This window comes from Bufo gargarizans, chromosome 9, assembly GCF_014858855.1.
Source record: "Bufo gargarizans isolate SCDJY-AF-19 chromosome 9, ASM1485885v1, whole genome shotgun sequence".
NCBI lineage: Eukaryota > Metazoa > Chordata > Amphibia > Anura > Bufonidae > Bufo > Bufo gargarizans.
In genome coordinates, this window is record NC_058088.1 from 22,836,176 (window position 1) to 22,980,354 (window position 144,179).

Sequence of the window (144,179 nt, forward strand, 5' to 3'; positions counted from 1 at the left end):
GCTGCAATGTAACAAAATACGAAAAAAGTCAAGGGGGGTGAATACTTTTGCAAGGCACTGTAGATGTCTGTAAATCTAGTGATTCGTTGCCCAATGCTAATGTGTGTAAAGCGCTGCGGAATATAGTAGCGCCATATAAGTGCATACAATAAGTAAATAAGGTGTAAGATCTAATGACGGAGAAGCTGCACCGGGATGTGCTACACTCTTTATATTACCGACTTAGGACATTTGGATACCTCTCGGCAATGGGGTAGTCATCGAAATTCCTCCACCAGGCAATAATAAGATACTGTATCCACATCACTATATGTAATAACACAAAATATTTGATATCCGGATACAAATTGCAGATCTGTCAGGCTCCATTGACTGCTATTAAAGCCTTGTGATGGATTTGGATGGAAAATGCAGACTCCGTCCGTCTTCCATAACTCCTGTCGAACAGAGGATATCATCTGAGCACATACTGTACAGGTATGGATTAATTAGTAGTGATGAGCGGCATAGGCAATATTCGTTTTCGCAAATTTTTGCATAATATTCGCAATAAATTTGCAAATTCTAGAATTTGCAATCTCCAGTCATTATTTTCGCAATTGCGCAAATCGGCACTAATGATGCATATATTTTTTGCGCAATACATGCAACTTCACATTTTATCAGGTCTGAGTAGATATTACTGATTGGTGCACTAAGTATTGTTGTGACATCACAGCACTATGTCTGTAGCATGTATGTATGGACAGCAGAGAAACAGTAATCCCTATCACACTACCTAACACCCTGCACTGGAACCTATCAGCTCCACTATATCACTATGTAACCTACACTGACTATCTCCTACTAACTATCTGTATTATATATGTGAGCTATAATTGGATAAGGAATAGGATCCCGATGAAAGCACAGAGCACAGCAATGTCACTGCTCTCTCTCTAAAAAACAGCAAAAAATGGCTGCTGGGGAGTTTCTTATATAGTAAGGGGTAGGCAACTTTCCTATTGGTTGCTAAGCTCTGACAAAGACATTGCAGCCTTCTCATTGGCCCACAAGCTAGAAGCAGGGAGGGTACTGATAAAAAAAAAAATCTAGAATATTCGCAATTACGAATATATAGCGCTATGTTCTAGATTTTCGCAAATTTTCAAAGGGCCGATCAACACTATTAATTATCTGACTGGAGTGTGACACTTTGAGCCTAGAATATTGAACCTTTTCACAATATTCAAATTTTAATTTGCATTATTGAAATAAATGAACTTTTGCACGATATTCAAATTTTTCGAGTTTCACTTGTACTGTATGCCCAGGCCAGGGTACTGCCCTTTTCGTATTGACTCTTAGTCTGGCAAATAGAAGGAGGTCCCCTTCTTTGAACCCATTGAGTTTAATGTCCTCCTCTCTCTCCCGGCATAGTGACCTCGGCACAGGTGGCAGAGCATGCTCATTACACTCTCACAAGACACAAATATTCTTTTGGGGTCACTTTCGACTGCAATTTTATCCCATCTTAGACAATGGGGGCATATCGCTAGGATATGCCCCCCTTGTCTGATTGGTGCGGGTCCCCACCTACAAGGAGAACGGAGCCGGGGAGAGTTGTAGCTGGAGGACCCGGGGTTTCCCGGGGTCTGTCCACCACCATGCGCAGCTCTCCGCCTCTCCCATTGAAGTGCATGGGAGCGCACTGCGCATGCGCGGCCACCGCTCCCATTCATTTCTATGGGGCCGACGGTAATAGCCTTGCCAGCGCTTGGATATTTTCGGCGGCTCTATAGAAATGAATGGAGGGCGGCTGCGCATGCGCAATGCGCCCTCCTCGACTTTCTCCGCCCCGTTCTCCTTGTAGGTGCGGGTCCCAGGGGTGGGACCCGCACCAATCAGACAATGGGGGCATATCCTAGGGATATGCCCCCATTGTCTAAGATGGGATAACCCCTTTAAGTCTTCTGCCCATGTCTAGAGTTGAGCGAACCTGCTTTTTTGCAGTGAATTACGTAATAGATTCCGTTATCACTGAATCCATCACGTAATTCAGTTCCGCAATGCCGTATAATACAGTTGTATGGTCAGTTTCAAGGGTTCGTTTCTGCTGGCCATACACTTGTATTATGTCAGCATGCCGGCATTGAATTACGTTATGGACTCAGTGGAATCCATTACGTAATTCACTTAAACCCTGAACCCGAACTCGAACCTGCCAAAAGGCAGGCTCGCTCTACTCTACCCATGTCCAGTCCAGGCAGTTTATCTAAAGCAGGCATCTCAAACTGCGGCCCTCCAGCTGTTGCAAAACTACAACTCCCACAATGCCCTGCTGTAAGCTGATACCTGTAGGCTGTCCGGGCATGCTGGAAGTTGTAGTTTTGCAACAGCTGGAGGGCCGCAGTTTGAGATCCCTGATATAGCATATCTCTGAACTGCACAGAATAAAACAGATTACAAGAAAAGAGTATTAGAATATGCCATAGTATGTCGTTTTGATTTGTACAAAAATATAGGTGATACATTGCCTTTATGAAATGTCTATACATTGTAATGTAGGATATTTACAGCATCATATCAGTCCTGGTTGGAGGTGTGCTTGTGGCTTCTGGTGTATAAATCACCCCCCACCATCACCTACCAACCAGATTCTTATGCGGCCGGGGGTGCGACTGCTACGTGTGCCCCCTCTATAGCCGCATCCCTCAATTTAACAAATCACAGCTGTAATGTATATATTATTACATCCAGATGCGCTGGTTCTCATTTTCCGTGTTCCTTATAGAAGACGCATCTGTATCTGTGTGTCCGCCATCCATGAGACCGACACGATCAGATTGACAAATGTCCCATATAATCCGATAAAGAGTCTTTTGAGATTCTTGTTCATCAGTCAGTACAGGTTACCGGAATGATCTGGAGATTCGAGATCCATCCTGGGAATTAAAGGGGTTGTTTGGCCTACACTAAAGTCCTATCCTCTGCCTCATATTAAAAAAAACTGTTTCTGGCCCCATTGTGCCCAGTTTTCTGGCCGCTTCCGGTACTGCAGTCAGGTACAGTTCATGCAGCTGTGACCACCTGTGATTGACGACAGTGGTCATAAGACTGAGTCATTTCCTGGTCCTGCAGTGACCAGAAGGGGCCGTGAGCAGTCACATCTGCTTGAACGATATGACAGCAGTGACAAACCTTTCAAGCAGATGTGACCACTGAGGCCTGTGATTGACAACAGTGGACATGGGACAAAGTCACCTCCTGGTCCTGCAGGGACTGGAAGCGACCTGGAATGAGGCAGTGGTGCAGGCATGGTGGGAGAGCAGACAGGTGAGTGTATTGTTTTTTTATGATGGCTCCTAGGCAGAACAACTCCTTTAAATTCCATGATTTCACAAAGAGGAGCTCTCCTTAAATATTTACATTCGTGAACTGATTATTGGTCTCTACCCCTTAACCTCAATTTGTTTCCATTTCTGCCCAACCAGAAAAAAGGTAAGACGTTTCCTCTACCATGTCCGACATTATTGAATGTATAGAGTTTGTCCCAACTCGTTGGATCATAAAATGTAATCTGCCGGGGCCCAGAAAGATTTAAGTAGACCCCAACTCGCTCAGGCTGTTCAATAGGCAAAGGGGCTTCTTGGTTGTCTAGAGCTCTAAAGTCTTCCATGAAACGGGAAATGCACCAAATATTTTCCTGAGGACGAAACATGTATGCATGTCCTTTTCTCTGGACCTCGGGGGAGGCCACTCCAACAGCCCATTCAAGACAATCCCCTAATTCAACTTCCCAGTAATGACAGCCACTGGAAAAGGCAGGTAGACCAAGGCAGCAACGCTCAGTTTCAAACCGGGAATTGGTTGGAGGTGGTGGGTCCATTGGTGGTTCATTCATGAGTGTTACAAGGCTGGGGTCAACAGACAGCTCAGGGTGGGCGGTCTCAAGACATAGTGTAATGTATTCTGAAAAGAGTAGGGTGAAATTCGGCTGGAGTAAAAAGAAGTAAAATGGTGATAGTAAATGAGTAGAAAACTGCAGGAGGCAAATATGGTCACTTACCCGGAGTCATAACAGCTTGCCTCCAGGCTACAGTAAAGAAATGGCAAAAACTTTATAACCAAGACATAAAATAACCAGTCACACATATGAATATTCAACTAATTTTAACTAAATAATTTTTGGGTGATATTGAAATTTTTATTTAATTGAGATTTCGAAACCCTGTTCAGCTACTTAGGGCCAAGGGGGATGGGGTGACATGAGCAATGTCAATGAACACAGGGAGATGGTGTGGTAATGTTCAAAAAGTATTTTTTTTACTCCAAAATGATGGTTTCTATTAAAAGTTTGAGGGCATTTGAAAGTTTAGTTTAGTTGACACTTCTGCATTTCAGCACATTCTGGACCTGGGGGAATTTTATTGTATCGGTGCCCAATTTTTGGATTTCTTTTAAATTGTCATCTATTATCTATGTCCTTGGAGACTTACCTACTTCAGAAGAGAGGTCATCTGTGAAAAGATAAATCATGTTAGACAGAATACATGTCTGGATACCAGTTACTGTACCTGGTTTGTATAGTATGATGATATATACAGGTCCTTCTAAAAAAATTAGCATATTGTGATAAAGTTCATTATTTTCTGTAATGTACTGATAAACATTAGACTTTCATATATTTTAGATTCATTACACACAACTGAAGTAGTTCAAGCCTTTTATTGTTTTAATATTGATGATTTTGGCATACAGCTCATGAAAACCCAAAATTCCTATCTAAAAAAATTAGCATATTTCATCCGACCAATAAAAGAAAAGTGTTTTTAATACAAAAAAATTTCAACCTTCAAATAATTATGTTCAGTTATGCACTCAATACTTGGTCGGGAATCCTTTTGCAGAAATGACTGCTTCAATGCGGCGTGGCATGGAGGCATCAGCCTGTGGCACTGCTGAGGTGTTATGGAGGCAAGGGATGCTTCAATAGCGGCCTTAAGCTCATCCAGAGTGTTGGGTCTTGCGTCTCTCAACTTTCTCTTCCCAATATCCCACAGGTTCTCTATGGGGTTCAGGTCAGGAGAGTTGGCAGGCCAATTGAGCACAGTAATACCATGGTCAGTAAACCATTTACCAGTGGTTTTGGCACTGTGAGCAGGTGCCAGGTCGTGCTGAAAAATGAAATCTCCATAAAGCTTTTCAGCAGATGGAAGCATGAAGTGCTCCAAAATCTCCTGATAGCTAGCTGCATTGACCCTGCCCTTGATAAAACACAGTGGACCAACACCAGCAGCTGACATGGCACCCCAGACCATCACTGACTGTGGGGACTTGACACTGGACTTCAGGCATTTTGGCATTTCCCTCTCCCCAGTCTTCCTCCAGACTCTGGACCCTTGATTTCCGAATGACATGCAAAATTTGCTTTCACCGAAAAAAGTACTTTGGACCACTGAGCAACAGTCCAGTGCTGCTTCTCTGTAGCCCAGGTCAGGCGCTTCTGCCGCTGTTTCTGGGGAATGCGGCACCTGTAGCCCATTTCCTGCACACGCCTGTACACGGGGGCTCTGGATGTTTCTACTCCAGACTCAGGCCACTGCTTCCGCAGGTCCCCCAAGGTCTGGAATCGGTCCTTCTCCACAATCTTCCTCAGGGTCCGGTCACCTCTTCTCGTTGTGCAGCGTTTTCTGCCACACTTTTTCCTTCCCACAGACTTCCCACTGAGGGGCCTTGATACAGCACTCTGGGAACAGCCTATTCCTTCAGAAATTTCTTTCTGTGTCTTACCCTCTTGCTTGAGGGTGTCAATGATGGCCTTCTAGACAGCAGTCAGGTCGGCAGTCTTACCCATGACTGCTGTTTTGAGTAATGAACCAGGCTGGGAGTTTTTAAAAGCCTCAGGAATCTTTTGCAGGTGTTTAGAGTTAATTAGTTGATTCAGATGATTAGGTTAATAGCTCGTTTAGAGAACCTTTTCATGATATGCTAATTTTTTGAGATAGGAATTTTGGGTTTTCATGAGCTGTATGCCAAAATCATCAATATTAAAACAATAAAAGGCTTGAACTACTTCAGTTGTGTGTAATGAATCTAAAATATATGAAAGTCTAATGTTTATCAGTACATTACAGAAAATAATGAACTTTATCACAATATGCAAATTTTTTTAGAAGGACCTGTAGTGTAGTAAACTCACCTATGGCCTGTTGGAGGTGCACTAAAACAGAGGAGAAGAACAAGATTACATCCCATCACTTGTCAAAGTCATTATCGTGAAGGTACAAATAAAGAAGGAACCTCCATGTGGCTATGTTTAATGCAGAAGCTGCAGTCAGACTGAGGACCAGTGGACTGTCCAGGTTTTCCTCAAGAGGTGAGGTCTATGTCATGGAAGAATTGTGACACTTGACGTATATTTGAGGGGCAGCTTTCAAGGATCATCATCATAGGGTGCCAACCTGGTCAGCCCGCAGTTCATAATCACAAAGCACAACACCATATTAGAAAAGAGGACAACACTGATGGACAATTTTTTGACCAGCAGGCAAAATGTACATCCCCTTAATCCCTTGCTATGCATCTGATAGTAATTGGGGAACTTGTCTACTTTTATGGTGCATTTCCACATAATGGAATCAATATCCATATACTGATATGTTTTGCAATGACAGATCAATAATATCATCCATCAAACGTATTTTTCAAGATGCCAACATTTAGTTGCATACCTTGAACCAGATGCAAGTTTTCTAAGGTTGGCCATAGACTTAGCTGTCAGCCAGATGCTTGTTATACACACGCTGCTTGGCTCTGTTGAGCGTGCATATAATGTGAATGGGCACCAGACATCTCTGGTGGTCACCTAACTCCCAGTCCAGTCCTTCATTCTTTCCCCTGACATTTGGCTTTGGAGGAAACAGAACATCTCCATAAACATTAGATGGTTGTCTGGTCACGCTGAAATCAACAGGTTCCGCCAACATTAATTTTATGGGTTTGGCCACCTTAAAGCATTGCTTCATATTGGGTGGAATGCAATATTTTCAAGGGATGGGTGTTTCAAAGATCTAACCCAGATAGATTTGGTATTTTGGCTCTGATTTTCATTTACCCAAACACATATTTGCTGTACTTGCCCTTTATAATATTCCTAAAAATGTCTTGTTATGCTTTTTCTATCAATGATTTCTGTACTCTGACCTGGAGGCCTATGTTACATTTCCCTATAGCACCCCTGCAGGGGAAAGAAGGCATTACATGATTCCCATGGAAATCAATGGACTGTTTGTGTAACGTAGGGACATAATGGGTCCTCCAGACTGGGATATGTTTTTTTGTAGCTGACCTCTACTCTCGCTACTAGATTGGAGTCCTGCAAAGGAGACCCCTTCCCCCCTATTAATTTATAATGCCTTTTAAGTCCCACCTTTTTGTTTGTGCTGCTTCTTAATGTACACAATTGTAATAATGACTCCCGCTGTCAATATCAGAAAGATGAAGATAAAAGCATAGGCCCACGATGAGAGACGAGGAAACATGTCCGCTGGGGGGGAGACAAAAAATGGTCACTGATATATTAGGATGAGCAATGGAATAAAATAAAGACTATGATGACAAGGTTGTGGCAGATGACAGATATGGTCTAGAGGTTGTAAAGAGGAAGTGGCCAAGTAACATGGGACTTACCTGCAATTTCCATATAAAGTCCAACTTCTTTTCCGGTCACTGGATGCCGCACTGCACCGTACACATGTCTATCACTGGGGCTTTTGAGTACTATTCTGCTCTCCAGTTGGAACAGACCATTGCTCTGGTTGTGAATATTCTCCTGGTCTGTGACCAGTTTGTTGCCATCCACTTCCCAGTGCATTTCTGGACTTGGGAACCAGTCTGACGTGATGAAAGAGATCCCAATGGAATTATCTTGCAAAGAGACCCCCAAGACAGGGATGGAGCCAATGCCTACAAAACATACAAAGCAAACATGTAGAAAGTCTGATGGAGAAGGGGGACCCTCTTCAAAACGTGTTGCCTTCTTATGCTTTTTATTCACTTTTAATACATTATTTTCCTGCTAGTAGCGCCCAGTAGTCCCAGTAGCACCCATGTCAAAAAACTAACTATAGTCAATGGAGGTGAACACTAATATTAGTTGTCTATGAACATTGCGGCATATCCTGGTTCCATAAAGTCAGATCAATTGTTGCTTTTGACCCCTAGTAGGGTTGAATGAAGACCTGTTGAGGCCTCGAGGCAAAACAATGGGGGAGATTTATGAAACTGTCTAAAAGAAGCAGACTCTAGTGTCTTGATATGAATGGCTACCACTGCCAGCTGTGACATCTCTTGACAGAATGATCAGCTATTTGCTGGGTTTAGGGGAGCCATACCCACAGCATTCATGTCAAAGGCACACGTGCCAACTCTCATGGGTAAAGGGGAAGCCTCCCGGACTCCCAGAAGAGCTCACAGCTCATGAAAGGCTGTCATGTCTATGCTGGGTTTTTGAAAAGGGAGTGTGTTCTCGAGTGTGCATAAGTTTGTGCCGAAACACGTCACATTTTTAATATGTGGCAATAATTGATTAATGCAAGAACACTACATGTAAGTGCCGCTTCTTCATTATCATAATCCTCATCTATATCTGATTGGGAGGGGTCTGGCACTTATGGCATATATTACATATTGGTGAGTTTTTCTGTCAGGCTGCTCAGCCATGATGGAATATCATAGGCAGGATCACATCATTACCATCTATTGTACAGTAGAGTAGTGATGCCCCTCAACCCTACTAGGCAGCTCTGCAAGTGGTGACAACCAGTCCGCCTCACACACTAGGACAGGCTGCTGACAACCATTTAAAGTCATTCCCAGAGAACCTCTTTAAGAACAAAGAGCCCAAGGAGGCACAGGAACAAGTAATATAAATAAAAAAACTCCAATATGTTGCCTCAATTGGTTGCCGTAGCAGGTCCCAAATGTGAAGTGGGCTCAATTCACAACGTGACCTTTTTGGGTTGAACCATCCAATTATACGTATACAGGCGAAGCACTGGATTCACCAGATTTCCCCCTTCCACAACAGCTCCTGTGAGACATCAAAAACCGCACCAATAGTGAAGCACTGTGCATACCATTCACCCGCACCATTCAATCCTATCCTACAATATCCCGCCAGGAGAACATCACTTGGTTCTTGCTGACCTATTCTGTACGATTGGGTGGACCCAACTTTATAACTCACTCCAGGAAATCTGGTGAATCCGGTGCTTTGCCTGTATACGTATAATTGGATGGTTCAACCCAAAAAGGTCACCTCATCTAAATATTAGGATTTTGCATGGTCCTACAGAAAAGCAAAGGAACAAGTAATGTTTGCATTAATAATTCATTCAACCAACGTCAATCATTTTATTATGTTTTTGGAGGAAATGACCTTTACGTGTTGGCAGATCTCTTTTGTATAAATAGTGTCTTGTGAGGAGGTAAAATGTCACATTAAAGATTTAGTGGTAATATTCACTATATGTCAGTAGCTTCACCTGCAAGCTGTGTACAGATATTTCCAAGCTGAAATCATACATTTGGCTACTCATTTATTGATGTTATTGGGGCCAAGGGTCAAAGCTGAAGCTTGAAGTTCATGGGCCCTAATGCACACTCTGTAACAGGGCCCCACCACCTACCATGTGCCATTTATAATGCTGGTGACCTTATACGGCAGATGGGCCTTTGGGCCTCCTCGGACACCAGGACCTAGTGCAACGGCTACTTCTGCCTCCCCTACATCTACACCTCATCAAGGATTGTTTCCAATGTCCGGTATCCGGGGTCGTTTAAATCTAATTTTAGGCTGAACTGAAGCCTTTAATCAAAGGCAATTCAGAAAGAAGTGAGATTAAGGCTAGCGGACTGACAGAATCAAAAGTCGAAAATTATCCAAGCAATTATAGACAACGGCAAAAATTCTCTCTTATGCTGCACACGTCATTAAATAATCATTTACCACTTAAAGGTTAGTTCTACTTAGAACCTGAAACTCTCCTCAATATCTCATTGCCTGAATTTTACACTCTCAACCTTAAAGCTGAGATCCACTATGAAGACCTGTTTGTTGGCCCCTTCAAACTGTAGAGCTATATTGACTACTATTGTGACTTGTTAAGATCTCCAGAATATTTTTATCCTGTGGAGCCACTATACTATAGTATGAGGACCCATCACATAGCGCTGCATAATCCCAACTTCATATACAAAAAGAATCAAAGGTGGCTATGATATTTACAGTAGTCAACCATGAAGGTTCACAGTTTTGGTGCCCTCAAAATTCAATTTGAAAGTAAGCATACCGTCATGTAGGGTAGGAGCCATAACTCTCTTTTAAAAAATCCGGTCCTCTAATACTTCTTTTTATCCAAATAAGGTTCTTGGGGCACTGTGGGTAGGGCTGCTCTGGGTCCCCAATGTCTTTTCTACCAGCTTTGAATCTTAGGGACTGTCAAACAAAAAAGAGGGGGAGGTTATTGGCATAGCGTTGGTGCACCAAACTAGGCGACCTCACCCATGGTGCATTTGAAACCTTGGCAGTATGCTTACTTTGAAACCAGAGATGACAGGCTTCCTTTAAGAGGTATCTGCAGAACATATGACTAATGATAGCAATTATCATAAGTGATCTCGATCTTTTAAAGTGGACGGATTACCTTGTATTGTAAGCAGATCTGTGCCTATGACCCTGGCTGACCTGTTCCATGTGCGCTTGGCAGCTGAAGGCATATGTGTTGGTCCCATGTACATATGTGCCCGCATTGCTGAGAAAAATTATGTTTTAATATATGCAAAAGAGCCTCTAGGAGCAACGGGGGCGTTACCATTACACCTACAGACTCAACTCTCTCTGCAACTGCTGCGCCCTCTCCACTTTGATTGACAGGGCAGGGAAGTGAAAACATCATCACGTCTGGCCCTGACTTCTCCTAAAGTCTCATGCTGCGCTGTGTGCTTCAGTAGGAAAGAGGCTCACAGTATAGAAGAGAACTGCGTGCAAGCCTCTTTCCTGTCCTGCACCTATCCCGGATACTGAAGTGCGCGATGCAGCGTTGCTCCTAGAGTGCCATTTGCATATATTAAGACATCATTTTTATCAGCAATGCGGGTATATATGAACATGGGACCAACACAGATGCCTTCAAGTGCACATGCAACAGGTCAGCCAGTGTCATAGGCACATATCTGATGACAGTTTTAATTCAAGGGCATGTGTGCATCCTGGGTGCAAAGATATCCCTGGAGGCTGGAGCGGGGAGTAACCCATTGGATGCCAACTATCCATAATGACCCATCCATTAGACACCAAGGTTATTCCTATCAACCACTTAACCAGCCTAGACCACCAGGACTATACTGTATTAACCACTAAACATACACTTGACCATCATGAATATAAAGTTTAACCCTAAAGGGCATATGTCAGCACAGAGGATAATACTTATAAAAGCCAATTTCCCCCTTCATCCAACTAGATAGCCAAGGACATTATTATTCATTCCTAATCCACCCTAGACCACTAGGAGCATTTAGTATTAACCCTTATGCCTTCCTTAACTGCCAAGAAAACAGAATAGCTAAAGTTTTGAGAGCTGTCGTCAATGTATCCTGATAAAAAGACAATGCTGAAAAAGTTGCTGCTTGCACCGATCAGCTTCTCCCACCTGTATAATGCGTGTGTTAACTTGACAGGTCAAAAATGACTGCACAAGGGGGTGACCAAACATTCTGTCTTTCTGGTGACCGTAGTGAAAATACTCACATTAGGTCCATAAAAGGTACCAGATCTCTGTGCCCCTAGACAAATGTTAATTGGACTGTAAGCCACTCTGCTAAAAATTTCAAATAACTCAGGAACTCTGCATGAGGCAAATGGAGTTCTTGTAGAACCACAGCATCCATGCTGTCACTCTGCCAAGGCTGGTGTTTCCAGATCGGTACCATGCCATACAGTCTACCTAATGTACGTATTATGATCTAATATTAATTCTCTCAATGTGTATTCTGAGGAAAGATATCTGCAACTGGAAACTTTCCAATAATTATATGTCATTACAATCCATGTGTCAAGGATGCGGTGTGGGAGGAAAACTCCACACCGAACACAGGAGGAAAGGGGACAAGAACTAGGCCTGGAAACTAGGGTAAAGGAGAAGGTCACCTCCTGAACAACCCTAATCCAAATCCTTACAACCTATCAGTATGAACTGACCTCTATGGTAGGAAAGTTCATACACAGTAACCTAGAGCCCTAACACACCCTGTAGGGCCCTAGTATAGCAACATGACTTGAGACCCCCTATTTCTCCACCAGAAGGTTGAACTGGAGTCTCCCTCAGGCCTAGATACAAAATTAAATACAAAATACAAATAGGGAAGGCGACACTTAACTTCCCATGGAGCAAAGGCAGCGCCAGGAGCTCAACCGAAATCCAACAACCAGCTAGCCCAGAGTCCAGAAACTGAAGCTATAAACTGCACCCCCAGAAGGTGTAAGCACTAATAAATAGGGGAAATTAAATGACCAAACCAACAACACCTGCAAGAGGTGTGGTCATTACCAAAACAACACAGACACAAAAGATTCACAAGGAACCAGTCAGATTAACCAACATGTTGCCAGTCTCTCTGATCTCCTAGCACATGTCATGGGAGTGCCCGGGACATCATGCATATTTGGAACCGATAAGATCTTGTTGGTTCGCTCATAAAGCTTGAGGGTTTCAGAATCATCTACTTTCCTTTCTTGCAAGAAGCTCTGTGACTTGTGAAAATGGCTCTAGGAACTTGCAATCAAAAACATTCAGGAATGGAACTCTGCCAAGATTATCAGTTGCCAGATGGGTCAACCCACTTAATGTGACATGCCATAGCCCAAAAACCCAACATAGATCTATGTACGTAAATACCTGACTACACCTGTACACTCCCTTTCCCACAGCAGCTACTTCACTTTCTGCCTCACTAGTTGTGCATTCTGATGGGTATGACAAGTGCATTCGACTGAAAGGTCATGAAGATCATGGAGATGAAGAACTGCAGAGAGATGTTTTTGAGAATTCAAAGTAGGTGAAAAGCTGCTGGTTTGCGAATAGACATCAAGGATATCTGCAGTCATAAATAATCATTTTCAAGTTCAATTTATTTATTTTTATTAAATAAAATTCAAATGTCTCCAAATAAAAAAAAGTATGCATTAAATTTGGTTCTATTCCCGCACAGCTGAGGGATCTCCATCATCGGTATCTCCTGCCGTTCTCTGTTGCATTGTTGGCTACAATGGATGGTGATAGTGACCACAGCAGCCCATCACTTGCCTCAACTAGGTCACTATGCACAATACTTCACTGTGTATGAAATGTTGCCTGCGATGTTCACATGGCATCAGATGGAACCCAACATAAGTCAATGGAAGAAAAATGTATGCTACCATTGAGAAGTTAAAAACTTAAACAGAAGACAAGACGAGGCGGGTCTTGAAGTCTTTTTGCTGCCCATGGTGGAAACTGCCATATCTCCCCAAATATTTTTGATGAGAATCAGCAATAGACTGTGGTGACCTCATGTCATGGAATGTGTACCCATGGACGGACATTCTGGAGAAACCTAATTCCTACCTTTCCCCACAGGTGGTGTACTGTTGGCTGGGGGAACATTTGGTAACTTATTATTAACAATAATGACACCTATTCTCACACACTTACCTATGACAATGAGCTCTATGACCACTTCTTTATAAGCTTTGCTGCTGATGTTTTCCACCAAACAGTGATACATATCTGCGTCAGAGAGGCTGACATTGTGCAACATCAGAGTGAGGTCTCCAGTGTCAGGTTGTGATCGGAGAACTGTCCGTCCACTGTACTCAGGACTCTGCCGCTCTTTGTCCTCTTTCCCATTGCTCATTAAGAATAATGTTGAGAGGTACAGAGAGCGAAACCAGTGCACTTTCAATTCGGAAAGACCCTGTGAAGACGACAAGGTGCACGGCAAGAAAGTATCTGAGCCGACTTCTGCTACTTGTTTTGTGTCCTGAGTTTTTAGATGAAATTGCCCTGGAAAAGACAGAGAAACTAATGAGATCAATGACACTTGACACCTGTAGCAGTTATCTCTACATGTAACGGACCAATGTAATATTTATGGCCTATCCTTTAAAGAGGTTTGATCATACGCTGTTTCGGTATCTCATATTGACTTTAATTAGGACGCGTGGACATCTTGGAGGGCAGTTCCTTGCTATCTGAATGGCTGCCATGTAGCACTACTTTTCCCCTAGAGTGAAAATTGTAGTGTGTCAGGAGTCAGACCTGCAATGGCTCTCATGTGTATCTGGTGCATGAAATTTGTGAACTGCCACTTTTCGGCAGGAAATGCAACTTGGTAACCCCATTCTTGGGACTGTAGAGGGTCCAGCCACTGGAGGTCCATGGAAGATGTTATATTGTGGGAAGTCCTGTGAATTGTCTCAATTGACCGTGTACATCAATGGTGAGATCTTCATTGCTTATTATGGCCAAGCAATGATATTTTGCACAGAAACCATATCAAACCTATTGGCGTTAAAAAATTAATATTTTTTCATATAGGATGACTGATCTGGACTCCTTGACTGAGGATTATAATATCAGATGGTGACAAGTACGGACTGTCACCCGCCGGCGGCCGGATAAAGTGTACATCATCATACCTCCTGACAGTGGGATGAGACAAAAGATTCATTTCTGCTTCCAGTACATTGAGACTAAGATAGTGCCGAGGGCACAGAGCTCCGTACTGAGCCTGTCAGCCACTCCTGCTATCTCTGTTCTCTGCACCACAGCGGGAGGTCAGCTGGAAGAATAGACACGACCACGTAAAGCCAAATAGCCAGTCATATAAAATGCTGAGGGATTGTGCTACCTGGATACCAGAACTGTTCTATTTGATATTTTTTGTTATAATGAGATTATTTTTTAATACAAATTTCTGAAAAACACATTTAAATGTAAATTAAAGGGGTTATCCCACGAATAATGTAAAAAATTAAAATCAGACATAATGTAGTCCATGATAATGCTTTTTAAAGAAAGCTAAAACCAGCCCTGTACTGACCATGGATCCAGAGCTCTACCCATTCATTGCTCTACTAGATTTATATCAGGCTGGCAGCTCAAGGGGAGTGTCTTTTCTGCTGCAGCTAACGAGGCGTGTCCATGCTTTCCCTATCACAGCTCAGGGGGCGTGTCCATGCTTTCCCTATCACAGCTCAGGGGGCGTGTCCATGCTTTCCCTATCACAGCTCAGGAGACAGTTAAGCGGTGAAACTGAGCATGTGCGACCTTCTTAATGAGCTGGTCAAAGAAATAAGAAATTAAGTGGCACTATACAGATACATTTTATTGAATAAATCAGTGGCTATACAAATTTTTTTATTACATGCAATTACAAAAGTATTCAGATCCAGGTACTTGTTCGAAAACTGTTGATTATTTTTCACGAGACAACCCCTTTAAAATGCAACCCCCCCAAAAAGAGTTCTGTGGAGCAATCTATTGGCCACCATTGTAGTAATGAATGGGGTTGGCATCCAGACTCCTGAATTAGAAATCTGCCTAGTTATCTAGTGATATAGTCCCCTGATCTTGTATTAATTGACACCGGGCACATTGGTCTTAGGGTTAGGGTTAGGGTCAGTGCAGAACACTGAAATTGAAATGTTTTCCAAATTAAGAAGACACCCAACAATAAGGCTCTTAAGGCCCCTTTACACTGCTAAATCTTCGGGCAGATTATATCTAACAAGTGTTCATATGAATAATATGTCGGTGTAAAGATTCCGCCAATTACCTAATGAACGAGTGAAACACAGGATCGTTCATGCGGACACCTAAAGGCTCCTTTACATGGGCCGCTGGAGCAGATGATTGTCAGGGAAGAAAGCGTTCCTTCCTGAGAATCGCTTGCTCATCAGTGGAGGAGAAACTGTATTTACCTGCATTGATCTCCTCCATCACAGTATGGTGAGATGCCATCGCTCATCCCCATACAGAATCATTCTTTCTGAGTGCTGTTTAGACTGCACAATCTGCTGCCGGCAAACAATGATTTAGGTGTCCACACGAATGATCTAATTACCCAATGAACGAGCCTTTAGGTAGGTAATCTGTGGCACCTTTTCACTGGCAGATTATCTCTAACGAGCATGTGTGCGCAATAATCTGCTCGACACATCAGGCAGTGTAATGGGGCCCTAAATAACTGTTTGCCAGTGTAACACCCCAAAGTTGTGTTACTAAACTATTTTACCCCGTTACAATCTCTTAAAAGCATTTACATTGTCATCTGATGTAATTTTACCTGTGCATTGTAAGCCTTGTCAAATGTATATTGTTGTCATTTTTCATGTTCACCAGCAGGTGGCAGCAATGTTCTGGCAAGGACTTAAGTTCAGTTGAGTACATCTAGGCTGGAATAGTACATTCCAGCTTAGCTCCCCCCTTTGTGAGCAGAGTGGGTTACGCCTATATCCTGCAGCATGGGGAGGGAAGGAAGTTAGAATCAGTGTGCCAGCCACCCCTGCTAGGGGAAGGCTGTGCGTGTAGGAGCTCCCAGATATAGGGAATAAAGCCAGGATCTTGTCTCGGCTGAGACAATTGATCATCCCCAGCCCGAGTCCTTCAGTCTCAGCTGGAAGAAGCAAGCAGACAACTCCAGTTCCAGGAAGAAGCATACCCTGTGAAGATAGCTGTGAGTACAGTCCAGAGACCCAGGAGAAGCCATATTCCTCCTCAGCTAGTCAGTCCCCATATAGCAGAAGATAGAAAGTGCAGAAGCCAAATTCCTGCCACATTACAGAGCTAACAAGCAGACGTCCTTTCCTGCAAGCTCCAGGTACATGAGAGAGCAGAAGATAAATTCCTGCCAACCATTGCCAATTCCTGCTGGGACCTAAGACTAAAGCTGTATCTTGCTTTGATGAAAGTTACCATCAGTAAAGACAAGTTTGAGCTTTACCCAAGGTCTGTATCTCAATTACTGCTGCAAATTCCTCTATTACTCCTACTAGCACTACACTCAATTTATTGCAAGTGAGCCAGGATCCAGGAGTCCAGCCGTACCCAGGTAGGAGACACCGTTGACACCATTATCACCACCAGACAGAGACATTACACAACTCTGGCATTCCTAACCTAATATATCTGTAAAGAATAAATCAAGGCAACTGGACGTACTGTAGATTTCTTGAAAACGTTTCACTCGTTCTTCTAACGAGCTTTCTCAATTCTGAGTGATTGTACAACAAATTCTGGGAATAAATATGTAACTGAATCCACATCTGGTAATTAGACCCAGCATTGGGTCAGAGGTGTTGATTCCATTATCCTAATTGGAGTCAGTAGGTGATAAAGACTTCCCAGAAAAAGGTGTCAAGACAGCATTGTATGTGGCAGACAATGCTGTCTTGACACCTTTTTCTGGGAAGTCTTTATCACCTACTGACTCCAATTAGGATAATGGAATCAACACCTCTGACCCAATGCTGGGTCTAATTACCAGATGTGGATTCAGTTACATATTTATTCCCAGAATTTGTTGTACAATCACTCAGAATTGAGAAAGCTCGTTAGAAGAACGAGTGAAACGTTTTCAAGAAATCTACAGTACGTCCAGTTGCCTTGATTTATTATTTACAGATATACTTCAAGAAAAAGGACTCAAGCCTTATTTGAGCATATTATGGTAATATTGATTGCACTGATATTTGCATAATGCTATTGCACTAATTTCATTAGCAGTTTACAGGTTATGCAACGTTTAAGTATTCTATGCCCATTGTGTGTACTCTTTTAGGTGCCGCAATGTGAACCTCATGCACTTATTGTGAAATTGCACTTAACTTTGCACTTAGCCAGATCTGTAGCAACTTACTCTTGTATGCCCTACTTTACAGCTAATGTTCTCTCCCCCCTTTATACGGACTGCCTATACGGACGCTTAATATTAATGGCCTACACCCGGTGTTATATACCCATAGGTACCCAGGGTACAACCAAGTGGTAAGTACCGGCAGGTCTAGTTACTACACGGGTAACCCCACTGCTTTGGGAATCGTTAGAGGAGTTTTTGACCCCTCCTTCCTGCTTGTTATGTGTTCAGGATTGCTCCCATCCTGAGGTGTCTTCCAGGAGTTCCATTGGATTATCATACCCTCCTCCTATGACATTGCCAGAAGTGCATGGAGACGCTAATACCTCCCCTTCTGAGTCTTTGCCTAAGGTATGACGCCTCAAACCTTAGTGCCATTTTAGTTACCTATAGTCACCATAGTGATCATGCTATAAGCCTTATATTTTGACTTTGGTGCAGGGAAGGGAATACAGGATAAAGCCACCCTTCTATTTGCGGGCACTTCATTACATAATGGTGGGACTACAGAGTAAAAGACACCCCTATGCTTCCTTTGGTGTTTAAAGGCCAGAACACGTCAAAATTAGTCAGTAGCGATTGCTTAGTGCAGACCTTTGGTTCATTGGTTATACCGAGAGCGAAACTGTTACTTAGGACCTCCCACTCATGCGGGCAGGAACCTAGGGTAGCCGTTATATGTTTTGTCTATGTATGTCTTATATGTAATACATGCAGCACTTTGTACTTATTGTACTGGTTCCTCTCCCGCCTAAGCATAAGCCGAGGGCAGCTTAACTCGAAGTAAGGGGGAATGTAACATCACAGAGTTGTGTTACTAAACTCTTTTACCCCGCTACAATATCTTAAAAACATTTACATTGTCATCTGATGCAATTTTACCTTACAAATGTGCATTGTAAGCCTTGTTAAATGTATATGGTTGTCATTCTTCATGTTCACCAGCAGGTGGCAGCAATGTTCTGGCAAGGACTTAAGTTCAGTTTAGTACATCTAGGCTGGAATAGTACATTCCAGCTTAGCTCCCCCCTTTGTGAGCAGAGTGGGTTACGCCTATATCCTGCAGCATGGGGAGGGAAGGAAGTTAGAATCAGTGTGCCAGCCACCCTTGCTAGGGGAAGGCTGTGCGTGTACGAGCTCCCAGATATAGGGAATAAAGCCAGGATCTTGTCTCGGCTGAGGCAATTAATCATCCCCAGCCTGAGTCCTGCAGTCTCAGCTGGAAGAAGCAAGCAGACAACTCCAGTTCCAGGAAGAAGCATACCCTGTGAAGATAGCTGTGAGTACAGTCCAGAGACCCAGGAAAAGCCATATTCCTCCTCAGCTAGTCAGTCCCCAGACAGAAAAAGATAGAAAGTGCAGAAGCCAAATTCCTGCCACATTACAGAGCTAACAAGCAGTCGTCCTTTCCTGCAAGCTCCAGGTACATGAGAGAGCAGAAGATATATTCCTGCCACACATTGCCAATACCTGCTGGGACCTAAGACTAAAGCTGTATCTTGCTTGGATGAAAGTTTCCATCAGTAAAGACAAGCTTGAACTTTACCCAAGGTCTGTATCTCAATTACTGCTGCAAATTCCTCTATTACTCCTACTAGCACTACACTCAATTTATTGCAAGTGAGCCAGGATCCAGGAGTCCAGCCGTACCCAGGTAGGAGACACCGTTGACACCATTATCACCACCAGACAGAGACATTACACCACTCTGGCATTCCTAACCTGGGGTGTGAGCTATAACATCCTTAAAGGGCCCTGTGACAGTACCCTGCGCATGCTGCAATTGGCATCACGAACAAACTATAGACTATTATACCCCTATCCTGACCCACTGCATAATTTGGCGTTCGTGTAACCGTACCACGGTCTTGCTTATTGCACCAGCAGCAGATTGTGCAGTCTAAACAGCAATAATTCTGTATGGGGACGAGAGATGGCATTAGCGATCGCTGCGTCCCATACTGTGGAGAAGGTCGTTGCATGTAAATGCAGCTTTCTCCTCCACTGACGAACAAATGATTGTAAGGAAGGAACGCATCCTTCCAGACAATGGTCTGCTCTATTGGGTCTTGTAAAGGGACCCTTATTCTCCAGACCAACTGTTTGCACAGTGCTGCTATAAAGGAGCTACAATGTGGGGGAACGCTAATCGATGATATAACAAGTTGGGTGTCACTCCTTTAAAGGGACTTTTACACAAACCGATCCAGACTATGTGGGGATTAACAATCATTAGTGCGATAATTTGCCCCCAATTCGGTTTAGATATTGTCAACAGCACAGGCGCTGTTTGCACAGTGAAAAGTGCCTCCGACAACTAATGACAAAATATAGGATCCGATCAGTCGACAAACCTTCCTGCAATCGGCTGTGCTGTGACTCGATGCACACTGCGCAGCCATAGCACAGCCGATTGCAGAGGACCAGGAAGTGGGTCACAGAGCCTTCACCGCTTCCCGGTCCTCCGGTACTAATGAGTAATTCCATAATGAAAGCGCTCATTAGTATTCGCCCCATAAAGGCACTGATGTTTTCCACCCACCTTGAGGGAAAAAAAGTGCATCTTATGGGGTGAAAAATATGGTATATTCTCCCCCACCCCATATTGCATAAAGTTTCCAAAAACATCAATATCTTTCGAAAGTCAAGACTTTTCTGCATGACCCAATCTTTGATATATGATCAGGGTCAGAAGAAAGGGTAATGAATAGAAAAACCTGTTCCATTCAGTGACTTGCATCTACCAGGCTGCTCCAGGCAGATAATTGTGATCTTATCTCAGGATATGCCCAGTTCTGGACCTTGCACAAGCTCAATATTTACTGATATATTTTTAGCTTTTATTAATAGTCACTTTATTGTTTGATTTGTACATTTTTGGCATGAAGTGCACACCCACCCACGTTCATGTGAATTAATATCGTAGAGGAGCCCATGGAGATTTGTAGACAAACACAGGTCCTTTGTTATCGGGAACCAAAGGACCCTCTGTAGACCCCTAATGGGAACCACAGACAGGGACGTAGCTACCATAGCGGAAGACCCCATGCAACTGCTATGGGGGTCAGGGCAGGAGGGGGCCCAGTTGGGATCATCTCCTCTTTTACTGGGGGTGAAAACTTGGTCAGGGTTTCTTAACTCAGGTGTTTGGGACCCACCTGCCAGTCATGTTTTTCTGGATTTCCTTAGTATTGAGCAGGTGATATAATTAGTGTCCATGCATCAGGACTTGCCACAGGTATTCATTCTGTGGGATATTGTCAAATCCTGACCGGTAAGTGGGCCCTGAGGACCGGAGTTGAGAAACCCTGCTCTAAAGGAACAACGTTTAGCAAATGAAGCAGTGGAAAAATGGCCCAAGGGTCATTGAGAAGGGTTTAAGCAGAAACCCTTCTGTCCTGTGTGGAGGGCCTGGTTTGATCCTTGCTATGGGGCCCTTACTTCTCTATGTACGCCACTGACCACAGGACCCCCTGTAAACCCTCACATTAACAAAGGAGGAAAAAAATAAGTCTAAAGGTGGCCCTACATATTAGACTAAGGCTAAACCTGCCTGAACCTGCTACTGATTGACCATCTAATGAGTATTAGATGTTTGACCAAGGTTCATTCAGCAAATCACAGAGTAAAAAAGTTTAGATATGAAATTCAACATTTCGGATCCTTTGTTTTCCAGGGAGCTAAGACACGGTCACGGGAGTCTGGCAGTGATTTATTCCCCTCTCCCCAATCCGAACACATGCACATTTACCCAAACCAAGTGCACATGCATATGTGGAGGTCGGAAAGCATAGCTGTCACCAACAGCTTTTTATAATCCAGTATCCTACAATCCGGAATGTCACATAATTCCGCACTTGTTCAGGACCACCATGTAATGTGGAATTTCATAAAAGCAGAAGACTGAACAGATAAAAGCGATAGTAACAGGTTTTCACTTCTCAAGTGAGCTTGATATAATTATCCAAGAATCCAGAATATTGGATAATCTGACACCTATCGGGTCCAATCGATGACAGATTAGGGTACTTTCACACTAGCGTTTTTGTTTTACGACATTGAGATCCGTCACAGGAGCTCAATACCGTAAAAAAACTGATCAGTTTTATCCTAATGCATTCTGAATGGAGACCAATCCGTTCAGGATGCATCAGTTCAGTCCCTCTTACGTTTTTTGGACGGAGAAAATACTGCCGCGTGTTGCAGTTTTCTCTCCGGCCAAAAATATTAAGTGTTCCGGCAAAACGCAACTGGCTTTACAGTCTGCGCATGCGCAGACCTTTAAAAATGCAATACAACGGAGAGATGGATCCAGTATTTCAATGCATTTGTCAGACGGATCCTCATCTGGATTCGTCTGAAAAATGCCATCAGTTTGTGTCCGGATTGCCGGTGACGGAACTGCCTGCCGGAATCCTCTGCCGCAAGTGTGAAAGTAGCCTAAATAATAAGTATACAGGACAAACAAGCTCCCTGCTATAGTTGTTTGACTTTATGCATGTGCTTTAACATTATATAATTCAACTGCTGTTCATGCAAATTCCTAAAGGGGTCACCTTTGCATTCACACTGTCTTTGCGTCACAATTTGGCTATAACTGGAAAAGAACTTGCACGGCTTGCTGCTATGCCAGTGTAACCTGTTTTGCTTGCAGCCAGAGTCAGATATGTTGGTTATGAGAGTGGAAATATGTGACATTTACTCTACAAAAACAGACTTACAATAATGTGCTATAAAGTTTTTCAGCAGTCGGCGGTGTGGTTGTTTACCCTCGCTACCAGGAACACATTCGTTCCCCGGTCATAGATTTTCTTGTTGTTCAGTTGAGTGGGACAGATGATCGTCCTAGAGGACTCTGGATGCTTGTCATTGCCTTACCTTTGCACTCGCATGACATTTGCAACCATAGGAATGCCTTAAATTACACAATTTGTCAGTTGCAGATGACAAGCTTGACCGAAGCTACAGCAAATCGGGTCTAAAGCATTTGCAAAACCGTTTTGCGATGTGTGAAAAACATAACGTGATTTCGGTTGCGACATCAAAGTCATTGTTTAGCTCTACCTTTACTCTTTGTCCCTAGGTGCCTTGTGTTTGAGGCCTCTGAGGTGCCTGGTGTTTGAGGCCTCTGAGGTGCCTGGTGTTTGAGGCCTCTGAGGTGCCTGGTGTTTGAGGCCTCTGAGGTGCCTGGTGTTTGAGGCCTCTGAGGTGCCTGGTGTTTGAGGCCTCTGAGGTGCCTGGTGTTTGAGGCCTCTGAGGTGCCTGGTGTTTGAGGCCTCTGAGGTGCCTGGTGTTTGAGGCCTCTGAGGTGCCTGGTGTTTGAGGCCTCTGAGGTGCCTGGTGTTTGAGGCCTCTGAGGTGCCTGGTGTTTGAGGCCTCTGAGGTGCCTGGTGTTTGAGGCCTCTGAGGTGCCTGGTGTTTGAGGCCTCTGAGGTGCCTGTTGTTTGAGGCCTCTGAGGTGCCTGGTGTTTGAGGCCTCTGAGGAGCCTGGTGTTTGAGGCCTCTGAGGTGCCTGGTGTTTGAGGCCTTGTGTAAGGTGTTGAAAAGCTTCTCAAGTGTGGACCCATTATAGGCTAATTGTGTTATATGTTTGCCTGTTACTACTTTATTGCAGGGATGAACTTTGCTTGTGTTATGTGCTTCAGGACCTATGGTCACATGTTCTTTTTGTGCAGGTCCTTAAGTCATGCAGGACAAACTGCTGTAGACAGGCTGTGATGTTTCTCCCTTGGCTACAGGGCTGGGTAGGAGAACGTCCCTGAGCGCCATTACAGATGTGTCAGTGTATACCTTCTGGTGTGTGCTGAGGCATGAGCATGCTGTGCTCACATGTTCAGGAGTCAAGTCAAATGAAGTCTACAAAATCAAGTGCCCTCGGCCCCAAGTGGAAAATAGAAATTCAGTATCTGCAGGGTCAGGATGAAGCTGTGATACAGCAGTGTGGAGATGCTTGTTTAGATGGGCTGGTGCTCATCAAACTGGGCGGAAACGGCAGCCAGTGTAAAGCATTGAGGGACGGTAGGCCAAGACATTATGTTGCGAATAGGGTCAGAGTATCTGAGGCTGCCCTAGTGTGTGGAGTAAGACCAGTAGTTGGGGGCTGTCCTAGAAATCCCATGGATAAGAACAGAAGCTGCAAGCAAGTGAATGATTGACAGGATCCATGCAGAGTGACAGTATAAGATTAACAAAGTGTCTCACAGTAACAAGATGGTTTCAGAAACTATGAAAAAGGACATGTCAGCACAGTCTACCAGGAATTATTTGCAAATATTTGCAAGAACTGTTCCCCCTGTGGATACAACATACTGTACGTATTGTGCACACTAAAAGACTCTTGTAATGGCAAAGCCCGTTGAGTTTAGAGTAAGCATCATATAACAAAATAATAGCAAAGACAGGTGCACTCTGCGGTCTCACTAAACCCTCAAACTGATTTTAAAATTGAGAGATTAGCCAGCATGTCCTACGGTGTAGAACATGTCTAAGCCCGAGCACCGCGCCAAGGTTTCTCCAGTAGCCCGGGACCTAACTCTCCTACCTGAGCCGTATCGGCAATACCAGGAGCCAGTGGGCAAATTACAGGAGCATGAGGCCGACTCACAGACAACTCACCAGTTACCTCCAGCATGTAACCATGCTTGCAATGGGAGGAGGGAGAAGTCTGCGAGTCCCACTCAAGACTGGCTGATATGGCCCAGGCCTCACAGGTGCACCTAAATGTGGCCTGTGGATGGAAAGCAGGCACATTTAAATTGGAGTTTATACACCTCCAAGAATCTCTATATATACAAACTGAAAAGAATGACGTGGTATTAGCAGGAGGTGCTCAAACCCACATGCAGTTGTGCATATATATATAGGGGAGCAGATCCTGCACTTGTGGCCCGTTGCTAATGACAATCCCTAGCAAAAATGCATACAGTGGAGGATGCCCGCAGCGGACCACAAGTACCACAATAGACATCCTCCACGTATGCATTTTTGCTGGGGATCGTCATTAGCAACGGGCCACAAGTGCAGGATTTGCTCCCCTGTATATTTGCACAACTGCATGTGGGTTTGAGCACCTCCTGCTAATACCGCGCCATTCTTTTCAGTTTGTATATATAGAGTAAGCATCATGCATGACGTGTCTCCTCACAGAAATTTCAAGAAGATGTGCTTGTGTCCTATTTCCTGCAGGGCAGTTACTATCAAGTCCTTGCCTACCATACCCCGATCGGTCACATTAAACTTGCAGCAAAACTTTCACAGTAAAACAAAGCATGCAATATACAGTAAAATTACTACGCGTATGGTACTATGTGGTCACTGTTTGGACACTCCATGACACTGTATTGGCAAAGTTCGGTACAGTGCTTTTTGCTCTCTATCTGGGAAATGTATAAAACTGCCGTAAATAAACATTTTCTAAACCAAATGGGTTTGTGATAATATCCGGGCAATCTATGGTTTGGTCTGAGCAATATGTGTGCTATTCATCTGGACACTGTAAAATGCTATATATCTGGACCCTATAAACACCATTTATCAAGACACTGTAAATCACCATGTATGTGGACACTGTAAAGCACTATTCATCTGGACACTGTAAAATGCTATATATCTGGACACTAACATACTATTCACCTGGACACTGTAAAATGCTATTCATCTGGACACTGTAAAGCGCTATTCATCTGGACACTGTAACATACTATTCACCTGGACATTGTAAAATGCTATATATCTGGACACTGTAACATACTATTCACCTGGACACTGTAAAATGCTATTCATCTGGACATTGTAAAGCGCTATTCATCTGGACACTGTAACATACTATTCATCTGGACACTGTAAAATGCTATATATCTGGACACTGTAACATACTATTCACCTGGACACTGTAAAATGCTATATATCTGGACACTGTAAAATGCTATATATCTGGACACTGTAACATACTATTCATCTGGACACTGTAACATACTATTCATCTGGACACTGTAAAATGCTATATATCTGGACACTGTAAAGCGCTATTCATCTGGACATTGTAAAGCGCTATTCATCTGGACATTGTAAAATGCTATTCATCTGGACATTGTAAAGCGCTATTCATCTGGACATTGTAAAATGCTATATATCTGGACACTGTAAATAACTATTTTTCTGGACATTGTAAAGTACTATCTGGACACTGTAAATCACCATGTATGTGGACACTGTAAAGCACTATTCATCTGGACACTGTAACATACTATATATCTGGACACTGTAAAGCGCTATTCATCTGGACACTGTAACATACTATATATCTGGACACTGTAAAGCGCTATTCATCTGGACACTGTAAAATGCTATATATCTGGACCCTATAAACACCATTTATCAAGACACTGTAAATCACCATGTATGTGGACACTGTAAAGCACTATTCATCTGGACACTATAAATAACTATTAATCTGGACACTGTAAAATGCTATATATCTGGAGACTGTAAATAACTATTTTTCTGGACATTGTAAAGTACTATCTGGACACTGTAAATTACCATGTATGTGAACACAGTAAACCACTATTCATCTGGACACTGTAAAACTGTATATATTGACACTATAAAGCACTATTTATCTAGAATCTGTAAATCACTATTGATCTGGACACTAACATAACATTGCATTTATCTGGACCCTGTAAAGGTGGATTTATACAGGCAGATTATTGGGAATGAACGTTCCTGTGAACGCTCCTTCCCAACAATCTCTGCCCGTCTGAAGGTACAGCATATCACCTGATGGCTATTGAGTGATCCTGTAATTTGTGCAGGCAACTAAATTATTGCTTCTGGGCAGCATATTGTGCGGTCTAAACAGTAATAGCGACTGCTCATTCCCATACTGTGAAGGTGATCGCTGCATGTAAATGCAGCACCTCACCTCTCCTTTAACGAGCAGCCGACAGTCGAGAAGGATTCTTTCTTACTGACAATCTGCTGATCCTTGGTGCGTGTAAATGCGCCTCAAGGGACAATTCTTATGAACACTGTAAACACCATTTATAAAGATACTGTAAATCACTATTTACCTGGATACTGCAAAGCAATATTTATCTGGACCCTGTAAGGCACAGTATATCTGGACAATGTAAACCACCATTTCTGAAGATACTGTAAAGCGCTATTCAGCTGGACACTGTAAAATGCTCTTTATATGGACACCATGAAGCACTGCTTATATGGACACTGGAGTTTTTTATATCTAGTTACTGTAAATCATTTGTATCACCATTTTTCTTATATAAATTACAAATTACTAATACATTACTAGAGTGGAGCCTAATTATGAAATTTGAATGAGTCACATTAAGCATGTTGCACAATTCGGCACATGTCTCGAAGAGACAAAATGACGGACAGAAAATATAAATGTGGCTCATGTTTTCAACCTACTTTATGAATGTGCCCCAGTGCTATCAAGCGCCTAAGATGCAATGTAGATGGGCATAACGAGTTTGCAGATGAAGTCTTGGAGGACCTTAGTCACCGGGTCCTGGTGCCTCCTGATAAAAGTATTGTAAAGACATTCGCTTCCCCAGCTGCAGGAATCCTAAAGTCTTCTCTGTCACACATGTCACTTGATTGTTAGAGATAATGACATAGTAGGAGCAGATGTAATGACATGGTCACTGGCTCAGAAACAAGATGGTGATGAGGGGTCCTGGATAATGACTTACATCTTCCCCACAACATCCGGAGCTATTCCTTACACTCGGGATTTAGCTTTCAGTTGCTATTGTTGTATTCCTGCTACAACTTGCACTCGGTTTCTTATCAATAAGCCACATTTATAGTCAAAAGAGGAGAATTCATCCTATTCATGACTGATGACGACATCAGCAAAAAAAAAAAAGAAGCTAACATCCAAGCAAAATCCCCACAGCTGTCAAGGTCAGAAGATTGGTTCTTCTTATGAGTGGTTGCCCATCAAGAGAAATTCTGTGGGTGAGTTTAAGTCAAGAAGAACCAACAATCCCAGAATACTAACTAAAAATATACCAACTGTGACATCAAACTGGGGCCCTCTGTCGATTGGTGTGGCTTCAGAAGCCTGCAGCTCACTCCTTCTGCCACGTCAAGTGCCACTAACCCCAACACCAAACCATGTGAAACATTGGTCGGTAGCCCATCGAGCTACTGATCTAAAAACATAGGCCAGAGAAGCGTAGTGACTTAGATAGGAGACTGTCATTGGCAATCCCATAGCATTCCTAGCCCTGATGAATTCTGCTTGACCATACAGGGCCTGAGGAATCGCTGAGGCGCAAAGCGGCCGTCGCCACGAGGTACATGCCTGCGTTATGCTGGTCCGCCCCAGCGGTTTTTGCAAGAAATCTTTGGAATAAAGGAACCCCCTTGTTGGTGAGTGCCGCGTTTTTTCTTCTCTACTTGGACATACATTACAAGATTGTCTATTCAGCTGGGACAACCTAGTGGTCACGAGTAGAGTTGAGCGAAATTGTGTTTTAAGTTCGGCGTCTGTTCGGCGTCTAAAATTCTGGTACGGGTTATCGAAGAATCACGTTATGGATTCCGCTACCACGGACCAAGTTATGGTCTATGGTAGCGGAATCCATAACGCGATTTTTCGATAACCGGAACCCGAACTTTAGACGCCGAACTTAAAACACAAGTTCGCTCAACACTAGTCACGAGTAATACTGCGCTGTATCACAGGTTGGGGGTTGTAGTTTTACAACAGTTCGGGTGTCACAGGTTGCACACCATATGTTAGGGTTGACTTCTGATCCCACCAATAAGGAAAACGTTTGTTACTTTTTTCTTTACTTTTTAAATTCATTTACCAAAAATATTTTCTTGTGAAACTCCTAATTACTGTGTGAAATTACAACTCTCAATATGCACTGTCAACTGATATATCAATACTGATATAGGGTATATAAGGAAAGGTTCCTGCCACAATATAGTCTGCAAACTAACTTAGGTCCCATTCACTGTTGCGTTAGGAGGATCAGGCCACCAGAGCTCACCGTATCCGGCAATGCCGAATCCCTATTGACTATAATAGGATCAGGTGGAGATCTGGCTGCTCCCTGGCAAATATGCCGGGAATCAGCAGGACAAAAACTGCATGCAATGCTGGGTACCTGATTCCAAACACAACTGGGAACAGGGCCTTACCCAGTCTGAACTTGGAAGGAACTGTCTCTAGAGGTCACCAGTGGTACTGGGGTGTAACCTTTCATAACCCCCTACATAAATCAGTCCCATGTTATCCAGTATACAGAGGAAGTATTCGGGCAACAACATAACCAAAAATTGGGCAGCATCTAAGACTCTTACAATATAAGGAGGAATCTGCAATTGTGGAGACAGGACTGGCTGCGCAGTCAACACCTCCAGAAGCGATTGCATGCAGCTTATTAATAGGACTATGGGAGGATGCATCTATCTATTTTTAGTGCAGAGAAATTATCAATGTCAAGGACAAACCTATAATCAACTAACTATCTGCGGTGGAGTATCACAGTACAGTCAGGTCCAGATATCTGACATGGCTTCAGCTGTACATGCCAACGCCTCCTGGTGCCGTCTCCTGCACTATTATTATCTATAGGTCTATGCGCACCTAATTGTTTCGGCACCAGCCAACCCAAAAATTGCTAAACTTGCTAAAGGGTATTCTGGCGGTGTCTACAACCACGGCCACATTGGGTGACAACCTTCTAATTAGAGATGGCCTTACGGTTCGCCCGGCGGTCAGTTTGCGGCAAACTTTGCTTGTTCGCCATTCGCCGAACATGCGAACATATGGCGATATACGCATGCGCCATATTTTTGTGCATAGCACCGAACTTTGACCCATGACACATCCATCAGGTGGGACAGGACAGCCAATTGAGATGTTTCAGCACATGGACGTAGCCCCTACTCTATAAATACACCCGATCTGGCAGCCATTTTACCGTCAGTTTTTTGCCAGTGTAGGGAGAGGTTGCAGTGTGGAGCAGGGACAGGCTGTTAGGGACACCAAACGCTAGCTAATAGGGCCACAAAAGTCCTTTTAAGGACTGGTATATGTGTGCAATCGATAGGTGTGATACACAGAGGGGTGTGATATACTTATAATATACTTTCTAACATCGAAAGTATATTATAGTGCATTTGTATTGTGCAGCAGTTGTGTGCGGTTCTGATGAGATACCGCAGCTAGATAGAGGGACAAACACTATTGGAATAACTAATTGCAACTGGTGTAATATACCTGTTGCCGACCCCAAAAACTGATTAAGGGGTGCAATATATCTGATTCCACAAAGTACTGATTGAGACCTGCGATACACCGGCTTCCACCAAATATTGATTAAGGGGTTTCATTTACCAGCTTCCAGCAAATACTCATTATTGGGTTCTATATACCGGTTTCTACAAAATACTGATAGAGGGGATTGATATACTGGCTTTCACCAAATATAGATTGAGGCCTGCGATAGACCGGCTTCCACAAATGCTGCTCTTCTATAGGGACCTTGTCACAGGGTCAGAGGAAGAGGCAGGCCATTCCACAGGATTGTTAGGGGTCGGGCAGGTGCACCAGGCTGGAGCCTAAGTGGGAAGTTGGAGAAGGTGTGTGCGATTACGTCAAAGGACGCACCAGACTTGGTTGAGTTGCTCACTCAGCCTTCCGCTTCTGCACCCTCCTCATCCTCTGTATCAGCACCCTCCTCACTCTCTGCTGTGTGCACCCCCAAAGACACAACCACCACCACCAGACCTTACCGATACACAGCCTTTCTTGGCATCGGATGAGGAAGATGAGGTAGCAACGGCCTCCACCCAGCGGTCTGACGACAGTACCCTGAACATCCCAAGGAGGGTGGTCCCCGCTGTTGCTGTCTACTCTGAGATCTCTAATGTAAGTGGTGGTGAAGGTGACGATGATGACGGGTGGATGGACATCACGTGGGTGCCAACAAGAGAGGAAGAGGAGGGGAGTTCAGAAACAGAGACGGAGCAGCAAATAGGGAGGAGAAGCAGGCAGAACTCGCAGTGCACAGGAGGCAAAAAGCCATTCACCATGCACGGTCACATCTAGCGCTCCCAAGACGCCGGCACATGGCTCCGCAGTGTGGGCTTTTTTTAACGTGTCCGTTGCTGACAATAGTGTTGTCATCTGCAGCCTGTGCTGTCAACGCATAAGTCGCGGTAAGCCCAACACCCAACTAGGGACGACCTCCTTAAGAAGGCACCTGGCCTCCCATCACCAAGTCCAGTGGAAGCAACACCGTCAGAACCCACAAAGCCACACTCCCGGTGCTCCATGTCCTGCCTCTTCTCCTTCTCCTCTCTCCTCCCATTTGTCCTCCACTCCACCTTCCAACGTGCTGTCGTTGCGCTCATCTGGCACAAAGCAGGCTTCCGTGGCCCAAATGTTTGAACGTAAAAAGCTGATAACGCCGGATAACCCTCTTGCCCAACAGCTGACCGCCGGCTTGTCGGAACTGCTAGCCCACCAACTACTGACATATAAACTGGTGAACTCTGAGGACTTTAGAAAATTTGTGGCCATTGGCACACCGCAATGGAAGGTCCCCGGAAGGAAATATTTCTCCCAGAAGGGCATCCCGGAGCTATATGGCCATGTTCAGCGGCAAGTGAATGTATCTCTGACACACAGTGTCCGTGCCAAGATACATCTGGCCACAGACACGTGCTCTAGCAAAAACGGGCAGAGAAGGTACATAACTTTTACTGCCCACTGGGTAAACCTTCAAACGGCTGACAAGCATGCAACCCGTAGCACTTGTGTGGCTTTGGTGTTACCGCCACGGATTGCATGCAGGCCAGCCTCTTCTTCTCCTCCTCCTATTCCATCCTCCGTCTCCTCCTCGGCTGACTCCTCCTTTTCCACTGCTACCGCCTCTTCCGCTGCGCCCCCCAAGCTCCCCAGAACCTATTCTACATGTCAGGTGAGATGTTGCCATGCTGTGCTGCAACTGTTGTGCCTGGAAGCCAAGAGCCTCACTGGTCCTGCACTGCTTTCAGCTCTGCGGTCACAGGCCGATCAGTGGCCGACCCCGCTCAATTTGACAGTTGGTAAAGTTGTGTGCGACAACGGTCCCAATCTGCGGAGCGCGCTGAAACAGGTCAAAATGACACACGTGCTGTGCATGGCACACGTACTGAACTTAGTCGTGCAGCGATTCGTTGCCAAATACCCCAGGGTCCAGGACGTCTTGCGGCCGGCCAGGAAAATCTCTGGCTATTTTAGAAGATCTTACACGACCATGGCTCGCCTTGCTGACGTTCAGCGGCGACACCACCTGCCCGTTAGACGTCTGATTTGTGACTGCCCGACGTGCTGGAACTCCACCTTCTATATGCTTGATAGGCTGCTCCAGCAGCAACGCGCCGTTAACGACTACCTGTACGAACTCTGCAGCAGGACAGGTTCTGGGGAGCTTGGTTTTTTTCACCGCGCCAGTGGCTGCTCATGCGCGACGCATACAGACTTTTGCGGCCATTTGATGAGATCACTAAACTGGTCAGTCGCAGCCAGGGCGCCATCAGTGACATCGTACCTTACGCCTTCTTTCTGGAGCGTGCATTGCGTTGTGTCATTGATCAAGCCGTCGAGGAGCAGGAAGATGAGGCAGTCGCAATGCTGGATGAATTCCCAGGGGGGACTACTCCATCAGAGACAAGTCAGCAGGAGTCTGAAGAGGAGTCAGAGGAGGATGGTGCCTGGGGGGAGGAGGAGCAAGAAGAGCAGGCTTTAAACCTTTCTGGGATCCCTGGTGTTGTCCGTGGCTGGGGGGAGGAGACCGAGGACGACATTATCCTGGACGATGAGCAGGAGCCAGGGCGCTCCACCGCTTCCAATTTTGTGCAAATGGAGGCCTTCATGCTCCAGTGTTTGAAGAGGGACCCCCGTATAAAAAGCATAAAGGGTATAAATCTGTACGGTGATTAAATCATTTTTAGGGCCTGTAGTCCACTGGCCTGGAGTAAAATTGATATCCAATGATCGTCTAATATACCTCCAGCCACATAATCACTTGATGTTTTCTGTCCGGTGAATGCCTAATGTTTGGGGCCTGTACTCTCGTGGTCTAAAATAAAAAATTTCTAGGCTCCAGCAGGGCACATTTTTGACAGTTTCCCTTTAAGACGCATACAAATTAAAATACATATTTTTTGTGGGAAATCCCTCTTTGGTATGTGACTGTCCATGTTGTGGGACTATTTGTGTACTTCTAGTAAGTATTTGGTGGCTGCAAATATGAGCTAAAGGTTTTTCAGGTTCGCCTGTCATTTAGGTGAATGGGGCCCGTCGCGAACTTGCGGTTCGTGAACATTTGATCGCGTTCGCGAATCGTCCCGGCCGATGTTCGTCCATCACTATTTCTCATGTCTATTGTCCACTTCTTGTAAAGCTACTTTCACCAGATTAACCACAGATATGGTTAACACTTTCCCTGTGAACCCTCCAGATAAGTCCCATGCGTGTTTGCTGTGAGATGCTATCAGCCGAGGTCAATATGGCTGCAGGAACCCTTACGTAATTGAAGTCTATCAGCTGAACTTCCAAGGAGTTGTTCCAAAGGGTCACCCGCTCCTGGATGACGCACCTATGTATGTAGCATTCCTCCTGAACAGTAAATAGGATCAAGATTCATTTCACTGTACTGTATTAAAAAAACTAGAAAACAAAAATTCCAGTCCAGTACGATACCAGCAGCTGCCATCAGGGATTAGACAGGACCCTGGTGCCAACAGGGGTCATTCCTCGGGTAATGTATCTGCCTAGGCCTTTAAGGTATAGTCCAGTTTACAAAACTCTTTTCTACTGGGGTTGGGGTTCAATAAATAAGAAGCAGTTATTAGCAGGGACATCTGGCAGCAAGTATTCATAAGATAAATGTCCCATTATATAACACACAGAGTGCCTAAGGCTCTGAAGTACAGAGGATGCTCTGTTCCCATTACACCGTACACTACATTCTGCATATGTGCCAGGAACACTTTAGGCGTATGCACCAAGTAATATCCATTGGATGCACATTTGACATATGCCAAAATTGTGCTGTGTTATGCAATGCAGACCGGTAAAAAAAAAACACACTCTATATGCATAAACCATACATTTTTTAAATATGGGTAGATATTGGCAATGGATTGTACCTTCCGTCAGAGGTATACACGGCGTACCTGTATCAGCCTTCTTAAGGAGAGTTAGCTAAACGCCAAGAAGTAATGTACTAAGGAGAACAACACTTTTTAATACATGTGATGACCCACTTCATCACATCCAAAAAACGCATACAGATCCCAGACCAGAACCCTTAAATATAGACACCAGATAAGACCCGCTAAATACAACCCCCAGAAAATACACGTTAAACTAATACAGACTCTTAAAAGGGTTTTCCGAGATTTTTTTAAACTGATGACCTATACTCTGGATAGGTCATCAGTATCTGATTGGTGGGGGTCCGACGCCTAACACCCCTGCTGATCAGCTGTTTGAGAAGGCATCGGGGCTCGCAGTAGCGCAGCAGCCTTCTCGCAGCTTTTGCTAGGCCAAGAGACGTCATGTTCATCAGTCACGTGGACTAGGCGCAGCCTAGCCCCACTGGAGCGAATGGAGCTGAGCTGCAATACCAAGCGCAGCCACTATACAAAGTACGGCGCTGTCCTTGGTGAGCGAGGGAGAAGGCCGACTGTGACTGTGAGCAGCAGTGGCTTCTCAAACAGCTGATCGACCGGGGTCCAGGGTGTTGGACCCCCACCGATCAGATACTGATGACCTATCCATAAAATTGGTCAACAGTATAAAAGTCTTGGAAAGCCCCTTTAACTAAAGACCCCAAAGCCCTTAAAACAGAGCCCAGATCAACCCCCTAAACAAATACAGAACTAGGACCCCTAAACTAATACAAACTCCAGACCAGATGCCCAGAACTAATAGAAAACTAGACGCTCTAAACAAATATAGACCCCCCCAGACCATATGCAGCGCACAAGTCCGGCGCACTACCTGGGGTTTTCTTAAAGTACATATTTTGTTGTGATACCAGTTGCAGTGAAGCAACAAGGGCACAGAGTGATTTGGATGGTACCCAGATGTAGTAATGACAGAGTGGTGTAGGGTGGCCTAATGTTCCTTAATGGTGTTGCACTTGTCCCGGTGCTCCTACCTGGATACGCCGGAACCCCAGGCATGGCCCTCCAAGGGCCGCAAAGGGATAGTTGGTGGAGGGGATGATGAAACAAATTGAGTCCAGACCTTGTGATGAAGTTGATAACAGCTTTACTTGAATAAAATTTTCTCCAAACTATTTACAGGCTTTGTCTTGGTTTCCAGCAGGCTTTGGCATTAACTTTGGCAGGCAAACAAACTCAACTCTGCTACATCAGTAATTATCTTTGGCTCTGCTGTGCTAACAGGATAACAGTATAATTTAGCTGTAGCTGTAGGTTGTACTTTGCTTGGTAATCTGGTCTCTAACTTTATCCAGGGAACTTTCTCCTCCTGGCTTCTGAGGCTTCAGGCTTTGACCTCTGTGTCCAGCAGAGCTGAAGGTGCTCTAGCTGGCCTAGGCAGGGTTCATTCAGGAGGGACGGGCTCCTGCTGCACACCCTCCCTTGGCAGGGGGTAAAACAGACTGACTTCTAACTAACTAATCTCCTCTCTCCCTTAGAGAAAGCTAGAATGGAAAGAGGGGTTCCATCCTAGGTAAAATAGCTCTGCTAATGTTGCCACCATCTGCTGGTGAACCAGGCACATTACACTTGAACATAACAGTTGCATGGAAATTTGAATACACATTTTGCAAGACCTGGAAATTTATGCATAGGATGACACTCGGTTAACCATGGGAGATAATAGCAAGGTGCAAAGGTGGTAATGCCACTCTGGGGCGTTACACGTACTCCCTGAACAAAGACGCTAGACCCCCTATACCAATACAGAACAAGATTTCTTAAGCTAATTAAGACCCCAGACCAGAACCCTTAATAAAGACGCTAGACCACCTATACTAATACAGAACAAGATCACAGACTCCAGGCCAGACACCCTAGTAAAGATCTAGACCCTCTAAACAAAAATAGGCCCTCTGACCATACTCCTGAAATACAGACCCTAGACCCCCTATACAAATACGGAACAAGATTACCCAAATTAGTATAGACCCCTAAATAAAGACTCCGGGCCTCTTAAACTAATAAATACCTGACACCCTAGAGAAACAATGAAGTAGACACCCTAAATCAATATAGCCCCCAGACCAGACACCCTTAAGAAATACAGAACCCAGGCCAGACTCTGAAAACAAATAAAGAACAAGACCCCATTAACGAATACAGACTATTGACAAGACCCCCTAAATGAAGACCCCCCCAAATACCTAAACTAATACAAACACCGAAGCAGGCCCTGGACTCTCTAAACTATTAAAGACACCAGACCCACTAAAGTAATACAGAAAGATCCCGAATACATTGTACTGGGACATCCTCATCATCTTCTAGCTGAGAACACACTGCTGTGTTAATGCTGTCGCTGGTGCCCTCTTCTGGTAGATGTAACTTACTGCAGAGTCCACAAGTCTATTCTGCAAAGAAAATATTGTTCCTGCATAATAGTGGTTCTAGTGCTTTGTTTAATGAACTGTTTCGTGTGCAAGTTTTTTGTCTTTTTTTTTTGCAATTTTAAGATAAAATAAAATAATATAATAAAATTACAGAACTTTTCAAGTGTTCTTTCTATGGAGAATCAAGCACAGGCTGCTGGAAGACATGCAGAGGAGACACAGGAACATTGTATTCCCTGCAGCCGCCACTGCTCGAACTGGATATTAATGTTATATTGCAGTATTGTGTTGTGTGCTGTTGACATCCCTTTATTTTACAGGTCTACCGTTAAATGCTATTGTTATGTCTGCATTGTAAATGGTGGGCACAGTAGTGTCTGGTTGTGTGTGCGGATACAGGAGCGTGGTGTAGCATGGGCTCCGTAACTAGGTGCAGTAGGAAAATATTTTGAAGCCCCTTGTGGTTCTGGAGTAGTGAGCTACTAGTGTGTATAAAGTGTTGTACAGAGAACCTGTCAGGTGTGGAATCATTACATATGAGACTGACAATGCAGCACACAACCCACATGGGTCTGTGAATGTGGGGCCAAAGGAGTGAAGCCATGGCACCATAGGACAATCAACATGCCCTGAGAATCCTGCCCTGAGTGGTTGTGGACTGCTTCCAAGACTTTGACCTGACCAGACTGCGGCTGTGCAACTATACCAGTGCGTGCAACTGTCAAGCTGTGTGCCTACTTGTGACTGTAAAAGGCAAGCTGTGTTCCATGCAGATATTGTAACCACCAAGCTGTGTTCCATGCAGATATTGTAACCACCAAGCTGTATTCTCAGCAGGGACTTAACCACCAGGCTGTGTGCCCTTCAGAGATTGTAACCTAAAAGCAGTGTGCTCAGCAGGGATTGTAACCACCAAGCTGTGTTCTCAGCAGGGACTTAACCACCAGACTGTGTGCCCTGCAGAGACTGTAGCCACCAAACAGTGTGTCCAACAGAGATTGTCGCTCCCAAGATGTGTGCCCAGCAGAGACTGTAACCACCAAGCTGTGTTCTCAACAGGGACTTAAAGGGGTTGTTCCACGAAAAATGTTCTACAGTTTTCAAACCAGCACCTGGATATGAATACTTTTGTAATTGCATGTAATTAAAATTTTTGTATAGCTACTGAATTATTCAATAAAATGTACAGCGCCACCTGCTGTCTGCGCTTTTTCTTATTTCTTTGACCTGCTCACTGAGAAGGCTGCACATGCTCAGTTTCATCTTTCAACTGCCTCCTGAGCTGTGATAGAGAGAGCATAGACACGCCCCCTTAGCTGTGATAGGGAGAGCACAGACACGCCCCCTCAGCTGTGATAGGAAGAGCACAGGCACACCCCCTGAGCTGCAGCAGAAAAGACACTCCCCTCGAGCTGTCAGCTTGACATAAATCTAGCAGAGCAATGAATGGGGAGATCTCTGGATCCATGTGAGGTACAGGGCTGGTTCTAGCTTTGTTAGAAAAAGATTTTCATGTATACTATTATTTCTGATTTTCTTTTTTTTTTTTTTTTACATTATTCATAGGATAACCCCTTTAAAGGGGTTGTGCAGGCAATATATATTGATGAACTATTCTCAAGATAGGTCATTAGTATCTGATCGGTGGGTGTCCTAGACCCAGCACCCCCTCGCCAATCAGCTGTCTGAAGAGGAGGCGGCGCCCCATGCAAGTGCTGCTCCCTTTTCATTACACTGTGCTTCGTCTCCCTTGCAGCTGAAGTGAATGGAGTGAGTACTTGTAATTACATTGTGCCACCAAGACTTCCAAGACGATGGGCAGTGTAATGAAGAGGAAACAGCGCTTGCATGAAGCGCCACCTCCTTTTCAAACAGCTGATCGACATGGGTTGTACGGTGTCGAACCCCCGCCAGATATTGATGATGTATCCTGAGGATAGGTCATCAATATACAGTTGCAAGAAAAAGTATGTGAACCCTTTGGAATGATATGGATTTCTGCACAAATGGGTCATAAAATGTGATCTGATCTTCATCTAAGTCGCAACAATAGACAATCACAGTCTGCTTAACTAATAACACACAAAGACTTAAATGTTATCATGTTTTTATTGAACACACCATGTAAACATTCACAGTGCAGGTGGAAAAAGTATGTGAACCCCTAGACTAATGACATCTCTAAGAGCTAATAGGAGTGAGGTGTCAGCCAACTGGAGTCCAATCAATGAGATGAGATTGGAGGTGTTGGTTACAGCTGCCCTATAAAAACACACACCAGTTCTGGGTTTGCTTTTCACAAGAAGCATTGCCTGATGTGAATGATGCCTCGCACAAAAGAGCTCTCAGAAGACCTACGATTAAGAATTGTTGACTTGCATAAAGCTGGAAAGGGTTATAAAAGTATCTCCAAAAGCCTTGCTGTTCATCAGTCCACGGTAAGACAAATTGTCTATAAATGGAGAAAGTTCAGCACTGCTGCTACTCTCCCTAGGAGTGGCCGTCCTGTAAAGATGACTGCAAGAGCACAGTGCAGACTGCTCAATGAGGTGAAGAAGAATCCTAGAGTGTCAGCTAAAGACTTACAAAAGTCTCTGGCATATGCTAACATCCCTGTTAGCGAATCTACGATACGTAAAACACTAAACAAGAATGGATTTCATGGGAGGATACCACAGAGGAAGCCACTGCTGTCCAAAAAAAACATTGCTGCACGTTTACAGTTTGCACAAGAGGACCTGGATGTTCCACAGCAGTACTGGCAAAATATTCTGTGGACAGATGAAACCAAGGTTGAGTTGTTTGGAGGAAACACACAACACTATGTGTGGAGAAAAAGAGGCACAGAACACCAACATGGTGGGGGCATCATGGTTTGGGCCTGCTTTGCTGCGTCAGGGCCTGGACGGATTGCTATCATCGAAGGAAAAATGAATTCCCAAGTTTATCAAGACATTTTGCAGGAGAACTTAAGGCCATCTGTCCACCAGCTGAAGCTCAACAGAAGATGGATGTTGCAACAGGACAACAACCCAAAACATAGAAGTAAATCAACAACAGAATGGCTTAAACAGAGTGGCCCAGTCAGAGTCCTGACCTCAACCTAATTGAGATGCTGTGGCATGACCTCAAGAAAGCTATTCACACCAGACACACCAGACCGCCCCTTTAACAGTGATTTTCACAGTGACCGCCCCTTTATCGGTGACTGCCCTTTTAACAGTGATTTTCACAGTGGCCGTCCCTTTAACGGTGACTGCCCCTTTAACAGTGACTTTCATGGTGGCGGCCCTTTTAACAGTGACTTTGACAGTGGCCACCCCCTTAACGGTGACCACCCCTTTAACAGTGACTTCGGTGACCGCCCCTTTTACAGTGACTTTCACAGTGGCCGCCCCTTTGACAGTGACTTTCACAGTGACCGCCCCTTTAACATTGACTTTCACAGTGGCCACCCCTTTAATGGTGACCGCCCCTTTAACAGTAACCTTCACAGTGGTCATTCATTTAATGGTGACTGCCCGTTTAAAAGTGACTTTCATAGTGACCGCCCCTTTAACAGTGACCACCCCTTTAACAGTGACCACCCCTTTAACAGTGACTTTCACAGTGGTCGCCCCTTTAATGGTGACTGCCCCTTTAACAGTGACTTTCATGGTGACTGCCCTTTTAACATTGACTTTCACAGTGGCCGCCCCTTTAACGTGACAGCCTAACAGTGACTTTCACAGTGGCCATCCCTTTAACAGTGACCGCCCCTTTAACAATGACTTTTACAGTGGCCGCCCCTTTTACAGTGACCGTACCTTTAACGGTGACTTTTACATTTTACAGTGGCCGCCCCTTTAAAAGTGATCGCCCCTTTAACAGGGACTTTCACAGTGGCCGTCCCTTTAACAATGACTTTCACAGTGGCCGCCCCTTTAACGGTGAGCGCCCCTTTAACAGTGACAATGTCATCCACAGATCCTCCACAACAATGTCATCCACAGATGCCCCCCTAACAGTGTCATCCACAGATGCCCCCCTAACAGTGTCATCCACAGATCCTCCTAACAGTGTCATCCACAGATCCTCCTAACAGTGTCATCCACAGATCCCCCTAACAGTGTCATCCTCAGATCCCCCTAACAGTGTCATCCTCAGATTTCCCATAACAGTGCGTCATCCACAGATCCCCCCATAACAATGTCATGCACAGATCCTCCATAACAATGTCATCCACAGATGCCCCCCTAACAGTGTCATCCACAGAAGCCCCTTAACAGTGTCATCCACAGATGCCCCCCTAACAGTGTCATCCACAGATGCCCCCCTAACAGTGTCATCCACAGATCCTCCTAACAGTGTCATCCACAGATCCCCCTAACAGTGTCATCCTCAGATTTCCCATAACAGTGCGTCATCCACAGATCCCCCCATAACAATGTCATGCACAGATCCTCCATAACAATGTCATCCACAGATGCCCCCTAACAGTATCATCCACAGAAGCCCCTTAACAGTGTCATCCACAGATGCCCCCCTAAAAGTGTCATCCACAGATCCCCCTAACAGTGTCAACCACAAATCCCCCATAACAGTGCGTCATCCACAGATCCCCCCATAACAGTATGTGATCCACAGATCCCCCATAATATTGTCATCAACAGATCCCCCATAATAGTGTCATCCACAGACCACCATTAGTTCAAAAGCGCACCTTTTAGTTCAAAACATTTTTTTCCCTATTTTCCTCCTCAAAAACTTAGGTGTGTCTTATCATCAGGTGCGTCTTATAAAGTGAAAAATACGGTAAATAAATTTAACTCTTTTACTTTCTTCATAACTCAGACCATCCATGCCTCTTATCAGTTAGGTTGCTCTCCTTTGTACTTTTTCCAGCTCTAGGGAATCCTTTCTATGGACTGGTGCCCAGAACTGAACTGCAAATTCCAGATGAGGCCGCACCAAAGCTTTATAAAGTGGTAATATCACATCCCTGTCATGCCTTGTTCAATACACAACAATTTACTGGTAGCCTTAGAAGCAGCTGATTGACATTGTATGCTGTAATTTAATCTACCATTCACAAGGACACACAAATCCTTCTCTATAAGTGACTCTCCCAGTGCTTCATCACCAGGACATATGAAGCACTGAGATTATTACTACTAAGAACTTTACATTTTTCCACATTGAACCTCATTTGCCATGTTGATGCCCAATCACTCAGAGCGTCCAAGTCACACTGTATTGTATGGACATCTTCCATTGTCTGTACAGTACTACACAGCTTAGTGTCATCTGCAAACATCGATATGGCGCTATTAATCCCGTCCTCAATATCATTAATAAATAAATTAAATAGAGGACCCAGCACTGAGCCTTGGGGTCACCACTTATAACCCGGGACCATTCTGAATAGGAATCGTTGACCACAACTCTCTGGACTCGGTCCTTCAGCCAGTTTTCAGTCCAATTACAAACTATACTTTCCAAGCCAATGGACCTTACTTTACCTATTAAGCGTCTATGAGGGACAGTATCAAAAGGCTTTGCAAAATCCAGAAGCACTACATCCACAGCCACCCCTCTGTCCAGGCTACTACTCACCTCACTACATCCACAGCCGCCCCTCTGTCCAGGCTACTACTCGCCTCACTACATCCACAGCCGCCCCTCTGTCCAGGCTACTACTCACCTCACTACATCCACAGCCGCCCCTCTGTCTAGACTACTACTCACCTCACTACATCCACAGCCGCCCCTCTGTCTAGACTACTACTCACCTCACTACATCCACAGCCGCCCCTCTGTCTAGACTACTACTCACCTCACTACATCCACAGCCACCCCTCTGTCCAGGCTACTACTCACCTCACTACATCCACAGCCGCCCCTCTGTCTAGACTACTACTCACCTCACTACATCCACAGCCGCCCCTCTGTCCAGGCTACTACTGACCTCACTACATCCACAGCCGCCCCTCTGTCCAGGCTACTACTCACCTCACTACATCCACAGCCGCCCCTCTGTCTAGGCTACTACTCACCTCACTACATCCACAGCCACTCCTCTGTCCAGGCTACTGCTCAACTCACTACATCCACTGCTGCCCCTCTGTCCAGGCAACCACTCACCTCACTACATCCACAGCCGCCCCTCTGTCCAGGCTACTACTTACCTCACTACATCCACAGCTGCCCCTCTGTCCAGGCTACTACTCACCTCACTACATCCACAGCCGACCCTCTGTCCAGGCTACTACTCACCTCACTACATCCACAGCGGCCCTTTGTCCAGGCTTCTACTTACCTCACTACATCCACAGCCGCCCCTCTGTCCAGGCTACTACTTACCTCACTACATCCACAGCCGTCCCTCTGTCCAGGCTTCTACTTACCGCACTACATCCACAGCCGCCCTTCTGTCCAGGCTACTACTTACCTCACTACATCCACAGCCGCCCCTCTGTCCAGGCTACTACCTACCTCACTACATCCACAGCCGCCCCTCTGTCCAGGCTTCTACTTACCTCACTACATCCACAGCCGCCCCTCTGTCCTGGCTACTACTTACCTCACTACATCCACAGCCGCCCCTCTGTCCAGGCTACTACCTACCTCACTACATCCACAGCCTTCCCTCTGTCCAGACTACTACTCACCTCACTACATCCACAGCCGCCCCTCTGTCCAGGCTACTACTCACCTCACTACAGCCACAGCCGCCCCCATGTCCAGGCTACTATTCACCTCTCTACATCCACAGCGGCCCTTTGTCCAGGCTTCTACTTTCCTCACTACATCCACAGCCGTCCCTCTGTCCAGGCTACTACTTACCTCACTACATCCACAGCCGCCCCTCTGTCCAGACTACTACTTACCTCACTACATCCACAGCCGCCCCTCTGTCCAGGCTACTACTCACCTCACTACATCCACAGCCGCCCCTCTGTCCTGGCTACTACTTACTTCACTACATCCACAGCTGCCCCTCTGTCCAGGCTACTACCTACCTCACTACATCCACAGCCTTCCCTCTGTCCAGACTACTACTCACCTCACTACATCCACAGCCGCCCCTCTGTCCAGGCTACTACTCACCTCACTACAGCCACAGCCGCCCCCATGTCCAGGCTACTATTCACCTCTCTACATCCACAGCGGCCCTTTGTCCAGGCTTCTACTTTCCTCACTACATTCACAGCCGTCCCTCTGTTCAGGCTACTACTTACCTCACTACATCCACAGCCGCCCCCATGTCCAGGCTACTACTCACCTCACTACAGCCACAGCCGCCCCCATGTCCAGGCTACTATTCACCTCTCTACATCCACAGCCTTCCCTCTGTCCAGACTACTACTCACCTCACTACATCCACAGCCGCCCCTCTGTCCAGGCTACTACTCACCTCACTACAGCCACAGCCGCCCCCATGTCCAGGCTACTATTCACCTCTCTACATCCACAGCAGCCCCTCTGTCCAGGCTACTACCTACCTCACTACATCCACAGCCTTCCCTCTCTCCAGACTACTACTCACCTCACTACATCCACAGCCGCCCCTCTGTCCAGGCTACTACTCCCCTCACTACAGCCACAGCCGCCACCATGTCCAGGCTACTACTCACCTCACTACAGCCACAGCCGCCCCCATGTCCAGGCTACTATTCACCTCTCTACATCCACAGCGGCCCTTTGTCCAGGCTTCTACTTTCCTCACTACATCCACAGCCGTCCCTCTGTCCAGGCTACTACTTACCTCACTACATCCACAGCCGCCCCTCTGTCCAGACTACTACTCACCTCACTACATCCACAGCCGCCCCTCTGTCCAGGCTACCACTCACCTCACTCTCACCTCACTACATCCACAGCCGCCCCTCTGTCCAGGCTACTACTTACCTCACTACATCCACAGCCGCCCCTCAGTCCAGACTACTACTTTCCACCCTACATCCACAGCCGCCCCTCTGTCCAGGCTACTACTCACCTCACTACATCCACAGCCGCCCCTCTGTCCAGGATACCACTCACCTCACTACATCCACAGCCGCCCCTCTGTGCAGGCTACTACTCACCTCACTACATCCACAGCCGCCCCTCTGTCCAGGCTACCACTCACCTCACTCTCACCTCACTACATCCACAGCCGCCCCTCTGTCCAGGCTACTACTTACCTCACTACATCCACAGCCGCCCCTCTGTCCAGACTACTACTTACCTCGCTACATCCACAGCCGCCCCTCTGTCCAGGCTACTACTCACCTCACTACATCCACAGCCGCCCCTCTGTCCAGGATACCACTCACCTCACTCTCACCTCACTACATCCACAGCCGCCCCTCTGTCCAGGCTACCACTCACCTCACTCTCACCTCACTACATCCACAGCCGCCCCTCTGTCCAGGCTACTACTTACCTCACTACATCCACAGCCGCCCCTCAGTCCAGACTACTACTTACCTCGCTACATCCACAGCCGCCCCTCTGTCCAGGCTACTACTCACCTCACTACATCCACAGCCGCCCCTCTGTCCAGGATACCACTCACCTCACTACATCCACAGCCGCCCCTCTGTGCAGGCTACTACTCACCTCACTACATCCACAGCCGCCCCTCTGTCCAGGCTACCACTCACCTCACTCTCACCTCACTACATCCACAGCCGCCCCTCTGTCCAGGCTACTACTTACCTCACTACATCCACAGCCGCCCCTCTGTCCAGACTACTACTTACCTCGCTACATCCACAGCCGCCCCTCTGTCCAGGCTACTACTCACCTCACTACATCCACAGCCGCCCCTCTGTCCAGGATACCACTCACCTCACTCTCACCTCACTACATCCACAGCCGCCCCTCTGTCCAGGCTACTACTTACCTCGCTACATCCACAGCCGTCCCTCTGTTCAGGCTACTAGTCACCTCCTCATAAAAACAAATCAGGTTAGTCTGACAACTTCGGTCCTTGGTAAACCCATGCTGGTTATCACTTATAATATTATTTACAGTCACATACTCCTGTATATAGTCCCTCAAGAGTCCTTAAAACATTTTCAACCAGACCCTAGAGAATCCTTTACAAATATGAAAAGGTGCACAGCAATAACTGAAGTGAGTTCTTTAAGAACTTGGGTGTAATCCAACTGGACCCAGAGCCTTGTTCACATTTACCTTACTTAATTTAGCTTGGGCCATATCTACAGTTAGCCAGTAAACTATATTACTGGATGCACAGCCCTGGCTCCAGAAATATCATTTCCTTTCACTTCTTTAGTATATACAGAACTAAAAAAAACATTTAGTAACTTTGTATTTTTTTTATCTTCAGGGACTATGCCCCCTTTATCATTATTTAGGAGACCTACCTGCTCAGACTTAGGTTTTTAATCTTTTACATATTTGCAGATTTTTGGGGGATTTGTTTTGCTCTCTTTTGCCACCTGCTGTTCATTTGTATTTTTGCAGATTTTATCTCCACAGATTGTTACAGATTTTATTAAGCCCTTTGTAAACTTCAAAGGCTACAGCTGACACCTCAAATTGTACTTATTAAATGCCCTTTTTGTCATTATCATACATAGGAGCCGCATTATTGTAGTTATATTCTTGTACATAGGAGCAGTATTATCGTAGTTATATTCTTGTACATAGGAGCAGTATTATCGTAGTTATATTCTTGTACATAGGAGGCAGTATTATAGTAGTTATATTCTTGTACATAGGAGCAGTATTATAGTAGATATATTCTTGTACATAGGAGACAGTATTATAGTAGTCATGTTCTTGTACGTAGAAGCAGTATTATAGTAGTTATATTCTTGTACATAGGAGCAGTATTATAGTAGTTATATTCTTGTACATAGGAGCAGTATTATTGTAGTTATATTATTTTACATAGGTGCAGTATTATAGTAGTTATATTCTTGTACATAGGAGCAGTATTGTAGTAGTTATATTCTTGTACATAGGAGCAGTATTATTGTAGTTATAGTCTTGTACATAGGAGGCAGTATTATAGTAGTTATATTCCTGTACATAGGAGCAGTATTATAGTAGTTATTTCCTGGTACATAGGAGCAGTATTATAGTAGTTTTATTCTTGTACATAGGAGCAGTATTATAGTAGTTATATTCTTCTACATAGGAGCAGTATTATAGTAGTTATATTCTTGTACATAGCAGCAGTATTATTGTAGTTATATTCTTGTACATAGGAGGCAGTATTATAGTAGTTATATTCTTGTATACAGGAGCGGTATTATGGTAGTTATAGTCTTGTACATAGGAGCAGTATTATTGTAGCTATATTCTTGTACAGATGAGATAGTATTATAGTAGATGTATTCTTGTACATAGGAGACAGTATTATAGTAGTTATATTATTATACGGTACATAGGAGCAGTATTATAGTAGTCATATTCTTGTACATAGGAGCAGTATTATAGTAGTCATATTCTTGTACATAGGAGCAGTATTATAGTAGTTATATTCTTGTACATAGCAGGCAGTATTATAGTAGTTATATTCTCGTACATAGGAGCAGTATTATAATAGTTATATTCTTGTACATAGGAGCAGTATTATAGTAGTCATATTCTTGTACATAGGAGCAGTATTATAGTAGTCATATTCTTGTACATAGGAGCAGTATTATAGTAGTTATATTCTTGTACATAGGGGCAGTATTGTAGTAGTTATATTCTTGTACATAGGAGGCAGTATTATAGTAGTCATATTCTTGTACATAGGAGCAGTATTATAGTAGTTATATTCTTGTACATAGGGGCAGTATTGTAGTAGTTATATTCTTGTACATAGGAGGCAGTATTATAGTAGTCATATTCTTGTACATAGGAGCAGTATTATAGTAGTTATATTCTTGTACATAGGGGCAGTATTGTAGTAGTTATATTCTTGTACATAGGAGGCAGTATTATAGTAGTCATATTCTTGTACATAGGAGCAGTATTATAGTAGTTATATTCTTGTACATAGGGGCAGTATTGTAGTAGTTATATTCTTGTACATAGGAGGCAGTATTATAGTAGTCATATTCTTGTACATAGGAGCAGTATTATAGTAGTCATATTCTTGTACATAGGAGCAGTATTATAGTAGTCATATTCTTGTACATAGGAGCAGTATTATAGTAGTTATATTCCTGTACATAGGAGGCAGTATTATAGTAGATATATTCTTGTACATAGGAGGCAGTATTATAGTAGTTATATTCTTGTACATAGGAGCAGTATTATAGTAGTTATATTCTTGTACATAGGAACAGTATTATAGTAGTTTAACCTATGTACAGGGAATGCTTTGACTATGTGCGGAGGTCGGCCAGAATAGCAGCACGTGTTTAGTGTTTTGTTTTAGAGTCGTGCTGGATCCGCCTCCCATCAGGTGCACTGGGTGGGGTCATTAGTTTAAATAGCTCTCAATTCAAGTGCTCTGGGTGGGTTATAGAAATCAGTCTAGCCTTGGAAGCAAGGAAGGAAGGTTATCTGTTCCAGCTCAGAAAAGATAAGTGTGGTTTCAGTTTTTGTTGTTTGCTGTCTAGGTTGTGTTTGTGTTATCTCTCCCATCCAGGTTCTGTGCGAGCAGGCTGCTCCTATTTCCCCTTTTCACCATCTCAGGGAATCTAGGGTGTTTTAGCCCAGGCACGGGGACACATCATTCCTACCACCAAGGTCTGAATGTGGGCTGAGCAGTGCAGGGAGAGAAGTCAGGGATTAGCTAGGAGGTGACCCTTCCCCTGCTTCTCGCCTAGAGCCTGCTTGTTGGTTTATCTGTGTGTCTGAGTGCTCGTCCGCCGTGACACCCTAAGGGTACAATCACACAGTCAAGTTTCTACATGTAGTTTTAGAAACCCAAATCAGGAGTGGATCATAAAAGGCGAAAAAGTATAAAAGACAGATACTACTTCTCTTTTTTTAAAAGGAAATCTAACCAAGTGTCCATACCCTAAATCGTCCAGGAGAGAAACCGGACTGCTACCTCCTGGGATAGTCTTTGTTTAATTGGCAGATCACCAACTGGAATCAGATCAGACTTACAGACTGGCAAGGACTGGAAAGGCGAAAAGAACAACAGAAGCAGATACTGTTGCTTAGCCAAGAGGCGAGATAGACAGCACATAAAGCTGGGCTCATTAGCCCCAAAAACACAGGCAGGCACACTCAAACAGAAAGAGGCTTTAACCCCTGCACAACTCAGACAGCAAGAGGCAGACATCCCTGTCAAGGCACACAGATACAGATAGGAGGCAATAGAGATCACATTGGGGCACATTTACTAGTGTTTGCGCCTGTTTTTAGGCTTAAAAATTCTTTTTTTTTGTAACATTTGCTGTTAAAATTGTGCATATATTGGAGGCTTTTGCACCTCGTTCTACTATTTCGAAGTTTTCTAACTTTTGCCACTTTTTTCCAATCTAATTATGAGAAAGCTGGGTATTACTGGTGATATGCATGGGCAGTGGCGTACATAGAGAAATAAGGGCCCCATAGCAAGGATCAAACCAGGCCCCCCACACAGGACAGAAGGGTTTCTGCCTAAACCCTTTTCAATGACCCTTGGGCCATTTTTTCCGCTGCCTCATTTGCTAAAAGTTGTTCCTTTAGAGGGTAGAGTCCTGACCACGTTTGCATCCCTAGTAGAAGAGGAGATAATCCCTACTAAGACTGGGCCCCTCTTGCCCTGGGCCCCATAGCAGTCGCCTGGTCTGCCACTATGGTAGTTACGCCCCTGCACGTGGGGCAGTCTGTTTGACAATGCTCACTTTCTAGTTTGGAACCTATTTTTTTTGTTGCAGGTATTTTCTCATATTTATTGATGTTGCATTATCATTATAATTCTGCTATTTGATTTGCTTTAGTATTGTCCCTGACTTTATATGTTTGGTCCTTTGTGGACTTTGGTGAGCTTTTTGTCTGTGGCTGGTTTTACCTATACCAGCGCACTATTTATTGTATGCAATTTCTAACGTGTTTGTGTTTTTCCTCTATAATAACATTATACTATGTATTTTATATCATTGGAGGTGCAGTCTTATTGCGGTTTTCTTAGTTCTGGTTATGTCTAATTATATAGGTGTGTCTTTTTTATGCCTTAATTTGGCATAAAAAATTTATTTGTGGCAAGAACATTCTAATTTCTACTCCACTCCAGGGCAGAGTATTTTTTTTTGTGTGTTTTGAGTGGTGAAGTACGACTTTTTTGCATTAAAAGTGAGACATGCGACTTTTCACAGCTCATTTGCCCTTTTTTTTTCCATGTGCATAATAATTAGACCAGTCTAGGTGAATATGATCCCGTCTAACTGAAGAAGAACCACCAGAGGTCAGACTAATAACAATACGTCTAGTCTAATTCATCAAGTGCTGACCGACAGATGTAACAAATACGTCCGTCTAACTGTAGCTTGATAAATGTGCCCCATTGGGTCTCATTTATCAAAACTGTCTAACAGTAAAACTGTCTTAGTTGCCCTTAGTACCCGAACAACTCTGAAAAAAAATTATAGCTGAGATTTGATTGGTTGCTATGGGCAAGTAAGACAATTTTAGTCTTAGGCAGTTTTGATAAATGAAGCCAATTAAGGCCTCTTTCACACTACCGTTTTTTTTCCGTTTTGCGCGTTCCGTATACGGAACCATTCATTTCAATGGGTACACAAAAAAAAGGAATGTACTCTGCACGCATTTCGTTTCCACATTTCCGTTTTTCCGTTCCGTTGAAAGATAGAACATGTCCTATTATTGCCGCAAATCACGTTCTGTGGCTCTATTCAAGTCAATGGGTCCTCAAAAAAAAAACGGAACACATATGGAAATGCATCCGTATGTCTTCCGTATCCGTTCTGTTTTTGCGGATCTATTGAAAATGTTATACCCAGCCCAATTTTTTCTATGTAATTACTGTATACTGTATATGCCATACGGAAAAATAGAACGGAAAAACGGAACGGAAACAACGGACCGCAAAACACTGAGGTAGGCCTCATGCACACGGCCGTGGCTCTTTTTGCGGTCCACAAACCGCAGATCCACAAAAAACGGAAGCAGCCCGTGTTGCCTTCCGCAATTTGCGGTACGGAACGGGCACCGGCAATATAAATGCCTATTCTTGTCTGCAAAGCGCGGACAAGAATAGGACATATTATATTTTTTTAACGGGGCCGCGGAACGGAGCCACGGATGCAGACAGCACACGGAGTGCTGTCCGCATCTTTTGCGGCACCATTGAAGTGAATGGGTCCACATCCGAGCTGCCAAAACGGCGGACCCAAACAACGGTCGTGTGCATGAGGCCTAACTTAACTCAGGGAACAGGGAATAGGATGCAAAACACAATGGTACCGTTCACACCCAGAAGAAACCGAAGCATGCACACGGGAACAGTGACACCAGCGAATTGCGAGGAATGCCCCAAAATCGCTCCCATAAATAGCCTGCACGTGTGCACCTAACAGTGAACTGTCAGAAGTGACCACAAATATACACACGGAACAATGGCACCTGTGAACGCCATGGGAGCAACTCAATAGCTGAATTTCTGCTTTCTGTGCCAGCAACGTTAACTTTCCCCCACAGCTCATACAGGAAGCTGTTGTGACTCCATAGATACAACATTTCTTAGTAACAATTCAAAAGCCAATAGTAAAAACCACTGACCACGGCCTGGAGTTTCCCCGTGTCTTCAGGGTTACAGATAACAAGCAAGCTGACATGGCAGGCACAGAGAAAGGTTGCATGAAATTAAAGAAAACACATTGACACAACCTATACAAAGATGGTGCAACCATGGTTTTCTAATATCATAGCTTTAAAAAAAACTGCAATGATTAAAGAGGAAATCACTACTGGGCCCACAGGAAGCAGAGACGTCGTGGTCAGCTTTTTAAAGGGGAGTTTAGTTTTTTTTTAATTTAGGATCCCAGCTTTAACCACTTTCCGTCCGCCCATAGGATATAAACGTCCTATGGGTGGATCTCTATTTCTGAATGGACGTTTTAAAACGTCCGTTCAGAAACTGCAGCTGCACGCTAATCGTGCAGCTGCTGATCGGGTTGCCCGCTGTCAGTGACAGCAGGGCAACCCAGAGATAAGGCAGGGACAGTGCCCAGGTGTCCCTGCCTTCTGGATCGCTGCATACACAGCGCTCACCGAGCTCTGTGTATGCAGAGCAGGAAGCGCTATGCGCTTCCTGTTCCGGCCCGGCGGTCATGTGACCGCCGGGACCGGAGAGTGCAGGAGCCGTGTAAGGTCTTTCAGCCCTGCATTGAGGCTGTACAGCTCTGTATTGCGCTGTACAGCCTCTCTGGGGGGTGTATTTCTCCTGTATCTGGGGCTACTATGTCAGCCCCAGTTACAGGAGAAATCAACAGTGAAAAAAAAAAAAAAAAAAAAAGTGAAGTAAATGTCCCCCAGAGGTCTTGTATGACCTTATGGGGGACGAAAAGTGTAAAATAAAAAATAAAGGGTTGAAAAAATAAAATAAAAAAAAGTTTCACATGTCTTCAAGTAAGGAATAAAAAAAAAATGTTAAAAATATAAAAAATTAAATAAAATAGACATATTTGGTATTGCCGCGTCCGTAAAAACCAGCTCTATAAAAATATCACATGACCTAACCCCTCGGGTGAACACCGTAAAAAAAAATAAAAAAAAAATTCAAAACAAGCAATTTTTGTCACCTTACATCACAAAAGGTGCAACACCAAGTGATCAAAAACGTGTATGTCCCACAAAATGGTACCAATAAAACCGTCACCTCATCCCGCAAAAAATGAGCCCCTACATAAGAAAATCTCTCAAAAAATAAAAAATAACTATAGCTCTTAGAACATGGAGACACTAAAACATCATTTTTTTGGTTTCAAAAATGCTATTATTGTGTTAAAGTGAAACAAATAAAAAAAAGTATACATATTAGGTATTGCCGCGTCCGTAAAAAACAGCTCTATAAAAATATCACATGAGCTAACCCCTCAGGTGAACACCGTAAAAAAAAAAAAAAACGGTGTCAAAACAAGCAATTTTTGTCACCTTACATCACAAAAGGTGCAACACCAAGTGATCAAAAATAACTATAGCTCTTAGAACATGGACACATTAAAACATAATTTTTTTGTTTCAAAAATGCTATTATTGTGTTAAACTTTAATAAATGAAAAAAAGTATACATATTAGGTATCGCCACGTCCGTAACAATCTGCTCTATAAAAATGTCACTTGACTGAACCCCTCAGGTGAACGCTGTAAAAATAAATAAATAGAAACTGTGCTAAAACAACCAATTTTTTAGCCACCTTGCCCCATAAAGTGTTATAATGAATGATCAAAAAATCATATGTACCCAAAAATAGTACTAATAAAACTGGCACCTTATCCCCTAGTTTCCAAAATGGGGTCACTTCTTGGAGGTTTCTACTGTAAGGGTGCATCAGGGGGCTTCAAATGGGACATGGCATCTAAAAACCATGTGGAGTTCCTTTTCTTCTGCGCCCTGCCGTGTGCCCATACAGCTGTTTATGACCACATGTGGGGTGTTTCTGTAAACCGCAGAATCTGGGTAATAAATATTGAGTTTTGTTTGGCTGTTAACCATCGATGTGTTAAAGAAAAAATTTGATTAAAATGGAAAATCTGCCAAAAAAGTGAAATTTAAAAATTTGATCTCCATTTTCCTTTAATTCTTGTGGAACGCCTAAAGGGTTAACAAAGTTTGTAAAATTGGTTTTGAATACCTTGAGGGGTGTAGTTTCTACAATGGGGTCATTTATGGGGGTATCCACTATGTAGGCCCCACAAAGTGACTTCAGACCTGAACTGGTCCTTAAAAAGTGGGTTTTGGCAATTTTCTTAAAAATTTAAAGAATTGCTTCTAAACTTCTAAGCCTTCTAACGTCCTAAAAAAATAAAATGACATTTCCAAAATGATGCCAACATAAAGTAGACATATGGGGAATGTTAAGTAATAAATATTTTATGAGGTATCACTTTCTGTTTTAAAAGCAGAGAAATTGATATTTTGAAAATTGCAAATCTTTCAAATTTTTGGGTAAATTTGGGATTTTTTCATAAATAAAGGTGAAATATTTTGACTCAAATTTATGACTATCATGAAGTACAATGTGTCACGAGAAAACAATCTCTGAATGACTTGGATAAATAAAGGCGTTCCAAAGTTATTACCACATAAAGTGAGATATGTCAGTTTTGCAAAATTAGGCCTGGTCAGGAAAGGGGCAAATGGCCCAGATGGGAAGTGGTTAATGGTTGTTTACTGGTGGCACCACATTGAGCAACAACCATTGCAACCAAAAGCTTTGTATATTTTATATCAGTCTTTCACATCCTTCTTACAGCTAGAATCTGGTGTATAAGTCAAAGTTAGGGTTTCCCAATAAGACGTTACTTTCCTCACAACAGTGGCACAAATGCTTGGTGGTTACAGGCACACAAAGAGGGCAAAAATGCTTGGTGGTTACAGGAACATGAAGTGGCACAAATGCTTGGTGGTTACAGGAACACAAAGTGGCAAAAATGCTTGGTGGTTACAGGAACACAAAGTGGCACAAATGCTTCATGGTTACAGGAACACAAAGTGGCACAAATGCTTGGTGGTTATAGGAACATGAAGTGGCACAAATGCTTCATGGTTACAGGAACACAAAGTGGCACAAATGCTTGGTGGCTATAGGAACATGAAGTGGCACAAATGCTTGGTGGTTATAGGAACATGAAGTGGCACAAATGCTTGGTGGTTACAGGAACACAAAGTGGCACAAATGCTTGGTGGTTATAGGAACATGAAGTGGCACAAATGCTTGGTGGTTACAGGAACATGAAGTGGCACAAATGCTTGGTGGTTACAGGCACACAAAGTGGCAAAAATGCTTGGTGGTTACAGGAACACAAAGTGGCACAAATGCTTGGTGGTTACAGGAACACAAAGTGGCACAAATGCTTGGTGGTTACTTACAGGCACACAAAGGGGCAAAAATGCTTGGTGGTTACGGGAACACGAAATGGCACAGATGCTTGGTGGTTAAAGGAACATGAAGTGGCACAAATGCTTGGTGGTTACAGGCACACAAAGAGGGCAAAAATGCTTGGTGATTACAGGAACATGAAGTGGCACAAATGCTTGGTGGTTACAGGCACACAAAGAGGGCAAAAATGCTTGGTGGTTACAGGAACATGAAGTGGCACAAATGCTTGGTGGTTACAGGCACACAAAGGGGCAAAAATGCTTGGTGGTTACAGTAACATGAAGTGGCACAAATGCTTGGTGGTTACAGGAACACGAAGTGGCACAAATGCTTGGTGGTTACAGGCACACAAAGTGGCACAAATGCTTGGTGGTTATGGGAACATGAAGTGGCACAAATGCTTGGTGGTTACTTACAGGCACACAAAGGGGCAAAAATGCTTGGTGGTTACAGGAACACGAAGTGGCACAGATGCTTGGTGGTTAAAGGAACATGAAGTGGCACAAATGCTTGGTGGTTACAGGCACACAAAGGGGCAAAAATGCTTGGTGGTTACAGGAACATGAAGTGGCACAAATGCTTGGTGGTTACAGGAACACGAAGTGGCACAAATGCTTGGTGGTTACAGGAACATCAAGTGGCACAAATGCTTGGTGGTTACAGGAACATGAAGTGGCACACATACTTGGTGGTTACAGACACAGTATCCCCAGGCTCCTTATAAGGTCTAACTTTTGCCCCCTCCTCCTACTGTTGGGGCAGAGCCCTTCAGCACCACACAGCGCACACCTACATCACTGTTAGGATCTTCCTGAGACTGCGCTAAGGCTGGCAACTCTTCCTGCAAGGTAGCGGCCAGTAAACTATCATTCCTGCTGCCAAGCTACTCTGACAGGACTTGGCAGTACTGCTGCATACCGCAGGCCTCTAGCAAACTGTAACATGGACAACAAGGAGCGCAGACAGTGCAGGGCAGTAGTTGGTTGGCAATGAAAAGCACAGTTGTTTCGTACTATTTAGATACATTATGGTCATATTATTTCTAGATCTAGACCCTCTGTCAACAAGATAAACCATATTTGGGACTATTGTTTGTATCAATGGACTAAATAGTCTGACATTTCCAGTGACTCCTCTGTCAGCATGATCAACCCTATAAAAAGAGGTATACTGCAAGGTAGGTTTGATCACGCTGATTAAAACAATACAGTACCTGTCTTTTGTCTGTATAATAAATAGCTGTGTCCTAGCATGTACATATCACATATACACTACTTACTTTAGCATTACCATGTTGACAATATAGGCTTTCTATACTTACATAGCTAACACATATTACTGGTTTATTCACAGGTAAGACTTCTAGATTTTTCTCCCTCATTTAACCCATAATAAAAGGCTATAGCCTTACCATTTAAAGAATAGAGGTTAGAAAGCAAGAACATATTACTGGTGTGTTCATAATCATATATTGTACTTATGGAAAAACCACTAATATGTATTAGCTTTCTAAATATAGAAAACCTCTATACTTAACATGGTAAGGCTATAGTAAGTAGTTTGTATGATATGTACATGTTACTACACAAATCTGCCCTCAGCATGGTGATGTTTAGCCCTAACCCTAACCCTGTCAATCAAGGGGAGGGAAGCACATGGGTGTTACAAAACCATAGCTCCAAGGATTCAGCTCCACCCCTTGGTGCTCCAATCTGCTCATTTGCATATGAATAAAACACAGATATCTTTGTAGCTGTTTAACATGCAGACAAAAGAAAGGTATCATTTTAACCAGCATTATCCACCTTTCCAGACATTCTGTATGGATTAATTGGGTTGATTATGCGGATAGAGGCTCTTTGAGCATTTACTTAGCTAATTCTGTATTAGGCCTCACACACGACCGCGTGCCAGCTGAATGGGGTCCGTGATCCACATCCGACTGTCCGCACCGCAAAAAATGAGTGCATGCAAGTGAATGGGTCCGCATCCGTGATGCGATGTGCACACGGCCGATGTCCGTATTTTGCGGACCGGCTGTTTATGGGCGGCAATACGGGCAAGGACCTGTTACGGTTGTGTACATGAGGCATGAATCCTTATGCTGTAAATGTTCCATACACAGAAAGTCTGCACATAATATGCAATGTGTGCATATACTCCGAGGGTGGATGCACACATAAGTTTTTAGTGGCGTTTTCTGCAGATTTGAGTTTTTGCTGTTTTTGAAACGCCAGCTCCAGATGTTAGCTGAATGTTTATGGCGATTAATAAATTCAGGACAAATGAATGTTTTTTGGCTATTGCTGTTTGAAACAATGGTGAGTTTTTTTTTAGTTTTTTTTCTCTATAGAGAAAAAAAGCCTGAAAAAAATGCCACCCACAAATTTGTTTTCAAGAAAACTCCACTTAAAGCCATAAAAAACACAAGTGGTCCACGACAGTAAAAAGAGCAAATCTGTGTGTGAGGGAAGCCTTTATGACTCTTGCTTGCAAAGGAAGCAACTATGATTCAGGGAAATGACTGCCAATGCCGTCCCCTGATATATCGGTATAGATTACTGTACCTGACACAGCAGCAGCAGCCACGAGGGTCAGAACAGAAAACAAGAAGGGAGGCTCCATCTTCCCCGCTCTCCTCAGCCCCTGCTCCTTCCGTCAGCTCTCCCTATTCATCATGTGTCTGCGATTTCGGTCTCTGTTGCAAGACTCTGGTCATGTGGTTCTTCTGTTTGAGGAAATCAGACTGACAGAATTAAATAAAGGGCGTGAGAGGCGGCGGCGGCCGGGGAGCAGGGAGGGGGACGAGGAAGGTGGAAGAGTTCCAGAAAGGGTGACACTGTGATACATGGTAAAGACGAGGAATGGAGAAGCTGCTCACCTCTCTGGTTCTGCTCCTGGTCCCGGCGGCGTCAGGTAATCTCGCTTCCACAGAGATGCAGTGGGCAGAGGCGGCAGTTTTTAGGCACACCCCATCAGCTCTGCTTTGCCGAGTAGGGTAAATCTGTAACTCCTTGTTTGCGTTTGATTTGGCGGCCCCCAGTCCTGGCCAGCAGTTCCTCACTGTTTTCCAGATTTCTGCTGGCGACATTCCGAAACTGAATGTGAATCCCGATCTGGTCCTACGCACAAAGCTGGAGGGTTCGTGGGATCTGATACATTGTAACAAGCCCTGCAGCTGCGTCATCCTTTAGGGTCCATTCACACGTCCGTAAATGTTCTGCGGATCCGCAAAACACGGACACTGGCATTGTGCATTCCGCAATTTGCGGACTGCACATCGCCGGCACTATAATAGAAAATGCTAAGAATAGGACATGTTCTATTTTTTTGGCGGAAACGGAAGCACGGATGCGGAAGTGCAGATCCGCAAATGTGGATGCGGATCCGCAAATGCGGATGCGGACAGCACATTACGGCCCCATTGAAAATGAATGGGTCTGCACCCGTTCCACAAAATTGCGGAACGGATGCAGACCCATTTTGCGGACGTGTAAATGGACCCTTAGGGCTCATGCACACGACAGTATTTTGCGTTCAGTATACTGGCCGTTTTTTTAGTTTAGTATGCGGTACATATACTGAACCATTCATTTCAAAGTGTCTCCGTGTGCATTCCGTTTCAGTATTTCCGTATTTCCGTACCTTGAAAAGATAGAACATGTCCTATTCTTGTCCGCAAATCACGGTGCTTGGCTTCATTCAAGTCAATGGGTCCGCAAAAAAACAGAACACATACGGAAATGCATCCGTATGTTTTCCGTATCTGTTCCGTTTTTGCTGAACCATCTATTGAAAATGTTATGCCCAGCCCAATTTTTTCTATGTAATTACTGTATACTGTATATGGCATACGGAAAAACGGAACGGAAAAATGGAAAGGAAACGGAAACACAGCGGAAACAAAAAATGGAACAACAATGAAAGATGAAAAAACGGACTGCAAAACCCTGAAAAAGCCATACGGTCGTGTGCATGAGCCCTTAGGCCTCATGCATACGACCGCTGTTGTGTTCCGTTGTTCCGTGATCCGTTTCTGTTTTTGTTTCCGTGTGTCTTCCTTTATTTTTGGAGCACCACCAGACATAAAGGAATGTAAAAAAAAGTCTAAGACAAGTTTGCCATGCAAATGATAGGAATAAAATGGACGCGGACGCAGATGTCAATCTTGTGTGCCTCCGCGTTTTTTAGCGGTCCCATTGACTTGAATGGGTCCGCGAACCGTTTTCCGCAAAAATAATAGGACAGGTTATATTTTTTGGACGGACTGGAACCACCAGGACGGCCATTCCCCAGAGTTATTCGGAGCATTGTATTACCTATCCGGTGTATACATCCCCTCTTACAAACAAGCAGCTACATCCGTTATCATTAAATCCTGCATGGAGGATTTTTTTGGGGACGAAAGCCAGCATTTACTGTCAGGGCCGAAAGCGGCCAGATCCACAACGGATCCTATTATAGTCAATGGGGATCCATTGTGCAGGGCCAGATCAGGCTGCCGGAGTTCTCATTGCATGTGTGAACTTAGTCTAAGCAAGTATCATGTGTGATACTGTCTGATGAGCTGTGTATATAATCCCAGTCTGCATAGCTGAAGTATCTAAGCCTATCATGTGGGATACTTGGAGTGAACACTTAGGCACACACCCATGTATAATGCTTTGTATGTATCCACCTGCCCCCTGATGTCCCATTCCTGCCCCCATGATGATGATAAAAATACATCAGAGGCCTGGTCCTTCTCGTTAACCCCTCCCAATTTTTCGAAAAGTGGTGAAAATTATTGCTTAAAGATTTGTGTATATTGATTGCGGTGGGGGACTATAACGCGGTTATGGATCCACTCAGGGACAGGACATCTAGCAGAGGGGGAGGAGCACAAAATGTAGACTTATGTAAGGTGGCTCACGAATTTAACTGGATAGACGTCTGGAGGGCTCAACACCTGGATGAAATTAGATATTCCTGTTACTCAAAAACACACCAAACTTGGTCGAGAATAGATATGACTTTTGGAAATAAAAATTTAATGTCCCTAAATAGGATTAAGACAAAATATATACCCATGGCCTTGTCAGACCATAATGCAATGACAGTCGAATTGGATTTAAATAAGAACAATGCTCTGCCAATGTTTAAGTTCAACTCTCATTGGCTGTCATTGATTTCAGATAAAGAGAGCATAATCGAGGAATTAAAACACTTCTTTAGGGAAAATAATGGGTCCGCCAGTAGATTAGTGGTCTGGGACACTTTCAAGGCATTTTTGAGGGGAGTATTGTTCAAAAAGGTAAATCAGTGGAAAAAAAGAACTAGAGAGAACGGGAAGGTATTGGAGAAAAAACTGCAAGAGGCAGGTATGGCAAGTATGAGGTACCCTACCGCACTTAATAAGAGAGCTTGGGAGGAAGAACAGGAAAAGATGAAGATTTATCAACTAGAGAAAGGTAGGAAAGAATTGCTCTTTCAAGGTATCCAACTAGCCTCGGAGGGTGAAAAGGTTGGTAAAATATTAGCAAATATAGTGCGAAATCAAAAAGAGAAATCATGGATAGGGGCAATTAAAGATAAAACGGGCAAATTAATTACTACACCCGAAGGCATTAAAAAAGTGTTTTGGGAATACTTCATAGAGCTTTATAAGTCCAGGGTACAATACTCAAAACAAGAGCTAGATTCATACCTGGACAATATCGCCTTTAATAGGATATCTAAGCCCCAAAAAGAATACCTGGAAAAAGAAATAACGGTAGTAGAAATAAATCTAGTTTTGGGGAAGGTTAAAGCCGGGAAGGCACCAGGTGGGGATGGGCTTCCCTTTGAAATATATAAAAACTTCTCCCAGGTGTTAGTACCAGAACTAAAGATAACACTGGACGAGGCCCGAAAATTAGGTGACCTACCGAACTCTATGAAAGAAGCATGTATTACGCTAATCCCAAAAAAGGGAAAAGAACAAACAGATCCCGGTTCATACAGACCAATATCTCTGTTGAATACGGATGTTAAAATTCTGGCAAAAGTTTTAGCTAATAGGCTTTCAAGGGTTATCAAAGGGATAATAAACAAAGATCAGACAGGATTTATACCGGGAAGAACAATATACTCTAATATAAGAAGGACATTTCTCAATATGGAGGCTAATAGATTGGATACAGGGGAGAAGGCGATACTCTCACTGGATGCCCAAAAGGCATTTGATTGCATTGAATGGGACTATCTATGGGCAGTGTTAAGGAGATTCGGTATAGGGGAGGGATTCATAGGGTGGATTAAGCTAATATATCTAAATCCCAGGGCTAGAGTGGCGGTGGATGGGAGCTTGTCCCTGCCTTTTGCCCTATTTCGTGGCACAAGGCAGGGATGCCCTCTCTCCCCACTGCTATTTGCTATGGCAATTGAACCTTTGGCAAATATAATAAGAAGTGATAGGGAGTTTAAAGGTTTTCAATATGCGGGCGGAGAAGAAAAGTTGTTGATGTATGCGGACGATATTTTACTTTTTTTGCAAAACACTGGGGAGCAGTTTAATAGAGCGATAGAGATAATAGATAAGTTTGGGTTTTTTTCTGGTTTGAAGATAAACTGGGGGAAATCACATATGTTATTATTGGGAGATAGACAATTACTAGGAGACACACGGGTGCAGGTTTTAAAAAAACACGAAAATTTTAAATATCTCGGTGTACAAATCTCCGGAAATATAGAAGAATATGAAAAATTAAATGTCCTCCCCCTAATTAAAGAATTAAGAACTAAAATACATATATGGAAAAAACTGCCAATGTCAATTCAAGGTAGGGTAAATTTAATAAAAATGGTCTTTCTCCCAAAGATACTCTATATATTGCAAAATGCTCCAGTGAGAATATCGCAGACTACCTTTCAATTATTAGAAAGACTAATGGGGGACCTCATCTGGAAAGGCGCGATTCCTCGGATAAAGAAGGAAGTCCTCCAGCTCCCAGTGCAGGATGGAGGTCTAGCGGTTCCTAATTTGTTTCTTTATTATTTAATAATTCAATACGGGAATATAAAGGGTAGCTTAGACACTCAAGTGGGTAGGCAAGAATTAAATAGATGGGGTTGGAAAGAGGGAGGGAATCACTTAGAGGTGTTGGAGTCAGGTTTTTTGGGTAAAAAAAATTCAGAGAATAGAATATTAAACTTAATAGAATACGTATGGGGGGAAATTAAGAAGATATTGGAGATTAAAGGGTTTTTGAAATACACACCGATATGGAAAAATGTTAATTTAAAAGAATTAGAAACAATAAGGGACTATATAGATTGGCAGAAAAAAGGAATGAAATATCTAGACCAGATCTTTGAGGAAGACAAGTTGAAAGATTTCAACACAATGGTGTTGGAATTTGGGATCCCCCATACTGACACGTATAAATATCTCCAACTTAGGAATGCATTGCGGACAGTGGTACAGGAGGATAGGTATAGAAGGGAAAAATCAGATAGGTTGGATAAATTCATTACAGTAGGGGAAGGAGTAGGAACAACAGCAAGGAGATATAGGCTTTTGATGGGTGGGAAGAGAAAAAAGATCACAATGCTAGCTCTAGGAAAATGGGAAAAAGATCTTGGATCCCTTACAGAAGAAAATTGGAAAGATGCCCTTAGAAACTATGCTACAATCTCCGATAGGGGCTCTCATAAGATCTCACAATTTTTTATAGTGCATAGATTACATCGATCTCCATGGATGTTGAAAAGAATGGGTGTGAAAGCAACAGATAAGTGTCCAAAATGTGGGGAGGAGAGAGCAGATTTAATACACTGTTTTTGGAGATGTCCCAAGCTCCATAGATATTGGACAGAAATAATGGAAACCATATTCTTGCTCCTGAAAGTCCGGCTGCCCAATGACCCAATAATTGGTATTCTAGGGGCAACTGAACATTTGAAACTAAATAAAAAAACTCGACTGGTCTTGAATAAAGTACTGTTTCAGGCCAGACTGCTCATACTTAGGCAATGGATAAAAGTAGATCTACCGACAGTGGGACAATGGAGAAAAATGGTAGACAATTTAATTAAAGAAGAACGAGTGATGGAGAACTATATAAAAAGGTCAATAAATCTCGACCAAGTGTGGGAAAAGTGGTTACTTTAGTGTTTATTTATTTATTTATTTATTTATTTATTTTTTCTCTCACGTCCCTACGCGGAGGGGGGGGGGGGTGTAGGATGGGAAACGGGAGAAGATAGGGAAAGAAAAAGGAACTGTACTTATTAATTAGGACTGGTGGATCTCTGTTTATCTGATTTTTGTGGATTTGTTCCTTGTGTGAAAATTAAATAAAGACTAATTTAAAATAATAAAAAAAGGGAAAAAAAAAAAAAAAAAAGATTTGTGACATTTTATGCCACAAAACAGTTTCAATTCCTCCCCTTAATATTCTCATGGTCTTAATTTAGGTCATGTGATGCGGCCTCCATTCCCCTTCACATCTGTGATCCCCCTTTAGTTAACCCTTCATTATACTCTGGGACTGTCTCACACACTGCCCCCCAGAGAGGGTTGAAGGTCCTTTCCTGTATCATTCCTCGGTAATTGCGTCCCTCTTTCTGTCTATTACAGGTCAGTTTCTGGTACACGCTCCAGTTAAAGAGTTGGTGGCAGAGGTGGGATCGGACATTCTCTTGCCATGTACCCTCACCCCAAAGCTGGCCGAAGCTGGGCTGGAAGTGCGATGGTTCCACAAACTCTTTACCAATATAGTCTTTTTGTTAAAAGATGGAACCGAGGGTCGGCAGCAACAGAGCCCACGTTACCGGGGCCGGGCATCCATGAACGAGAGGTCCACCACTGGGAATGTATCACTTTTTCTGCATAATGTCCAACTTTCCGATACTGGGAAATATCACTGCTTGGTGGAGAACAGCACAACTGAGGTCTACGAAGAGGACTCCATGGAGCTCCATGTTGTGGGTCAGTCTTTCATCCATATGTGAACCATGGATGGGTTCAATAAGCCACCTCGATAAAGCTGCTCTATAAACCATGTAATAGAGTAAGGTCAACTCGAAAGGTCTTTTGCTAGGTCACCAGAGGAGAAAAGGTGGCCATATGCCCTAAATAGCTGTCATTTGGCCAACAGCTATTTTTCCCAACTCCCCCATACACACTCTACGTGGTCTGGGAGAGTGGAATATGCCACTTCCAGATAACTGTCAGACTTGACAGATCAGATTAGATGGTCAGCCAATCCCACCAAAACCATCAGTTTCAGATGACAATCATCTAATATGTATGGCTACTTAAAGTTACTTCTTTCTTGAATTAAATTCACCATATGGATAATGTATATAGTGTCAAGCCAGCTCATATGGCTACTACTGGGCCCAGGAAAGATGGCCCTAACGGGTGGAGAGAACCTCTCTATACACACTACAGTGTTAGCAAGCAGTATCAGACCAGGGTTCTTTGGGCCCACTACAAGACATGATTGTGTGGGCTTCACTTCATTCCTGACAACATGCCTTTATAATTTTTTTTAGGAATTTCTACATTTTTGAATTTTACTGGTTGCCGTTGGAAACAAACATTGGTTTTGCTTAACCCCTACTGTCAGACGTGAACTAACAGTTTAGCTCTAATTGTGTTTCTCTGTGCTCCCACAACGCACTGCTCTCTGGTTATATTATGCAAAAAGAGACCAGTACAAGATAAGTGTTTAGAACGTACCTCGACATTCAATGTAGATTTTAATGGTAAAATGTTGAGTTCTTCCTGAAAGGGGTTCATCAAAATTGGGAAGCCCTTTAGATATTGCCAGGTAGAGTGCAGAAATTAGACTAACCTGTCCAGTGTCAAACTCCTTTCTCCTCCACTTCTGGTTCATACTCGGCTGGAATTGTGACGTGTTCTCTACATGCATGTCACCTCTGCCGGCCAATCGATGCCCCTCAACGGTGATGTGTGCAGGGACGGCATGTGACCGCTGCCACGGCTGTGAACATTGGATATCTGCAGATGTCACATGTCCGATCCAGTTGAGACCGGAGACAGAGGAAAAGAGAGCGTGGCTTTGGAACCGGAGTGCCGGTGACAGGTGATTCATTTTTTTTTTTTTTTATCCCTGCACCGTGCCTGACATTATCAAAAAGGGTTCCTCTGAGAACCCCTTTAAAAGTGTCAGTTTGCTTTAAATAACATTTGGTAATTGTCTTCAAAAACAGGAAACGAGGTGGGGAATTTCTCATTTTGTGACAAAGCATAAAAAGAAAAGTGAAACAACTGGCAGACCAGCATGTAGACTGACTAATAAGGGTACGGCTACACGGGGTGGATTTTGTTTAACTCTCATGCATTTGACTGGTACTGTAAAAAGATGTGGATTTGCAGCACACAGATCCACAAAAACAAATTTTGCAGTGTCCCGCAGGGGCAGACTGGCCATAGACCCTACAGGGAAATTTCCTGGGCGGGCGATGCCCAGGGGGCCACCCGAAGCCTCCTCATGGACACCAGACAGGAACACAAAGATCTAAAGCTCTCATTTATTTATGTAGAAGCATCAGGGACTTCTGCATCTGGCCAGAGGGTGCATGTGCCTTCCTAAATTCCTCAGGTCAATGATACAGTTTCGTACTGGTGTCCAGTATGGCTATACCTTTACAGTGTTAAACAATGTCCAGAGAGCAGTGCTCAGGTCCTGTGCCATAGACCTAATAGTGTGAATTAAACCTCTGTTTCTCCCAGGGTCGGGGTCTCCACCGCTTGTAGCTGTTGCTCTTCAGGGCAGCTCCGTGGTCATCTCCTGTTCTTCTGATGGTTGGTTTCCAAGACCCACAATGTTCTGGAAGATGGAAAATGGAGTCCTCAAACCAAGTGATCCAGAGAATGACACAGACAACACCGAACTGATCCGCGTGAAGAGCCGTATGCTTCTGAACCACTCCTCTGAGGGACGGGTCTACTGTGGCTTCAGACATCCGGTGACTGCGAGAGAGATTGGATCATATGTGACAGTCTCAGGTTTGCATCTGATAGCAACGTTTTTTCCCCCTCTAAATAAAATCCCAAAATGATGTGACCCCCTTACTCTGTTCGGACATTTTTGTGGGATCAATGTGGTATCATTAGAGCCCTCCTACAGAGGTTGTGTTACCCAGATTGCTGAATAGTAAAACAGCCCCGATAAACAGTGATGCATCCTGGTCCATCTACCATTCAGAAGTCGGCCATTTGGTTATCACTCATAATAAAACAAAAGCTGGATGGATTTTGATATTAGGTGGAATTATGCTTCAAAGTGGTTGTTCGAATAATAAAAAAAAAATGGCTAAAACCATGGAATAAGATAAAATTAAAATGACCAGCGGCAAAGCTTTAGTGTTTCCAGGCCAGTCTCTGTTTATTTGTCCTGCAGTCATGCATCAGGTACATCCATGTGACCACTGCAGCCAATCACTGACCTTAGCAATAATGTTAGCAAATATGGCATGTGATTTCTGAAACCAGTGACTGGCTGCAGCAGTCATGAAAGCAAGTGATGCCATTAGTACAGGACAACTAAGCAAAGCCCCTTGGTGACCACCAAATTGGTGGCACTACAGCAGCGGGGGATTGAACAGCTAAGTTCTGGTTATATTTTTATTTTATCACATTCCATTCATGGAAATCCCTTCAAAGTGGGGTCTACTCTTTCAGATTGTCTGATAGCCCCCAAAAGAGTGGAGGCCTCTCTCACACCAGGTAGAGCAGGGCATAGACAACCGTCACCAGTAGGGGGGAGACTGCAGCACACGTAGTTCTATTTCTCCCATTAGAAGCTGTATACTATAATATGTGGTGAGCCCCCTCTGGTGGTGGCTGTAGGGAGCCAGAAATGTATCATTTACTTCTATGAGGTACTCTGTGATACTGATAATGGGGGGAAAACTGTTGGCAGTATTGCTTATTGGGGGTACTATGCTGGCACTGTTAAATGGTCATCTGGGATTTTTGCTGAAATAGTAAAAAGAAACTAAATAACCACTACTTACTAATTAAATACCTTGCCGCTTCGGTGGTTTAACTGGTAAGTAGTTGTTATTTTCGTATTTTATACCATGGGCATTTTTCTTACATCCCCTTTAAAAGAATCATTCTTTGATCAGCTAGAGGGTGGCTATAAATATGTGGGTATCACCCGTACTTCTGGGCGAAGTAAAAAAAAAAAAGTGAGAACTTCAGAAGTCTTCCTGATAATGATTCTGCATTGTCTGTTTCAGTTTGCACTCGTTAGTTATCATTGTATGCTTGTTTCCTGCTTTTCCTATCATTTGTCATACAGATGACATGTTTCCTCGCACCTCACCCTGGGCGATTGTCTTCTGGTTACTCTTGATAGTCACCATCACTCTTTCTGCTGGGATGGCTTGGTTTTTCTACTCGAGAAAAAGGAATCACGGTAATATAGACACACACATGATTTTCCCATACAATACAAATTCCCCTTTACCTGTGCAGATGTTTTGTTTCCTCCTGAGCCCATATTATAAAATCATTATTTTGTACAATATGATTTTATATCACTTCTTCCCGAGCTCTACATGATTAGGGTGTTCGTTTGGGAATACGTCCTTTAAACAACGGCAATTTACAGCATATTCTTTTCTTAGACATCAATGCACAGCACCCCCGTGCATTCGGAAAGTCTTTGGATCCTTTAACTTTTTTCACATTTTGTTAAAAAAAGTAATAATCAAGGTTTCCCCATCAATCTGCACTCCAATACCCCATAATGAGAAAGTGAAAACAGAATTTTAGAAATGTTAGCAAATTTATTAAAAAGGAAAAATGTAAAATTTTGTATGGACATAAATATTCAGACCCTTTGCTATGACACTTGACGTTTCGCTCTGGGGCCTCCCATTTCTCTTGATCATCTTTGAGATGTTTCTGCACCTTGATTGGAGTCTCCTGTGGTAAATTCAGGTGATTGGACATAAGGACCCATAAGGAGGAAAGAACTGCCTGTAGAGCTCAGAGACAGGATTGTGTGGTGGCACAGATCTGGAGAAGGTGACAACATTTTTTGCTGCACTGTAAGTTCCCAAGAGCACAGTGGCCTCCATGATTCTTACATAGAAGAACCAGGAATCTTCCTAGAGCTGGCCAGCCACCAAACTAAGTAAATCAGGGGACAGAGGCCTTGGTAAGAGCGGTAACCAAGAACCCAATAGTCACTCTGGCTGAGCTCCACAGTGACTGCAGATGGAAGACACTTCCAGAAGGTCGACCATTACTGCCGAATTCCACCAATCTGGACTCTGTGGACAGAAAGAAGCCTATCTTCAGTAATAGACACATGAAAGTTTGCAAAAAGCACCTAAAGGACTCTCAGACTGTGAGAAATAAGATTGTCTGGTCTGATGAAACTAAGTTTGACCGTTTTTGCCCCAGTTCTAAGCGTTAAGTTTGGAGGAAACCAGGCACTGCTCACCTGCCCCATACCATCTCTACATTGAAGCTTGGTGGTGGCGGAATTATGCTGGGGGGACAGGGAGACTGGTCAGGGTGGAGGGAAAGCTAAATGGAGCAAAATATAGAGATATTCTTAGTGAAAACCCAATTCAGAGCGATCTAGACCTCAGACTGGGCTAAAGGTTCACCTTCCAACAATCCAATGACCCTAAGCACACAGCCAAGACAACAAAGGACAGTCTTAGGGACAACTCTGTGAATGTCCTTGAGTTGCCTAGCCAGAGCCCTGAACCCAAAGACACATCTCTGGAGAGACTTAAAAATGGCTGTCCACGAAGGTCCCCATCCAACCTGACAGAGCTGGAGAGGAACTGCAGAGAAGATAGGCAGCAAATCACCAAATCCAGGTGTAAGCCTTGTGGCATCATCTCCAAGACTGGAGGCTGGAATCGCTGCCAAAGGAGCTTCAACTAAGTGCTGAGTAAAGGGGCTGAATAATTATGTCAGTGCAAGTTTTCCATTTGAATAAATTAGTAGAGATTTTTAACATTCTGTTCTCACTCATTAACGGGGGATTCAGTGCAGGACGATGGGGAAAATTTGAACTTTTTTTAATGTTAGCACAAGGCTGCAAAATAACGATATGTTAAAAAAGTAAAAAGGGTGTGATGACTTACTCAATGCACTGTAACTGTCACACATCTCATAGGAATAGCAATCACATAAGCAAATAATATTATATTTATGTCACCGGCCCTTATCTGGTTTTGTTTTTTTAATTGCAGAGATGCAGCTCAAGGAAAAGGACATCTGTATCGGTAAGTGCTCCCCTGTCAGGGTTTATCATCACCAAATATGAATAAAATGTCCAACTATCTGGTAGTTCAATGACCCTGTATGGTGGACAGCAAACCAGGAGGAAGCCATTTAGGGTTTCCCTAGAGAGAAGATAATCAGATCTTCAGACCATCTCCTCATTATCTCTTTTAACAGCATTTGACTCCAGTCTTTGATCCCCCCTCGCGCTGGCAGATAAAGCGCCTAATTTGCGACAAGGCCTAGGTCTAGTTATAAATTAGGAACACTGCCGACAGTCCATGAGCCCGGAGTAAAACCTTCTCCTGCCTTTGATTGGAGTAGCTTTTACTCCTCTTTTACACCTGTTTCCAGGCATAATAGATAGCAAATGTGTTGGGGCCAAAGTCCCGTCCCCCGTCACTCCTTTGCATTCCCAAGTGGCAAGGGGGGTATAAAAGCGCCCATACAAAAAAACATTGTCAAAAAGAGTGTCTTGCAACAATTTTTAAACCAGAAGCTGGATTAAAAGATTCATAAGTAACCCCCAGTAACTCCCCCAGCAGAATCATGAGCGCAGCTCTGGAGTATAATACAGGATGTAACTAACGATCAGTACAGGATAAGTAATGTAATGTATGTACACAGTGACTGCACCAGCAGAATAGTGAGTGCAGCTCTGGAGTATAATACAGGATGTAACTCAGGATAAGTACAGGATAAGTAATGTATGTACATAGTGACTGCACCAGCAGAATAGTGAGTGCAGCTCTGGAGTATAATACAGGATGTAACTCAGGATAAGTACAGGATAAGTAATGTATGTACACAGTGACTGCACCAGCAGAATAGTGAGTGCAGCTCTGGAGTATAATACAGGATATAACTCAGGATCAGTACAAGATAGGTAATGTAATGTATGTACACAGTGACTCCACTATCAGTATAGTGAGTGCAGCTCTGGAGTATAATACAGGATATAACTCAGGATCAGTACAGGATAAGTAATGTAATATATGTACACAGTGACTGCTCCAGCAGAATAGTGAGTGCAGCTCTGGAGTATAATACAGGATGAAACTCAAGATCAGTACAGGATAAGTAATGTAATATATGTACACAGAGACTCCACCAGCTGAATAGTGAGTGCAGCTCTGGAGTATAATACAGCATGTAACTCAGGATAAGTACAGGATAAGTAAAGTATGTACACAGTCACTCCACCAGCAGAATAGTGAGTGCAGCTCTGGAGTATAATACAGGATATAACGTAGGATCAGTACAAGATAAATAATGTAATGTATGTACACAGTGACTGCACCAGCAGAATAGTGACTGCAGCTCTGGAGTATAATACATGATGTAACTTAGGATAAGTACAGGATAAGTAACATATGTACACAGTCATTCCACCAGCAGAATAGTGAGTGCAGCTCTGGAGTATAATACAGGATATAACTCAGGATCAGTACAAGATAAGTAATGTAATGTATGTACATAGTGACTTCACCAGCAGAATAGTGAGTGCAGCTCTGGAGTATAATACATGATGTAACTCAGGATCAGTACAGGATAAGTAATGTAATGTATGTACACAGTGACTGCACCAGCAGAATAGTGAGTGCAGCTCTGGAGTATAATACAGGATGTAACTCAGGATCAGTACAGGATAAGTAATGTATGTACACAGTGACTGCACCAGCAGAATAGTGAGTGCAGCTCTGAAGTATAATACAGGATGTAACTCAGAATCAGTACAGGATAAGTAATGTATGTACATAGTGACTGCACCAGCAGAATAGTGAGCGCAGCTCTGGAGTATAATACAGGATGTAACTCAGAATCAGTACAGGATAAGTAATGTATGTACACATTGACTGCATGAGCAGAATAGTGAGTGCAGCTCTGGAGTATAATACAGCATGTAACTCAGGATAAGTACAGGATAAGTAATGTATGTACACAGTGACTGCACCAGCAGAATAGTGAGTGCAGCTCTGGAGTATAATACAGGATGTAACTCAGGATCAGTACAGGATAAGTAATGTATGTACACAGTGACTGCACCCACAGAATAGTGAGTGCAGCTCTGGAGTATAATACAGGATGTAACTCAGGGTCAGTACAGGATAAGTAATGTATGTACACAGTGACTGCACCCACAGAATAGTGAGTGCAGCTCTGGAGTATAATAAAGGCTGTAACTCAGAATCAGTACAGGATAAGTAATGTTACAATGATTAGGATGAATCAGCAAACTGAAGTATAACTGTACTATGATATCCTGTACTGTAACTGACTAATATTAGGGGGTCTGACTTGTGATAAGATGCTCTCTAAACCTGATCCTATAGTAAATTTATAAAGAAAGGCCAGAAGAGTTAGACACGATGATCCGGTGTCGCTGCTTCTCTTTCTCCTCCTGTCTCTGTAACTGGTTATTTCTGAGCACCTGCAGGAAGCAGCAGCACTTGTCTCATGCCACTAACTGTTTCCAAGTATCTGAACATTTTGCAGAACTTGCACATGACGCGGGACGCTCACCTGTGTCCTACTGAGAAATGAGAACGTAAGACTAGAAGTCTGAAAAATCATCGCTTACACCAGTGGCTGAACTTTATTGGCAGCTCGATGAAGGGTTACGCAGCTCTCATATATACTCTTCTTCAATCCCAATCAGGTGTCCTGATCTATGCAGGTGCGCGGCTCGTTGCATATGTAAGCCGTGTATCGGGGTGGGCTCCCCAGGATACAGCGAAGTCAAGAACGAAGAAAGCAACTCTGACACCAGCTTTTGCCAAACTGAATTTTTACTAACACGTGATAATAAACACAACCACAAATGCTGAGAACATAAAATAGATTTACATACACCCAGCGCGAAGGCTGAGACCCCTGTGCTGCACAGAACGGCGCTCTGTGATGGATGCCAGCGCTGTACATGTACGGCGCTGGTCCTTAAGTCACGGACATCTGCGCTGTACATGTACGGCACGGGTCCTTAAGTCACGGACATCTGCGCTGTACATGTACGGCACGGGTCCTTAAGTCACAGACATCTGCGCTGTACATGTACGGCACGGGTCCTTAAGTCACGGACATCTGCGCTGTACATGTACGGCACGGGTCCTTAAGTCACGGACATCTGCGCTGTACATGTACGGCACGGGTCCTTAAGTCACGGACATCTGCGCTGTACATGTACGGCACGGGTCCTCTACCTCTTAAAGGAATTCTCCAGTTTGGACAATAGCATTTAGTTATGGTGGAACCGAGTGTTCATTTCTCATACAGCCTCACTGCCGGTAGAAATTAGGCATTACACAGTGCCCAATCAATAGGCTGGTTCTTTAATGAGTCCTCCAGCAAGAAACGTTCTTTGTAGCTGCTTTGGTTACTAGATGAGAGTTCTATAAATGGATCCCCGCATAAACTAGGTTACCTATTAGATGAGAAGTATTTGGTATCCCTGTAGTCATAATAACCTGTACAATATGCTAAACACATTATTATGATTAGTAAACAAAATAAAATAAAAATTCCGCTTCATTTTAGTAATATACTATTTATTCAACAGTACGCATGATAAGAAACGATTAATATGTATTAGCCGAGCACATAAAACTGCCATTGTTAACATGGTGCTGTAGGTCTATAGACTAGAGGTAAGTCTTCTGTCTACTGTATAGGTGGTCTCAGGTTCAAATCCCAACCAGCAAATTTGTTTCTGTAGCTAATTACCCCAATTTAACCAATAATAAAAGTTGATATAAATGACAACCTTATGAGTATAGCAAAATGGCCTGATGCTAAAATAATACTAATTATGGCTTTGAATGTGAGAAGGGAGCGGGGCCCACACGGCTTGGCTGCATCAGGCCCTGACTTTCCTGACGGCAGCCTCTTGTTGTCCTATACATTATAATCTGAAATATGTTTCTTGTGTTATATTTTCAGAGCGACTGAGATGGGAAGTTGGTGAGTAGCCCTGATCTATGAAAAATATGATTGTGTTGTTATAGCCACATCCCCGATAATGGATCACAAAATAATAATAAAAAATCTGATATCATTTGACATCAAATAATCTTCAACCAATTTCAGCCTACAGCTCCTGTGCAGATTATTGTGTCTCTATGGTAACAGTAATGCAATTGCTTGTTCCCATACAGAATCATTGTTTGCCAGCAGCAGAGTGCTGCTCATTCGGCACGATCTGCTGCCGACAAACGAGTGATCGCACAATCATAATACACTGCAGATCATCGTTGTCAGCGATTATCTGGCCGATGCCCGTCCATAGTAAAGGAGGCCTTACTCCAGTCTCTCCAGCCTCCAATGTCTACTGTCTGCAAATTAGCAGTAAAAGGAGGGAAAGGAAGTGGAGGAACACAACAACTTTTGTAGTCTGTATCCTTGGAGATATAAAGGTTTGCATAGGAGCTGTGTATACAAAATGGTAGGAGATTTTACTTGCAGAAATGCTTCAATGTTTATTTTAGAGGCACCGAAGCAACAAATAATGTGGGCAAAAGTATTCATACCTTTAAAGGGGCTGAACACCATGAAATAATGGGAGCAAAACATAAATCGGACAAATGGGCATTCTTCAGTCCTCCACTGGTTTTGCAGACTAATATGCAACTAAAGTGCTTATGCCTCGTTCACATCTCGGTCGAGCATGACTTAATAGGATGGAAGAATTTCCTCCGGCTACTCACACTGACCTGTACCCTTTAATAACCACACCGACACCATCTTGCTTTGGTGAAAATGACCATGACGGCCGAACTTTATTATTCACATATAATAATAATAACAATAATAATATTAACAACAGGCACTTTAACACAACCTTCAACCTTTATGACCCACTGCACCGTAACAAGTATTCTGGAGGGCAACCCAAACAAGCGGTATCTTCCTTAACCGTCTCACCTTATACTTCAGACTTACCCTTGGCCGCACTCACCGACCCAAGGGCACCAAATCCTTGAAGTATACAAGTATCTCCTCCTGTAGGCCTTTTAGCCCAAACAGGAGCCCCATCCTCGGCATTCACAAACCACATGAGATGCAGCCTCCAACATGTCCCGCATCTCTTAACCATTTTATTGCTCCCCAGGATCCCATATCAATAAGCCCCTTCCAACAGCAATCCAATAAACAAAGCTACCAGGGTGGGAAACGCACTTGCTCTACACTAGCACTGACCGAAGCCCCTCCCTCTAACAATATATACTGCCCGCCAATCTGCTAAATCCTCCCCTTCCTTCCTTAAACCAACCCCTAGCCAAACTTCCTGACATTAACCCCTTACTATCCTGCGGTCTTCCCCCTAAGTCAATCCGCACTCCACTACGGCTACGCCTCATTGCGTTGCTATCAGATCAGCAGGCTCTCCTGGCATTGCCAGATTCTCTAGTCCACCGCCGAATCTGGCGGTGATCTGGCCGGGTTTCGGCTGGACAAGAACAGTTGCCTCTAACAGTTTATTTGTCCTGCATTTGTGCCGGCTCAGGCAGCCAGATCTGCTTGACGGAGATGTGAACGAGACCTTATGGGCTGCAACATAATGTTCTGCATTTACCAATCCACCAGTCTAGAAATCTCCAGGGCAGACTTCTGTTTATGCCTTGGTGCTGTTACGAGCTCCTGGCAAGCAGCGTTATCATTAATTATTCCCACAAACTGTTTACTTCCAATGTGACCTTGTCAATATATTGATCATGCAACACTTTGAGGATCCAACACTAAGTGAATGTAAAATGTCAGCACTCAGCCACTAGTCATGTAGTCAATGTACGTAGAAGACTCTGGAATAATGTTCTTACAGTCGTTTTTGTCTTCATGTTTTATCCTTAGAATGGAGAACAATATCCACCAGGAAAGGTAGGAGAATATTCTCTGCTTTTGGAATTTTCCTAAATTTTTTGTTACCTTTTTTTTTATCTGAATAGGTTTTACTCCATCAAAAATAGTTAATGTCCTTATTATCTAATGACAGGTTTATATAGGGTCGGACTATCCCCACCAGAATGTAAAGCTACCCATACACATAAGATAAAAGTTGTCCAAAATAAACAACCATCTTTGGAAAATTTAACACAATTGTTTGCAGTGGCTGATGTCAGACTTGTGATCCACCAAGTTGGAAAAGTGCGAGTGAATGTCTTGATTGTGTGAATTTTGGCCAAATTTTTTTTAAACTCACTCTCCAGTTGGCCAGTTAAGGCTACTTTCACAACAGCGTTTCCATCATGGGAACCTCGTATCTGCCTCCATTGAGCCAGGGCTCTAAAACAATAATGGGCCTCAAAAGTTCAGCAGAAGACATCATCATTTTGTAAGGTACATTGGAGTAGACCACAATTAGGTTGCAGTTAACAGTAGATGTATTCACGTTCTTTATAGTTGGAGGTTGGTTCATCAGATTTGTTTCTTCGGTGAGATTAAGTTACCCCAGTCTGATATTCATTTTACCTGTCGATCTGCTTCAACTAGGGATGTCAACAAATTTATTTTTCAAGAAAATACAACTGAATTGTCACAACTTGGTCCATCCACAGGAATTGTCCATCTTTCTAAACGATTTTTTAAACTGATTATAGATAGGATGAGTTCAGTATGGCCATCTAACTTTGGCCCTTACCCTATTTGTTATAGACATAAGCTGCTTTAACGCATGGACATTAGAGCTTTATGAAGGTGAACAATTTAAGCACTGTGAATAGTTATTTGGATCCAAAGGTGCCTTGACAATGGACCAGAGGAGACATCTTAGAAAGAGGAAGCAAATAATATCTTTTAATTTTCTTAGGCTGGTCATGAACATCCAGTTGCAGCCCACCGTACACATGCACGATTGACCTGGTTGAGCGTGCACCTGTTCTTGATGGGGGTCACAGTCTAACACCTCTGACCATGGCTTATCTCCAGAGAGATCATCTGCCATTGAGAAAGGGTCAGGATACTGCCATACACTTTAGATGGTCAGCTGGTCCTTGCCGGAATCAAAAGGTTCGGCCACCATTTATCTAATGTGAATGGCCAGCTTTATGTTCATTCAGGTTGCCCCATAACTAGATTATATTTATAAGAACATATTTGCTAATTGCTCTAAAGAGAAATATTTTGTAACTCTTCTAACTTTGCAGAATCCATTTTGTTTGATCCACTCACCGCTTACCATGGTCTTATGGTCTCTCCGGATGGTCGCCACATCTCATCTAGTGAAAATGCTCAAGACGTTCCCCAAAACGATGCAAGGTTTGACACGGAGCCCTGTGTACTTGGTCAAACCTCATTCCAGCATGGCACTCACTACTGGGAGACAGAGATCAGTGAGAACAATGGAAGGTTTTGGGCTATTGGGGTGGCTATCGAAACAGTGAGGAGGACAGGAGGGCAACGAGAGTGTCCAGAAGCTGGGATATGGGCTATCAGAGGAACACCAGAAGGTTACTATGCACTTTCTACACCTCCTGAGACTATTATTCTACGTTCTCACTCATCAAGGCCATGTGGACCTGGTTTACTGAATGGCCAAGGAATACATGGACCTAGACGACTACAGAGAGTTGGAACACTTCTAGACTATGAGAGAGGGAAGGTTTCATTTTATGATGTGGAAACTTATGAGCCCCTCTACATCTTTGAAGAGAGATTTTCCCACCCTGTCTATCCATTTTATTATGTCGGTCCAGGAATCTCTTTTTCACTTTTGAATGAGAGTCCATAGACTTAAGGTGAGTCTGCGCCGGTCTTAAATCTAGTGGTGGCAGCAACCTCAACGGCCAAGGTCTACAGGCGTAAGCTTTGTCTCAGTGACACAGATTGTGAAAAAGAACAGGGAATACATAATCGGTGCTCACTCAATATTGTGTGCTCTTATCTGCTGAGTCAACATACACAGCAGAGCAGTGACATAAGGTTTCAGCAAGCTGAGATAAGGATCATTTACCGGGGTCAACAATTGACAATGGAAAACGATCATTCCCGAACATTGTTCAATATAAACATGCAAACACCTAGCAGGGGATGTGGTGCCGACAATATGCAAACTGAATGGAGGATGAACGATCGTAGTAAAGATCGTTCATCCCCCATTCTCTGTGTATTGAGCTGTGAAACACTTGCATTAGATAATTGTTTGTACTGTGCATTACTCCTAATATAATTTCATAATTTCGTGCACCACTATATTATTCCCTGGAAACGCTCCACCAGGTTCTGAAAGGGGTTATGCCATGGCTGATGTAAAGAATGAAAATCAGACATCACATAGGACATGACAGTCTTTTCTTTACAAAGCTCACATGGAACCAGCGATCGCCCTATTCATTGCTCCAATTGCTCTGCTAGATTTATTTCAGGCTGGCAGCTCAGGGGACGGTGTCCCACCTCAGGGGTGTGTCATATCTGCTGTAGCTCTTTGCCTGTAACTGCAATGGCTTTTAACAGGACATATGGATGGTGGCAATTGAAGATTTAAACTGAACGTGTGCGGCCACCTCTGTGAGGTGGACAAATAATAAGGAAAAGAACAACCAGCAGGTGGCGCTATACAGATAGATTTCATTGAATAACTCAGTGCCTATACAAAAATTTTAATTACAATAGTATTCAGATCCAGGTGCTGGTTTGAAATTTTTTTTAATTTTTTTTAAATATTTTTGTGGCACAGCTCCTTTAACCTGCTCTGCTCTGCTCTTTGACGCAGAAATCTTCCAAATAGAAATTCCAAGTGTGTGTAGAAGACAAACTTCTGAGCAAATATCGATCTTGAGCGATGAGTGACAGGCATCCGCCAGGCTCCACCACTGACTCCTGATTGATCATTTCTGATTGTTATTGATCTTTCCAGACAGATTATAATTGGAGCGTTTCGGGTGAAAGCTCGGAGTCTAGATCTACCCTGTGCAATCCATGGATACAATTATGATGAAGTGCGCTAAGGGAAAGGGATTTCTGTATGTTCCTGTCCATACGGGGTGTTTTTGACCTTTATTACCTTAGGCGAAAATAAATGAGGGAAACAGTACTAACAAAATACAGAAAAAGGAACAAAATACGAAATAGGCTAAACAAAAAAGAAAAGAAAAAAGTAGGCCCAGTGGTGTTTTCTAGTGACCAAAATTAGAAAAACACTAGGTATACGCTCTGGTACGCCTAATACACGGTTTGAGGGGATAAAGCATGGCTTCTGTCTACCATATTTTATAACCACCTCGGGTCTTTCACAACACATAAGGCCTGTTTCACACGGTCGTATGGCTTTTTCAGTATTTTGCGGTCCGTTTTTCACAGATCTGTTGTTACGTTTTTTGTTTCCGTTCCGTTTTTCCGTATGGTATATACAGTATACAGTAGTTACATAGGAAAAATTGGGCTGGGTATAAAACTTGCAATGGATGGTTCCGCAAAAACTGAGACCCATTTTGCGGACCCATTGACTTGAATGGAGCCACGGAACGTGGTTTGCGGGCAATAAAAGGACATGTTCTATCTTTCAATGGAACGGAAACAGAATGAATACGGAGTACATTCCTTTTTTTTTTGCAGAACCATTGGTTCCGTATACGGACCGTGTACGGAAAGCAAAAAACGGTTCGCAAAGAAAAATTAAACGGTCGTGTGAAAGAGGCCTAACTCTGTTTTGCGCAGTGTGTTCCTTTAAGTTAACATCTGGTAAGTTCAAGTTGATATACAAATAAAAAATGCATCTTGTAAAAACATTTTCATTTTTTCAATAAAATTTTGTTACATTCATGATTTTATGTTTTTCCTTTTTTCCTTTTTCTTTATAACTTTTTATTCATTAATTAGTTAGTGCACGTAAATATATTAAATATGTCCCCTTTCCCTGACTCTGTAAATGACCACAAAACTTCCAAGTGATAAAATAAGTCCATCCAGAGTAATAAATGGAATATATATATATATATAAAATGGAAGGAGATGCAGTTGCAGTTTCTTGCTCTGTGTCTGTGAGACTGTGCGCTCCGTGGCCGTATTGTGGACCGCATTTGCGGATCCGCAATACACGGGCGCAGTTCCGTGGGCATTCCGCATCATGGATGTGGACCCATTCACTTTAATGGGTCCGCAAATTCGGAGATGCGGAATGGTGGGGACGGAAGCACGGAACGGAACCCTACGGAAGCACTACAGAGTGAATGGGTCCGCGATCCGCTGCAGCTGCCCCACGGACGGTGTTCGTGCATTGTGGCCCGCATTTTTTTTTACAGATTTTGCAGATTATTAAAGGGAGCCTGTCCCCTCCATATGGCCATATACAGCGCTTACATTGCCCTATAGCTCACCTATACATAAATGTAACGGTACCTGTGTTATTTTCTTTAGACTCGCAGAAGCTGGAAAAACGAAGTTTAATTAATATGCAAATGAGCACTCGCAAGTGCCCAGGGGCGGCGTTCACTGTGTTGGTGCCCAGGCCGCTCAGCCTATTTTCATTGTTTCCCCGCCCCAGCGTCTGCCTATGCCTGCCCTCCTATTCCCTTGTGTCATCCTTCGGTCCGGCCGAGATCCCGCCGGGCCAGAGCATGCGCACTGCGATGTCTATTGTGGGCACAGCATCGCTTTAACTACTGCGCATGCGCCGGCAAACGCCACATTACCGTTGATTTTGTGCCATTCGCCGTAGTTAAAGCGATGCCTTGCCAACAATGGGCATCGCAGTGTGCATGTCCTATACCGACAAGGCACGGGATCTTGGCCGGACCGAAGGATGACACAAGGGAATAGGAGGGCGGGCATAGGCAGAGGCTGGGGAACAATGAAAAAAGGCAGGGCAGCCTGGGCACCAACACGGTGAACGCCGCCCCTGGACAAGGATAGGATGTTACTATTGAGGTAAAGAAGAAAATGGCAGCACGCACACGGCTGAGATCCGTGTTTTGCGAAACGCAAAGCACATACAGTTGTGTGCATGAGACCCCCTCCTTGTGATCAGTGTATAACTTGTTCTAACCAGAATACTGGGAGTCATAGAATTTAACTCTTCACCGTCTCTCACCTATAACTTCACTTGCAGAGGCAGCCATCAGTATGTACCGCCATATACTTTTTGTGACATGGACTTTACCTCCCCACAAGAAGCAGGATTCTGCAGTCACAGAGGCCGTGCAGATGATGCCTGTACAATACACCCTTCTGAATGTACAAGGGAAGTCCTCAGGACCTGCCGCTCTTCTCGAAATCCCATAGCCAAGCAGAGCGCTCAGGTCAACCTTCTGTAAAATGGGGCCGTGCTTGTATGAGGCACTCAATAATTAGTTTAAAAGTACGATGCCAGAGAAGGGTCAACATCCAGCAGAAAAACCACTGACCCATCCGAACCCCCAAGAAACTGTGAATGAAGCAAGAAGCTGGAGGAGCAGTAGAAGATCATCCATGGAGTTCCTCCACCACCATGAGGATGAATAGCGTCACTGCATGTTCCTGTTCTGTGCTGATCGCAGTAAGGCCTCATATACATCGCAGGATCTTGCATCGGTATCTGAGAAGGCAGAACCAGGAGTGGGTTCATTATACGTCTGAATTCGGTTGTGTGAAAGGGGTACAACGAGACTCCAAAATTCACAAGGCCACATTCAAAGCACCGTCACAATGTGATCACCTTACTGCGCACTTTCCAAGACTGACGCATTTTCAGTCACAGACTTCAATGTAATTCTTGGCATAAAAAGTAGGTAGAAGCAGCACTGTACGGTCTCTCATCGATGTGTGTATTCAATGCAACAGCCTCACCGTTGGCCCTTGATCCAGCAGGCCATATGATAAACAAAAGAACGAAAAAATGGGCAATCATATATACATAGACTCCTCAATTTATTATGACTCTGTGAAGATGCGTTTTCTATCATATACATCCATAATGTGAGTTATTATTCACATACCATGCATTTTGAATTGTGTATTTTTGTTCCCATTGCAATGGTTATTAAGGTATTATCCTTTGCAGTTTATATGGCCATGCTGGGGATGTGATCTCTTTATTGTGATTGATCGGAATTGTCCCACGCGATTAATATTCCTAGGGACGCAAGTTGTATCTGATTGCCTGTTGTATTAGGAAGGTTTCCTACAGATGCGTCTCCGTTACCATGGCACTGACGTTGACGCTGTATTGACACCGCACGTGGACGTCCGCGTGATACGTTTGACCGAAGCACAGGGGCGCGTTCGGATGACGTCTGTGGACTTGATGCGCGACTATGGGTGTCATTAGTATTTTGAGACGGCTGATTGGCCCGATGTACGAGCGCCGCCAGTTGCCATGGAGACGATTGACACATCCGGTCAGGCAAGTGCATCTATGCGCGGCTGCGCACTTCACATGGGACAACGCCGACATGAACAGCATGGCCATGGTAGGACTTTAACCAGGTGCAAGGTAATTTGTGGATGTAAGTGTTTTAATAAGTGGTGATTTGTATTGATGATCCGAAGGGGCGTGTGTTTTATGTGTGGTATATATACACCTATGGTCATTGATGTCATTAGGCTTGACAAAGGCTGTCATTTTTGTCTTGAGGTCGAAATAAAGAATTTTGGATGATGTGAGATGCTGCCGGAGCCTTTTTCATTATTTTGTTCAATGTAATTCTTGTCCGACTGCTTCTCGTTTGCATCACAACATCGATATATTTTTTTATTTTGTATAATGTCTTTCCAAATCCTAAATCACAGGTAAAGCATGGCCTAAGGCTAGGGCTACATTATGCACAAAATTTGCAGTATGCAGCCCTGCAGGGTGAGTGAATGTGAGGTCACAGGGGTAGTTACTAAACCAAGGGTGTTCTTGGTACTCACAGTTTTTATATACCCTGGGCAGGCGTACAGCAGTGATGGAGAGGCTGGCACATTGATCCTCTGGGGCACTCTCTATGTATAGGGACCAGGCCGGGTGGTAGGTGAGGTGCCCTGGGTGTTGCAGGTTTAGTGTGCCGGTGGCAAGATCCCTTAAAGTTTGTGACTCCAGTGCCGGTAACAGTGGCACACCGATTTGTTGTAGGAATAATTGAAGAACACAAGTTGCAGTGAACCAGAACTTCTTTTTACTGAACAGTTCAACTATATACAGTCTTTAGTTAGTTCCACGTGTAAAAGGTTGGTAACAGGCAGGCTTCATATAAACAACAGGCAAAGTCCTTGCAAGATACTTAGAGGGAATAACACTCACAGATCAGGCTGTATTTTCCTCAGTTCCTGTCTGGCTTTCTCCAAGGCCCGTATGCCCTATTGCTGGCTTTATCCTTGGGTAGGGAAACCTTCCTCTGGTATATGTCTCCTTTCTGTAGAATATCCTTCTGCCCTTCAGCTCTCTGTTTGGCTGGATAAAAGTGGCTCTGCACTGTACTTTTAAAAGAAACTAGGTATCTTCAGGAGGCAACTTCTTCCCCTGGATGCAAGCTAGGAACCTGGGCTATCTAGATGCATGCTCAATTCACTCCCTTGTGGACTGACTCTTTCCTGTCTGGGCCTAATTATATATGCTAGGGGGTTCCCTAGCTCCCTCTACTGCCTAGGAGGAGGAACTACACCCCTAACAGGCCTGGTACAGGAGATAACAGGAAAATACACATTAAAAAAAAACCATATAAAATACAATGACCATGTTCCACAGGAAGTGGAGAACAACGTGACCCAATTGACCCTTGAGTAGTGCCCACATTTACATAGTGGGACACTACAAATTTATGTCGCACAGCAATTTTTATAATGATTGTCAATGGTGTCACATTGAAACATGCGGCGACCGACGCAACAGTAGCACAAATATCCAACTTGGATGGATTTATTTTTTATGACTGTAGTGTCACAGCATGTCTCAATGCAAAACCGTTGACTATCATTATAAAAAATGCAGCGCGACTTTTCTGCCACAAGAAGTCATGCGACACAAGTCGCCGTGTAGCCTAAAGGTTATGCAACATCAACACACCAGGAGGGGGCAAACAAATTGCGCACTTTTTGGCATGAGATGAAGCTGAAGTGTAACTTTCCCCATTAAAGGGGCGGTTCAGATAAAATGATGAGCTTATTAAGCTGCATTCACATGACCTGTAGAATCTTTGGGGATCATTTACAACCTATGTTAGACTTATTTCTGGCGCAGATTTCAGAATAAAGGTCATTTGCGTTTCAATCTGCAACTCTTCCCCGCTCACGCCAGGTCTAAAAAACGTAGGTATAGAAAATGGTTTAAATGTAAGCCAGCAAGGAAGCTGGCTTACATTTAGACCGCTGCTGGATACGCCAAAGTTGTACAGGGGCTTATTAAGACCAGCATCTAAAAAGTAGCCTTCAGTAATACAGCATGGGTGATGTGTCTGTCCAGGACCTGCTGGTCACGTATCCTACTTCATCCACGTTGTGGACAGTCATTACGAAAATGAATCCTTCCTTTTCAAGATTTGTAAGCCGAGACAGATCCCAGTGACGGAGTGAAGATCTGCTGAGCATGCCACATAACAGCTTACATAGGGTTAGAGCCGGTATACAAGCAGCTGACCCTCCACAGGCCGAGAAAAGCAGCTGAAGCCAAAACTAACAGGACTCTGCCTAAGTTAGGAAGGTTAAATGCAGCAACATATGAAACTGGTGATATGTGAGGATACTGGAGAATGAGGACAACGTTAATCAGTGCCCCACAGTGACTGACATTTCTCATTCTCACATTAGTTAAATGGTCACTAACTTCCCACAAATCAATACTAGAGGGAAAATGCCTTCTTCTCCAGTTATCAGCTCTCCCATCCTTCCTAAATTAAAGGGGTTCTTGGGATTTTCACACTGACGGCCTATCCTTGGGGGGGAAGCGAGTTGAATGGGACTGAGCTGCACCTCAGCCGTGCGACTGATGAACATGACATCACAAGGCCTAAGCGCTACGGCCTCTTCATACTGCTCATCAGCGGGGTGGTCGGACCTCATGAATCTCACATTGACAGCCTATTCTGACGATAGGTCATCAATATGAAAATCCAGGAAAACCTTTTCTGAATTCTGTGATAAATTCATCTTGTGAAAACCAGGACAGGCTGCCGGCTCACTGAAGGATCAGATTACATAACTCCATAGAATTCTATGGAGAAAAGAGGAAATACAGAGTGAGAGATGCAGAGACAGACAGGATTCAGGGTCCCCCCCCCCCCTTCCCCCTCTTCCCTCCTGTTCGTCTGTGGTCTTGTCCTGATATCCTTTGTTGTGTAGTTTATGTTTGAGCTTTATGCCCATATATGCTCCCGTAACTGGGATCTTGTGATTTCTTTACAATGGAAGCTGGATTCCCGAGTTATATTCTGGTACTCGTTTTACTACAATGTATCTGCGTACTTGTATTGTGATTGTATGTAAGTATTCACAGCTGTACACAGCCTCGACTTGCAATCTGGCTGTTCTCATTGTATTGCTACTATATTGGCTCTTCTAATAAAAGAATTTGAACCACAGACAGGATTCAGCATCCAATGGTGTTTATCTCAGCACAAGCGCTTTATTAACATTTATGCTGCTCTATAGGTGGATATAGAAGTTATAGAGCAGAATCTCCTGTCTCCATATGTAGTCTATGGGCAGACATGATAGCAGCTAGTCACCAACCAGCTCTGTCATCAGAATAAAAGATGCAGCCAGCAAAGAAGAAAACTTCTCTATCACACCAGTTACACATCATATACTGGTCGGATATAGGATTATAACGCATGAAGCTTATTTACATTTTTTATTTGTATTTGAGTTAAACTAAAAATGTCCATTTAGTTAAGGCCTGGGCTGGTTTTGAGGTCCATCCCCCACCCAGATCCGACAGAACATTTTTATTTCAAAAGCAGAGATGTGGAGGAGTTCAACCGTGCAGCTCTGGTGAAGACCAAGCATGATAGAACAAATCTGAGAAAAGGAACAGACGGCATTAGGCCGAAACCAAATGTGACTGCTGCTACCCCTATACTACACCAATGGGTGGTGTTCTGACCTGTGGGGGCAGCGCGGGCACTCCATGAAGCTGACAGATTACTGGGGAACAAGTTGGTCTTGCTCAGTAACCGCCTCTGAGATTCAGCAGGGAGCATCAGATGGCATACAGAAGTCAATTCCCTGCAAGACTCAAGATGTTCTGACCCCATCCTCCTTCACTATACGACAGGGGTGGGCAACCTCCGGCACTCCAGCTGTTGTGAAACTACAACTCTCAGCATGCATACTTCTCTGAACTCCTATAAGAATGAAGGGAGCATGCTGGGAATTGTAGTTTCACAACAGCTAGAACGCCAGGGCGCTGACCCCTGCTATATGAGATTGCTCATTGCAGTCAAGGGTCCACCAAACCTCTGCCGGCGACCGGAGGACCATCAAGAAATTGTCTCCTGCTGGACTCTAGAGCACACTCAGTCCTGAATGGAGGGGTAGGTGACAAGAACGGCAAATCCAAGCTCACTAGTGATTCCAGGCTCATAGCTTTAAAGAGCAGAGAACCCTGTCAGATCCACGGACGATCGGCTACTGAAATTCTCTTCATTGTCTGAGAAGGAGAAAATAAATGCCTAAAGAAGTCCTAAATGCCAGACAAATAAATTATTAAGTTCTAGATGAAGCTGAGGTTGTTTTTTTCTTAGTCAATTTTGTATTTTTCAATTATTTTATTGAATTTTGAGGAGAACTTTTCACCAGTAAAAGTAAGTTGCAGTAAACGTCCGGAAGGGAAAGCAGCATGAAAATGAAAAATGACTGGCACACCCATGGGCATCAAAGTTGGCAGAAAACAGGCTGATTTAAAAGGTTAAATGAATTTGGGCCACTTTTTTTTATATTTATATTTTTATTATTTTATGCACTTCTATAGCACTACTATTTTCTGCAGTGCTTTACAGACATTAGCATCCAACTGTCCCCAATGGGGCTCATAACCTAAGGTCCCTATTAATATGTCTGTAGAGTGTGGGAGGAAACCAGAGAACTCGAAGGAAACCCACGCAAACACGAGGAGAACATCCAAACTCCATGCAGATGTGTTCTTGGTCAGATTCAAACCTAGGACCCCAGCGCTGCAAGGCATCAGTGCTAACCACTGAGCCACCATGCTGATTTTGCACTGCAATGAAAGAGGTGCCTCTTCATATTCTGTTGAGGTCAGCCTGGCCTAAACAAGTTCTGGGCACAAGATTTGGTGTCAGTGGGCAGACGGACAATTCACTTATTGGAATAAGTAACTGGTGTTATTAAAGGGTTAAATGCATTCGGTCCACTGATCTCGCACTGCCAACATACAGAGGGTGGTGCAGTTGACCTCAGTCTGCCCACTTTGATGCCAGTTCTTGTGCCCAGAACCTGTTTGGACCAGGCTGACCTCAACAGAATTAGACTCCGGGCACTAGCCTCTATTCTTGTGCGGTGGGCAGATACGGGGGGGATAATATTCTGTATTTGTCGTGACGCCAATTGCAGCGTGCGCAGGGTACTATCACAGGGCCCTTCCAAGGTGTTATAACGCAATAACGCATAATGGCCTATAATGTCTCTGTAGGGTGGTGATAATTGTGTCACGGTGTCTCCTACCTGGGTACGGCCGGCATTCTGGCTCACTTGCAATAAATTTGTGTGTAGTGATAGTGGGAGTAAATAAAGGAACTTGTCAGAATAAATGATGTCCAGACCTTTAGATGAAGTTCAAACGCTGCTTTACTTGAAATAACCTGCATCCGAGCAGTATACAGCTTTGGTCTCTTGGTCCCAGCAGGTTTTGGCAATGATTGGCAGGAATGAGTACTTCTGCTTAAATGTGGAGCTGGCAGGATAAACGTCTGCTTGGTAGCTCTGTAACTATGGCAGGATTAGCTTCTGCACTTATCTGTACCTTCTGCTGTGTGGGGACAGAGTAGCTGAGGAGGAATTGGCTTCTCCTAGGTCTCTGGACTTATCTCACAGATGGATTCTCAGGGAATGCTTTCTTCCTGGAACTCTGGAGTTTGTCTGTAGTTTCTGCGCCTTCATCCAGCAGAGCTGAGGGTGCTCAGACTGGGTATATGGCCACGTCTCAGCCGAGACTAGGTCCTTGCTGTCTTCCCTATGCAGGGGAACTCCACACACACACTTAAAGGGTTAAGTGATCTTGGACCACTGATCTTGCACTACAAGTGTAACGCCCCAGAGTTGTTTTACTACACGCCTCTACCCAGCTACTATCTCCTAGGAGCCTTTATGCTGTCATCAGATATGATTTTGCTCATGTCTTCCACAAATGTGCATATAAATCTATGTTAAATGCAATTGTTCATGTAATTAGCCTGGTTACCAGTAGGTGGCAGCAACTCATTGGCAGGTACAAGTTACAGTTAAGTGTAACTGAGTTGGAATGGATTATTTCAGCTTAGTTCCCCCTTTGTGGAGAAGTGGGCTGGACCCACATCCTGCAGTCTGGGTGGAAAAGGAAGTTAGGTGTAGTGCAGCCCACCCTCTGCTAGGGGTAGGGTCTATAACTTTTTTATTTTTTTCATCCACATAGCCGAATCAGGGCTTGTTTTTTATTGGGGGACAAAATGTACTTTCTAATGGCACCATTTACAGGTGCATACAATGTGGTGGGAGGCAGGATAAATATTCTTTCTTATGCGGTATTACTTTTAGTCTCCACATCATTAAGTTTACAACTATACCCCACATGTATATATTTTGTTGCATTTTCATAATGAAAAACATTTAAAAACTTTGGAAAAAACTAATTTTTCCTTTGCATTGCCATATTCTGACCCCATAACTTATTTATTTTTATGTGTACGGAGCTTTGTCAGGCCTATTTATTGCAGGACGATCTGTACTTTTCATTGATACCATTCTGGGGTGTGTATGACTTTTTGATCACTTTTTACAAAATTGTTTTGTGGGAGGTGAAGCGACAATAAAAGCGTCACGCTGACCGTTTGCCGTATGGGATAAATATTTTAATAGTACAGATGTTTTTGCACACAGCAATGCCCATGATGTTAATTTTATTACGATATTTATTAAGTATTTTTGTTTTAATTTTGGAGAAAGGGGGGGGGGGGGGGTGATTTGAATTGTTATATTATTATTATTATTTTTTTTTAATTCATTTCCCCCCCACTTCTCATAGACTCCAATGCATTAGGTTTGGAGTCTATTAGAATTATAGTGTGTTCTTATCCTGCGGCCCTTCAGATGTTGCAAAACTACAACTCCCAGCATACCCAGACAGCCTACAGCTATAAGACTACAGCATGGAATGGTGGGAGTTGTATTTTTACAACAGCTGGAGGGCCGCAGGTTGAGCATCCCTCCTGTAAAGCACTGCCTCAGGGGCTCCATGGAAACTAATGTGCGGCAGCCCTGTACCACTCCTGAGCAAATGGGTTGCCGGACACTGCATCCAGCTCCCCCGATCATCGCCGGGGGGGGGGGGGGGGGGGGGGGGGGGGACCCGAGCACGACCAGGACAGCATGCTCCCGGACCAGTCTTTAACTTCTCAGCTCCCGTGGTCACATTTGACCACGGCATCTGAGAGGTTAAATGTATTCGATTAACATTATCGTTGATCGCACAAATTAGTCCCGGGCGTCCACTCAGCTCGCGAGCGGGTGGCATTTTTAAATGCCTGACTGCCAACGTTAATTTTCTTGGGCGGTCGGGAAGGGGGTTAAGCCAAATACTGCTGGCACTCCCATAATGCAGCAATGATGGGAGTATTCTTACTGTTTGGCCTATGGCTGCCCAGAATGGGGTCACAAACACAATGTGGCTCGACCCCTTTCATCACATATTTTCTGATTTCCGGAACTGGTGAGAATGAAAATTGGTTTAGTTGCTCATAGCAACCAACCAGAGTCCAGCTCTCATTTTTCACAGCTCCTCTGGATAATGAAAGCTCGATTGTGATTGGTTGCTATGGGCAACTAAACCGATTTTCATTTGCATCAGTTTTGATGTATCCCCCGCTCATTCTCCTTACTTATTCTGACTTGCAGATTGTCTCTGATGCGTTGCTATCTCACATATGCACCTGGGTTAGTATATAAAGGGTGTGTAGACTTCTGCAAACCTTGTTTTCTAATTCTGTCACTGTTTTGTGTACACAGCCCCTCTGCAGATGTATGTGTCTCCATGGTTACTCACTGTGCGTGTTAGGCTACTTTCACACTTGCCTGATCCGGCAGGGTTCAGCAAAAACGCTTCTGTTACTGATAATACAACCATCTGCATCAGTTATGAACACCATTGAAAGTCAATAGGAGACGGATCCGTTTTCTATTGTGTCAGATTGCGTCAGAGAAAATGGATCCGTCCCCATTGACTTGCATTGTGGAGCATGACGGATCCGTCTTGCTCCGCATCCCAGGACGGAAAGAAAACGAGAGAAGGAGAGAAGGTAACCAAACAGAACAGAATGCATTTTGGAGCGCTCCGTTCTGTTCAGTTACGTTTTGTCCCCATTGACAATGAATGGGGACAAAACGGAAGTGGTTTTTTTTCCGGTATTGAGACCCTATGACGGATATCGATACCGGAAAATAGAAACGCAAGTGTGAAAGTAGCCTAATCTGACCCTGTAGTCATGGGTTTGGTGGTCAATAGCTAATACCAGGTGGTCCAGGATGATTCATGTATATTATACCTGGTGGCTATGGAGCTCTATAGTCTTTTAGGGGTTAACACTTATTATATTATTATATTGTACATTATTATAATATTTAGGTTGGTACAGGGTACTCTCTCTCAGGAAAGTGCAGCAGTAATTTTATTTTTTAAATAAAATCCTTATAATCCTTTAACCCCCGGGTTTCTTTTATGCAGTAACTGGACAGATTCTGCATTCCCGCAGCTGCCACTAGAGGGAGCTCACTGCACAGGGATTTATACAACTGCCATTTACTCAATAATAAATTCACAGTGTGCAGTGAGCTCCCCAAGTGGTTGCAGAAGGAATTACAGCCTGTAACTGTTTATTTCTTGAACTTATCAATATTTTTCCTAATTTCTGGGACACCCACTAAATTGACCACTGATAATATAAATTCTGCAGCCTGGAGAATGCATTATAAGGTCACTAGTATTACATCACAAGGGGTTTCCTAGCACCTTGATGTCACCCCTCCCCCTGTGGGGGTCCCTGGTTACCTAGAGGCTGCAGTCTGGGATCTGCATTATGATGTCACTAGTCTTACATCACAAGGGGTTTCCTAGCGCCTGGACGACACTCCTCCCCCTGTGTGGGGCCCTGGTTACCTAGAGACTGCATTATGATGTCACAATCGGCCGCCATTCTATCTTCAGAACACTGTGAGCACCTCGCAGTCATTTCGCTTCAGGTACTTGAAGACGACGTTTGATTTTTGTTCTTGCTGTTTCACCAATCCAAATGTAAGTCCTCAACCTCTGAGAGTTTTACCCTCAAACAGAGGGAGGCAGGAGACGACACATGGCCACCGCACGGCCTGTCTCCTGTTGCATCCCCTTTGGGATAAAGAATTTTACCCGATGTATTTTTGGAAGACTTTGTAAAAAATGCTCTAAAGTTTTTCGTAAGAAGGACAGTCTCTCCAAAAGAGACCATGTCCGAGACACGCTGGAAATCCCCAGCAAGGAACCTCTAGTCTTGACTGACGTAATGAAACCTGACATCGATGAAGGGGTAAAACCTCTCGATGAGACCAGATCACCGGATCGCCGATCACAGACTAGCATGGCACATGAGGCTGAAGTGCAACAGGAAATATCTGCAAAGAGCGGGGAATTAAGAAGAATGGAGATGAGCCACAGTGACATCCAAACTGTGTGCACTGCAGAAATTCATCAACCATCAGAAAACATCATAACTTCATACCACGAAGAGATCCAACCCCCCGACGAGAACATGATAACATTGTGCCTTGAAGACATCCAGATACTGTTTCTTGCAGATACAGAACAACAGTGCCATGTAGATAAAGAACCACAGTGCCATCCAGATGCAGAATCACCATGCAATGAAGATACAGAACCACCGTGCAATGAAGATACAGAACCACCGTGCAATGAAGATACAGATCCACCATGCAATGAAGATACAGATCCACCATGCCATCCAGACATAGAACCACCATGCCATCCAGATACAGAACCACCGTGCCATCCAGATACAGAACCACCGTGCCATCCAGATACAGAACCACCGTGCCATCCAGATAAAGAACCACCATGCAATGAAGATTCCGAACCACCATGCCATCCAGATACAGAACCACCGTGCAATGCAGATAAAGTACCACCATGCCATCCAGACATAGAACCAATGTGCCATCCAGATACATCGCCACCGTGCCAACCAGATAAAGAACCAGTGTGCAATGAAGTTATAGAACCACCATTCCAAAACCACCATGTGAAAACACCCCACTGCAATACTGAGACCTCAAAAAACATCCTGACAGAAGAGGAAAAAGCCATCCTGAGGAGTAAAGGCCGGGACGGATACCTTGATGATGAGATAATCAGAAAGGCACAGGAACTTCTTAAAGGGCAGTTTAGTAGCTTTGACGGCCTGCAGCCCTCTGCCGTGCTCCTCTTTCCAGATTTCCGTGTTCAAGGAGAAGCGGTCCAGATCCATTATGACGCGGAAAGAAAGCACTGGGTGACATCGTGCTACAAGGAAGGCCACATCATGCTAGCCGACAGTATGAAGCCTAAGAGGATATCTGCCACCATCTGTCAGCAAATTTCTAACCTCTATGGCCAGGTGGTAAAAAGACCATTGAATAAATTGAAATTACTTGATGTTGACCAGCAAAACAATGGATATGACTGCGGGGTTTTTGCAGTGGCGAACGCCTACGAATTTCTGGCCGGAAATGGAAATGTTATGAAGCGATATCAGCACGATAAAATGAGAGAGCATCTTCTGTTGTGCTTTGAAAAGGGTGAGATTTCTGCGTTCCCATCCAAAGTCTGAAGGCAACAAGGCGACAAGGTATTCCTCATCTGAGATATTGACGGTAATGTGCACCCCTGATGTCAGCGCTCAAGAGAGACAGCGAGCCTGATGAGTAGAGCTGTGATCATTCCAGACGGTGAGGACTCCGACTAAAGAGAGGACAACCCTCTCCAGACATAGACTTACAACCAGGATTTTACTATTGATTTATAAGGACCAAATTCCCCAGAAGTTCATATGAAATGGACACCGACTGAGGAGGGGAAGATACAAGACATGCAGATGGGCGTCACATGACCCTGCAAGGTGACAGGCGCCTATCGTGACCGACCAAGACTCCCTGGACTCGGACTCATAACCAATCTACAAGCATCGGGCTACATGCTCCATAAGGTAAGAATACTAGACATTTCACTACCTCATGAAAACATATGTGACTTTCTGAACCATTTTGGTTTTCACTATGTCTGCTTGTGCAGCGAGGATGGGAGTGGTAGTGGTCCTAAAAAGTTGTGTCACCGTACAATCCCTCAGGCAGTTGCCCTCTGGGGTTTGGTGCAGTGAAAAGGTGATGTGAAGGAATCAGGTAGATAGAGAACATCAAACGTTTACTATACTGAGTGCAAAGGACATGCAGCTGTCATCTGTATAAGGTGAAACGTCTCTATCCCCAGATAATGCGGTATGGTGGCAGACAATAGCACTCTAGGGTAGTCCTTCTATCTCTCTCCTGTTCTCTGTTTGCTATGGTTACCCTCTGGCACCTGTGGCTGTAGGTATCTAGTTTATAAATACAGGCTTTTGGGTTTGCCTGAGCTGTGCTAATATGTTCTCCCTCACCTGCAGCAGGACCTGTGAAGCTATAGTTGCTGGTCACGCCGCTGACTGTAGTCTTATTACTGTAGCTCTGAAGAATATCCACAGTCTCAGACCTTCTGTCTGCCTGGAGTAATGTTCCTCACAGTTGAGCTGACTCCAAGATCCGTGGAGCGGGAGCTGATGGTCGTGCTTCCTCACTACTCACTAGCCTAGCTAGCTCTGCCCCCTCCTGGCAGGAAGTCGGACCAGCTCACTGCTACCAAGAGGAGGAGGAATGGGATGGGAAGTCTTGAGCTTGAAAGTGCTGAAACAAGACTGGGCTTTGTTGTTGGAGTCAGTAATTATACTTTTCTAACCCCCACCTTCCTTCCCTCGTATGTTGTAGGGTGATATGTAAGATGGCCGCGCTCATGACACACAGTGAGCCTGATGATGGGAACGGGGCTACTGGCACACTGTAGCAAAATACAGCTGTGATCAGTCAAGAAGTGACCCAGAAAATTGGACGTCCACCTAAAGAGAGGACAATTCCTCTCCAGAAAAAGATCTACAACCAGGACTTTACTATTAATTTATGAGGACAAATTCTCCAGAAGTTCGGCTGAACTGGACGCCGCTTGAAGAGGGGAACAAACGGAATAGTCAGATGGGCGTCACATGACCCTGTAAGGAGAGAGGCGCCTATTGTGACCGCCAAGAGGACCCCTCTGATGGATGGTCTAGAAGATCCGGACTGAACACAACCAAAGGTGAGGACACTGGACGTAGTACTGCATTACTACTACATTGCTATTTTGCTTTTCAATACCACTGCATTCTCAAGATCTCTGCTTGCTGTTAGGGGCATAACTAGAAATGTCTGGGCCCCATCGCAAATTTTTAAATGCTCCTCCCCCATCTCCAACAACTTCCTGCCACCTCCCTGTCTGCATCTAGACAAGACCACGCACATTCACTGTACAATCCCCCACCCACTTCATCATGTAAAAAATATGAAAATAAAATTATTTATATCGCTAGAGGAGTCAGGGCTCTACTGTATAGCATGCTGCCGGGGTCCTGTGTGCCCCCTTACTGGACTTATGTCTATTTAGTGCCACTCAAGTAGTGCTGCCTTCTTTAGTGTCCCTTACAGTAGTGCTGCCCCTTCTAGTGCACCTCTGTAGTTTTTTTATTTCCTTCCAAGTCAATGACAGCAAGCAGAGATCTTGAAAGTGCTACAACAAGGCTGTGCTTTGCCGTTGCAGTAATGATACTGTATACCGTATCTCTCACCCCCTCGTCTTCCTTCCCTCGTAGGTTGTAGGGTGAGATGTAAGACGGCTGCGCTCACCTGCAGCAGGATATATATGTGCTGTATACCTGAGGAGACGGTCACAGGATATAGGAAGACCCCAGAACAAGGTCAGTTGTCTCCATTACTTCGCTGATGACCCCTGATGTTCCTCATGTGTGTTCTCCAGGAACATGTGTATTTCAGTCGGTAGATGAGGGGTGTAAGATAACTCAGTGACACTGACACCTCTCTTAGATGACGGCTGTATTGTGACTCCACAGCGCGGTAATAGGGCGGCCATAGAAGTGCATGAGGTCGCCTCCGTACACATGCGGCTTCATATAGACGATTAATATGGAATCCAACAGACAAACTAGTGAGCCTGGTTCCATCAGACGCTGTGCGCACAGAGGTCATAGGGGAGAACCTCTCTGTATAGGTGATGCCACGTGGCGCCTGGACGGCAGCCCCCGGAGGCTGAGCAGCTCTGGAAGTGGGTGACAGTAGAGGAAATCTCTCCGTCAGTAAATAGGAATTTCTCGTCAGTAAATATGTTTTCTCCTTTGTTTTCCAGCCTGCTGGACCTGAAAGCTGCAATCAGACCGCAGAGATGTCTCCGCTCGCTGCGCTCCAGGCACTACGATGCAGCAGTCTCTCTCCGCAGGAACCTCAGGAGAACGGGGATGACCGGCGCCTCCGAGAAGCCATAAAACTCCCACTTTCCTTTGCTTTTATTAAAAAACAGGAGCGCGCAGCTTCCACATTGAAATAAAACAGTGGTCACCTCCGCTTACGTGTTTTTCAGGGTGTAAGTGTTAATTACCGTATACTCAGAGCAGAGGGAATACTATACCGCACGAGGTGCGTTCATCCCGTAATACCACTAAATAGCGGCATAATCAGCACATTGTGGGAGATTTATCAGAACGGGTGCAAAGGAAACCTGGTTTAGTTGCCATAGAAACCAATCCGATTCCACCTTTCATTATCTAAAGGAGCTCTGCAAGATGAAAGGTGTAATCTGATTGGTTGCTACGAGCACTAAGCCAGTTTTACTTTTCTCCAGTTTTGATAAATCTCCCCGATGTGTTATTTTCTTGTATTCTGAAAGCTGGAGGGCGCCTAGTGGAAAATGTACATCCCTGACATAAAGCACCGAGCATCATCCGGAAAGAGCACAGGCAGAGATTTACTAATAATGATCTTAAAGGGGCGCTCTGGTATTTGGCAAACCCTTTAATTTGTTGATATTCTCTACTGAATGTAGTGACACAGACTGGCCACTGGGTGTCACTATTGCCCTTGTTATTTTCCTGAGCCCCTGACTTCTCCTCTGCTCCTCACAATGTGGCTGCTCCTATAAGGGTCCATTGAGGGGTTTTTTTTACAGAAAAGAGAAGGGGGCATTATTATTACTGGGGTTTACTAATTGGGGAATTGCTATTACTGATGGCACTAATGGGAGCATTACTATTATTGGGGGGCACTAATGGGAGCATTACTATTATTGGGGGGCACTAATGGGGACATTACTATTATTGGGGGGCACTACTATTACTGGGGGCACTAGGTTATTTGCCCTGCAATCTGAAACTCTCCCCCGCTCACACCAGGTCTAAAAAACGTTTAGGCTACATGCACACGACTAAGTAACGTACGTCACACGGCCATTTTTAGCACCAGTGAAAGTCTATGGGGCTATTCACATGGCTGTTCTTTTAACGGCCAGTGAATAGCGTCCGTCCAAAAATAGGACATGTCCTATTTTTGGCCATTTTCACGGCCGGACAGACCCTATTGAAATCAATGGGACAATTTTTAACGGCCGGTTGACAGGAGTGTATCTGTTTCCTGAGGCGATGTGAGGTATTTCAACAACAACTTTATTCAGACACAAACAATATAACAAAGGTTTTAAACTGTCATATCTATATAGCCTACAGGTGGCAGTAAACATGTTAACATGTATAACTCCTAACATCCTCCCTTTCTTGTGAAATCCAGTAATATATAACATAAGATGATTGGATACCACAATACATTCCAAAGGTGACAATGTTTTTTATAATGTATCTAGCATACAAAATCCTTATATCTTGTTGGTGTTCTAATAACCCTAGTTCTAGTACGTCTTGGTGCGGCAGGAGCTTCACATTGTTGCATAAGATCATCCATCCCTGTTTCTTTGGGAGTTGTCTCATCTGGAGATCTACCTGGTGTAATCTCTTCACTTATTTCAATGTCAGATTTGTCATCCGCAGTCCTCAGAAACTTCCTGTTCCTTCTGTACAACTGTCCGTTTGCTTCCACTTTATAAGATCGTGGAGCAACTTTCTCCAAACAAATACCTTGTCGCCAAATTTCATCTGTTGACGACGGCGGTGGTTGTATTCGCACTGGCTGACCAATGCTTAGTTCGGGAAGTTCCTTGGCTCCTTTATCATAATATGCCTTCGCTTTTTTGCGTCTTTCGGTTAGGTTCTCGACCACTCCTTTTATAACCTTTGGAAACAGCAGTTTCTGAGCAGTCGGAAGTAAAGTCCAGGTCTATCTTGACATTAGCCGTTGTAAAGGACTACTGCTGGTGCCTCCTGATGGGGTATTTCTCCAGTCAAGAACCGCTTTCCAGATATCCTTGTCATCTCGTTTAGCTTTCTTTATGAGTGTTTTTGCTATTTTTACAGTAGCTTCAGCTTTACCGTTGGACTGACTGTTATATGGGGAGGATGTAAGATGTTCAAATTCCCACTCTCTACAAAATCGTGCAAACTCTGAGCTGACAAACTGTGGTCCGTTATCTGTAATTACAGAATCAGGGATTCCATGTCTGCTAAAATGTGCTTTGCAACAATCTATAATTGTTTTAGAGGTGGTATCAGAAACTAAATCAATTTCCCAGAAATCTGAATAATAATCAACAATTATTAAGTAATCTTGTCCTGTTAAGGAAAATAAGTCCATGCCTAGTTTGCGCCAGGGTAGATGGGCAATTTGTGAGTCATCAGAGGTTCTTTTGTTTGTTTACGCATATACTCATTGCAAGTATTACAGTTCTTTATTGCCTCTATAATCTCTGGGCCCACGTGTGGCCAAAAGATGACATCCTTGGCCTTGCGAAGGCATGCTTCTATTCCTAAGTGGCTAGAATGAGACCTCGCTATCATTTCTGGGCGCATGTTTTTTGGTATGATGACTCTGTGTCCTTTATACAGAATTCCATTTTGTATGCTTATCTCATCTCTAAAGCCCCAGTAGTCCCTGATACAAATCGGTATTTTTTCTTTCTGGTCTGGCCATCCTGTAAGAAGAGTAGTTTTTAACCCCTTCAAGACCAAGCTAGTTTTCACCATAAGGACCAAGCCACATTTTGCAAATCTGACATGTTTCACTTTATGTGGTAATAACTCTGGAACGCTTTTACTTATATAAGCGATTCTGAGACTGTTTTCTCGTGACATATTGCACTTCATGTTAGTGGTAAATTTGAGTCAATATGTTTCACCTTTATTTATAAAAAAAGCCAAAATTTACAGAAAATTTGGAAAAATTCACAATTTTCTAAATTTGAATTTCTCTGGTTATCTGACAGACAGTGGTAACTTACAAAATAGTTACTACTTTACTTTTACCATATGTCTACTTCATGTTTGCATCATTTTGTAAATGCCATTTTATTTTTTGGGGATGTTAGAAGGCTTAGAGCAGGCATGTCCAAACTGCGGCCCTCCAGCTGTTGCAAAACTACAACTCCCAGCATGCCTGGGAAGCTTACAGCTATTAGGGCATGCTGGGAGTTGTAGTTTTGCAACAGCTGGAGGGACGCAGTTTGGACATGTCTGGCAAGCGTTTAGAAGCAAATTTTAACATTTTTCAGAACATTTCCAAAACCCACTTTTTAAGGACCAGTTCATGTCTGAAGTCACTTTGTGAGACTTATATAATAGAAACCACCCAAAAATGACCCCATTTTAGAAACTACACCCCTCAATGTATTCAAAACTAATTTTACAAACGTTGTTAACCCTTTAAGTGTTCCACCAGAATTAATGGAAAATGGAGGTGAATTTTTAAAATGTCACTTTTTTTTTGCAGATTTGTAACTTTAGATCCATTTATCCTGCAATTCAGCATGGGTTAACAGCAAAATAAACCTTAATATTTGTTACCCTGATTCTTAAGTTTACAGAAACACCCCATATGTGGTTGTAAAGTGCTGTATGAGCACACAGCAGGGCTCAGAATGAGAGGAACACTGTGTGGCTTTTGGAAGGCAGATTTAGCTGGAATAATTTTCAGGCACCATGTCGCATTTGAAGACACTCTGAGGCACCCCAACAGTTAAAAAACACCAAAAGTGACCCCATTATGGAAAATACACCCCCTAAGGAATTTTTCATGGGGTGCACTGAGCACTTTGGCCCAATAGCCGTTTCATAGAATTTAGAAAGACTTGGCAGTGAAAATGAAAAATTTCATATTTTACAAGAATATCTCGCTTTAGGCCCAGATTTGTCATTTTAACAAGGGGTATCAGAAGAAAATGCACCCCATAATCTGTTACCCATTTTCTCCTGAATACATCAACACCCCATATGTGGTTGTAAAGTGCTGTATGAGCACACAGCAGGGCTCAGAATGGGAGGAACACCGTGTGGCTTTTGGAAGGCAGATTTCACTGGAATAATTTTCAGGCACCATGTCGCATTTGAAGACACTCACCCCAACAGTGAAAACCGCAAAATCGATGCTCTAGGGGTGCCAGAACATAAAAAGAAATTGAAGAATTGCCTCATTTAATAAAATTACACCTTTCAATGTATTCATCTAGGGGTATAATGGGAGTTTTTAAGGTTTTTATTTTATTTTTAATTTTTTTGGGGGAGCTATTATTGGATTGCCAAATGGAAAAATGCTCAACTGAAAATGTCTTGCCATGGATTAATTAAGAAATTAGTGAAATGGACTTAAGGGATATCAGTTGAGGTGTGATAAACTTGAAAGCACTCTCCAATGCAGAGGCACGGTTTAGAGGGGCAGGTCTGACAGTAGTGAGTGGTGCCTTTTCTAATCCCTTTAACCGAGCAAACTCGACACCTTTTTTGGGGTCGCCATTTTTTTCTGTGGGGGGAAGTACTCCAGGGAAATGCTGCCCACGTATTATTCTTGATACCCCAGAAGCACTGCTGGATGAAAAACTGGCCTCTCCTTCCTGAACGCCAAAAATCCATTTTTTTATTATTTTTTCCTGAAATTCCAAGAAGGTCCCCCCATGACCAGCTGTTCTGTGGATGACAAAGGCATTATATAGTGACACTTGGGTTAGGTACACAGCTAATTTTTTGTACCACACCTTAGATTTTCTTAAGGCACTGTAGGGCTGTAGTACCTGGTCTGAAAGATCCACTCCACCCATGAACTTGTTGTAATCCTGGATACACACAGGCTTGATGTTCTGCTCTGTGGTTCCTCGGACTGGGACTGGGGTGGACTGATCTGCATGGAGGGTATTCAACACAAGAACATCCCGTTTGTCCTTGTATTTTAGCAGCATCAAATTTTCTGAGCAAACAGCCCTGCTTTCCCCTCGACGCACTGTCTGATCTATAAAGGATTTAGGGAGCCCTTTTTGATTTCTTCTAATTGTGCCACATGTGCCTATGCCTCTGGCAGCAAGGAACTCCAGGAGAGGGACACTATTGTAAAAGTTGTCCAAATACAGATGGTATCCGTGGTCCAGCAGGGGGTGGACTAAATCCCATACTACCTTCCCACTTATACCCAGAACCGGGGGACAATCTGGTGGCTCAATTTTGGAATCTTTTCCCTCGTAAATACGAAAGCGCAGTGTATACCTGGATACACTTTCACAGGCCTTATACAACTTCACACCATACCTAGCCCTTTTATTGGGCAGGTACTGGCGGAAATGTAATCGGCCTTTGAAGTGGAACAATGATTCATCCACTGAGAGACATTTTTGGGGGGTATATACTTGAGCAAATTTGGAATTGTAGTGGTCAACCACTGGCCTAATTTTAAAGAGTCTGTCATAACTGGGGTTGCTTGGGGGTTGGCATTAATTATTATTGCTGAAGTGTAGGAATCTTAGAAGAGCTTCGAAACGGGCCCGGGGCATGGCAAGACTGTGAAGAGGGGTGTGATATAAAATATCTTTGTTCCAATACGAATGTATTGTTGTTTTTTTTATAATGCCCATGCTTAGGAGAAGTCCCCAAAACCTTTGCATTTCAGTTGTGTTAGTAGGGGTCCATTTGTGGGGCCTTGAGAGATAACTGTCTGGATGGGAGGCAATAAATTGCTCTGCATATATATTTGTTTGTTCCACCATCAAGTTAATTAGGTCATCAGTGAAGAATAATTGGAAAAAATTAATTTCACTGAAACCTGTTGTATCTACATTGATGCCTGGAGTGGCTGTAAATTCAGGCACCTGGGGCACATAGTTATCTGCAGGGATCTATGAAGAGTCACTTGTACGGGGCTGCGACTGCGCACTACCCCTAGGATACCTACGAGGGGGTTCATCATTAGATGAATCATCTGAGGAAGATGAAACTAAAAATGTCACTTCATCTCCACTGTTGGAGTCAGTGTCCTCAAAAAGTACGGCATATGCCTCTTCGGCAGTGAAAAGCCGTTTAGTCATTTTAAACTGTAAACTAACGTAGATTTTTTTTGTCTTTTTTTTATATATAAAAAAAAAAAAAATAGAACAGTAGACTAAAATACTGTATATCCTTTAGGATAGGATAAAAACTCCCCGAGTCACTTGGAAATTATTGACAGGTGTCACAGGTAGCACAGATGGCTGGCGATGAGCCAGGGGTCTAGTATGGGACACAGAGTAGTGCCAATATCCTTACTGGGGCAGAAAAGGGGTTAATTAATGTATTATTTTACAGTATTAGGTGGCACAAAGCCACATGGGGCATAAGAGACTTATATTTTACAGAATAGTGCCACTCAAGCACAGGACACGAGTGTATACACACAGGAGGATGGCACACCTATTGACGGTTATTATTTTTTATTTTTTGATGTAACTTGGGAGTGTGTGACAGGTGACTTGACGGACAGACAGGCTAGTGTGACAGGTGTCTTTATTGAATGGACAAACTGGAGTCACAGGTGTCTTGATGGATGGACAGACTGGACTGACAGGTGTCTTGATGGGCGGACAGGCTGGAGTGACACGTGTCTTTATTGAACGGACAAACTTTAGTGACAGGTGTCTTGATTGACGGACAGGCTGGAGTGACAGGTGTCTTGACGGGCAGACAGTTGTCTTAACAGACGGACAGGCTGGAGTGACAGTTGTCTTAACGGACGGACAGGCTGGAGTGACAGGTGTCTTGATAGGCAGACAGTTGTCTTAACGGACGGACAGGCTGGAGTGACAGGTGTCTTGATGGACGGACAGGCTGGAGTGACAGGTGTCTTGACGGGCAGACAGTTGTCTTAACGGACGGACAGTAGTGACAGGTGTCTGGATGAGGTGATGAGGAGATGACTGGACAGGACTAATCCCACTGACTGGGGCAAATCGGTACTGAAGGGGTTAATTAGGGGTTAATTATGTACGAAGCAGGGGATGAGGCACAGAACTGACTACAGATGACGGTTGAAAGGCTGTTGATGAGGCACAGAACTGATCTGTGTCACTGACTGGGGCACAGAAGCAGCTTTTCGGCACTAAAGGGGTTAATGTGATCTGGTAGTTATTAATCTACAGCAGCTTTTCACACTCTCTCCTTCTCTGATCGCTTCCCTGACAGGAATTGGGACGATCAGAGAAGGAGAAGCACACAGTCCCTCCCTAACCCCCCTTACCTGCCCCGATGCGCTGTGATTGGTCCCTCTGCAGTATTGGACCAATCTCAGCGATCGCGGGCGGGTCAGAGCTCCGATGCTGTTCCCGCCGGCTTCTCTGGTTGCCTAGCAACCCCAGCACACCGGCTTCACTGAACCTTCAGCAGCGCTTCGCTCCCTGCGCTGACAGTGAAAGCCGATCACGTACATGCACGTGGGGATGCGGTGAGGCACCACATTCCCTCACGTACATGTACGTGATGTTGCGTGAAGGGGTTAATGCTTGCAAGACTTCATCTTGTTCTGTGAACTTCTGAATTTGTTGTAGGCGCAAATCAGGCACTCTTAGGCTACTTTTACACTAGCGTTCGTCGGTCCGCTCGTGAGCTCCGTTTGAAGGAGCTCACGAGCGGACCCGAACGCAGCCGTCCAGCCCTGATGCAGTCTGAATGGAGCGGATCCGCTCAGACTGCATCAGTCTGGCGGCGTTCAGCCTCCGCTCCGCTCGCCTCCGCACGGACAGGCGGACAGCTGAACGCTGCTTGCAGCGTTCGGGTGTCCGCCTGGCCGTGCGGAGGCGTGCGGATCCGTTCAGACTTACAATGTAAGTCAATGGGAACGGATCCGGTTGAAGATGTCACCAATTGACTCAATCTTCAAGCGGATCCGTCCCCCATTGACTTTACATTGAAAGTCTGAACGGATCCGCGCAGGCTACTTGCGCACTTGCGAATTTTTTTAAAGTTATTAATGCAGACGGATCCGTACTGAACGGAGCCTCCGTCTGCATTAATATGAGCGGATCCGTTCAGAACGGATCCGCCCGAACGCTAGTGTGAAAGTAGCCTTAGATATTCTGCAAAGTTTATCTCTTCCAGTTCCTTAGAAAATGCATCCTCTGATTGCATCAAGAAAACCTCACAATCTGGGGTGTCCTTGTCCATTGTTTTGTGAGGTAATGCTGCTCTTGATAAGAAGTCTGCAATATACATTTCTGATCCTTTTTTGTAAACCACATTCAGGTTGTATTTTTGCACCTGTAGCATCATGCGCTGTAGACGTTTTGGTGCTACTAGGAGAGGTTTTTTAAAAAATGCTCTCTAGTGGCTTATGATCAGTCTCAATGTTAATAATATTTTTTCCATGTAAGTACTGATTAAACTTCTGGCAGGCATATACAATGGCAAGACATTCCTTTTCAATCTGGGCATATCTTTGTTCTGTTGAAGACAGTGTACGTGATGCAAACGTCACTGGCTGACCTCCTTGCAAAAGTGTTGCTCCAAGACCTTTCTCACTGGCATCACATTGGACTGTTACTTCTTCATTGACATTGTAGTATCTCAAAACTGGATGTTTAGTAACAATATCTTTTGTTTGCTTGAGGGCTTCATCATGGCTGGATTGCCAGGCCCACAAGCTGTCTTTGTCTGTCAGTCTGCGTAGTGGTTCACTTACATCCGAAAGATGTGGTAAGAATTTTGAAAGGTAGTTTACAAACCCTAGTAGTCTCTGAACTGCTTGTACATTGTCAGGCTTTGGTACCTCTAAAATTGCTCTGACTTTTTCTGGATCAGGACGCAGGCCTTCTGCTGTGAGTAAATGTCCCATGTATGGTACCGAAGATAGCCTCAATCTCAGCTTCTTTTTTATTGAATTTTAGGTTCAGCTTTCGTGCTCTCTCTAAGAGTCCAATCAGATTCTTGTCATGATCCTTTGTGGCCTCCTCTGTAGTGTCACCACAGCCATACACCAATATATCATCTGCAATAACTTCCACTCTGGGCAGGTCTTCTACTGCTTCATGTTGTCTACGTTGATATTCCTCTGGTGCAGTAGCAATCCCAAAAGGCATGCGTAGCCATCGGTAATGCCCAAAGGGAGTCCAGAATGTAGTGAGATAACTGCTTTTAGTGTCCAGTTTTACTTGCCAGAAGCCATCCTTAGCATCCAAGACAGATAATACTTTTGCATTTATTAAACTTGGCAGGATTTCCTCTATAGTGGGCATTGGATAATGTGAGCGTTTTAGTGCTTTATTTAAGTCTTTGGGATCAATGCATATTCGTAGCTTGCCTGGTTTCTTAACAGCAACTACTTATCCATGTTGTAGGTTCTATGACCTTTTTTATCACTCCCAGTGTCTCTAATCTCTCTATTTTCGCCTTTAAGTCTGCTTTAAGTGAAGCCGGCACTCTACGTGGTTGGTGTTGAACAGGAGGTATTGCTTCATCTATTTCTAGGTGATACTCTCCAGGTAGACACCCTAGTCCTTTGAAAATGTTGTGATCATTTCATAAGAAAAGGGTGAAGTTGTAGTTGTTTGCTGGTCATCATGTAATAATACATTATGTTCTACATTCAGGGTAAGGAGGCCCATTATCTGACATGTTTCTGCTGAGAGAAGTGGTTTGTGTTTACCTTGGACAACTTGGAATTGCAGTGTATATGTTTTATCTTTATATGTACAATTTAGATGACATTGGCCCATAGGTATCATATAGGTATCATTGTACCATTTTAATTTGCCATTTTTCCGTTTTGAAGGGACATGAAAAACTGATCCAAAACTGATGCAAAACGGACATTAAAAACTGACAGTGTGTCAGTTTTTAACAGACTTTTTTTTCACTGTCATGTTCATGTAGCCTTATTGTACTGCAAGATCAGCTCGGTGGCTCAGTGGTTAGCACTGATGCCTTGCAGCTCTGGGGTCCGACCAAGGACACATCTGCATGGAGTTTGGATGTTCTCCCCGTGTTTGTGTGGGTTTTCTCCAAGTTCTCCGGTTTTCGTCCCACACTCCACAGACAGACTAATAGGGACCTTAGATTGTGAGCCCCATTGGGGACATTTGGATGCTAATGTCTGTAAAGTGTGGCAAAATATAGAAGTGCATACATTTTTTTACAAAAAATAAGCGGCCCAAATTCATTCAACCCTTTAAATCAGACTGTTTTCTGCCAACTTTGATGCCTATGGGTGTTCCGACCCACAAAAAATATGTAAAATACAAATGTGACTACGAAAAAAACAACCTCAGCTGTGGCAGGCACAGCACTATGAAGTGCCTTTTGCGCCGTGGGATTAGAATAATTTTTATATCTCTGACTTTTAGTCTAACCAGACTGTCTGTTACTCTGTAATTCCTCTAGCAACGTTCTATGGAAACAGTAGGTTTAAAGAGCACTAAATGCTTGAAATAACTTCCTTATTAATTTCAACCTTTCTTCATATATAACACTGCCGCCTCCGCAGCAGATAGTCCATGTACATAACACGTGTTGAAAAGATATCACAAAATGGCGGTATGCATAAGATGGTGATTCAACTGTTCAATCTTGTCATTCAACATAAAATGGTGGATATATTTCTCTCCTCAGTATCTGTACTCTCACTTTAAGTTATTTAAGCACTTTATGATCTCTCTGAGAGGTATATCTGAGGTCTAACTAATAGTTCTGCTTGCTCAACTTGGTTTGCAGTTTGCAGATCTGGTACGAGCAGTTTGCAGTTTGTATGCAATTTGTATGGAATCTGGTTTGTATGCTTGCAAATTGTATTTGCAATTTGTACTTGGTGGAACTGTAAGTAAACACACATATAACTGGTTCAGTATACAGTTCTAATCACTATACTAACAGTAGGAACATTATATAACTGTTTTAAATACCTATTTTGGCCTCTTATTTCCATAAAACTGGACTGGAACTGTGTGTCTGTTCAGCTCCTCTCTCTGGTGAGTAATGATTCCAGCTTGGGGAATTCCCTACACAGGCTGTGTGTGAGGCTGGCTGTGATTGGTGAAAACTCTTGCTGTGTGAGAAGCTGGCTGTGATTGGTCTAGACCTCTGCCCAGCAACAACAGATTAACACTATGCTTTCTGTTGTTTCTGCTGCGTCACTGAGCTTACCTTACATTACATAATGAATCTTAAAGGCATATTATATTTTTCTGCTTCTGTGAACACAATATATATTTAACAGTTATATGACATCCAAACATAAAGTCACAGTAAATAACTCTGCTTTTGTCTTTAACACATAAACATAGGAACTGTATTAAAGGGAACCTGTCACCAGTTTTATGTGGTCCAAACTAAGGGCAACATAAATAAGTGACTGATTCTCTTAGCAAAATGCTGGGTCACTTTATTTTATTGACCCAGTCAATCTGCCAACATCTTGTATTGAAAAGCTCCAGCTCATAATGATGAGTCCTGAATATTCATGAGCTCCTGACTCTCCCTGCCTACCTGCTGCTGATTGACAGTTTTTTTTCCATATGAATCAGCAGCAGGTGGGCAGGGGAGTGGCTATACTTCTGAATTAAAAGAACGCTGGACTCACTGACGTCACGCTGGACTCAAATCAGCTCATTAGCATGCGGCATGTGGCATCTTCGTGTGTATATTATGAGGTAACCATCTGTCACATCAGTAAATGAATACATCTAAGGTACTTTTTAGTAGTTAATTGTAGGATTTTACTAGTTTATGATGTAAAGTCATGATTTTATGAAAGACACGGAGGCGAGTATTGCTTAACTCTTTCTTTACTGGAAAAAACAGCAGCAAAGAAGACAATCAGAAAAACATTTCTCCAATGAGAATATAAGTCCCTCCACCTTAGTCCCACATAAAGGGACCTCCTTCATATCTCCACTTCCTCTTTCTTTGGTAACGGAACTGCAAACCGAAACTGGAAACGCCAAGAATCAAGAAGAAACCCCGGCGTGACTTCAAACGATGTCGAAAACGGAACAATCCCCAACCGAACTCCTGGTAGGACGCGACAACACTTGGGGAACATCCTTTACAGACTGCTGGGACCTGGAATCAACCTGGGAAGAAAAAATAAATATAAATAGCAAGGAGCCGAGGATGAACTCCAAATAGTCGTACTGATACAGTAAAAAACAAGGTTAACGTAAAAGTCAACAATCCCCATAGTATAAAGAAAATAGCACACATTTACAATAGGGAGGGTGAAACAGCGGGTGGGACAATACTCGCCTCCGTGTCTTTCATAAAATCATGACTTTACGTCATAAACTAGTAAAATCCTACAATTTTATATCAAGACACGGAGGCTCATATTGCTAGTTCAAAGCCGACTCACAATAGAAGAAAACACGTGCGGATCCGGTCTGAAATATAATTCCCTGAAAGTAGAAGCCCGAGACCAGTCTGCCAGTCTCGTGACGTCCTCCAACTTATCCCCTGACATGGCCAGGGAAGTGGCCGAGGCACCTCGAACTGAATGAGCTGTGAAGATGGAGGTGTCAATGCCAGACAGGGATAAGATCCATTTCACCCAACGCGATAAGGTGACACTGGTGACCGGAAGGTGAGGCCGGCGGAACGAAATAAACAATTGCGAATGAGATGAAGTCCGCAGAGGCGAAGTCCAAGCCTCGTATTCCTTAAGGCATGCAACCGGACAAAGGACTAAAGACTCCGGAAAAGCCGGATAATCCACTGACCTAATACCGGTTTTAGTGCAACGTGAGATATTAAAGGTGACGCCCCCCGGGGTGAACGAGTGAGCGTCGTAGTCCAACGCCCGCACGTCCGACACCCTTTTACAGGAGACGAGACAAAATAGAGTAACTAACTTGGCCGACAGCTGGCGCAGAGAGAGTTCCGGATTGACCGGCCAAGCCGACAGAAAAGATAAAACTGTAGAAACTTCCCAAGAACTCGAAAAACGCGGACGGGGAGGACGGGTAAGACGAGATCCTCTAAGCAAGCGACAAACGAGGGGATGACGCCCAGCCGGACAGCCCTCAAACCCCCTATGGCCGGACGAAATAGCAGACCTAAAAACATTAATGGTACGATAAGCCTTACCGTCTCTGTACAAGGAAGAAAGAAAAAGGATAATATTATTTACTAAAGCCGTAACGGGATCCAGGTCCCTAAGCAGGCACCAATCAGACCATGACTGCCATGCAGACTTGTAGGCTCTTCTGGTCCCGGGGGCCCTAGCGCTCTCCAGTAGGAATCTAGCCGTCTCCGAAACATCTGAGGGTAAACTGGGATTCCCGAAATCCTGCAAGCCAGCAGGCGTAAAGAGTCGGAGACTACTAGGGGGTGCGGTTGACCCAATGGCCCCTGCAACAGAGTCGCCGATTGAGGCAACAACAGGGGCCTGTCCACTCCAGGAGTTGCGGGAACCAAGATTGAGTGCTCCAAAATGGGATCAGCAAGACCAGGTCCGCCGACTGGTGACGCACCATGGCCAGCACCCGTGGAGTCAGGGAGAAAGGTGGAAAAGCATACATCAGGCTCCCCGACCACTGTTGCAGGAACGCATCCACCGCTTCCGCGGACGGGTCCGGCCTCCAACCGAAGTATCTGGGCAGCTGGGCGTTCCCCCGAGAAGCAAAAAGGTTGATGGAGAACGGACCCCAGAGGAATAACAACGAGGCGAAGGCCTTCTCGTCCAATCTCCAATCGCTGGAATCGGACATGAAGCGAGAACTCCAATCGGCCCGAGTATTGTGGAGCCCTGGCAGATATTTCGCTACCACCGACACGTTGTTGGAAAGGCAGAAATCCCAGAACTCCTTGGCCAGATGTGTTAACATCCTGGATCGGGTACCCCCCATGGAGTCGATATACTGGACTGCCGAAACGTTGTCCATCCGTAGACGCACACACGCCCTGGCCCTTCCTTTGGCGAAACTGCGGATTGCAAAGGATCCCGCAGGGAGCTCCAGAGCATTGATGTGCAGAGTCGACTCGGAGGACGCCCAAGGGCCTCCGGTGGATACCCCCTCGCAATGGGCACCCCATCCCAGGAGGCTGGCATCGGACTCCACTACCAGGTCCGGACGAGGGCCAAATATGGCCCTTCCATTCCAGGCTGATAGGTTGGCAATCCACCAAACCAACTCGTCCCGAGTGTCCGAGTCCAGTTGGATCAGGTCCGCATAAGTCGCTCCCGCCTTCAGGTGGGCAATCTTTAGGCGCTGCAAGGCCCGATAATGCAGTGGGGCTGGAAAAATCGCCTGGATGGAGGAAGATAAAAGACCTATCACCCTGGCCAGCTGGCGAAGGGACACCTGAGGCAAAGACAATGTGCGACGTAATTCCTTGCGAATCGCACGCACTTTCACAGGGGGAAGGCTTAGAGTCAAAGCCTCCGAGTCCACCAGGAACCCCAGGAACTCTATGGTCCTGGACGGGACTAAGCAGGATTTCTCCCGGTTGATAATGAAACCCAAGCCGGTGAGAAGGGACATTGACAAATGCAGGTGATCCAGGACGGTGGAGTAATCCCTGGCCATGATCAAGATGTCGTCCAGGTAGACTATGAGCCTCACCCCCCGGCTGCGGAGCCAGGCCATGACCGGGCGTAGTAACTTGGTGAAGCACCACAGGGCGGACGACAGGCCAAAGGGGAGACACGTGAAACGCCACAGGGCGTCCTGCCAACGGAACTGTAACAGGTCCCTTGAGGATGGAGCAATCGGTACTGTAAGGTACGCATCTTTTAGGTCTAGCTTCACTAGCCAGTCGCGTGGGAGGAGCATATCCCGGAGGAGGTGGATGCCCTCCATTTTGAAATGACGGTATCTTACAAAGGAATTTAAGGCCTTTAGATTTATTACTGGCCGGAATTGACACCCTTTTTTCTGTACGAGGAACATACTGCTGATCACTCCCAGCGGGACCTGGGAAGCTGGCTCTATGGCTCTCTTTAGGAGCAATTGTTTTAACTCCTCGTTTATGAGGGATTGGGCAGACAGTGCCGCATGAGTGAGCGGAGGAGCCATCAAAAGATATGGGTCCGACACCAGTTCTATGTGGAAACCCCGAATCGTGGACAGAATCCGAGGTGATCGCGGCCCACGCATGCGAAAAGAACCGGAGTCTGCCCCCTACACCCTGATCCAAAAAAGAGGGAAGAACCGGTTGACTTACCAAAGGGACGTCGAAGGTTCGGTTGTCCTCGATAGGATCTACCTCGTCCAAAGGAGCCCCGCGACGGGAAGAAGGCGGGAGGTTGCCTTGGGTCCTGACCGGAGGACCGGAAAGATGATGACGAGGGGCCTCGTCTCGAACCTCGGGACTGGAAGGAAGAACGGCCGGCCAGATGGCCCCTTGAACTGCCGGCTCTGGAGGAAACACGGTTACTGAAAACCTTGCGCATAGAGGTTTGCGCCTTATCAAGGGCAGTAAATGTGCCCATAAATTTCCCTAGCTCCTTAATAAAGGGGTCACCAAATAGGAGCCCCTGGGCGTCTCTACCCGACTCAGTGAGGGCCATGTTGGCCAATTTAGGCTCCATCTTAATCAAGATGGCCTTCCTGCGCTCAATGGCAATAGAGGTGTTGGCATTGCCCGCCAAGCATATGGCCCGTTGGACCCAACCTCTAAGCTCCTCGGGGTCCACCAGTCGGCCTTCAGCTTTCGCCGTTTCCGCCAAGTCAAAGATCTTGGCCAGTGGCCCCATAATATCCAATAATCTGTCCTGGCAAGCCCGAAGGGCTGAGTCCAGGCCTCTGCGGGGACTAAATCCCGATTTGGATAAAAATTGTACGACCTTAGGGTCGACTGCAGTAGTTTCACACACTTTGTTTGGTATTGCCGGACGGGGACATTCGGCCCGCAGTTTGTTCCTCGCCTCCTTGCTAAGGGGCTTGCGGGTCATGGACTCAATGTAGCTAGCGACATGGGGGGCCGGTAGCCACTCAGATGACCTGGGGTGATGGAGAGAGTCCGGGTCAAATAAAGGGGAACCGGATGGATCCCTAAGGGATACCTGCGCCTCGGTCGTCGCCGACGACTTAGCCGTCGTCGGGCAGGAAACCGGACCAGGTTGCCCCTCATCCAGATCAAACACTTCCCCCTCAGAGTTCGCTGGGGAATGCAAATCCACCTCCTCCTCAGACTCCTGAGAGTCAGATTCTGGTTGCGGCTGGGATCTAGCCGTTTTCCAGTTCCGTGCGCGTTCTGCCTGGCGCGGACAGGCTCTTTTCTGCGACCATAGCACGCTGTCAGATGATGGAGCTAGGCCATCCGTCAAGGAGTTTCTGGAGGTATTGGGTATTGATACCGTGGTATCATGAGTCATGGTAACTGTCTGGGCCAGAGGACCTGAGACAGGGAGCTAGTAAGTGCTGATGAACTGAGCCCATTGCGGACAAAATGGCGTCCGAAATGGACTGCTGTAAAGCCCTAGTCTGGGCATCTGCCGCAGGAGGGAACACTCCCACGGGAGGGGGTACCGCATGGGGCATAGCGGCAGCAGGGTTAGATTCCAGAGTGGGGCTGCTTAGAAACAAGGCAGAGATAGTTGGAGTAAGGGACATGATTTAATAAACCTATAGGCGTTCTGGCAGGAACTGGGAACTGAACCCCTTATCAAGTATATATATATAGGCAATCTGTGAGGGTATAACCTAAACTGTGGTCCCCCAAAAGCTAAATAGACAAACCAGACAGGCGCACGGCAAGTACGAGGTGGCCATTGGCTGCAGGCACTATGGCGTCTGAAATCTCGCGAGATCTCGGACGCCGGCGGTGACCAGAGCACTAAGACAGAGAGAGAGCGCCCGAAATCCCGCGATAGCGAGACCTCGGGCGCAATCCAAGATGGCCGCCGAACTCTCGCGATACCAGGATCGCAAGAAGAAGACCAGAGGAAGAAGAGAAGATGGAGCCAGGGACCGCGACCGCCGGAAGAAAAAAGGCGGGACCCGCAGTGATACAAGGTAAGAGACCCGGGCACTAGAGGGACCACCCTGACCGGAGGGGAAGAACTACCTCGCAGGAAGGGTAGCAAAGCGCCGGAAGACCGCGGATCAGAGAATCCGGAATAAGGGAGAAAAGAGAAAAAAGGAGAGGGGAAAAAAACAACCTAATCAGAGATGATCCCCGAAGGGAAAAGTGAGAGACCAATATGAACAATAATAAGCTATAAGAACCCACTAATATCAATAAAATAATACAAATTCCCACCCACAGCCTCGGAGGACTGTGGTGGGGTACTTATCTGAACAGCAGCAGCAAAGAAAGAGGAAGTGGAGATATGAAGGAGGTCCCTTTATGTGGGACTAAGGGGGAGGGACTTATATTCTCATTAGAGAAATGTTTTTCTGATTGTCTTCTTTGCTGCTGTTTTTTCCAGTAAAGAAAGAGTGAGGCAATATGAGCCTCCGTGTCTTGATATAAAATTATTGTATATAATTAGATAGATTATAATCAAATATCCACATGACAGGTTCCCTTTAAGGCTATTGGCAGGTCTAGCTGTATACACATATAAGGCTATACTAACAACCTAGGACAGGTCTTAGCTGGCCAGCTACACTCCCACCAAAATTACCTATAATTCTATGGTCTTAGTGGTAGGACTTGAATATGAATTTGAGGAATTTTCCATCAGGTTCTCAACTTCCAAGTGTCTTTTATCACTCTCAAGTAGAACAACCAACACCTGTATAGGACGTTCCAACTTCTAGAACTTTGGCCAATTTCCATTGACTTCTAGGTAAATCTTCTTCTTTCACTAACCCTATGTCACCATCTTGGACATTTCTTCTAGGTGTTTGCCATTTACTTCTTAGCATAAGATTGGCTAAGCACTCTTTCCTCCATCTATTCCAAAACTGTTCTGATAGATATTGAACTCTTCGCCATCTTCTTTTAGCATATAAATCCTCTTTGGTGAACTTGCCAGGCAGTGGCTGTATGTAATCAGACTTAAGGTGAAGTAGATGGTTGGGAGTTAAAAGGTCCAAACTTGTTGGATCGTTGATGTTATCAACTGTAAGTGGACGACTGTTAACAATAGACATTCCTTCATAGAATGGGGTCCTAAGTGAAGCATCATCTATTCTTCCACCATTCTATTTTAACACTGAACCTAACACATTTCTCACAGTTCTGATTTGTCTTTCCCAAACTCCTCCTGTATGGCTTGCATACTCAGTTACTTTTTCTTTATCAATCTCTTTTAGAGCTTTCTTCAATGCATTCTTTGCTCCGACAAAATTAGATCCTTGGTCAGATCTAAGCTCTCTGACGGTACCTCTAATGGCTATGAAACATCTTAAGGCGTTGATGAATGCGTCAGTTGACATATCCTCTAACATTTCCAGGTGAATTGCTCTGGAGCTTAGACATGTAAATATTAGTCCATGGGCCAGATTTGTCATTAGCTCAGGTCAGTATAATGGAGTGAAAAAGTCCCCAAAAAAGTCCCAAACGCTAAAACTGCGCACAAATTTGCGACTTTTTTCTGCTCTGCACTATGCTCGTCAGTTTTCTGAAAGTGGGCGTGTTTTATTATGTAAATGAATCTCTAGACAGATTTACTATTGGGACTATTTAAAAAATTCGCAATTTCACTCCAGTGAGGACCATGCTTATCTTATGAGACTTTTTAATAGAACATGCGACTTTTTCATAAAAACGTGCAACTTTTTCGTAAAGATGTGTGACTTTTGTAAAGCTGCTTACTGACGGATAAACTGCTACCGTCAAACCACATTTATCACAGTCTTAAAGGGCCGATCATAAATCTGGCCCCATATCTCTTGTAGTCCTTGCGGTTCTGTGTGGTGATGAATGGGGCAAAACAATCCATTCCACTATAAAGAAATGGTGGTGATGGATTTACGCGATCAATCAATCTTCGAGCTTTGTTGTTTATGTATCCTAGGACAACTTGTGAGTCTGTCCAAAAATATTCTTCATCTATTTTTAATTCCAATTCTTCTTTCTTACTGATGCTGAAACAACAGCTGCTGTCAGTTCAAGTCTTAGTATTGTCTGAATACTGTTAGGTGCAACTCTGGCCTTCCCCATAACCAGGGAACAGTGTATCCTTTCTTCTCCTATCACTCTGATGTAGGAGCACTGACCATAACCATAACTACTGGCATCTGAAAAGTGATAAAGTTCTATTTTCTTGTACTTTCCGAAATCATGAGGTACAAAACATCTGGGTATCCGAACTTCTCTCAAGTTTTGCAAGTCTCTTATCCAACTCTCCCACCTTGGCCTCAAATTTTCAGGTATGGGCTCATCCCATCCCAACTTCTGTCTGCATAATTCTTGTAGTATTTCTTTTGCTCTGAGCATTACTGGGGCCAAGAATCCCAATGGATCAAATATAGAAGCCACTGCGGAAAGAATGGTGCGTCTAGTTGCAACTTTCTCTTCAAAGAAGAACTTCTCTACATCGTTCTCTACATTCCATCTCAATCCGAGTATGTTCTGAACTGGAAGCTGATCATCATTGAGATCTATATTCTTCATTGTTGCTGCATGCTCAGAGTCACTGATGGATTCCAGTACCTTTCTGTTGTTTGAGAGGAATTTATGAAGGCGCAGGTTTCCTCTTGCGCATAACTCTTGACTTTCTTTCACTAGTTTGATTGCAGATTCTGTAGACTCTAGACTTATGAGACCATCATCTGCATAAAAGTTTTTCTTCAGAAAATTTGCTGCTGATGGGCAATCCTTTTCATTCTGATTAGCCAGGTACTTCATACCATAATTGGAGCAACCTGGAGACGATGCTGCTCCAAACAAGTGTACTTTCATTCTGTATTCTGCTGGCTCTGTATCTGTATCTCCATCCTCCCACCATAGAAACCTCAGGAAGTTTCTATCTTAATTCTTCACATGAAACTGGTGGAACATCTTTTCAACATCACACAAGACCGCTACGGGATACTTTCTTAATCTATAGCGTACTGCAGGCAGAGTGTTTGTAAGATCTGATACTTTTAGTAGATGATCATTCAATGCAACACCATTGTACTTTGCTGAGCAATCAAATACTACTCTAATCTTATCTGGTTTCTTTGAGTGGTAAACACCTTGATGTGAGATGTACCACACTTCTCCTTCTTTAGGTTTGTTATTAACTTTCTCTGCATGTCCTTCTTCAAGGATGCCTTCCATGAATTTCAAATAATCATTCTTGAGTTTGGGATCTCTTCCCAACCTTTTCTTCAAACATTTCAATCTTGCTAGGGCAAGATTTCTGTTATTTGGCAGACAAGGTCGCTCTCTAAAAGGTAAGGGCATTTCAAGATGACCTTGTTGATTCTGCTGAATACTTTCTTCTAGAGTGTATACGAACTTTATGTCTTCTTGAGATACACTCTTTTCTTTAGAACTTATGTCTGCAAAGTTGGATTCAAGGATCTTGATTACTTTTGCTGGACTTACAGTTGTTAACTCTTGGACAGATATTCGATGACACATTCCTGTCACCTGTTTGCAATCTGCTGTTTTCCTCCAATAACACCCCATCCTAGATCAGTTTGAACAGCATAGGGTTCACCCTTTTCTCCTGTGATTACCTTTCGTGGTACCAAGGCTTTGGGACAATCGTAACCTATCAACAGTCCAACACCAAACTCCTTTTAGTTTGGACATTTCATTAGATAGACAGTTAGGTGCTCCCATTCATTGGCTGTTTCATAGGTAGGTATGCGATCTCGATCTAGAGGTATATCGTCTTTTGTATAAGCTGGAGGTAGATCTAATGTGCAGTTTAAATGAAGTGCTTTAACTGTCAGTCCTTTGACCCTTTGACTGTTCACTAATGTGTCTCTCCCCATCACTGGTTCTGTAGCCACTTGTACAACCATTGATGTGCCATTGCTTTCTCCTTCCCTCACTCTGCAAGAGAATACCGATACTTTACATCCTTCCTCAGTATCTTTAGGTATTGAGGATTTATCTTTCTTTGGATGTTCTTCATGTAGTGGTGTAGGATGCGTCCTTTGCAAACGCTGCTTTTTCTTACACTCCTTAGTAACATGGCCTTTTCTTAGGCATCTAAAACACAGACTTCTCCTTCAATTGTTGGCACTTATGTATGGAGTGGTTATCTCCACAGAACATACACTTGAAGGTAGTCTGAAGATTTGTCGGTTCTGTCTCTCTACTGATCCCAGTAGTGACTTTGAACTTGCTCTCGTAGGTATCTGGACCTTTAGCTGCTGTGTTGGTTGCAAAGTTAGTTGCTCTTGCGCGTCTTATCTCTCTTGCAGGCCGTTCTTCTAAGGATTTCAAGACGTAAGATGATGTTACTGGATTACATGCTAATAGTGCTTCCTTATTGACGAACTCAGAGAACTCTTTAAAACTTGGGAAGTTCTTGCCTAGATCTAACTGTTCAGTCACTTAGCAATTCTATCTAGAAGCCACTTCTTCCGGTAGATTAGTTAGCATCCTGTGGTTTTCTAGAAAGTCATTCAGTACTTCCAGTCCTCCTACGTGTGGGATGGCATTTCTGCATGCTTGCAGGAAGTCACCGTACTCTTGGAGTCTGAAGTGTTCTTTAGGACCTATTTTAGGCCAGTTATTCAATTTCTCCCTAAAAGCTCTTTATACTAAGAAAGGATGACCATATATTGCATTTACTTTTTCCCAAGCTTGCTTGTAGGCTTCTTCGTCTTTTCTATAGAAGTTACCTTCTAAAACTTTTCTTTGCTTCCCCACCAACATATCTCTGAAGGTAGAATAAGTTGTCGATTGGACTGAAGCAATGATGCTCAATGATCATTTCAAAACTTGTCTTCAATTTTATGGACATCAGTACGTCTCCTGAAAATACAGTTGGTTCCATCACGGGAAGTCTAGCGAGGACTGTTCTCTGTTGTCCTGTTGGGACAACAGTTGTAACACTCTCCTGAGCATTGCCATGACATCTAGGAATATAATCATCCTGTTCTATTTTCTCACTTAGTTCTGAATTAGATGAGTCCTTTTCTTTATCTTTTCTGGTAGAGATAGAGGGTAAATCCACACACCTTTTTCCTAACACTGGACTAGGCCTCTCTTTGTTTTTCTGGGCAGGGATGGAAGGATAATAACTTATTCTCTCACTAAATGCTGGAGATTCCCTTCCATTCTCATGGGTGTAAGTAGGAAAGTAGGAGTCTGCTTCTTCAATTAGAACCTATTTGAACCTATGACTCATATCCTCTTCGTGTACTCTGAGTCTGGCTTCTATGATCTTAACTTCTTTTTGCCTTTCCAGACTTTTCATCTGTTGGCGCTGTGCTTTCATTTCAGCTTCTATTTGATGGTGTTGTGCATCTATTTCAGCTTCCATATGATGGCATTGTGCATCCATTTCAGCTTCTATCTGATAGCATTGTGCAACCTTTTCAGCGATCACTTGGCACTACGCCTCGATGGCAGCTTCCATTTCAATTTCTGCTCTTTTGACAGCAAGTTGTTCAGCTAATTCCTTTCTTTTGGCTGAAGTAATTGAGGACTTTGATATGCTGGTGGCACTTCTGCTAGCGAAGGAAGTTACACTTGAGATTATGGTTCCCCCTAAGGATCTAGCATGGTCTCTCATAAAAAGCTTGTTCATTCTACTTCTTGCTTTAACTTCATCATAGTTTGCTGCAGATGACAGTTCTCTCATGAGTTTTACTAAATCTTTAGTGACCACAGTACATGTGTCCATGTTCCTTACAATATCCTGGGAAGGTGTCGTAAACGACCGCAGGTTGACATATGCTGCCGTAAACTCTGATTCAGATTCTTCTACTGTCTCTACCATATCACTCAAGTTCCCTTTTATACTTTTTTGCTTTAGCTTTCTACGAATGTCTTTAAGCACTTCAGCCCCGCTAGGTGAAACCCCCTTCATGACCAGGCCACTTTTTACACTTCGGCACTACACTCCTTTCACCGTTTATCGCTCGGTCATGCAACTTACCACCCAAATGAATTTTACCTCCTTTTCTTCTCACTAATAGAGCTTTCATTTGGTGGTATTTTATTGCTGCTGACATTTTTACTTTTTTTTGTTATTAATCAAAATGTAACGATTTTTTTGCAAAATAATGACATTTTTCACTTTCAGCTGTGAAATTTTGCAAAAAAAACGACATCCATATATAAATTTTTCGCTAAATTTATAGTTCTACATGTCTTTGATAAAAAAAAAATGTTTGGGCAAAAAAAAAATGGTTTGGGTAAAAGTTATAGCATTTACAAACTATGGTACAAAAATGTGAATTTCCGCTTTTTGAAACAGCTCTGACTTTCTGAGCACCTGTCATGTTTCCTGAGGTTCTACAATGCCCAGACAGTAGAAAACCCCCACAAATGACCCCATTTCGGAAAGTAGACACCCTAAGGTATTCGCTGATGGGCATAGTGAGTTCATAGAACTTTTTATTTTTTATTTTTTTTTTCTTACAAAGTCTCATATTGCACTAACTTGCGACAAAAAATAAAAAATTCTAGGAACTCACTATGCCCCTCACAGAATACCTTGGAGTGTCTTCTTTCCAAAATGGGGTCACTTGTGGCGTAGTTATACTGCCCTGGCAATTTAGGGGCCCAAATGTGTGAGAAGAAGTTTGCAATCAGAATGTGTAAGAAATGACCGGTGAAATCCGAAAGGTGCACTTTGGAATATGCGCCCCTTTGCCCACCTTGGCAGCAAAAAAGTGTCACACATGTGGTATCGCCGTACTCAGGAGAAGTTGGGGAATGTGTTTTGGGGTGTCATTTTACATATACCCATGCTGGGTGAGAGAAATATCTTGGCAAAAGACAACTTTTCCCATTTTTTTATACAAAGTTGGCATTTGACCAAGATATTTTTCTCACCCAGCATGGGTATATGTAAAATGACACCCCAAAACACATTCCCCAACTTCTCCTGAGTACGGCGATACCACATGTGTGACACTTTATTGCAGCCAAGGTGGGCAAAGGGGCGCATATTCCAAAGTGCACCTTTCGGATTTCACCGGTCATTTTTTACACATTTTGATTGCAAAGTTCTTCTCACACATATGGTCCCCTAAATTGCCAGGGCAGTATAACTACGCCACAAGTGACCCCATTTTGGAAAGAAGACACCCCAAGGTATTCCGTGAGGGGCACTGCGAGTTCCTAGAATTTTTTATTTTTTGTCACAAGTTAGCGGAAAATGATGATTTTTTTTTTCTCTTTTTTCCTTACAAAGTCTCATATTCCACTAACTTGCGACAAAAAATAAAAAATTCTAGGAACTCGCCATGCCCCTCACGGAATACCTTGGGGTGTCTTCTTTCCAAAATGGGGTCACTTGTGGCGTAGTTATACTGCCCTGGCAATTTAGGGGCCCATATGTGTGAGAAGAACTTTGCAATCAAAATGTGTAAAAAATGACCGGTGAAATCCGAAAGGTGCACTTTGGAATATGCGCCCCTTTGCCCACCTTGGCATCAAAAAAGTGTCACACATCTGGTATCGCCGTACTCAGGAGAAGTTGGGGAATGTGTTTTGGGGTGCCATTTTACATATACCCATGCTGGGTGAGAGAAATATCTTGGCAAACGACAACTTTTCCCATTTTTTTTATACAAAGTTGGCATTTGACCAAGATATTTTTCTCACCCAGCATGGGTATATGTAAAATGACACCCCAAAACACATTCCCCAACTTCTCCTGAGTACGGTGATACCAGATGTGTCACACTTTTTTGCAGCCTAGATGCGCAAAGGTGCCCAAATTCCTTTTAGGAGGGCATTTTTAGACATTTGGATCCCAGACTTCTTCTCACGCTTTAGGGCCCCTAAAAAGCCAGGGCAGTATAAATACCCCACATGTGACCCCACTTTGGAAAGAAGACACCCCAAGGTATCCAATGAGGGGCCTGGCAAGTTCATAGAAATTTTTTTTTTTCCGCATAAGTTAGCGGAAATTGATTTTTTTTTGTTTTTTCTCACAAAGTCTCACTTTCCGCTAACTTAGGACAAAAATTTAAATCTTTCATGGACTCAATATGCTCCTCAGTGAATACCTTGGGGTGTCTTCTTTCCAAAATGGGGTCAGTTGTGGGGTGTTTGTACTGCCCTGGCATTTGAGGGTCTCTGCAATCATTACATGTATGGCCAGCATTAGGAGTTTCTGCTATTCTCCTTATATTGAGCATACAGGTAATGAGATTTTTTTTTCCGTTCAGCCTCTGGGCTGAAAGAAAAAAATGAACGGCACAGATTTCTTCATTCGCATCGATCAATGTGGATGAAAAAATCTCTGCCAAAAAAAAAAAAATGGAGGGGAAAGGCGTCTGCCAGGACATAGGAGCTCCGCCCTACATCCATACCCACTTAGCTCGTATGCCCTGGCAAACCAGATTTCTCCATTCGCATCAATCGATGTGGATGAATAAATCATTGCCGGGATTTTTTTATTTTTATATATATATATATACATATATATATATACAAGGTGCTTGCCAAAGCATAGGAACGCCGCCTCCTCCTCAGCTCGTATGCCTCGGCAAACATATCTGTCACTGCAGAGGAGAAAATCCCGTCTTGCAGCGCCGCATACACCGACTTGCGTGTAATCTGACAGCAGCGCAATGCTTCTGTCAGAATGCACATCGGTGCTGCAGCTGGTCGATCGGTTGGTCCACCTGGAAGGTAAAAAAACAAAAAAAAAAAAAAAACCAGGCCACAACGCAATAATTTTATTAACTTTGGAACAGAACATGTAACTTTAACTTTTGGAACTAAACATTAACCTGTTTGCTTACCTGGTTTTTTTTTTGTTTTTTTACCTTTATAGAACAAACCTCTCCTTCCCCATGGGTCAATGTGCAAAGCGCAAATCGCCCAGAGATGTGGCGAAGTGCGTTATGCACTTTGTCCCATGTGAAAGGAGACGTTTGCAGCAGCAGTGAGTGAATGGGCCCTAATAGCCCTGTGTGCCTGTCCTGGTGAGATGATCCCTATGCTAATAGTGTACCTGTGAGTGGTACTTCCGGAAACACTCTCCAAAGCATAGGGCAGGGTGGTCCGGACAGTCAGGACAGAAATAGCGGGTGTCACGCCTTATTCCACTCCTGCTACAGACACGACATCTTTTTCGGGGTGACTGTTGGGTTGAGGTACCAGGAACGACATTGGGGAAATGTCGCTCGTGTAGACGGCTAACTACACTGGTGGTTGGGGCCACGGAACCTCCTGGATACAGGAGGTTCTCGATGATCTCTTCCTGAAATTTGAGGAAGGATCCAGTTCTCCCAGCCTTACTGTAGAGAACAAAACTATTGTACAGAGCCAATTGAATTAAATATACAGACACCTTCTTATACCAGCGTCTGGTGCGTCGGGAAACTAAATACGGAGACAACATCTGGTCATTGAAGTCGACCCCTCCCATGTGGAGGTTATAGTCGTGGACTGAGAGGGGCTTTTCAATGACACGGGTTGCTCGCTCAATTAGTATTGTCGTGTCTGCGTGAATGGAGGAGAGCATGTAAACGTCACGCTTGTCTCTCCATTTCACCGCGAGCAGTTCTTCGTTACACAGTGCGGCCCTCTGCCCCCTTGCAAGACGGGTGGTAACGAGCCGTTGGGGGAAGCCCGCGCGACTAGTTCGCGCGGTACCACAGGCGCCAATCCGTTCTAGAAACAAATGCCTAAAGAGGGCCACACTTGTGTAAAAATTGTCCACATAAAGATGGTACCCCTTGCCGAATAAGGGTGACACCAAGTCCCAAACTGTCTTCCCACTGCTCCCCAGGTAGTCAGGGCAACCGACCGGCTCCAGGGTCTGATCTTTTCCCTCATAGACCCGAAATTTGTGGGTATAGCCTGTGGCCCTTTCACAGAGCTTATACAATTTGACCCCATACCGGGCGCGCTTGCTTGGGATGTATTGTTTGAAGCCAAGGCGCCCGGTAAAATGTATCAGGGACTTGTCTATGCAGATGTTTTGCTCTGGGGTATAAATATCTGCAAATTTCTGGTTGAAATGGTCTATGAGGGGCCGAATTTTGTGGAGCCGGTCAAAAGCAGGGTGGCCCCTGGGACAGGAGGCGGTGTTGTCACTAAAGTGCAGGAACCGCAGGATGGCCTCAAAACGTGCCCTGGACATGGCAGCAGAGAACATGGGCATGTGATGAATCGGGTTCGTGGACCAATATGACCGCAATTCATGCTTTTTTGTCAGGCCCATGTTGAGGAGGAGGCCCAGAAAAGTTTTAAGTTCGGAAACTTGGACTGGTTTCCACCGGAAAGGCTGGGCATAAAAGCTTCCCGGGTTAGCGGTGATAAATTGTGTGGCATACCTGTTTGTTTCGGCCACAACTATGTCTAAAAGCTCCGCAGTCAAGAACAGCTCAAAAAATCCCAGGGCCGAACCGATCTGAGCCGTCTCAACCCGAACTCCAGACTGGGCAGTGAAAGGGAAAACTACAGGTGCGGCTGAAGTTGGGGACTGCCAATCAGGGTTTGCCAGCACCTCTGGGATTCTAGGGGCTCTACGGGCACGTCTTTGCGGTGGCTGCGACGGGGTCACTACTGCACGTGCCACCGTACCAGCTTCAACTGCCCTTCTGGTGCTCGCTACTTCACCAGGTTGTACGGCAGTGCTGGTACTAGGTCCAGGAAGGGCTGGGCTGCTGGTGTATGCCTCACCACGTAATCCGACAGCACCAGCCCCACTCTGCTGCTCTTGAAGCGGATCCTGCGCAACCTGCGGTCTAGCGACACGGGGCCGGGTACGCCTGGTGGTATCAGGGACCTCAGCCTCCTCGTCCGAACTTTGGGTCAGAGAGCCACTGCTTTCTACAGGTTCGTATTCTGACCCGCTGGATTCATCAGATGAGGGCTCCCACTCCTCATCCGACTGGGTCAGAAGCCTGTAGGCCTCTTCAGAGGAATACCCCCTGTTAGACATGTGGGCAACTAAATTTAGGGGTATTCCCTGAGACTACCCAAGAAAAAAAAAGCAAGCCTGTCTTACAAAGGGGAGGCTAGCGAAGTACCGGAGGCCGCTGCGGTTGATAAAAAATATCAAAACTGATTTTTTTATCGCCGCAGTGCGTGTAAAGTGAATGTGCAGTGATCAAAAAAAAATTTTTTTTTTTCACTGCGGTGGGGCGGGTGTGGGCGAACGCACGTGTGGGCGACCGATCAGGCCTGATCGGGCAAACACTGCGTTTTGGGTGGAGGGCGAACTAAAGTGACACTAGTACTATTATAGATCTGACCGTGATCAGTTTTGATCACTTCCAGATACTATAAAAGTACAAATGCTGATTAGCGATACGCTAATCAGCGAATAACGGACTGCGGTGCGGTGGGCTGGGCGCTAACTGATCGCTAACTACCTAACCAAGGGACCTAAACTATACCTAAAACCTAACGGTCAATAACAGTGAAAAAAAAAAGTGACAGTTTGCACTGATCACTTTTTTCTTTTCACTTGTGATTGACAGGGGCGATCAAAGAGGTGATCAAAGGGTTAATTGGGGTTCAGGGGGGTGATCTGGACCTATGTGTAGTGTTGGTGGGTACTCACTGTGAAGCCTGCTCCTCTGCTGGATCCAACCGACGAAAAGAACCAGCAGAGGAGCAGGCAGCCATATAACAGATCATATTTACTAATATGATCTGCTATCTGGCACTTTGATTGGATTTTTTAAAAATCAGCAACCTGCCAGCCACGATCATTGGCTGGCAGGTTGCTGACGAAATACCTCTCGATGAAATGCCGGCGCGAACTGCGCACGCGCGGGCGCATACTCGCGTCATCTCGCGTCTCGCGAGATGACGCGTATATGCGTGACTGTGCGCAGCCCTGCCACCTCCGGAACGCACATGTGCGTTAGGCGGTCCGGAGGTGGTTAATGTATGATTTCCACCTATCATACATCCGGTCAAACTTGTTCTCCTTTAATGCTGCCTCTTGCTCCAAATTTTCCAGCATCTTTGTGGTCGTTTTCTGGCACAAGATGAACGTCTTAGTTCTTCTGCTTGGGCTATATTTGTTTGAGGCAAGACTAATGCTGCATCAGACTCTTCTACCTCAGACAGGTTTCCTTGCTCTTCAACTTCTACTCTATCTATCTTTGTATCCTCTAACAGTGGCATGGTAATACTAGGCTCAGCATTTTACTTTAAATGCTATAACAATCAATGCAAATATTAAGATGCTTTCACTTTAAATGCTAAAGTCTGTATAATACAAACTGTCCTTTGTTTTACTTTAAAGTCTTTATCTGAACACAGACATGTCTCTTTATGCTAAAGCCTATATGCAATGATAAGTAATAAAAGGAAAGCTCTGACCTTATTCTGAAGAGCCGGATACTGCGATCTGAAGGGTGCTGGAACAAATGTCTGTCTTAAAGGAGACTTGCCTTTTCTTGATGTGATGTGATGCTCTGTGCTTAGTTGCAATGCTCTGTGCTTAGTTGCGATGCTCTGTGCAGACTTGCGATGCTTTGTGATGACTTGCGATGATCTGTGATGACTTGCGATGCGCTGGTTTGGATACCCTTCTGCAGGCTTTGGGCCTAGTGGAGGAAAACTAGCTGACTGCAGTACGTGGTCTCTCTGTGGATAGCGGTGCAGGCACTCTAGCTCTGGACTTTGGCCTCCCACCATGCGTCTCTTTCTTTCTCTAGAGATCGCAGGAGGGTTGGCGCTCACTTCTCACAGACTCCAATGCATTAGGGTTGGAGTCTATTAGAATTGCAGTGTGTCCCTATAGAGCACTGCCACAGGCAGGGGCTCCATAGGAACTTATGTGCGGCAGCCCTGTACCACTCCTGAGAAAAAGGGCTTCCCGATCATCACTCAGCTTGCGAGCGGGCGCCATTTTTAAATGCCTGACTGCCGACGTAAATTTACTTGAGCGGTCGAGACGGGGGTTAAGCTAAATACTGCTGGCACTCCCATAATGCAGCAATGATGGGAGTATTCGTACTCTTTGGCGTATGGCTGCCCAGAATACATATAGGGGGCACACACAGAACCGGCACGACCCCTTTCATCACATATTTTCTGATTGTGAACATTGGATTTATCAAAACTGATAAAAAAAGGAAAATTTGTTTAGTTGCCCCTAGCAACTAAACCAACTAAACAGCTCTTTTGGAAAATAAAATCTGGAATCTGATTGGTTGCTATGGGCAACTAAACCAATTTTTACTTTCATCAGTTTTGATAAATCCCCCTCCCATTGTTCTTAATTATTTTGATTCGCAGATTGTCTCACAAATGCACCTGGGTTAGTATATAGAGGGTGTGTAGACTTCTGCAAACCTTTATTTAAATTTTTTTCAACTGCCTCTAATATAAACGGGAAGCTACATTTCAATGAGTCTTGACTATAATTCTGTCATGGTTTTGTGTACACAGCCCCTCTGCAGATGTTTGTGTCTCCATGGTTACTCAAGTCATGGGTTTGATGGTCAATAGCTAATACTCCAGGTGGTCCAGGACGATTCATGTACATTATACCTGGTGGCTCTGGGAAACTAATATCCCTGGAGCTCTCTAGTCCTTTAGGGGTTAACATTTATTATACAATTATACTGTACATTATTATAATACTTAGGGTGGTGCAGGGGTTAGCGGGGGTCTTTCTCAGGAAAATGCAGGTGAAATGTAATTTTGGGTGGGGCTCAAAGATCAAACCCCAGGTTCCTTTTATGCGGTAACTGGATAGATTCTGTATTCCCGCAGCTGCCACTAGAGGGAGCTCACTGCACAGGGATTTATACAACTGCCATTTAAATCAATAATAAATTCATAGTATGCAGAGAGCTCCCCTCAGTGGTGGCAGAAGGAATTACAGCCTGTAACTGTTTCTCAATCTTATATACAGGTCCTTCTAAAAAAATTAGCATATTGTGATAAAGTTCATTATTTTCTGTAATGTACTGATAAACATTAGACTTTCATATATTTTAGATTCATTACACACAACTGAAGTAGTTCAAGCTTTTTATTGTTTTAATATTGATGATTTTGGCATACAGCTCATGAAAACCCAAATTTCCTATCTCAAAAAATTAGCATATTTCATCCGACCAATAAAAGAAAAGTGTTTTTAATACAAAAAAAGTCAACCTTCAAATAATTCTGTTCAGTTCTGCACTCAATACTTGGTCGGGAATCCTTTTGCAGAAATGACTGCTTCAATGCGGCGTGGCATGGAGGCAATCAGCCTGTGGCACTGCTGGGGTGTTATGGAGGCCCAGGAGGCTTCAATGCGGCGTGGCATGGAGGCAATCAGCCTGTGGCACTGCTGAGGTGTTATGGAGGCCCAGGATGCTTCCATAGCGGCCTTAAGCTCATCCAGAGTGTTGGGTCTTGCGTCTCTCAACTTTCTCTTCCCAATATCCCACAGATTCTCTATGGGGTTCAGGTCAGGAGAGTTGGCAGGCCAATTGAGCACAGTAATACCATGGTCAGTAAACCATTTACCAGTGGTTTTGGCACTGTGAGCAGGTGCCAGGTCGTGCTGAAAAATGAAATCTTCATTTCCATAAAGCTTTTCAGCAGATGGAAGCATGAAGTGCTCCAAAATCTCCTGATAGCTAGCTGCATTGACCCTGCCCTTGATAAAACACAGTGGACCAACACCAGCAGCTGACATGGCACCCCAGACCATCACTGACTGTGGGGACTTGACACTGGACTTCAGGCATTTTGGCATTTCCCTCTCCCCAGTCTTCCTCCAGACTCTGGACCCTTGATTTCCGAATGACATGCAAAATTTGCTTTCATCCGAAAAAAGTACTTTGGACCACTGAGCAACAGTCCAGTGCTGCTTCTCTGTAGCCCAGGTCAGGCGCTTCTGCCGCTGTTTCTGGGGAATGCGGCACCTGTAGCCCATTTCCTGCACACGCCTGTACACGGTGGCTCTGGATGTTTCTACTCCAGACTCAGTCCACTGCTTCCGCAGGCCCCCCAAGGTCTGGAATCGGTCCTTCTCCACAATCTTCCTCAGGGTCCGGTCACCTCTTCTCGTTGTGCAGCGTTTTCTGCCACACTTTTTCCTTCCCACAGACTTCCCACTGAGGGGCCTTGATACAGCACTCTGGGAACAGCCTATTCCTTCAGAAATTTCTTTCTGTGTCTTACCCGCTTGCTTGAGGGTGTCAATGATGGCCTTCTGGACAGCAGTCAGGTCGGCAGTCTTACCCATGATTGCGGTTTTGAGTAATGAACCAGGCTGGGAGTTTTTAAAAGCCTCAGGAATCTTTTGCAGGTGTTTAGAGTTAATTAGTTGATTCAGATGATTAGGTTAATAGCTCGTTTAGAGAACCTTTTCATGATATGCTAATTTTTTTTGATAGGAATTTGGGGTTTTCATGAGCTGTATGCCAAAATCATCAATATTAAAACAATAAAAGGCTTGAACTAATTCAGTTGGTGTGTAATGAATCTAAAATATATGAAAGTCTAATGTTTATCAGTACATTACAGAAAATAATGAACTTTATCACAATATGCTAATTTTTTGAGAAGGACCTGTATATGTATCAGGGGTTTCCTAATGCCTGGGACGCCCTTTAATTGGCTACTCATTACATAAACTCTGCATTATGATGTCACTAGTCTTACATCAATAAGGGTTTCCTAGAACCTGGACGTCACCCCTCCCCCTGTGTGGGCCCCTGGTTACCTAGAGCCTGCATTATGATGTCACTAGTCTTACATCACAAAGCGTTTCCTAGCGCCTGGACGTCACCCCTGCCGTTGTGTGGGTCACTGGTTATCTAGAGGCTGCAGCCTGGAGATCTGCATTATGATGTCACTAGTCTTACATCATAAGGGGTTTCCTAGCGCCTGGACGACACCCCTCCCCCTGTGTGGGGCCCTGGTTACCTAGAGACTGCATTATGATGTCACAATCGGCCGCCATTCTATCTTCAGAACACTGTGAGCACCTCGCAGTCATTTCACTTCAGCTACTTGAAGACGACGTTTGATTTTTGTTGTTGCTGTTTCACAGATACAAATGTAAGTCCTCAACCTCTGAGAGTTTTACCCTCAAACAGAGGGAGGCAGGAGACGACACATGGCCGCCGCACGGCCTGTCTCCTGTTGCAGCCCCTTTGGGATTAAGAATTTTACCCGACGCATTTTTGGAAGACTTTGTAAAAAATGCTCCAAAGTTTTTCGTAAGAAGGACAGTCTCTCCAAAAGAGACCATGTCCGAGACACGCTGGAAATCCCCAGCAAGGAACCTCTAGTCTTGAGTGACGCAATGAAGCCAGGAATCGATGAAGAGGTCAAACCTCTCGATCAGACCAGATCACCGGATCGCCGATCACAGACTAGCATGGCACATGAGGCTAAAGTGCAACAGGAGAGATCTGCAAAGAGCGGGGAATTAAGAAGAGTGGAGAAGAGCCACAGTGACATCCAAACTGTGTGCACTGCAGACATCCATCAAATATCAGAAAACATCATAACTTTATACCATCAAGAGATCCAACCCCCCGACGAGAACATGATAAAATTGTGCCTTCAAGTAATCAAGATACTGTGTTTTGCATATAGAGAACCACAGTGCCGTGTAGACAAAGAACCACCATGCTATTCAGATACAGAACCATCATACCATCCAGATAAAGAACAATCATACCATCCATATAAAGAACCACCATACAAGGAAGATACAGAACCATCGTGCAATGCAGTTACAGAACCACCATTCCAAAACCACCATGTCGAAACACCCCACTGCAAAACTGAGACCTCAAAAAACATCCTGACGGCAGAGGAAAAAACCACCCATCAACCATCAGATAACATCACACCTTCATACCTTGAAGAGATCCAACCCCCCTACGAGAACATCATAGCATTGTGCCTTCAAGTCATCAGGATACTGTGTTTTGCATATAGAGATCCACCGTGCAATGCAGTTACAGAACCACCATTCCAAAACCACCATGTGAAAACACCCCACTGCAAAACGGAGACCTCCAAAAACATCCTGACAGAAGAGGAAAAAGCCATCCTGAGGAGTACAGGCCGGGACGGATACCTTGATGATGAGATAATCAGAAAGGCACAGGAACTTCTTAAAGGGCAGTTCAGTAGCTTTGACGGCCTGCAGCCCTCTGCCGTGCTCCTCTTTCCAGATTTCCGTGTTCAAGGAGAAGCGGTCCAGATCCATTATGAGGCAGAAAGAGAGCACTGGGTGACATCGTGCTACAAGGAAGGCCACATCATGCTAGCCGACAGTATGAAGCCTGAGAGGATATCTGCCACCATCTGTCAGCAAATTTCTAACCTCTATGGCCAGGTGGTAAATAGACCATTGGATAATGTGAAATTGCTTGATGTCGACCAGCAAGAGAATATATATGACTGCGGAGTTTTTGCAGTGGCGAACGCATACGAATTTCTGGCCGGGGATGGAAATATCTTGAAGAGATACCAGCACGATAAAATGAGAGAGCACCTTCTGTCGTGCTTTGAAAAGGGTGAGATTTCTGCGTTCCCATCACAAGAATGAAGGCGACAAGGTGACAAGGTATTCCTCATCTGGGATATTAACTTCAATGTGCACCCCTCATGGCCGATCTACAAGCACCGGGCTACATGCTCCATAAGGTAAGTACACAAGACATTTAACTACCTCATGTAAACATATGTGACTTTCTGAACTACTTTGGTTTTCACTATGTCTGCTTGTGCAGCGAGCCCCTCAGGAGGCAGAGGATGGGAGTGGTAGTGGTCCTGATGAGTTGTGTCACTGTATAATCCCTCAGGCTATTGCCCTCTTGGGTTTGGTGCAGTGAAAAGGTGATGTGAAGGAATCAGGCAGAGAGAGAACATCAAACGTTTACTATACTGAGTGCAAAGGACATGTCATCTGTAAAAGGTGCAACGTCTCTATCCCCAGATGATGCGGTATGTCGGCAGACAATAGCAGTCTAGGGTAGTCCTTCTATCTCTCTCCTGATTTCTGCTTGCTATGGTTACCCTCTGGCACCTGTGGCTGTAGGCGTCTACTTCATAAATACAGGCTTTTGGGTTTGCCTGAGCTGTGCTATAGTGATGGGTGTCTTAATGTGTTCTTCCTCATCTGCAGCAGGACCTGTAAGGCTATTATTGCTGGTCATGCTGCTGACTGTAGTAATGTTACCGTAACTCTGAAGAATATCCACAGTCTCAGACCTTCTATCTGCCTGGAGTAATGTTCCTCACAGTTGAGCTGACTCCAAGATCTGTGGAGCGGGAGCTGATGGTCGTGCTTCCTCACTACTCACTAGCCTAGCTAGCTCTGCCCCCTCCTGGCAGGAAGTCGGACCAGCTCACTGCTACCAAGAGGAGGAGGAATGGGATGGGAAGTCTTCAGCTTGAAAGTGCTGAAACAAGACTGGGCCTTGTTGTTGGAGTCAGTAATTATACTTTTCTAACCCCCACCTTTCTTCCCTCGTATGTTGTAGGGTGATATGTAAGATGGCCACGCTCATGACACACAGTGAGCCTGATGATGGGAACGGCACTACTGGCACACTGTAGCAAAATACCGCTGTGATCAGTCAAAAAGAAACTGCATGCAGCTCAAGAGAGGACAATCCCTCTCCAGGCGTAGACCTACAACCAGGACTTTTGAATTATAAGGACAGATTCCCCAGACGTTCAGCTGAACTGGATGTCGGCTGAGGAGGGGAAGAAACGGGGTAGGCAGATGGGCGTCACATGACCCTGTATGGAGAGAGGCGCCTATCGTGACCGCCAAGAAGGCCCCGGACTCATGGACGATCTACAACCCCCGGACTGCACACATCCAAAGGTGAGGACACTGAACGTTGCACTGCATTACTACTACATGGCTACTTTGTTTTTTTAATACCTCTGCATTCTGAAGATCTCTGCTTGCTGTTAGGGGCATAACTAGAGAAGACTGGGCCCCATAGCAAATTTTTTATTGCCCCGCCCCCCCTCTCCAACAACTTCCGCTAACTCCCCTGCCCTCATCTAGTCAAGAGGTCTACTTTATAGCATGTTGCCTGGGCCCTGTATGCCCACTTAATGTAGTTATGTCTGTGCAGTGCCCCTTTTAGAGCAATGCTGCCCCCTATTGCCCTTCTTACAGTAGTGCTGCCTTTTTGTGCCCCTATTACAGTAGTTCTGCCTCTTAGTGCCCCTGTTACAGTAGTGCTGCCCCTTAGTGCCCCTCTTACAGTAGTGCTGCCCCTTAGTGCCCCTTTTAGAGCAATGCTGCCCCTTAGTGTCCCTCTTACAGTAGTTCCGCCCCTTTGTGCCCCTCTTACAGTAGTGCTGCCCCTTAGTGCCCCTCTTACAGTAGTGCTGCCTCTTAGTGCCCCTCTTACAGTAGTGCTGCCTCTTAGAGCCCCTCTTACAGTCATAATGCCCCCTTAGTGCCCCTCTTACAGTAGTGCTGCTTCTTAGTGCCCCTCTTACAGTAGTGCTGCCTCTAAGTGTCTCTCTTACAGTAGCGCTGCCCCCTAGTGCCCCTCTTACAGTAGTGCTGCCCTTTAGTGCCCCTCTTACAGTAGTGCTGCCTCTTAGTGTCCTTCTTACAGTAGTGCTGCCTCTTAGTGCCCCTCTTACAGTAGTGCTGCCCCTTAGTGCCCCTCTTACAGTAGTGCTGCCCCCTAGTGCCCCTCTTACAGTAGTGCTGCATCTTAGTGTCCTTCTTACAGTAGTGCTGCCTCTTAGTGCCCCTCTTACAGTAGTGCTGCCCCTTAGTGCCCCTCTTACAGTCATAATGCCCCCTTAGTGCCCGTCTTACAGTAGCGCTGCCTCTAAGTGTCTCTCTTACAGTAGTGCTGCCCCTTAGTGCCCCTCTTACAGTAGTGCTGCCCCTTAGTCCCCTCTTACAGTAGTGCTGCCCACACTTATACATTTATAGTCAGGTTATATTAGGTCAGGATGGGATTTGAACAGAGGAAAGTTTTTCTTCCCTTCCAAGTCAATTACAGCAATCAGAGATCTTGAAAGTGCTACAACAAGGCTGTGCTTTGCCGTTGCAGTAATGATACTGTATACCGTATCTCTCACCTCCTTGTCTTCCTTCCCTCGTAGGTTGTAGGGTGAGATGTAAGACGGCTGCGCTCACCTGCAGCAGGATATATATGTGCTGTATACCTGAGGAGACGGTCACAGTATGGTTTCTCCTTTGTTTTCCAGCCTGCTGGACCTAGAAGCTGCAATCAGACGGCAGAGATGTCTCCGCTCGCTGCGCTCCAGGCACTACGATGCAGCAGTCTCTCTCTCCGCTGAAACCTCAGGAGAACGGGGATGACCGGCGCCTCCGAGAAGCCATAAAACTCCCACTTTTCTTTGCTTCTTTTAAAAACAGGAGCGCGCAGCTTCCACATTGAAATAAAACAATGGTCACCTCCGCTTATGAGGGTTTAAGTGTTAATTACCGTATACTCAGAGCAGATAGAATACTATACTGTACGATGTGCGTTCATTCAGTGATACCACTAAATAACGGCATAATCAGCACATTGTGGGAGATTTATCAAAACTGGTGCAAAGGAAACCTGTTTTTTTTTTTTCTCAGGGCAGTAGTGCAATGAGCTGGACCGTGGTACGGTTGCACGGACGCCAAATTATGCAGTGGGTCAGGATATGGGTATAATAGTCTATAGTTTTGTTTATGACGCCAATTGCAGCATGCACAGGGTACTGTCACAGGGCCCTTTAAGGTGTTATAACACACGCCCCAGGTTAGGAATGCCAGAGTGGTGTAATGTCTCTGTATGGTAGTGGTAATAATGCCAATGGTGTCTCCTACCTGGGTACGGCTGGACTCCTGGATCCTGGCTCACTTGCAATAAATTGAGTGTGGTGCTAGTAGGAGTAATAGAGGAATTTGCAGCAGTAATTGAGATACAGAAACTTGGTAAAGTTCAAACTTGTCTTTACTGATGGCAACTTTCATCCAAGCAAGATACAGCTTTAGTCCCAGCAGGTATTAGCAATGGTTGGCAGGAATATATCTTCTGCTCTCTCATGTACCTAAAGCTTACAGGAAAAGGACATCTGCTTGTGGCAATAATTTTGCTTCTGCACTTTCTATCTTCTGCTCTCTGGGGACTGACTAGCTGTGGAGGAATATGGCTTCTCCTGGGTCTCTGGAACTAGACTCACAGTTATCTTCACAGGGTATGCTTACTTCCTGGAATTCTGGAGTTGTCTGCTTGCATCTTCCAGTTGAGGCTGCAGAGCTCAGGCTGGGGATGATGATCAATGTCTCAGCCGAGACAAGATCCTGGCTTGATTCCCTATATCTGGGAGCTCCCACACTCACAGCCTTCCCCTAGCAGCACTGACTCTAACTTCCTTCTCCACCCATGAGGCAGGATGTGGGCACAACCCACTCTGCTCACAGAGGGTGGAGCTAAACTGGAATGAACTATTCCAGCCTAGGAACACTAAACTGAACTTAAGTCCTTGCCAGAACATTGCTGCCACAACAATATACACTTAACAAGGCTTAGAATGCACAGTTGTTATTATGGATATTATGTGAAATTACATGAGATGACAAGGTTAAGGCTCTTAACAGATTGTAGCGGGGTAGAAGAGTTTAGTAACACAACTCTGGGGTGTTACAGTAGGAGATGAGCGCTTCCATTGTGGAAGTGCTCATCTCCATATTCATCTGTATCGCCGTCCTCAGGACAGTGATACAACTGACTGTGCTGCGGCAGGGGAGGGAGAGGCATCTGACTAATACCTGCAGCCTATCAGACGTCATCGCGCCGCCTGAGCCGGGCAGCACACAGCGGGGGACACAGGCCGGAAGAGGCCTGCATCGCATCGCTGCTGATGGAGGTAAGTATAAGTGTTTGTTTTGTTTTTTTTTGCGGGGGGAGCTGGCACTATGGGGGAAGCTGGTGGCATTTCTTACAGCCCCCTTTTTTGGGGGTGGCATTCTGGGGGCATTTATTTCTTGCCCATTTTGGGGGGGCACTATGGGGGCATTTCTTACTGGCACATTATGGGGGGGGCACCATGGGGAAGAGAAGCACTATGGGGGCATCCGGGGGCTCTAAGAGGGCTTTTTCTATTATTGGCACATTATGGGGGGCACTATAGAGGAGAGCGGCACTATGGTGCATCTGTTGGCACTATAGAGGCATTATTTGGGGGCACTATGGGGAAGTGGGGGCTCTAAAGTGGTCGTTTTTATTGGGACATTATGGGGGGCACTATGGCATCTGGTGGCACTAAGGGGGAATTTTTTACTGGCACATTATGGGAGGCATTATAGGGGAGAGCGCCACTATGGGGCATTATTTGGGGGCACTATGGGGGAGTGGAGCACTATTGGGGCATCTGTTGGCACTAAGAAGGGGTATTGTTTACTGGCACATTATGGGGGAGAGGAGCACTATAGGGGCATCTGCTGGGGGACCAAGAAGGGGCATTTTTTTACTGACATATTATGGGGACACTATGGGGAAAGGGGAGATGAGCACTATGAGGGCATTTACTGGGGCACTATATGGGGGTATTTTATGTACTGTCATATTATAGGGGGTATTATGTGGAGATTTACTACTACTGGGGGGCTATGAGGAAAATGATTACTAGTATGGGCACTATAGGGGCATTATTACTACTAAATGTGCTCTGGCAGGGAATTATTTGTATTGGTGGGATTTTGGGGAGGACTGTTACTTTGGGGGGCACCCTGGCATAGTGTCAGCTTAGCACAATTATTTTTGGGGGACATTATCTTTATACTATTATTGCCTGGGTGCAGTTATTTTTTAGAGCACTGTGTGCCAATAATTGTTGAAGGGGGCACTATCTGTGAGGTAGTAGTATTCCCAGGGGTACTGTTTCTGCAGTATAGTATTGGGTGCACAGCGGGCACAGTATTGGGAGCACTATCTGTGTGGTAGTAGTATTTCCAGGGGGACTGTTTCTGCAGTATAGTATTGGGGGTGGCTGGAAAGGGTGTTCAGAAGATGTGAAGATGGAAATGTGGGAAACTAATGTCTGTTTGTCAATCTCTGCAGAGACGGGAGATGGCTGAAAAATCATCATGGCGGTCTGGTCTGAATGGAGAAGATAAAGAAAGAGAACGTCTACAACAAAGGTGACATCACTGGATGTAAGAGGTATGGGGCGCAATGTAAGAGAGGAGATGCTCCAGCTCCTTCCCCTGCCATTTGCAGATGGAGGACTCAGAGCTGGGTGAGGACGGTCAAGGTGGGCAGCAGGCCACGGGCGGGTGGCAGATGGTGGGGGGAACCACAAGCCCTGAGCAGGATCTAGGGAGGGAGGAGAGCGGAGGAGCTACCTGGCTGTAGCCGGCTGTTTATGGCATAATGTGAAGCAGGCAGTGCAGCCAGGACAGGCCTCAACTATAGAATGTCAGCTGTACAGTGTTTGTTGGGCGTGGCCTATTATATGTAGGAGGGGCTTTTAATATTGGCTCTAACCCTATGTAAGCTGTTATGTGGCATGCTCAGCAGATCTTCACTCCGTCACTGGGATCTGTCTCGGCTTACAAATCTTGAAAAGGAAGGATTCATTTTCGTAATGACTGACCACAACGTAGATGAAGTAGGATACGTGACCAGCAGGTCCTGGACAGACACATCACCCATGCTGTATTACTGAAGGCTACTTTTACACAGTGAGTTGGGGGGAGATGACAATGCCATGCATGTGCCAGAGCTCTAGCAGAATATTGATGACTTGGCCGAACAATGCAAACCAAACATAAAGGGGGTCATTTACTGAGACTGGAGTTTTAGACGCTGGTCTTAATAAGCCCCTGCACGGTCAGTGTCTTCGTCTAAGTAATGTAGAGGTGCCGGCCTCTACACAACGTTGGCGTATCCAGTGCCGGTCTAAATCTAAGCCAGCTTCCTTGCTGGCTTATATTTAGATCATTTTCTACGCCTTGGGCAGTGGGCAGATGGACAATTCACTGATTTGAATAAGTAACTGGTGTTATTAAAAGGTTAAATGCATTCGGTCCACTGATCTTGCACTGCCAACATACAGAGGGTGGTGCAGTTGAGCTCAGTCTGCCCACTTTGATGCCAGTTCTTGTGCCCGGAACCTGTTTGGACCAGGCTGATCTCAACAGAAAAAGACGCCAGGTGTAACACCCCAGAGTTGTGTTACTACACTCCTCTACCCCGCTACTATCTCCTAAGAGCCTTTATACTGTCACCTGATGTAATTTATATTATATCCTCCACAAATGTGCATATAAACCTATGTTAAAATCAATTGTTCATGTAATTTTCCTGGTTACCAATAGGTGGCAACAACCCATAGGCAAGTATAGTTTAGTGTTTAGTGAATCTGAGCTGGATGGATTATTCCAGCTTAGCTCCCCCTCTGTGGAGAAGTGGGCTGATCCCACATCCTGCAGTCTGGGTGGAGAAGGAAGCTTAGTCAGTGTAGCCTCCCCCCTGCTTGGGGAAGGCTGTGTGATAGCGTTCAGGAGAACCCCTTCTTAGGGAAGACAGCAAGGACCTAGTCTCGGCTGAAACTTGGCCATATACCCAGTCTGAGCACCTTAAGCTCAGCTGGATGAGGAAAGCAGAAACAACAGACAACCTCCAGAGTTCCAGGAAGAAAGCATCCCCTGAGAATCCGTCTGGAGATAAGTCCAAAAACCTAGGAGAAGCCAATTCCTCCTCAGCTAGTCTGTCCCCACAAAGCAGAAGGTACAGAAAAGTGCAGAAGCTAATCCTGCCATAGTTACAGAGCTACCAAGCAGACGTTTTATCCTGCCAGCTCCACATTTAAAGCAGAAGTACTCATTCTTGCCAATCATTGCCAGAACCTGCTGGGACCAAGAGACCAGAGCTGTATACTGTTTGGATACAAGTTATTTCAAATAAAGCAACGTTTGAACTTCATCTAAAGGTCTGGACATAAGTTATTCTGCCAAGTTCCTCTATTACTCCTACTATCACTACACTCAAATTTATTGCAAGTGAGCCAGGAGCCCGGCTGTACCCAGGTAGGAGACACCGTGACACGATAATCACTATCCTACAGAGACTTTATAGGCCATTACACCACTCTGGTATTCCTAATCTGAGACGTGCATTATAGCACCTTGGAAGGGCCCTGGGATAGTACCCTGCGCACAATGCAATTGGCGTCACGACAAATACAGGATATATTGCCCACCTGACCCGGCCACTGCACAGGCACTAACCTCTATGCTTGTAGTGCAAGATCTGTGGTCCAAGATCACTTAAGGCATTTCCATCTCAGACAATCAGGGCATATTGCTACGATATGCCCCTATTGTCTGATAGGTGCGGGTCCCACTAACCCTATTTTTCTGTAACTAATAGCGTGGCAACCTTCTGTGGGATCCTATCGTTTGTCATATTAACCACTGCTGGGACCAACACCTACAACGAGAACAGCTGTGGCTGGAGGAAACCAGATTTCCCGGGGTCCATCCACCACCAAGCGCAGCTCCCATAGAAGTGAATAGGAGCGTACCGCGCATGCGCGGCCCAGGCTTGCATTAATTTCTATGGGACCGACGGAACTATTTTCGGCGGCCTCATCGAAATTTATGGAGGGCGGCTGCGCATGGGCAGTGCGCCCTCCGTTCATTTCCCAGCTCCGTCTGAGATGGGACAACCCCTTTAACCCTTTAAAAACACCAGTTACTTATTCAAAACAGTAAAATTAGTCCCACTTTGATGCCAGTTCTTGTGCCCGGAACTTGTTTAGGCCAGGCTGACCTCAACAGAATTTGATGCTGGGCAACAACCTCTTATGCTCATAGTGCAAGATCAGTGGCCCAAATTCATTTATCCCTTTAAATCACACTGTTCTGTGCCAACATTGATGCCCATTTATGTGCCAGTCATTAAAAAACAAATGCAGCGAATATAAAAACAGCTTTAGCCTAGTAAGTTCAGGGGTCACTGGTCCCATCATAATTGCAGGAGTGTCAGCTTATAGAGACTGTCTCTCAGAGAGACACGAGGAAAGTGACATCTAATTATTGGGACCCAGCTGTCTTCTAAACCACACATGGTGCTGCCCCCAAAGCCTTTGGGTCTACAGATCTGACCAAGGCTGTAGGACATCCCCAATGTTACCATATGGAGAACATGGCTCCTGGTTCTCTATACCGGTTTAGTCATTATTCTTAGGAGTATTTTCAGCCAATATGGGGCCATTTGTTTAGGTCACTGTCCTTGGGGCATGGTGTCCTGGTGTCCTCCCCCAGGGGACACTGACCACCACTAACCTCACTGAACTCCACTTCTACAGTCAGATGAGGACCCAACTAGAAAGGGTCAAAAGGCCAGAGATCCCATCATGGACCAGGTTCCAGGTGATGTTCATTTTACCTACAGGGCAGCAAATAAAGTAGATGGATCATTGGTGACACCCACCAGCTGGTCTCACCATCACCCAGTCCTGAAGACCACCAAGCTAAAGGGACAAACTCCAAACTAGTCCCCAGCACTGTGAACCAGGCGGAGAGACCGGATCCTGCTGAGCGGCACGCGATGATGTCATGACGTTAGAGGAAGAGATTCTGCCAATCGTAACATGGCGGCGGGGAATATGCAAATAGATCTATAGGCTTTAGTGCTCACGGAGCCCCTAGTGGCAGAATACGGTAAATGCTCAGGCGTTACAAGGATCTCAATTTAGAGCATGACATTAAAGAAGACGCTGAGTGATGCACAGCATATTACTTAAAGGTGAAGCAACAGCAAAGTCCCTGCACCTATAGTCATGGAAGCTTTAAGCAAGAGAAGCCACTGACTTCTATCCAATGCATAGCTCCTCTATATGTTTCTCCTGGAAAATCCCTTTAACCCTGTATCCATTTTTTCATTTTCATTTTTTACTCTCAGCCGTCCCAAAGCCATAACTATAATTTTCTTTTTTCATCCACATAGCCGAATCAGGGCTTGTTTTTTTTATTGCGGGACAAGATGTACTTTCTAATGGCACCATTTACAGGTGCATACAGTGTGGTGGGAGGCAGGAGAAAAATTCCAAATGGGGTGGAATTATAAAAAAAAAACACCATAAAAAAACACCATTCTGCCACAGTTTTATTTTTTTTTAACACCATTTCCCAAGTCATAAAACTAACCTGTTACTTTTATTCTCCTTGTCATTGCGATTACAACGATACCCCACATGTATAGATTTTCATGTGTTTTTATATTGAAAAAAATATAAAAACTTTGGAAAAAATAATGTTTTTTTTCCTTTGCATTGTCATTTTCTGCTCCCCATAACTTTTTAAATTTTATGTGAGGGCTCATTTTTGTGGGACGATCTGTACTTTTCATTGATATTATTCTGGGGTGTGTATGACTATTTGATCACTTTCCCCCCAAAAAATTTGTGGCAGATGAATGCTGTTTGACATATAGGATAAATATTTTTATATTTTAATAGTACAGATGTTTTTGCACACGGCAATGATGTTAGTTTTATTTAAGTATTAAAATTTTGGGGAAAAGGGGGATGATTTGAATTTTTATAATTTTTATATTTTTTATATTTTAAAAAACTCCCCCCCCCCCCCACTTCTCACAGACTCCAATGCATTAGGGTTGGAGTCTATTAGAATTGCAGTGTGTCCCTATAGAGCACTGCCACAGGCAGGGGCTCCATAGGAACTTATGTGCGGCAGCCCTGTACCACTCCTGAGCAAAAGGGCTTCCCGATCATCACTCAGCTTGCGAGCGGGCGCCATTTTTAAATGCCTGACTGCCGACGTAAATTTACTTGGGCGGTCGAGACGGGGGATAAGCTAAATACTGCTGGCACTCCCATAATGCAGCAATGATGGGTTAGTATATAAAGGGTGTGTAGACTTCTGCAAACCTTTATTTAAATTTTTTTCAACTGCCTCTAAAATAAAAGGGAAGCTACATTTCAATGAGTCTTGACTATAATTCTGTCATGGTTTTGTGTACACAGCCCCTCTGCAGATGTTTGTGTCTCCATGGTTACTCAGGTCATTGGTTTGATGGTCAATAACTAATACTCCAGGTGGTCCAGGACGATTCATGTACATTATACCTGGTGGCTCTGGGAAACTAATATCCCTGGAGCTCTCTAGTAGTTTAGGGGTTAACACTTATTATACTATTATACTGTACATTATTATAATACTTAGGGTGGTGCAGGGGTTAGCGGTGGTCTTTCTCAGGAAAATGCAGGTGAAATGTAATTTTGGGTGAGGCTCAAATATCCAAACCCCAGGTTCCTTTTATGCGGTAACTGGACAGATTCTGTATTCCTGCAGCTGCCACTAGAGGGAGCTCACTGCACAGGGATTTATACAACTGCCATTTAGCTCAATAATAAATTCATAGTATGCAGAAAGCTCCCCTCAGTGGTGGCATAAGGAATTACAGCCTGTAACTGTTTCTCAATATTATCTATATGTATCAGGGGTTTCCTAATGCCTGGGACGCCCTTTAGTTTGCTACTCATTACATAAACTCTGCATTATAGTGTCACTAGTCTTACATCAACAAGGGTTTCCTAGAACATGGATGTCACCCCTCCCCCTGTGTGGGCCCCTGGTTACCTAGAGCCTGCATTATGATGTCACTAGTCTTACATCACAAGGGGTTTCCGAGCGCCTGGACGACACCCCTCCCCCTGTGTGGGGCCCTGGTTACCTAGAGCCTGCATTATGATGTCACTAGTCTTACATCACAAGGGGTTTCCTAGCGCCTGGACGACCCCCCCCCCCATGTAGGCCCCTGGTTACCTAGAGCCTGCATTATGATGTCACTAGTCTTACATCACAAGGGGTTTCCTAGAGCCTGGACGACACCCCTCCCCCTGTGTGGGGCCCTGGTTACCTAGGGGCTGCAGCCTGGAGATCTGCATTATGATGTCACCAGTCTTACATCACAAGGGGTTTCCTAGCGCCTGGACGACACCCCCCCCCCCGTGTAGGCCCCTGGTTACCTAGAGCCTGCATTATGATGTCACTAGTCTTACATCACAAGGGGTTTCCTAGCGCCTGGACGACCCCCCCCCCCCCCCGTGTAGGCCCCTGGTTACCTAGAGCCTGCATTATGATGTCACTAGTCTTACATCACAAGGGGTTTCCTAGAGCCTGGACGACACCCCTCCCCCTGTGTGGGGCCCTGGTTACCTAGGGGCTGCAGCCTGGAGATCTGCATTATGATGTCACCAGTCTTACATCACAAGGGGTTTCCTAGCGCCTGGACGACACCCCCCCCCCCCCCCGTGTAGGCCCCTGGTTACCTAGAGCCTGCATTATGATGTCACTAGTCTTACATCACAAGGGGTTTCCTAGAGCCTGGACGACACCCCTCCGCCTGTGTGGGGCCCTGGTTACCTAGAGCCTGCATTATGATGTCACTAGTCTTACATCACAAGGGGTTTCCTAGCGCCTGGACGACACCCCTCCCCCTGTGTGGGGCCCTGGTTACCTAGGGGCTGCAGCCTGGAGATCTGCATTATGATGTCACCAGTCTTACATCACAAGGGGTTTCCTAGCGCCTGGACGACACCCCTTCCCCCTGTGTAGGCCCCTGGTTACCTAGAGCCTGCATTATGATGTCACTAGTCTTACATCACAAGGGGTTTCCTAGCGCCTGGACATCACCCCTCCCCCTGTGTGTGGCCCTGGTTACCTAGAGCCTGCATTATGATGTCACTAGTCTTACATCACAAGGGGTTTCCTAGAGCCTGGACGACACCCCTCCCCCTGTGTGGGGCCCTGGTTACCTAGAGACTGCATTATGATGTCACAATCGGCCGCCATTTTATCTTCAGAACACTGTGAGCACCTCGCAGTCATTTCGCTTCAGCTACTTGAAGACGACGTTTGATTTTTGTTGTTGCTCTTTCACCGATCCAAATGTAAGTCCTCAACCTCTGAGAGTTTGGCAGGAGACGACACATGGCCGCCGCACGGCCTGTCTCCTGTTGCATCCCCTTTGGGATTAAGAATTTACCCAACGTATTTTTGGAAGACTTTGTAAAAAATGCTCCAAAGTTTTTCGTAAGAAGGACAGTCTGTCCAAAAGAGACCATGTCCGAGACACGCTGGAAATCCCCAGCAAGGAACCTCTAGTCTTGAGTGACGTAATGAAGCCAAATGCTCCAAAGTTTTTCGTAAGAAGGACAGTCTGTCCAAAAGAGACCATGTCCGAGACACGCTGGAAATCCCCAGCAAGGAACCTCTAGTCTTGAGTGACGTAATGAAGCCAAATGCTCCAAAGTTTTTCGTAAGAAGGACAGTCTGTCCAAAAGAGACCATGTCCAAGACAGGCTGGAAATCCCCAGCAAGGAACCTCTAGTCTTGAGTGACGTAATGAAGCCAAATGCTCCAAAGTTTTTCGTAAGAAGGACAGTCTGTCCAAAAGAGACCATGTCCAAGACAGGCTGGAAATCCCCAGCAAGGAACCTCTAGTCTTGAGTGACGTAATGAAGCCTGGCATTGAGGAAGAGGACAAACCTCCCGATGAGACCAGATCACCGGATCGCCGATCACAGACTAACATGGCACATGAGGCTGAAGTGCAACAGGAGAGATCTGCAAAGAGCGGGGAATTAAGAAGAGTGGAGATGAGCCACAGTGACATCCAAACTGTGTGCACTGCAGACATCCATCAACCATCAGAAAACATCATAACTTCATACCATGAAGAGTTCCAACCCCCCGACGAGAACATGATAAAATTGTGCCTTCAAGTCATCAAGATACTATGTTTTGCATATAGAGAACCACAGTGCCATGTAGATAAAGAACCACCATGCTATCCAGATACAGAACCATCATACCATCCAGATAAAGAACAATCATACAAGGAAGATACAATAGCCATCCATCAACCATCAGATAACATCACACCTTCATACCTTGAAGAGATCCAACCCCCCTACGAGAACACCATAGCATTGTGCCTTCAAGTCATCAGGATACTGTGTTTTGCATATAGAGATCCACCATGCAATGCAGTTACAGAACCACCATTCCAAAACCACCATGTGAAAACACCCCACTGCAAAACAGAGACCTCCAAAAACATCCTGACAGAAGAGGAAAAAGCCATCCTGAGGAGTAAAGGCCGGGACGGATACCTTGATGATGAGATAATCAGAAAGGCACAGGATCTTCTTAAAGGGCAGTTTAGTAGCTTTGACGGCCTGCAGCCCTCTGCCGTGCTCCTCTTTCCAGATTTCTGTGTTCATGGAGAAGCGGTCCAGATCCATTATGACGCGGAAAGAGAGCACTGGGTGACGTCGTGCTACAAGGAAGGCCACATCATGCTAGCCGACAGTATGAAGCCTAAGAGGATATCTGCCACCATCTGTCAGCAGATTTCTAACCTCTATGGCCAGGTGGTAAAAAGACCATTGGATGATGTGAAATTGCTTGATGTCGACCAGCAAGAAAATATATATGACTGTGGGGTTTTTGCAGTGGCGAACGCCAGGGCCGTTTCTAGGGGCGGGCGGGACGGGCGGCCGCCCGGGGCGCTGTCAGAAGCAGGGGGCGCCCGTTGAGGTAAAAAAAATTAAAAAAAATAAAATAAAATTGGTTAAAGCATCGGGCGGCCGGCCGGCGGCGCCCCTCATGCTGAGCCTCCTGAGCGGCCGGCTCAGTGCTGCGCAGCCTGCCTGCGCTGCAGACTGCTGAGTTGTTAGTGTAGCGTGGCCGAGCTCTGTTCGGTCCGGCCCGGGGTACAGGAGCATTTGTTTCTTGTACCCGGCCGGACTGAAAGGAAGTGCACACTAAGTGAGCACTTCCTGTCAGCCGGGTACAGGAAACAAAAGCTCCTGTACCGCGGAGCGAACAGAGCTCGGCCACGCTACATTAGAGGTGACATTGACAAGGGGGAGGAGTAGTAGACTGAGAGTGACAAGGGGGGGGGGGGGAGTAGTAGAATGAGAGTGACAAGGGAGGGGGGGGGAGTAGTAGAATGAGAGTGACAAGGGGGGTGGGGGAGTAGTAGAATGAGAGTGACAAGGGGGGTGGGGGGAGTAGAATGAGAGTGACAAGGGGGGGGAGAAGAGAGTGACAAAGGGGGGGGGGGAGAAGAGTGACAAGGGAGGGGGGGGAGAAGAGAGTGACAAGGGAGGGGGGGAGAAGAGAGTGACAAGGGAGGGGGGGAGAAGAGAGTGACAAGGGAGGGGGGGAGAAGAGAGTGACAAGGGAGGGGGGGAGAAGAGAGTGACAAGGGAGGGGGGGGGAGAAGAGAGTGACAAGGGAGGGGGGGGAGAAGAGAGTGACAAGGGGGGGGGGGAAGAGAGTGACAAGGGAGTCCGCAGAGCCAGACTGCAGCCAGAGACCAGATCATCTAATTGTCCTGGTGGTAAGTAGACAATGCAATATGTGTATTATTTCATTGTTTAGTTATTAATACTACATTTTGCGGACCGCACATTGCCGGCACTAAGAGAATATGCCTATTCTTGTCCTTTATTGGGGACAAGAATAGGACATGTACTATTTTTTTCAGGTTCGGAATTGCGGATCCGGGTCCGCAATTCCGGATCTGATAAGGGGGGGGCGGGGGTGCCAATTTTTATCTTGCCTAGGGCGGCAAAAATCCTTGCACCAGCCCTGGTCAGACTTACTGACGTCACGCGCCTGATCCTCCCACTAGGCGGCGCAGGCGCGTGACATACAGTGACTGAGTGAGCGCCGCACTGCCTGCCTGTTACCGCCCGCCCTGAGCCCCTGAGCAGTGCTGATGCCTGCTGTGAGGCGAGTGATGGTCTGGGGGGGCATTAATTACAATGGGGGGATGGGGGTTATTAC

At 44.6% G+C, this 144,179-nt stretch overlaps 2 protein-coding genes and 1 long non-coding RNA gene across 4 annotated transcripts; 2 read left to right on the top strand and 1 right to left on the bottom strand.

The window, feature by feature from the left end:
- Positions 1-1,013: 1,013 nt before the first annotated feature.
- LOC122946209 (butyrophilin subfamily 1 member A1-like) lies at positions 1,014-57,298 on the bottom strand. Its single transcript, XM_044305651.1, has 8 exons — positions 57,103-57,298; positions 13,737-14,087; positions 7,672-7,947; positions 7,412-7,528; positions 6,182-6,202; positions 4,479-4,499; positions 4,049-4,075; positions 1,014-3,951 (listed from the first exon to the last, which is right to left on the bottom strand). Exons 1-8 carry the CDS (start codon positions 57,158-57,160, stop codon positions 3,422-3,424), a joined length of 1,401 nt encoding a protein of 466 aa, XP_044161586.1. The 5' UTR covers positions 57,161-57,298; the 3' UTR covers positions 1,014-3,421.
- On the top strand, positions 57,245-81,345 carry LOC122946208 (butyrophilin subfamily 1 member A1-like). 2 transcript variants are annotated; one of them, XM_044305650.1, is made up of 9 exons: positions 57,245-57,451; positions 63,135-63,485; positions 65,259-65,534; positions 66,835-66,951; positions 68,753-68,785; positions 72,720-72,740; positions 74,628-74,654; positions 75,920-76,510; positions 79,819-81,345. In XM_044305650.1, exons 1-8 carry the CDS (start codon positions 57,400-57,402, stop codon positions 76,501-76,503), a joined length of 1,461 nt encoding a protein of 486 aa, XP_044161585.1. In that variant the 5' UTR covers positions 57,245-57,399; the 3' UTR covers positions 76,504-76,510; positions 79,819-81,345. The 2 variants fall into 2 exon arrangements, with proteins under 2 accessions (XP_044161585.1, XP_044161584.1); XM_044305649.1 differs by lacking the exon at positions 79,819-81,345 and having other exon boundaries at positions 75,920-78,136.
- An 11,543-nt stretch (positions 81,346-92,888) lies between these two features.
- Positions 92,889-94,543, top strand: LOC122946026. The gene is made up of 3 exons (XR_006391201.1): positions 92,889-93,279; positions 93,830-93,934; positions 94,381-94,543. It is a non-coding gene; the product is annotated as an uncharacterized LOC122946026 (long non-coding RNA).
- Positions 94,544-144,179: the final 49,636 nt, after the last annotated feature.

Excerpts from the sequence above, each read along its gene's own strand:
- LOC122946209 (XM_044305651.1), bottom strand. The coding sequence starts at position 57,160 with ATGGAGCCTCCCTTCTTGTTTTCTGTTCTGACCCTCGTGGCTGCTGCT. Across the intron at positions 4,500-6,181 it reads GCACCTCCAACAGGCCATAG|ATGACCTCTCTTCTGAAGTA; the intron begins GTGAGTTTACTA and ends ATCTTTTCACAG. Across the intron at positions 3,952-4,048 it reads GCAAGCTGTTATGACTCCGG|AATACATTACACTATGTCTT; the intron begins GTAAGTGACCAT and ends TACTCTTTTCAG.
- LOC122946208 (XM_044305650.1), top strand. The coding sequence starts at position 57,400 with ATGGAGAAGCTGCTCACCTCTCTGGTTCTGCTCCTGGTCCCGGCGGCG. Across the intron at positions 63,486-65,258 it reads CATGGAGCTCCATGTTGTGG|GGTCGGGGTCTCCACCGCTT; the intron begins GTCAGTCTTTCA and ends TGTTTCTCCCAG. Across the intron at positions 74,655-75,919 it reads AACAATATCCACCAGGAAAG|AATCCATTTTGTTTGATCCA; the intron begins GTAGGAGAATAT and ends CTAACTTTGCAG.